Source organism: Dromaius novaehollandiae, chromosome 6 (assembly GCF_036370855.1).
Source record: "Dromaius novaehollandiae isolate bDroNov1 chromosome 6, bDroNov1.hap1, whole genome shotgun sequence".
Lineage (NCBI taxonomy): Eukaryota > Metazoa > Chordata > Aves > Casuariiformes > Dromaiidae > Dromaius > Dromaius novaehollandiae.
In genome coordinates, this window is record NC_088103.1 from 15,872,675 (window position 1) to 15,994,570 (window position 121,896).

The following is a 121,896-nucleotide window of genomic DNA, read 5'->3' on the forward strand; positions in this document are numbered from 1 at the left end:
TTACCCCAGTACCCAGAACATCTTATCTGTTCTAGTTGGATTTGTATTCAGATGCAAGCAATATTAGAAAGAAAATCATGGGAAGATAAATTTATACACAGAAGTAATGATAAAACTCTTGTCTTCACTGGAATAAGCTTATGAGACTACTATGAACCTCATTTAGGTAGGGAAGAAGATCCATTTCTTCATGACCAGAGCCAAAGACAAGAAATGGCAGAAGCAAAAGCAACAGAAAGGAAGACCTTGAACTGTAAGTGGAATCATTAAACTGATAGCAGGTGAACATAACATTCTCTGGAATAATCATCACTAGAGTTATGTGCTGATGCACAAAAAAAGGGTTAGTGTCCTTGTCATGTACATAGGGGGACTGTGAAATCATGGTCAGTAGTCTGACACTGACCATTTTATCAGCTGGTAAAGCTGGACATTGTGCTGATGTCCCAAGGGGCAAGTTATGACTAACAAAAGGAAATACTAGAAGAAAGTATTTGCAATTGGCATATGCGGTTTCTCTACAAGAACGCACAGAGAGCCAGCCAGAAGGATGGATTTATCAGGAGATTCATGGGAAACAGCATAAGAGCCAGAGAAGTGGCACAGACATGAGGTCAGTGATTAACAAGATTCAGAAGGAATCCACCTTTCCTGCAAGCTTAACTTTTCCCAGAGAACAAAGGAAATGAAGGAAGCTTCAGTGGATGTCCTCCCTATCTACTGAAGTACTTATTACCACTGTGCTCCTCACCTTGCAGGTGGAATTTTAGCCTCATTTTACAGAGGGAAAACTGAGACATGGAGAAGAATACAGGAATCCCTCAAGGGGACAGAGGGGATTGGTGATTGAGTTAGGAAGCAGGTAAGTGTACTTGTTCCCTTGCAAACAAAGGCTCACAGCTGCTCTGGTCAGGGCTATATAAGCAAACTTGGGTCAACTTATCTGGGAAAACAATGTCCATGCAAGGTGCACAGCCAGCTATTCAGTTTAAGCAGTAAGAATAGATCAATGCCAGCACTAAAATGGGGTCACATGGGAGAAAACCTGCAGCACTGAGCCCTCATTTAAAAAGCTGTCATAGAAGAGTCCAAGCAAACCTTTCTTGTTAGTGTTCCATATATTGTTCCCTGGTAACTGGAAATTAATACTGCTCAAGAGGCAGTCAATATGTTGTAACTAGTTGGAGGACTACGGTCACATTAATTCTTAAAATCAGTGATGCAGGATACTTGATAATTGGGCAGAGAAGATGCTGGGCTAAATGAGGTCTCAGAGTACTACTTCCATTGCTCTACAAGGAGAGGAGGAAGGAAAGGAGAGTGCCTCAACAGAGAAACATGTTCTGCTCAAGAATACTTCTGTTTATGTAAGGACAGTGCAAAACTTCCTCCTGATACAACTGATTCATCAGAGGCTCTGCAGAAAGCATTGCGATCATCTTAAATTCTCAAATGAAAGCCTTTATTCAATCTCCTTGGAATTAAAGCTTCTGTATCTGGTGGTATTCTACAATCATTTGGCCCTTCCCTCTTTTCTGCATGACACCAAGTTAGCCCACTAAAGGAAAGATTTGAATAATTATTACAGCTGTGCCTGCAGACATCTAAAGCACTGTTCTCAGGGTTACATATTTTGTTCTAAGTTATTGGACTAGAGTTGGCATCTGTTAACTATATTGCAAAAATCTACTTCCCTCTTATATATGACATATAATAAAAAGCTAAGTAAAACCCATAATACACAGTATTAAAACAATCTTATCTTGTCTTCCAATAGATAATTTGGTTGTCAAATTAACAGAATCCAAAAGAGCACCTGATATGATACGGAAAACCTGAGCTATGCTCAATTTAAAAATGATTTTGCCTATCTGCGGGGACCAGCAGTTGTGTTTTTTTGGTTTTATTACTACAGCAGCTAGGATGAAACCAGTATAATTACTTTCTTTTGCTCCTACTGCTTATTCTCCTCACCTGAAACCACAATCTTATGACATAACCACCTCCACAACAGCCACTTGTTATGTCACAAGTTGATGATGACTTCAAGCAGGGAAGAAGCAGTAGGAGCAGATGAACTCTCAAATACTGAATCTGTTTTCCATGCAGAAGTATAGGGTAATAAAAAAAAAAAAGTAGTACGGGGAGGGGGAAGTAACATAAACATGTGGCTGCAGAATGGCTTCAAAAAAATATGCTTTTCAAAGTTTACCAGTAGGTGTCAGTAACTCTGTAAGGAAGTTCATCGCTGCATGATAAAACAGGACTTCTCCCAGACACAAAATTCTTTTGTCAGGGCATCTACTGGCAATAGTAATTCACTTGGGAATGTAATGGTTTCTTTTACATTGGAAGATTATGTGCTCTTTTTTTAGGATTTTTTTCCCAATTTTACCTGTAGTCATCTGGAAATATTCACACCTAATTCCCACTCCTTTACTAAAAGGCACAGATGCTTCAGGGCTATAATATATTCCAACACATCTATGAAATTCTGAATCTGGAAAACCACTCCCCCCTGCCCCCCACACAGAAGAATGCTGTGTAGTTAGGAGATAAGCTCAAGAAAATTTCTTTCTGGTGTGTGACTGTGTGAGAAAAGAGAGACTAAAAGGAGATGAAGGAAAGCAGGGAGGTCAGGGAGGAACCGAAGAAGGTGATGATCTAAAAAATAAGTGCTGTCGCCATCTGGAGCAAAGGCTGGTTCCAAGTAACCAAGCTCACATGATCAAGTTACCAGACAGATAGGATTTGACAAGAAAAAAAATGGGGACAAGGCCAGGGAGGGTGACTGAGAGTATCCCACTGGGATGAGGAATGCTGCACTGCTGGCAAGTCACAAAGTCCCGTTATTTCAGTATCCCCTGTGCCACGTCACCAGCTCTATCTTGTTCTGCAAACACTACTGTAATCACAACCAGCCACCCACAGGCTGTCTGCCCAGTCGCCTCATGCTACGCAGCCACTCCTAACCACTTGCAGAGACAGGACACACAGACTTTGAGCTAACCTGGCACAGCTGTTTCTAATAAGTACAAGGAACATGTGTAAGGAAAGGCAAATGAAAACAGCATGATTAGCTTAGAAGAATTTTTCAGAGGAAACGATGGGCTATGCTGCAGAAGACGAAAAATGGGCGCTTCACGATAAATGGTTATTTGAATAAAATGCATGCATAAATAACAAAATGGAAATGATGTAGTCTGTGGTCGTATCAAAAGCAGAAAAGCACACACTGTACCACTAGTGTAGACTCATCAAGTTCAAAACAAAGGGTATTTTAAGTCACTGGTAGCACACTGCAACGGCTGAAGTCTCACCATCTTTTCTGGTTAGACATGCACATACTGAAGAGGAACAAGAAATGCCTTCTGTAACTTCCAAAATGGAGGGAACTAAGCAGTATGATCTCTCTGTTTTTCCCAAGATGTCAAGATGAGAAGGTTGCCTGCCAAAAGGCAAGTGCCAAGCACTATTCTTGCAGAGCAATTTCTGAATATCTCAACAGCAGTAACATAAGATATGACTGGTAAAACACAACTCCCACAGGTAGGGTAAACACAGCTAAGGAATCTGGGTTCAGCCAAGCTGTTGCTGTTTTCAGGGAGTGGATACCTACACTTGTGAGGCCTCATGGCCCAAGAGTGGCCTAAGAGAAAAGGCAACCTGATAGCACATGCAAGACTCAGTGATCACTCCATGCCTGTCCAGGAATTTGAAATGATTCGATAGCTGGAACAACCGGAAAAGACCAGTATCTACCAGAAGAGCAAAGTTGGCCCAGTCTGTTTCATCTCTATTTGCACAACACAGGGGCAGGGATACAAGGAGAGGGATAATCCTCTCTTAATTCATAGGACCACTATGAGCTTCATTGCTTTAATACATTGAGCAGCAATGCTATGTGACTGCAGATCATTTCTCCTACAGGGAATCCCTTGTACCTGTTGTGTTCTTTTAGGAAAGGGATCCTACACCACAGGTAACTGACCTCAGCATCTTGGAAGGACAGGCAGAACAGATCAGTGGAAGAGTGATTTTAAACATGCAGAGAGGTACGCCTAGTGCACTACTTCTGCGTGCCCTTTCTCCGCACCAGACATAACCTCCACATATACCTCCAGGGGTGGTGGTTGTCAGTGGTATCACTTTTTAAACTAGTAGATTTTGGGGCTGGGAGGAGCGGAGGCACAAGGCTGCTTGGGCTGCTTTTAGCTTCTCTGTACCTTGCAGTACCGTGGCATCAGCAGCCAGAGTAGCTGCAGGGATCTCAGCCTGCTTGCTGGCTGTCAGAAGCAGAAAATAGTTGTAACAAAACACACACCTTTTCTCTGACTTCCTCAGTACTAGCAGCAGGAGTGGCAGGCAGCTCTGACTCCACCTCTAGGTGGCCAGGCAGGCCCCAGGACATGGAAGTTTTTCAGACAGGTGCATGAAAAGGCTTGCAAGGACACCAACCATTCTTGTCAGACTGCCACATCTCCCTCCAGCTAGAAGTCTTACCAGCATTTCTGTTGTTACAAGTTGCCTATCCATTTGAATTCACAGAAAGTGATTTTACTGAGCCTACAAAACCCAGACCTGTGTGGCTGTACTCTGGTGAGCTGCCCACGGACCCTTGATCTCTTTGCTGCTTGCACAAGCACAGCCTGGTACCACTCCTCTAACAGTAGTTTGTTACTCTGTCCCTTGGACTCCTCCACCAGTCTACAGCTGAAATCAACACTGCTGTGCTACTTCTGGTTTCTCTGACTTCCTTGGGACTGAGGAAGAGGGTAAGGAGGAAGGAGAAAGCAGATAAGTTATCTGTGCTGTCAGGTGCACTGTAAAATCTCTGTTGCATACAAGCAATTGAATGAACATGAAGGCAGCACATCTTTTTTCCCCTCTCATTTTATGTGCTGCACTAAGAGCAATGCAGAGAGCATCAGTCACTGCTGCTGTGAAGAGCAGCAGTTTTAGGTGCAATACCTGGGGAACTGAATCCCTCCAGATGAACAAAATGCTCTCGTAAGACTTGATCTAGCTCACTGACTGCTAAAGAGAGAAGCCCAAAGCCCTGTAGCTCCTTTAAAAGCCTGAAACAAAAGTCTAGCTCAGTGCATTTACAACAAGTGAGGAGTTAGACATGGAGAGCTTCTGAAATAATGAACACTAATTTGTAGTGCTGTGAGGCTAAGACAGCACAGTCCTCAAGCTGGTAGAATATAAACAAACCAACAGAGCTAGGGCTGAAAGCATGCATTAGCTCTTTCCACCCTGGTAATTTAACTACTGGAAACTTCTGGGTCAGGAGAGCTACAAAACAATGGAGTGTATCAAAAGTAAATGGAATCTGTCATAATGGTGCTGTATTACTTAGCCCTTATCCAGCATTCCTCATGGCTAAACTATGTTACTAGCCAATACACAAAAGCAGCCTTGTCATTTAAGTATGACACTGCCCATTTTTAGAGATGGGTAATTTGAAATAGAGACGTTAAAGAACAGAAACTAGGACTAACTGAGCATCTATCACTTGCACTACTCAGGGCATGGGGGTAGTAAATGTACTCCCTGATGATCAGGATATAAAAACTTCAGAGAGAGGACTAGGAATCTAAGGTTTGTGTCCTGTGACACCAGGGCAGATCTGGAAAGAACCCTTACAGGTCCCAGAAAATCTGGTTATACATCAAAGCAGTCATCACAAAACAAGCTGTGTTTGTTCAGTTAATTTAATACCATACTTGAAGTTCCTGTTCTATTGTATTTGGCTCTCATTTTCACAGTATCTGAGCAGCTAATAAGCTTCTCCTCATATCTCTGAGGTAGGGAAGTGCTCATACCATCAAATTAAGTTAATGGAGGAATAACTGACAGTGGACATGTTCTTCGAGCATTCCCAGTCCATTTCAGTGCAGAGCAGAAACAGAGCAGCATATGCCAGCCTGTGCTTGCTGTTCTACTTTGTGCTCAAAGGGACTCACGGCCTCAGAAGAAGGGGTGGTAATTTTTGGCTGGAAGGCAGTAATTTCTTAAGCTGCTTGAAGCAGTTGGTAGCTGTTCATCTAATTACGGCCCATGTGACTTGGCCAAGGTCACATGGAAAGTCGGATGGGGGTCTTTAGATTTGCAGTAGTACTACACCCACTGTTTAATCTTTCTTCCTACATAATAGAAGAGGCAGAAAAACAGATAGCAACATCTTGATGTGGTTTGACATCAAAAAAAGAGACTTCTGAACCACAAGAGCATTGTGCATTGTAAGAGCCTCTCTCTAGTCCCAAAGCTCTCCTTCCAAGTGGCAGCCTCCCAGGGCACCCTTAAACTGCTGCGAAGCAGCAAGTGCTCTGGGAGTCTTTCAGCTTCTCCTCCACCAGGTATTTTGTCTCATAGCCTTGTCAATCAAATCAAAACAGTAAGAAATTGACTGTACTTGCATCACAGATAGTGTGGAAGAAGTTTTAGAGGAACATATGGCAAGTAAGCCATAATTAATGCTCAGATTGGGTAAATTAAGAAACACAGGTTTAATTAAGGGGCATATTAAGAGTTTTTTCAATTTAAACAATATTCTCCTCAAATGGAACAGGATAATCTCCTCCCTCCTCTGCTAAACAACACCAACAACCACCAGTAGGAAACGAGACTTGGTTTTTTATCGTTATAGCAGTTGCAATAAAAATCAGTGAGCTCTTCTGACAGCTGTAAAGTGCATCCATTTTGGTAACTGCCCTGTATTTTCACAAATACAAATAACATTCTTTTTATAATCAAAAGGGAAGTATAAACAGTATCATAATTTCTGTCAGAGTTGCCACTGCCCAAGTTTGAGAGTTAGACTGGAGAGAGGGGTTAACTGACAGGAGAGCCACAGATAAGCATTTCCTGAACTGCACACAGTACCACAAAACTACACAAGGAATACTGTGCACTGAGACAAGGAAGAAGAAACTCCACCAAAGCCCTTAAAGCCACTGCAGTAACTTACTGATATTTGGGGCATGCAGCTTAGTTATCCCTCTTTCAGAGAGCGAGACTGATTTCATTCTCACAAAACCCAAGTAATCAGACCTGTTATATTGACAGAGTTTGAGAAGGAAGTGGAAAAAAAAAAAAAAAAAGATCAGTAGTTCAGCACCAAGCTCCACTGTTCCACCTGATGAAGTGACAGTAAGGTTGCTTTTGGTTACCCAGAGTAACTGGGGTCTTAGGACTTGAACTTCCATTACTGCCTTTTATACTAGTTTACCTAGTTTTGGCCTATGAATTAGTGTCAGCAAAGACTCCCTCCTACGGTGCTTCCTCCTCCCTCATTAACTACAGCCCAGAGCTGAAGAATAAGTGACATGCAGGGACTTGTACTGACCTTTCAGAACTGGATGAAGTTCACTGGCTCCTCAGACAAGGACAAAAATCACTGACGTACAGTATCCTAAACAGCAGCAAATTGCTATGGCTCAAGTCATTGATGCTCTCCTGAGGCTGTGGAAGAGCAGGCCATTCCAGCTACGTCTTGGAAGAAAGCAGGCCCACAGCAAAGATCATCACCCTACATCTGCAATTTGAAAGCAACTTGTAGGAGGTATTATAAGCTAGCAAAGAGCAGTGGAAAAATAAACAGTTTACTTTGTTCAAGGGGGTGTAACTTCCAAGGATGGGTTTTCGGAAGCAAGGATACATTTTTCTCAAATGTGCTTATTCTACTGCACAAGTTTCATAAGCCTGCAGATACCAAGATTATAAAACTTCAGAGTGTAACACAAGCACAAAGACAACTGTATAGACTTTGCTCAAGACAAGGCATGATAAACGGCCCCAGCGAAGCACTTCTTTGTTGTCAAATACTACACACACACACACATCATCAACAACAACAACAACAAATACTACGGAGATCAAAATTCTGAAAGAAACACAGAGCTTGGAAAAAGAAAGCTTAATGAGCTACCTCACTTCAGGCAGCCTTTGTATCTATGATTAATTCAATGTTTCCTCTCAAATTTATTTTAGGAAGGGGAAAAATGACTGTAACTAACCTTCTACAAGGTGAACATCAAAGCTTCAAAAGTGAGACTGTTCCAGATCCCAAATGTTTAACCATGTGTATGCATGGGTGAGTAATTAGCAGCAGGCTTTAAACCAAAGACTGAGTTTTTATAAAATCATTAGTGATTAAGTATCTTGATTTTGGAGTGACCAACTTAACATCCCTACCAAGAGCTTGTTTTCTGAGGATTAGTGCTTCCTCCCCCAGGTTACAGACCCTGGCAACAAGTCAAACTTAAACCCAGAATGAGCTACAATTCCTGGAAACCTCAGCCAAAATCCTTGGAGAACAAACAGTCCATATTTCAGGGCTTCTCGTATGTACTGTCCTATGCTACATAGATCCTGTACAACAGGAGACACTAAACAAAAATACCATTCTCAACTGTGTTTCATGTGCTTTTGTGAAGACATAAACTCCTGCAATGGGAAAAAAAAAGTGAAGCAGCCCTGAGGATCTGAAAGGGAAGTAAAGGACGAATTAATTTTACTGTGATGAACTGAATCTCTTGCAATAAAAACAACACCTCAATTAAAAATGAGGCATATATTACAAGCTCAGTCTTGTGACACAAGTAAGATATTTACACAGCTGTGCTATCTTCAGTCCTAGGAGCTCAGGCCCTCATTGCAGTATACAAACACAGCAGCTTAAACCCATCACTTTATCTATCCTAGTGCTCCTACGATTGCGTCTACTAGAGTAGATGAGGCAGTCACAGCAGTTGCAAAAACTTTGAGGAGGAAAAGGAAGGTAATGCTGAGCCAGAGATAACCACAGACACATTTGTACGACGTCTGTATTTCCAACTCTACTGTTAACAGCTAAGCTATAGACCAAGAGCAGCACATCACACAGAGAAGGGGGACAGAGAACTCAACAGATGCCATTACTGAATTATGTACCACAATAAATACAATACAGCTGCCCTGGAGAGAGATGATTCTTTAAATCTCTTCCCCTCATTCAGTCAGGACTGTTAGAATTGTTGTTTTGGCCTCTCATTTAGCTATTTGAAGGAGATTCCAATAGCACCAGAATTTGTCATTCACACTTGTCCCTCTCAGACTTCCTGTGGGGGTCAACACAGCTTTCTCCTCTTGGCTGCAGTGTACTAGGGTGGGTGAAATTCAGGATCCGCTGGGAGACCTTAAGCATGTCTCAAGTCAACATGCCTCAGTTTTCCCATCAAATATTGACCTATTTGAAAAGCACTCGATGTCTACATAAAACCTGGACACTCATTGTCTCATTCAAATGGCCTTTCTTACTGCGGCTTGTTCACTTCCGTGGCCTACTCCTTTTACTAGTTTGTAGCATTGGTGCACAACCATCCACCATGCACCTCTTAGAGAAAGGAAAAATAATTCCTCCAGAGCTCAAGGGAGGTTGTTACTAGAGGTCTGATTCTTGTAGCAAATACACTGCAACCTTAATAAACCATGTATTTGCATCAGGAGATTATGTCCATGACTGCAGGGAAATGGACTCAATTAATAGTCTTTCTCTATCACCAACTGCTGTGATCCCTAGAGCAATTCTGCACTGCAAAAAATATAACTCCAGAATGACATATTGATGCTTTTTTGCCTTTCAAAACAAGTCACTTCTTATTTTACGGCTACACCAGATGCACTTTCCTCACTTGGATTTAAGGAGGACAAGCTGGTTATATTTCTCTGTTTTTTGCCAAAAGCTTTATATTTTGTGCTTGATGCCTCAGGACTGGGCTGTTATCTAATTCTACAAACTATGGTTGATCTGTTTTGCTTTTGCTGAGCAATAGCTCGCAAAAATAATCCCTGTGATCCCGACCAGCAATTGGTCAGGATTAGAAAGTCAAAGGTCTCATGTACACAGGCATGTACCTTTATCATTAATTCTGTATGCCTCCATTACCAGGCAGTAATTCAGAGAGTGTTCCCTTTGAATTTTTTGTAAACAGCTCCTTGCACTTTTTTTTTTCCCTTGGCATAACTCATGCAGTTTTAGCCTCTCTGCATGAATAAAAATATATTGAGAATTATTAATGTGAAAATAAAGCAGTTCCCCTTCTATTGGCTGTCGGGTGCCTGATATGAACAGCCCCTCATGACTCTTTATGTAACAGCCGGCACCAGTTGGCACCAGTGTGGCAGTGTTAGATAAGCTGCCAAGGGCGGAATAAACTGAAGACTCGTGGCTTTCCCACCTCCAGAGAGGATCCCACTTCCTATGGTAGTTTAAGGGTGTACTGGTGGACTCAGGCAGGGTGGTTTGTACTATTTATGTCTCTGCTGACTCTATTACATGGATAAACAGCCCATTTCAGGATCCAGTACTATCAAATTAATTGTCCAGAACACATTTTTAAGCCCTTCCCTCTCACAAATTCAAAGTCATCCCTGTCCTCACTGAACAGCTGTATTTTAGATTTTTACTAACTTCATTGGAGTTAGGCAGCCACATGCACAAGCAGAATTTTACCGCTCAGACAAATCTGTCTCCAGTGCAGGTGCACAGTCAACATCAGTCACTTCCCTTAGTCTCTTTGCTCTTGATTAGCGCCTTAGTGCAGGGAACTGAGAATTTACTGACTCGTACTCCTGCAGATCCTGAAAAGAAACATGTTCCTTGCATAGTGAAAATTCAAAGAATAAAGTAAAAAGTATAGAGCACATACAGATGCACTTCTGTGACAGTTAAGTGGCTCAGTCCTGTGGCTTTAATCGCTGACCAGTTTTCATTTTTCTGGAAAACTCCAAATTCCACCTCTTTTGAGGTACTGCAGAAATACTACTTCATCATTTTACACAGTCACAAGGGAAGCTCAGAACAGAAAATATCTTTGCCCAGCTGCCTAATTCTGTTCCTCTTGTCTCTTAATTTTCCATAACTCTATCATCACGCTCTTAAACCAGAATATCATGCCCTCCTTCTGGTCCCTCATTCACTCACTTCAGTATCTTTTCAGAACCCCCCTTAAGCCTCCCCAGTCCTTTGAGCTAAAGCGACAGAGATCCTTCCCCAGTCCTAGTCTTTCTCTCTCACTCAAAACATTAATATTTTCCCAGCTTCCCTCCCTCAAATAAGCAAACTAATAAATTTATATCCCTGCTTCTTTTCTCCATTTTTGTTGGTGCCTGCAATCTCTACATGCTGTCTACAAATTTCAGGCCTCAGAAGATCTCAGTTCCAGGCTGATGTAAATACAACTGGCCTTAAAGAACTTGACTGCCTTGTTACAACTTCCCCATTTCAATAGCAAAAAGTCCAGTCCCCCTCTCATTTTTATCAATTTTTCTAAAAAATTCCTTTCTTCCCATTATTACTTGCCCTTTTATTTAATGTTTTCCAGACAGGTATCCTCTCTTAAAATTCAAACAATGGAGTGGATATGACTTTCTGAACAGTAAATATCTGTGAAAGTAGCAAGGAAACCCAGCTCCATCCCTGTCACCATCTTTTATTCTTCAGTATAGGCTGCAAAGTGTCAGAGCTCCCCATTCAGAACACTACCAGGACTGCTGAGCATGGAATCAGCTCTGATTTTATTGATTTTGGGGGTAAGGAATAGGACATTTTTAATTTATATACACTATTCTTTTTTCTACATTAAAACTAGTGGCCTGTTCTGCTAGAACAGCTAGATTTGTTTGTTGTCATACTAATTGATACTCCGTGTGATATATCTTCTAATACCTTATTGACTAAAAGACTGAGAAAAAAATCATCTTCTATTTCACAGTATTTCTTCAACTGCTTCTGTAAACATTTAGGATTCAGGGACTGTTGAGGGCATTAGGAAAATGAATCCTTCTTGTTAGCAAAAGACAGCAGAAATAATTCTAACACCACTGAGGAAAAGGGACACCTGTGAATGAGAAGTTGAGAAGTGGGAAATACCCCTCAAGCTTTGTTAACAGCCAGCTGTTGTGATAACCAGTTTTTTGATCTCCTACACTGCCCCACAGTATCCCTCGCAAAAATAATCCCCAAGAGATCTAGATACTTGTTAAGTATACTTTTAGTATACTTTTGGCTGGACTTTCTTAGAGCAAATCTAAACCTCATCTGTTTATCTACCATAACAGTTACAAGGGCAGTGTTTGTGCAGATGGCAGACAGTCCAAGCATTTTCTTTCCCTAGACTCCTGTAGACAGATAAATCAGGTTTGTCCTGATTTATCCCTTTTTTTAAAAAACAAGAACTTTTTTCTCCCTCTTATATCCTCTTCCATTAGAAATCTTAACCTTTATTTAAAAATAAGCTAAATCCTGTGCATTTGAGAGAAAATTTGAACAGACAAAGCAATACATTGTATAGGTTCAGAAAGCATGGAAAAAGAAAAGAAGCTAAGATACATATTTAAATCTCATGTTTTCTTCAGACTTGCCTTGGAACATACACAATAATACAGCTGTTTTGCTCTAAAAATAAGCCAAGATCATGAACAATATAAACCCCTTGGTTTACCCATCTGAACCGTGGAAGATCTAACAACATTGCAGTAACAACACAGAAAGGACAGATGGCCATACCCACACTGCCATCAGCATTTGAACTCATGGCAGAAGATAATACTATTTCCTCAGCAATGAACCTTGTCACAAAAACAACATCTCGGTGGAAAGCACTTTTGAGAAACACACCTGGCATGTATTGCGAGCAGTCATTTGACTGGACTTCCACTGGGCTTTAGGGCTCCGTCCTGTACCCTTGGATTTAAGGGAGATTTATATCAGACTAAAAACGAGTTGAGTTAGGCTCTACTCGACTGACTCCAGGCAAACACCATCCTATGCAAACATCATCTTCCAAGTAACTAATTTATAGCACTGTGCTGGATATAACACAGTATTATAACAGTCCTTAACTAAAAGGTAGCAGTGGAGGAGATAACATCCATTGCAGAATAATGGAGATTTATATACTCAAGTCAACCCCAAATCTATTATTTCCATAAAATATCAGGAATATTTGAACCTTTGAAGTCAGGGCAGTTACACTTAGGATCAATCCAGCCTTTAACCATCAGTTACGCTTGGTCTTTTTTGTAACTTTTCAGGTTTCTCTCCCTGCTGTTTATAGCTATCCTGTGGCAACTTACATGCAAAGCCTATTTACTTCCTGAACCTGTTTTCTTCCTTTGGGATGGGGTACACTGACTTGTTGCTATAGGATTGCTTCAGGAGCTCGTTATCCAAAGTCCATTCAAAACTGTCTAGCTGTAGAGACACCCTTGTGCTACCAGAACCTTGTTCAAAAGCAGAACAGAGTGAATGCATTTTCATCTGTTTATTTAGGGGAAGTTTCTCCAAAACGGCTGGAGGATTTAACCATGCGAATCCCTTTCATTCTCAATGAGATTTGTTCTCCCAAATTCTCAAGATGCTTTTGAAACTCTAACACACCAGTCCCACAATGTCTGCTTTCTGTTCCTATTTTCTTTATACTTCACAATCGTTCTACTGAACCAGTTTACAGGCATGCATATTTGCTGATCAGTACATTTTAAGGAATCCTGGAGCATATGCATAAAATTGTCTTCTGAAAGGTAATCATAAGTACTCACAACAGAATATTTATGCATCTCACAATGCCCCAAATCACAACCTAAGTACGTTAGAATTCAGGAAACTCTGTCCTTGAAGAATCAGCACAAGTCAAGATTGCAGGAAGATTCCTACCCTCTTCGTAGGAGATATATTTCATTGGATAATTTCAGATCACTGTTCATAAATCACAAAAAAACTCAACTGTTTGGAACAGAATGTGAGCCACATTCAATTGGTTCCTTTACACACAGTGGGGCAGCATTTTGGATCAAATTTACCCTACGAAATGCACTGAATTCCTCAGTTTTACTGAGGAATTCATAATAGCAATACAGAGGGGGCAAGTGAGGTGAATCATGAAAGATCAGAAAAGGCCAAATCATTGTACTTACCTTTCAGCTTTTGCGCATCCCAGTGTTTACCAAGTAAGGCTGGGGCATGGGTGCACAAGGCTAAATAGTGACTCTGTGGCAGGGTGTTTGAAAACCTGAATGATCTCAAGTGGGAGGAATGTACCAGACAGCAAAGGCTGCCTACAGGAAGTCTAACAAGGTTGTGGCAATGTCGCTGGCAGGGTGAATGCTGCTGCGTGGCATGTCCCTCTTAGCAGCTCTTCTAGGATATGCTTTGCAAGCCAAAGGCCTTTGCATACCCCACCAGCCAGAATGCATGGTCTGGATGCAGACTGAAGACTTACTTATTCCATGTACGAAGGAACTCTGAGTCTTGGTGCAGCAGCTTTACATCTTTATGTAGTCTTCCATTAAAAAAAAAAAAAAAAAACTAGAAATAGGCTACATATTCAGAACCAATAGTATAAATTCTGCTTATCTAGCTTTCTCAAATAGTGTTCTTCATCTGAAGTTCTCAAGCCACTATACAACGGATGTGAAGATCATAGTCCTCAACCTTTCATTTCTTTGTGTCACCTGCTTAAAAATTAAACTGGTTGACTGACTTCAGCCCAGACTTACTGATGTCAGTTAGACTAGCGTATCATGCCTCATAAATAGGTCCATAATAATTAAATTTTATTCCCACCACAAGACAACTGTATTTTTCTCCAATACAAAGCAACATCATTGAACACAGTCCTGTACATTCCTGAATGCTTAAAAGTCAATTATTAAAAAAAAAAAAACACAGAATGAACTGTAAAATTATTCATGTAACTCAAAAGGGTTAACATAAAAACGTGCTAGAGAAAATAAACCAGCTGAAAACGCAGTCATTTAAGCCTAGGAGACCATGACTCAGCAAGCTATTCAGGCTTGCAAATAACTCCCATTGATCCCCACCCATAATATTTCAGTCAACAGAAAAATATACAAACTTAAAGCAAGCAAGTTTTTAAATATACCTCTGAATCAAGAAAATAATTTTAAAAGGCTTTTTATCCAAGAATTATTATGCTCTATGCCAGCTAAAATTGTGCAAAGGGTAGGTGAAGGATGCGAAGACGACGAAAGACAAAAGGCCATAGGTAAATAACATTCAAATACCTTAGTCTAGGGATCCTATAGTTATGAAGTGAATCACCATGAACGCACCGAATACCTACATCATTTCCTACCTTTTGTAGTGATTAACCAGGTGATTAAGATTAGTAACTTTCTCTTGAAGTCTAATCTTTCTGCAGGATATATAGAACTAATTCACTCAGGGAAAAAAATTCATCTGGCTGTGTCAAAAACAATACACAGCCCAAAATAGCTTCAGCAATTTGTGTTTGTAAGCTTTTACAAAATAAAATCACTTCTGACTTTAGAGTCACAGTTTGTATTTTGACTTTTTACAGCTCACATGAGTGTGTTTTCAGCTGGGGTTCTTTTTTGCCATCCTCCTCCTAATTACTGGTAAGGATTTGACATTCAACTCTGCCTCTGATCTCCTAACTTAAAATAAATCCATGGAAATTAGTAACAGTGAGTCTAAGGAAATTATTACCAAGTGAAACCAACAAGGACCTGACTGCAGTGGAACACTGGCCTCCTCCTGGTCAGCTAACCATGATGAAAGAGGAAACAGATCAATTGCAAAGTCATTAAAAGACAAGAGAAACACAAAGGATAGTGATGTAAGGGAAAACAAGCTTAGAGAAGTCTAATTGGCAACACAGTCATTTTAATGGAAGAGCTATTCAAGGGGGACAAGGCCCACTATATGCCCTAGGTTACGGAGGTCTCTTATTATTAGCGTACATGCCCGGTTAACTACTTATTCACCCGCTCATCTACAAATGACCAGAACTTTGTAATTGATCCCAGTAGGACCACCGAGGTTTCCCCAATTGCATGCAATTATTGAATGTTTCATTATGGCATTCAGCTGTCACCCACATGTCAAAGAAACCCATTTCATGACACAAAATGCTCTGTGGTCCTTCCTCTGAAACGCATTCATGTCAGTAGACATTTTGTGAAGTGGGAGTCTTAAAAATAACCACAACAGGTAAGCAATTGGAGTGAATTAATTTTACCTGATTCAATTGGTAGCCCTTATGCTTACAAAACCGGCTCGTCTTACTATAGAATTCTTCATTGATCCACTTTCGTCTTGTAGAAGGGTAAAGAAAGAAAAGCATTTAAAGTTACCTTATTATCTTCCTGATTGCAGAAAAGGGCAGGAGCAGAGTGCGGCTCTCACTATATGTAATTAGCGTGTCGATAAAAGGAACAAAATGTAACAGAACTCGGAGAGTCACTTATTCCACAGAAATAGTGGTTTAGCAGCTATAGTCTGTTCCACCATTGAAAGTCCAAAAAAGACAAAATTGAGGTATATTCAGGAATTCAACCCACTGGTTAATTTATCACAGCATACTCAAAGTAATGCTAGGAGCTAAAATCAAAGACTTGAGCTTGTTTTACAGACCATTTTGATTTAAATGATATCTCCAGTGTCATTCACTGTACAGTTATGACATGGAAATAAAGATTTTTGTCATAGATTTATTTATCAGAACACAAGAAAAAGGTACATAATGATTGTGTCTTCCAAAATACAACTACAAACTTAACTGCTCTTCTGAAATCATCCTGCATTACATTCTTACAGTTGTTAAAATTGTGCGTCCTAAAGATATTTAAGCAGTAAAATAAACCCATTAACATAGTTTCAGGAAGACTGCAATGGAAAAATAAATCCTATGATGAATAGCTGGCAAGGGGAGGTATAATGAACCAATATAGAGTGGTCTAAGGATTGAAAGTGACCTGGGAATAAATAGCAATAGACTGGTTCACATTTTCCCTGACCATGGTCTACGTGACAATAAATCTTTCTTGGAAGAGAAATCACACCTACCCATTTTCCCAAAACAATGGATCACTGAAAGTGATAGAAGGTCAACATCAGTTTATCTACATAACTGCCTGGTATAAGAATGACACATTTTATCAGCATGTTCTCTTAAAGATGCAACATGATAGAAACAGTTATTTTGACTAGTACTTTTACTTTTTCATCACATGCCGAAAGATAGCTTTTATAAAAACGCAAAAAATATACTAATGTTGCTCAGAGAGATTTAAGAACAAGTACATACAATTTCATTACCTACCTATGTGGGAGAGGATAACTCTGCCTAAAAACAAAGCAAAAAAATAACCCACGACCAACCAATTCTCATTTTGAAAATGGTCACATGCTATTCAAGTCCAAAACATATCAGATCTGATTTCAATGTTCATTTTCAATGGTCTTCTGATGTTATAGCAATATCTAGCAATAAAATGACCTGTACTAGCAGATGCATCACATCTCATCATACTGCTCAGCGCCTTTTATTTTTCTAAAAATACTGCAAAATATTGGTGCTAATAATTTGTTTACTTTTCTAATACACTTTTGTTTTCTGATCTCTCTTTTCATAAGCAGGATGAATTACAAGATTCAGGACTTGATTACACAGGCTATTAGTGCAAAATGAGCTGGGGTATGAATTTATTGCTCATTAGCTACTTCACAGGCTAACTCTCCATGTGGACAGAAGTTGCAGCTGCAAAATTCTAGCCAGCCTTTGCTGAACATGTATAAACTCCAGTGTTTTGACAGTCTGCAATTCATTCAAAGCTGAGTATAAAGTCAAAGAGTTTTCCCTGACAGAAAGCGTAATTCCCTACTGTATATGAAGTCTCTTTTCCAAAATAATGGAATTACTACAGAAAATCCCCAAAACATTTCTACATATGCTTTATTTGGGGGAGGGGGGACACCAATGTCCCCATATGAAAAATTTCTGCCCAAATGTTTTGTTTAGAGTCATACACCACTAAACAGATACTCTGGTAACAGAAATTGGTAAAAGTACTACAAGCCCTGCCTACGTTGGGAAAAAAATCCAGCCTACAATGCTGAGTATACAACTGCTGAACATAAGAATGTTCAAGCAGAGCTGAGTCATGCCCCATCTTTGTAATTGCCCAGCAGAGACATGCTGAACATTTCACAAATGTGCAAGATGCCTAAAGCCTTTTGTCCAAAGAGATGGTAAATAACAGACTCAAAATCTACTGAAATCAACAGATAAAGTCTCTCACTGATTTTAAGGGGCTCTCATTTGGCACTTCTAATGTTTGTTTTCATGTAACCTAAGCTATTTTGCAGATTTCCACGTTGACTAATCTTCTAAGCATGAATTATAAAGGAAATTGGACTGTATTCAAATGCTATCAGTTTTTCAGAAGTGGAGTTAAACTCACTCTGAAAAATACTGACAGATAGCAAAAGACTGATTTCTCAAAAATTCTGTAGGTTCAAATGGCAATACTATGAAAACAGGAACCTTGCCTGCTGGCCAGAGGAGTTCTGTTAACAATCTGAGCCTGCTCCAGCCTCACAGAACACAGAATATCACTGTGTTTGCAATTCATCTAATGATGCTACAACATATCAAGAAGGAGTTTTGTGGTTATATAAAAGCTGGTTTTTAGTAAATCAGTTGTTTACATATGCAGTTTTCCAGCTTAGCCATAGAGAGGCAGCAGTGTATTGTTGAGAGGTAAATAATGCTGTCTTGCTTATAGTGTGCAAATTGCTGTTATTTCATGTTTAATACAACGTATTTCCATATTTTTACTTCTGTGAGCCTGTAGATGGCACTAGGAAACACAGACACTGTCTCTTCCCATGGCCTACCTTTCTGTGTTTGTAATGGGAGCAGAGCTAGTGGGGATTGACTGAAATCCAGAGAAGAAACCCACTTCTTATCATTTCTACTGAGTACATAAAGTGAAAGTATCTCCATTTTTCTGCTGCTGTCAGAGCTGGATTAAAGTGCTACAGAATAAAATAATCCATCTCTTCTCTCTTTCCCCCCCTCAGAAATTTATCAAGTTTCAGTCACTGCAGTTCCCTTTTTTTTTTTTTCCAGCTCATGATACAGCAGGGTCTGTGATCCTTTTCCCCAACCCAAAACCACTTCTCATTTTGTTGCAAGTGTCGAGTTTGTCCATAAGGTTGCTACAGTTCTTCAAAAACAAAAAAACAAACAAACAAAAAACAACCCACCACATACATTTTCCAATCACACATGGGTTCTGCGAGTCTCACTGCTGATACTCTGTGCAATAACACAGAAGCAAAACACCGCCTCCTGATCTGATCATTTTCCTTTTACTCTTTTTAATATTTTCTCCTGCTACAGGAATTTCTCTTAGGAGTGTGCTTCAAGCATGCTTTCTCTTTTTTTTTTCCTGCTTGTGTTATTCCCGTAATTTTTTAATTAAAACTCTAAAGATTTATTTATACAACAGCTATGCAACAGACAAAACAAATTCATTGGAAAAAAACCCAAACCAGAACTTCCAAAGACTCTGAGAGTTGCAGAGTTAAACAGTGAAAACACGCAAGTTGTTGGCATGGCTGATTTGATGTTACTTTGAGTTCTCAAATCAAGTAGATTAGAATACGCTTTTGCCCCCTTAAAACCAACAAGCATAGCGTAATCAACAAAACGTTGCTCCCTGTGTTTTTGGGGCCACAGACATTACCCGCATTCTTATCACTAGCAGCAGCGCAGTCTTTTCTGTGATATCTCCACAGGCAAAGGACAGTGAATGCTAAGCCTGTGCTGCCTGCACAGCTGGCTGACGCCAAACAGAATACAGATAACCTGAAATTTGTCAGTATTCTCTCCATGGGAGAATTCACTTGTCTGTCTCTCTCCCCTCTATTCGAGCCATCAGTTTTTGTGGCATTTACAGAAACTGTCTTTGAGATAACTCAGCTGAACTTGATTAACAGTATTAGACAGGGACCCGGCAGAGAAACAGTGCAATAGCACACAGCTCACTTCCTCAGGGAAACAGGATAAAACCATTAATACCAGGAAGCTGTATAAGAAAAGCTCTATCCTTTCCCAGTCTGTTCAGTGGCATCAATGTTTTTTACCTCACCCTTTGCTTTTCTGTTTTCATGTGCAGGAAAGTAAAACAGTGCATGGCTGAGGTCCATCCTGAAAGGTTAATAATACATCTACACCTTAGAAGAGATTCCTATGAGCATCCACCTGTTTCAGGAAGGCTTTGAGGAACAGGAGGACAGGCTTGGACAAACAGCAGCTGAGATGTTTCAGTTATGGAAAAGGGTCTTTCCCTCATCCCAGAAGCAAGGAGCTTGTTCTTGCTAAATCTGAAACTCAGCAGGGGCACTGAGGCCAATGACAGCTCCTTTTTGATCTCCTATAACTCTTCCCTTCCTTGCATGGTCTATTAATTGAATAAGCAAAGCATGCCAAGTTGTCACAGCCTCTTCCTGTCTTCCTAGGTATCTGTAAGAGACCAAACTTCCCCCAAACTCGTGCTCATTTCCATTCAAGAGCATGTGGAAATATGAGGCTGCAAAGGGAGGGATGTCTTTACAATAGATTCACTTTGGATTAACCAAAGTCAGTGTTGGCTGCCTCTTATATTTTTGCAGGAGAGTGTCTAATAGGATTAATTTCAAGGCTGCAGATGCAAGTTATCATTCCTTCCTCCAAGCAAGGCAGAAAGGGCCCTGGGGCAGGGCAGTATAGGGCACCCTGCCATCCACTTCTGCTTCATGCTTCTTTGCCAATTATCCTTCCAACATCTGCTCCAAACAAGCAGGTTACCAATGAGCTTGTTCATTTAGCATCATCTCTGTATCTGTTTTCCCTACAAAAACAGTCACTTGTTTTTAATGCTCTGAAGCTGACAATTCAGAGACAAGAGATGAAGGGTAGGAGAAGGATAGACACAAACAAAAATGCATCTGCACTATCTCCATTCTTGTTCCAATCAATCTCATTACTGAACCTCTGCTTGACCTCCCCAGGTCTGTACATGGAAGGTGAAAAGCAAAGTGAGCTAGTGAGAAACTGTCCAACCCCTCGATGACACACCTCTCAGCTAGCTGCCACAGCTCTGCATGGCTGCATTACTTTGAACTGTGGGTCACACTGTATTTACGCTAAAGGAAACGTGCACCTACAGATGTTTCTCATTGACTGTGCACTGAAACAGGACATTGTTGTTCACTTTAATCACAAAAGCTGGATATTGCCTTTTTGAGGTTTCATTTGGATTTTAGGTGGTGGGAGGAGGACTGACACATTTGTTTTTTTTAAAAAAAGTGCATGTAAAGATGCAGTTAATAGTTATGTACCAAAGCAAGTAAAAGTCATTCATGTTCCTCAGCTAAGCCCTGCTAAGGATCTGGACCCAGAATTTGGAAAAACTGTGCACTGGAAACTTAGAGGGGCTTAGGGAAGGAAAAACAAGTCTGCTGTGGATCCTAATGCTAACTGATGCTAACAATTCTGAGTGTCACTTAACAAAGTAAAGCTTTTGCATATTTCTGAACTAAGGCAAAAGGAATCAAAGCCAGTGCTCCCTACTCCAGCAACCTCTGTTGCAGAACAAAAAAACAAAGTGAAAAATTCTTTGAGTTACATCTCTCCTAAACAACAACTACGCATGGTAACACTTCAGCTATGAACACACAGCACTGAAAGGCTTAAAGACTTGCTACAGCAGCTAGATATTCCTGTTTTATTGGCTGAATTTTCCTGCCTGCTGTTTTTCATTTCAGAACCTACGGTTATCACAGACAAACGTCTGGTTCCTCTTTCTACTGTGCACTACATGTCACAAAATGAATTGCAAAGCTTGTTCGGGCAAGTATTTACCTCTTCCATTCCCTACCACTCCCAAAGAATCTCCTTAATGACTGCCATAAGCCTGATGACGTACTTGCTTCGTGTAATGTACTCCATCGAATTTTCAAAAGGACTGAAGTACAGATCTCAGAATACAGTCTTTTATCTGCTCTAAAGGCTTCTTAGTCTTCTGGGGGATCTTTGTAGCTGGGTAAGAAAGTAGCCAAGAAATTGCACTACCTGTATTGTTGGGGTCCACATAGTGCCTATTATTCTGACACTCACAGCCTCACACACACACAAACACCCTCCTTCTAGCCATACACACATCTATCCAGACTGAGGGAGCACTATGCTACAAGAGTGCAGGTGAAGACTCTGCCACACTCCTCTACCATGAGGAGAGCCTCTGAAACAGCTCTAGAGCTGAGTGGAAGGTGAAGCCAGGTGCTTAAACTCCAAAGACAAGAAGCCAGTACTTCCTCACACTATTAATTCTCTTCATTTTAAAGGATTACAATACGTACACTGCAATTAGAAGGAAGTGTTAGACTAGCTGAGTTAGCTGTAATCTGCAAACACACCACAGCTTGGTTTACACATCAACGTTTTGGCAGCATGGTTACGTTGGTTAAATACATGGAGAAAATTGCCACCCCCAATATCCTAGCAATGACAGGCTGTGTTAGCAAAATCACCTTGTTGACCTTGCTGAGGTAACAGGGAATCTGAACGATTTTCTCAAAAGCAGACTTAGGGTTGTACTGGGACCAGCTCAGTTGGCTGCCAATGGGGAACAAGCTCTGGTGGCAAGAAATTTTAGCCAGGGAGCAATGATGAACAATTGGAAGTAGCACCAGTACACGCGGATTCAAAAGAGGATGACCTCCTACTTTTTTTTACCTTCAGGAGAGAAACCCTACTGAACATGCTTGTCTGCTGAGGTTCTACCAGTGGCCAGAGTCTATTTAAAGATAAGAGCAACTGGGATGGGTCCAGCTTTGCTTCCAGATTTCATACTGTGAAGTCGATGAAAGCATTGAGTTCTTCATGCAAAACGAAGAGATCAGATCCCTGTTTTGGAAGCAGGGGAACATTGAGAATTCAAGAACAGTACAACTTGTACTTCTATTGTAAGATGTCACTAGCATGAAATATGACTGTAATACTGTTAAATAGTTGTGGACCACCTACTACCCTCCTCTCTTGAGCAATGAGGGAGGGGAGAGAAAAGGACTGAATTACATGCATTTCTTCTCTAATTCAGTTTTCTTTAAAACAGAACACTGGAGTTAAAAATGGCTTGGACAGAGGTCAAGGAACTAAGTATAGCCCTAGCCAAGTCAGCAGGATCATAGTATAAAAAATATCCCACACGCTTGAGTTTCAAAATAGAAACTGCAAGCCTGGATTTTAACAGGGATTCACTTACTGCCTGTACCATTCTCTGCTTAATGCACCTGGTGATCAGGAATGAAATAGAAAACAAGGCATATATCCCATCTCAGCAGTTACCTAACCATAGAATTTAGAAAGTGCTCTTGACAGTGAAACTGCTTAAGAAGCCAAAAAAACTTCTAAGCTTCCATACTGAGGAAGGCTGCAAGAGTGATCCTTTTCTATTAATCTATATTCCACTGGAGTCTTAAATCTGCAACATAATGTTATTTTGACAAACTACAAGGAAAAGAGAACATAACTGAGGTATTATTTTTGTTCAGCCCTTTTGTGATTCCACAACTGTGTAGAAGAAAACAGTAAATACTTGTAGGCTTAAAGAAAACATCATAATACTGCAACTACAGAGGTCTGTTACATTTTGCCTTCAGAAAGGGAGTCTTCTGCCCAATTTTCCTACTTACTTCAACAAGCACAAATACAGATCACGGATATTGGATATGAAAACCCATGTGCTTATTCCTGAAGTGAGACACTTGCTAACAACACTTTGTAGTTTAAGGCAGAGAGCAAGAGCATATGCATTCTTTATTCCATTGTGACTGCAAAGGAAGCCTAAGTGGCCACAGGGAACATCCTGCCTGGCACTTAACTAGAACAAGCTAACATTTCTGTTCTTTCAAAAAACAAAGAAACAACCCCCCCCCCCCCCCGATTTTTAACTACCAGCAGTCAAGAGTGACCTTACAAGGAGTTAACAGAAAGTACACATCTCCCTGAAGCAAAGGATTTTGGGGGTCAGAAGCAGCAAATAGGGCTCTTCTGTGTAACTAGATTTCCCAAACAGATTTCTGCACAGAACAGGAAAGGTACTGACACCACAGCCAAGCCAGAGAGCTCCAACTTCCTTTCCACTCCCTTCACACTAAAGTCAGAGAGGACAGGCAGTAGTCCAATGCAGAGGGCAGCGATCTTGTAAGTTTAGTATATCAGGAAAAGGGAAAGGAGAGAGACGGGATGAATTCAGGGGCTAGCTGTTCTGGGCCTGTCTCTCCTCTCGCCCCTACAGACGCAACACACTGAAACCAGCCTGGAATCGGCTGCTAACCTTTGAGTGCTCTCTGCTCTCCCTTTTCCTGCTGCTGGCACTCTTAGCACCCTGACAATCACTCCACTCCCTGCCCTCAGCTTCCTCACTGGAGAAAACGAGCAGTTGCAAGCACCAGACATCAGTCAGTGACCTCAAGTCATCCCTCAGCACAGAAACAAAGCATCCAAATTGTATTTTCACTTCATATGCAGTTCAGCAGTCGCTTCTACGTTACATCATATCTTTTTTTTCTTGGGTAATATATTCTATCTTCTGCTTCTTAATAATTGATTGCTCAAGCTCCAGCCGTTATCTGCTTAGTTCCTACAGTGTTACATTAGGCCATTTTCTGTTTTATGCAAAGATCTTTGATGGTATAGACATCCTGATCGCTAGTCTACTATCTAGCCACTTAATAATTGCCCTTTTGAGTACCCCATCACTTCATTTGCACAAGTGCAATAATGAGTCTTTTTTGAAAGTCCAAATAGTAACATCTCAGCCTGTATTTTATTGCTTTCTGTTCATCTAGATGAAGAGTATGGCTGCCTCCACTTGGGTGCATCCCTAGGAAATTTAGGAAGGGTCTATTTCACATTTAGTTTGTAGTTTGATGCACATGTCCACTCACACAGAATTCACACCTAAAAGCGCAGCAGTTTTCAATATTAAAGAAACTACAACTGGATGGATCATATAATTAAGCATGGATCCACCCATCAGTAACCTTCCAAACAACATCTGACACCAAGTAACTTTAATAACTGCTACTGATAGCTAATTATTCCCAAAATGATCAAAGAAGGGCTTTTCTAATCTCTGCAGAGATGTGAGTGTTCAGTGTTAGTCACTGAAAATCAGATGCTTCTCACCAGCACCGTCTAGAAATTAAGGCAACTTCCCCCCCTTACAAAAAAAACATTAGTAGAGTTAACACTTAACTTTCCACTTCTAGCTTTTCAACAAACATAGTCCTTTCACTGGTCACTCCCCAATACACATAAGCCTCAACCACCACTTGAAGTAGGACTTCATTATTCTGAATTATTACTCTTCCTTCCCCCCAACAATACACTAAATGTATTTTGGCTTCCTCCACACTGAGCACAGAATATTGTGTAGAAGTATGGTTCTACCTTTCTTTGCCCTCTAAAAAATACAGCATACAGTTTAAACCTTTCACTTATGAATATACACACTGGCTCTGCATGGAACGAAAGAAAGGTCACGAGCCAGCAAACAGGACAGACGATGACAGGACCACGTGTGGGCAGCTGAGGCAGGGTCTCTCTCCCTCTGGGGCTGAGGAGAGATGACGCACCTTCATGGGGAGGGAGGTAACACTTTGTTTTACTAGTTTTTGTCGGGTTCCAAGTTTCATCTGGTTTCCTAAGGAAAAGATCATGACAGTGTGGAAGTGGTGAAATTTCCAAAATGCAAACTGAATTAAATAAAAATATTCCTGTAAACCTTAGTGAAACTGAATGTATTATAAATACCTTTTTCCCCTTACATCAGAAACTTCAGATAAAACAATTATTTTCCTACAGTTTCAACTTCAACAAAATAGTATTTTTCTACAGGGGAAAAAGAAAGTTTCAACTGGATATCCACAACTAGCTGCAGCCAAAATGCCCCAAACACAGACCTGGGCTGGGGGGGAGGGAAGAAAAAAAAAATCGTCCAGATCATCTCTAACTTGCAAAACCTGGAGAAAACATGTTCTTTACCTGCAGGATTTTATCAGAAGTTCTGCCTTTCAAACTAGAAACGCCATAACGCTGGAGGCAGTGCCTTCAGCCCAGTGAGCAGAAGAAAGCACCCGCAGCCACGGCAAGGCAGGCGACGGGGGCGCAGCAGTAACGGTCGCGGTAACGGTCGCGGTAACGGTCGCGGTAACGGTCGCGGTAACGGTCGCGCCGCCTCGCGGGTAACGGTCGCGCCGCCTCGCGCCGCTGAGGAACTTTCTGGAAGGGCTCCGCTCGCGGCGCCCCGCCCGCGGTAAGTGCCGTGCCGGCGTCGCCCTTGCGGTCCTCAGCGGCGAGGCACGGCTCCGAGCCGCTTGGATTTGTTTCACAGACTCACTTTCTTGTTTCCACAGCGAGTTACCCGCCGTTGCTGCGCAGCGCCCGCGGGGGTTGTGTCCTGCCCAGGGCCGCTGTTGTCGCCGTCCATCTCTGCCACGAACCGCCCGCGCCGCCGGCGACCAGGTAAATCCAGCGCCTGCTGCCAGCGGTGAAATGCAGGCAGCAGGAATAAAAGTTTACCAGTGGTCACCCTGCTCTTCGAGCGCCTCGCGGCCCTTTACTTGCATACGTGCCCTAGCTCTGTGAGGCGGGGAAATACACACATTCTTCTCTGACCATCTGGCACAGAAGCAGGTTGGCAGCGAAACTTAAGCTCACAAGCCCTGGGTGAACAGGAGGAGAAGCAGGGCTCCGGAGCCTTGGGGGGGGTTGGGTCTAGGAGATCAGGCAGGTGCTTTTCTCAGTCCCATTTGTGAATTAGACTCAGGTTCTGAGCGAGTCTCCCTTCAGCAGGTGTAATGAAGTCCTACCTGATGCAGTTTAAATTCCTGCCTTTCATTAACTTGGACTAACTTTCCCAAGCACCCCAGCACAGGAGACTTCCAGAGACATTTGGTCAGAGCCACTCGAGACACACCAGCCGAGCAGGACGGCTGTCGCCCAACTGTAGAGCTGCAGCCAAACCCTCCCTCCTGGAGGCACACCAGCATCTATGGTATCCCTTTCCTATTTTCAGGAAAAAAGTACATCTGTAACTACCGAAAGATACATGGCTTTATACTATTTCTAGTGAACATTAGACATTATTCCTGAAAATAGGCAAGGTATTATTTAAAAGCTTAGCATGAACCTTGGGCTATTTCAAGAACCTTTTTATAAAATCAAAGTATGCTTTCTATTCAGTATTAATTTTTTAAAGCTTGGCGCTTGGTACATGTAAAAGCCATATTTCCTCTGCCAAGCATTTTTACAAATCTGAACTCTCATAGGACAGAGTTAACCAAATGTAACAAAGCACATGGAGTAAAAAGTCTGGAAAGACTTACTCAGTTACTTGACAGGCAGAGAAATTGCCTTTCTTTGCCTTCTGTTTTAATAATGAGTTGCTCTTCTCACTTCCCTGAATTGAATAAGCTGATCTCACAAGTAAGCTATTTTTCCACTCAAGCGTCTGCTCAGCCAACTTGGAGCAAGATCTTAATGTCAGGCTGGATTTTTTCGTTGTCTGAGCAGTAACTAACAACTCAGATGTTGCTACTTTGCACCTGTACAGCCTTTTTTTTTTTGTCAGGGGGCAGGTACTGCTGTGACTGACACAGCAGCAGCATTACTTACTACATTACTTACATCCATTCTGCTGATGCAACAGTTACATGCTTGTAGCCCTGTAACAGGTATTTGCCACTGCTACTAATAGGCCACAGGCTTTGTACCAAGTTTGCAAGGACTGAGGTTCATCAGGTTTGCTTTTGCTGAATGTTCATTGACCTGTCTGCAGCTTTGTTTTGAATTGCTTTAGCTCTAGCAGCAGTTTTCCTTCTGAACAGGTGGTTATGGCTAATTTCTTTTTACTTGCGCTTATTGTTATATGGTACAACCATAGTTTTATACAGCTAGTAGTAACAGGTAGTTATTTTGTGCAGTACGAGATATTTACAATTAACATAATGATGTAGCATGGAGAAATACAGGCCTGGTAGGATAGCAGGAGCCTAGAGAAGTGGAGACACAGGATGGGGTATGGAGGAATACAGGCGTGGGATGATGTGGGATGGGGAAACAGGCTTGGCACCAGAGACCCCACGGCGATGGGGTCCATGGCCCACTTATCGATGGTTCATTACAAAAATACAGACCTGGAGCTAGACAAAACCCCTTTTCACAGGTACTGAATCTAGCATAAGTAAAGTTCACCTCATACAGTAATTTGGGATGTAATGTGGGGTTGCAGACCAATGAAGAAAGAGCAAGCTGTAAAAGCATGTTTGCAAACATAAAAATGACCCCAAGCGGATCCTGCTGTGAGGGAGAAGAAACCATCAACAACATATTCCTCACAGGAAAATACACCAATTGCTCATGACTGGCCATAACACCTGCAGTACCAGACTGAAGCCAGCAACCTTTGGACCCAGAGCAGCAGAGGAAGCGTGAGCATAACACCAGGAAAAGGGGCAGAAACTTGTAAGTCTGTTTATAACAGTTTTCACTGTATTATTATTATCAAGACTCTTGTTTTATAGAGAGGTTTTTTTCAGAAAACAAGCTTTTCTGTAATAATTAAATTTGTACTAATAATGATTCTTCAATTAGATTGTTAAGATTTCAGTTATACTAACAATACATTCTTGGCTTTATCTATACAATATGTTTCCTCATTGACCATAAACAAGATTTTGAGGGTAGGCTTATTCTGAGTTGTCTCAGTAGTACTCAAAGTGCACTCAGTGCGATCAGAGTTGCAGGATGAAGCTCCTTGCATGTGAAAGAGCTTCCAAACTACAGATTATTTTCCTTAAAGAAAGTACTGCAATAAAATTTGACTAGTAAGAAGAGAATTTAACAAGACTTAAAAGCTGACGCGATAGTATGCTCTTATACATAAATTAGTCATCGTATTTAGGCAAATTATACTAAGAGCCATCAAGGATTTGAGGATTTTTTTGTAGAACAGATTTCTTGCTTTTGCAAATGGTGCAATTAAAGTCTTTAAATTAAAATAATTCTTTTAAAAAGTATAATTTGGCAGAATGGCAGATTGTTTTATTTAACTTAAAACATTTACACAGTTCTTTGGAAGGAGTTCTGTATTCTTGCAGACCAACTTTTCTTCCCTCTTTCTGTGGACTCATATCCTGGGTAAACCTGGCACTCTGTAATATTAGAAAACATGGCTAAAATTCATAGAATGATTTAGCGTTCTGCGGGTGAAGGCAGAGAAATCAAGCAGATGTTTTGCAAACATTTCTATTCTTTGCAGTAGCACCTTTAAAATAAAGGTTGTAATCAATTAAATAAGAATTGACATTGTGATGAACTCTCATGGGAACAAGGATACAGTCACATGGAATCAATTGCAAATGCAGACTCTAAAAATACCACTCCTTAATAATTAACACAGAGCTGGACTTACGCCAGCACAGTGTACATTCCTGCTAGATGCTGTCTGAATTAGTGTCACTTCCATATGCAATTAAGTTTGAAAAGTCCTGTTTAAAGACTGACTTTCATAATTATGCTAAAATCTGCACGCTTCCTTGGACAGACCCAGAGTAAGTGTTGTGCAACAGAGCATGAGCTGGGTTTAGCAATGCCACTTTATGGGTGTACAAACTACAGTTCTCAGCATACAGACTACCCACAAACCAGCATTTCATAAGGTGAGGGGATGTGTGCCCACAGGCCCAGACACCCCCTTAATGGTCCCTGTAGCTAGACACCCATCTCATAGCTATGGCCTGACTCTAGTTTGCTCCGAGGAAGCTGTCAGTGTTAAAGAAAGGGCTGAGCTCCCCACAATGGCATGTGTGATGTGCCAAACAGCAAGCTGCAGAAGGGCTGAGTAAGGCGATTTCTCACGAGCCTGGTTTCATGTGACCTGAATGGCTGCAGGGTATACGTATGAGGACTGAACTTGAGCCATCTCCAGGCATCAGAAGCTGGAACCCTACCCAGTGTCGAAATCTGAGCAAGATCTGCTGGCATGTCTCTCTGGCCATGGTATTTGTTTAATATTTTTAAAAATACAATCTGAGTTCAGCAGCTTATTCAGAGGAGTTTTGAACAATTTTTGAAAGAATACAGATAATTTATATGGATGCTTGCTAGGCATATAGGGGCTGGAAGAAAGCAGGGAGCTGAAGGGAAATCAGAGGTAGAAGAGAGGCAAGGAGGGGATAAATGGGTAAATGCTGGAAAATAGATACCCAGGGAATTGAAGAAATGGGAATAGACCCATGCCATCACCCAAGCATGTGCAGGGAGCTCTTTCCATAGAAAGACCAGTGCTTTGGTGTGGGAGTCTAAGCCTCAGAGATTCTGTCCCTCTAGGATTGTCACACAGGGATACAACTCTCTAAGCCCAGCTAACCCTGAAGCATTGTTGTGTCTGGGGCACTCCTGGATGACCGAGGAGTTAGGCTCTGAGTAAAGCTGCTCCTGCTGCATGTACACACCGGAGAGCATGCTTGCTTCCACAAACTACTGATGCAGTTGGGAGAGGGGAAATGCTGCAAAATTTGAAAGAGGAGACCTGCTAGTACTTGCTCATACATTTCAGTGAATTTTAATGGCCTTGTATACAATTGCTAAGACTTGGTAGCAAAAAAGTTCACAATCAGCATCCACCAGTCTTTACTTGAGGTGTATTATTAACATAGTGGAGTACCTTTTGTACTCCATTTCACTAGTGTAAAGCACATGCGAGGGAAGTGGGCTACACAGGATCACAGGGCTTGTGCAGGAAGCACAGCATTTACCTACAGGAATGGCAGTAGCACTTAACAGCAACCTACACTTTAACTTCGGCTGCCAACAAGATCGCTACTTCCTACTAAAATTCACACCATTTCTCTCTTCTGTTGGAATCCAAGAAATCCACTCAACAAAAAAATGGGGGGTGGGGGGGGAAAGGGGCAGAAGAACCACTGTAGCTTAAATTCAAAGTGACACCATCCTTGGTATTTCTTGCGCCTTGTCTGGGACATCAGCTTTTGCATAGCTCAGATCTCTGAAAACCAAAAAGTGCATAAATAAGCAGTAGGTCAGTGTAACCTTCAGCTCTCCCTTTTGTGTGCTGTACTCCAGAGCACACGAGGAAGCTCACACGAGTTCAGGTGATCTATCTGCAAATGCTCCTCCAGCAGCTGCTCCCCAGGAACAAGTTGAATCAAGAGTTTATTTTCCATAGCCACTAACAGACCACTCCTTACGGATTTGTGTAATTCCTTAAATCCATGTATATTTGGGGCCCCCTGGTATTATGGGGCAATGAGTTCTACAATTTAATTCTGTGCTGTGTTAAAATGTACTTCCTTTGGCTTGTTCTGAACTCCACTGCTTGATAATTGCATTAAGCGCCCTCTTGTAAGAGCAAGAGGAAGCTCTTGGGAGAAATAGCCATTTTTTACCTACCTTTTCCACACCATATTTGAGTTTATTGTTCTCTGTCATCATATGCCTCATTATTCCCCAAGCTGAAGAATTCTGGCCTATTTAACTTCTAGCTGTTTTGTAAGCCTGATTATTCAGGATATAAAGCAGAAAAAAGGAAAATAAAGAAGTTGCTTTTCTCCACCTTCCTCTGCCCTGCTCTCTCTCCCATGCCATATTCAAAATATAGCAGCACCATGGATGTATACTCTGAGACGATGATGTTTCCAATTTTCTCCTTCTATTCCTTTCCTTATAGTTCCTAATGTTATAGCTGTCTTTGCCCAATACTGAAATGAAGTAGTCTGTGACATTTTTTTTTCTGATGGCAAGTTATAGTCTAGATTCACATAGGTATAGAGTTATCATTTACCTCACATAGAGGTATAGAGCCATCTGTAAACTTCAGCAGGTGTGGTGGCCTTTCTTATGTTTCAGAATCCATCCAAGCTTATGCACAGGATGCTATTTAAAACCTTATTTTACCTTGCGTTTCATAAAATGTCATATTCCCATCTTAAATCCCCACCTTATTACCAGCAATCCATATGTTTAGAAGACTTCCTTTGAACCCTTCTGCTGGCAGTCTCTCTAAAGAGCCATACCTGGGTTATACAATAGCACAAGAGGTCCCTGGCCAGAGCTAAAGGACAGCATAGCTGGTGTGACAGCTTACAAATAATAACACGCACTTCTGCTCTCTACATGGTGCCTTCCCCACATAAGACTACAGGTTGCTGAAAGGAGGCTTTCTGGAGCCAACCACACATGTGCTTACCTCCTTTGCTCACATAAGCACAGCAGGGAAGGAGAGATCTCCGATCTTCTCCCCATGAGACCAAGCCTCTGACCAGAGGCAGGGATTCCAGTATGCTTCAAACAACCCTTCAGCACTCAGGGCAGCCGCTACTGCCAGCTGCAGGAGAGAGCACAGAAGGCAGAGTTACAGCAGAACTGCACTGTACCTTCAGCGGTTACAGACCTTCTGTTACTGTATTTCTACAGTGATACTGGAGTCAGCATGAAACCCACTAGAGGTATACTTGTCGCTCTTCAACTCAAGATCTCGAGCTTGTTTTTGCAAACTGTGTTTAAAACAAGGTTACGAATGTTCCTGGGCCTCCTCATACTCTCCTTATGTAGGTAAAAAGTGCAGAAGGGCTACAATCTTCATTTTGTTTGCAGTTTGATGCTTATGACACTGGGTATTCCGAAATATGGAAAGTGAGAGGTTACAGGATCCAGACCTTTTATAGCATCTCTACTAGAGTTACTCTCTAGTAAATACCTATTTTTACAAGTGGACATCATTGCTGGTGAGTCCACCTCTGAATAAACAACCTCCCAATAAACAACCTCCCTTTTTCTTACAGATGTGGAACTACCACTGCCTGGTGCTCTGCAGACCGGTCAGTGCTGGGTAATGTGACATGCAAATTGAAGATTAATGATTTAATGAATGCCTAATATTTCTGTGGGACTGGCACTGGAAACCTGGGCCATAAATCAAGTGCCATGGAGCAGCCTGGACCTTAGACTGATGGAAGTTACTGTCGGCATCCCAAAACAGAAGCTTCATTTTTTTTATTTTCCTCCTCCCTAAAAGCTTTGCTTTTCCTGGAAGAGTCTTCAGGAATAGGTCAGGATGAAGATTTCTGTTTTCCAGAGCAATAAGACACTAAGAAGTTTTTTCCTGTTGCTGAAGAACAATTCTTACACACTTCTGTGGAGGAAGGAGGCCAGTTCTCTTGTAAAATCTTCTCTAAGTGGTAATGCTGAAAAGAGATGGGGGAAGAGGTAGAGAGGGTATAGTAAAGAGATTTATTGGCCCTTCCAAGGGAAGCACTTGGTAGACTAGTGTCAGTGCAGTTCTGGAGCCTGCCATCATGTTTGCTGATGTACACTGTGCATCACCAAACCCAGGGCAGAACACTGACCTTTGCTGTGTCTCGGCAAGTTCTCAATGTTGCAGCTGAACTGCTTGTGGCTGAGTAGTGTATGCAGTCTTCACAGCAACTATTTATAGGTGGTATGTTTTGCAATATGCTGGGAGATAACTTAATCCTGGACAGCCTGAGATGCTGCTGGAATCCCTTTCAGGAAGTAAAAGGCAGTTGCAGGCTCATTGCTGGCTCACTTGGGGCCCTTAGGAGCTCTCTGTGGCATGTTGTTCTTTGTAAGAAGTTCTTGACACTTCAAAATAGAAAGTGCTGTGCAGCCACCACAACAGGCCAAAATGTTGATCCAGCTTCTGATGCATGTTATAACTCATAGTATCAGTTTCTTCACCCTTTCAATTCTCTTCACCTCTGATTTCATCTCCAGGGAAAGCTTGTTAACTAAAAGTATTCTGTATACTCACTATTGGTCAGAGCTGGCCAACAAGTTTCAGCACTAGCACAATGCTAACAAATACAATTTTCTTTCAGAAGTCTGAAAATCTAGACTTCTCACCTAATCTCTCAGACATCAACAATCCCACAAGATCCTGAAATAATTTGGCATTTACTGGTACTGAGGAAACACCAATTAGGCAGATTACTATGACTGTACAGAACGATCCTGCTCTTCCTGATAATCTTGTCTTACATATGCTCAAGAACCTGTTTGAAGGAGGTGAACTCGACATCTTGGAGAGCACATGGTTCCTTCTATTTGGGGAAATCAAGCTGCATACTCACAAAGTCTAAGTGGTATCTCACATATGAAAGTAATTAGTGAAGCCTAGGCTCATAGAACAGAACTCCTTTGGGTCTTTTGGGTGCATCATTTCCAACATCTTACTGCAACATTTTTTTTTTCTAAGACCAGGGAGAGGAAAGAACATTCCAGTGGTGCTGAGTGCTTCTCTCCCAGGAACAATGTGGGCGATGGCTCAGTATCCAGGGACCTTTCAGTGAAATCTGGGCCCAGGAAATGCAGAGTGTGGGTTGGGTGTTAGCAGAATCTGATGTTCAGCAGCAAGAACCTGAACAGGTACCTTCATCTTACACTTCTCCTTTGTGAACAGCTTGAGCTCCCGTGCCACAGTTTGAGCGCCACTTCCAGTGCCCTCAGCAATACCCATACAAATGTGTGTAACTGGCACTTGACCCAGATGCTGACTTCTTCAGGTGTATTTGGCATCATTGCTCTGCTCAGTGGAGTTCAAGTGCACAGGCTTGGCTGTATGGGCCTCCCCACACCTGCCTCTGCTAGGTTTGATCTCATGCCAACATTGCTTTAGGAGGACCTTCGAGTCCTAGGCATGGACTGAGCATTTGCTGAGTTGAGCATCTCCCAGAAACAGATAGAGACTGAGTTTGGTTTTAAAGAACATGAGTGTAACACAGGACAGAGTAAGCTGAACAACATCCAGCTTTGAATTCAACATTTTGGAAACTGTGTCCAGTGAAAATCTTCAAAGAAAAGGGTAGGACTGTGTAGGTAACAATGATTCGAGAGCCATTTCATTTGGTCCCAGCTAACAAAGTTTGAAAACCAAAGCATATTCTGAGGGATTTCAGAAGATTAAGACATTCAAACTAAATTTTCCATGTTAAGCAAACAGCACAAACCAGTTCTTACTGTGAAATTCTGAACACTAATTACAGAAGTATTAAATAAAATTACAGTGTAGTTACAGCATAAACTTTGTACAGCATAACTTTGCATAAACCTCTTAACACAGACTGATGACAAGAGGATGGCTGTATGTTTATATCTTACTCTGAGGAACATAAGAAATGGATTTAGCACGCTCTACAGAATGAGTGTTTTTTATTTACAATCTTAGGCTGGGTATATAATAGACTAGCAAATCATTCTAGAGTACTATTTTTCCCAGCAATTTTAATTGATGTTCTTCGTGAATACATAAGTGACATATGAAGTCCTGTGTGACACTTGTTTTTGTCTCACATTTGAAATGATACTTTTAAGAACCATTATAACCTATACCAAATGAGGAGGGAGGAAATTATATGGCTGTCTGGGATAAGTAGCTATGAATTTATTCTTGCAAAATCTTTAATAATCTCATTATAACTTAAGTTATCACAAATAAAGTTATTCTGCAAGATCAAGTTCCAGTTTAAAAATCAGATGGGTGATATATGAAAGTATATTCAGCACACAAATCCCAATCTAATTTTCCCATTAGGAGGATTCAACTTTTATCAAACTAAATGTATTGCCAGGTTTTAAAAAAACGTTAGGGCAAAGGAGACTACAGACAGTAAGGTCATCACTTCTATTTTGTTAATAATGCTCTCTCTCTGCTGCTGGAGTATAATTCATTATAGCATTTTAATCTAGACAAACATGATGGCATTTTTAATTTGCATAAGCTAGCTTTGCCTTAGAATTCCTTGTTGAAATGCGAAGGCAAAAAATTAAAAAATACGACCCAGCAAAATGGTATCAGATGTTATATAACAGTTTATATAACACACTACTAAATTATTTTAAATTTGAGGCTTAGTAACCTGAAGATTAACCTTTTGAACATAAATTGGTGCCTCAGAGTAAAGCCGTGACACAAGCAATCTCTTACTGTTTCTCCTTCTGGTTCGTATTTAAATTCCATTCAGATACACACTATAAATTAAACAGCAAACTAGAAAACAACATAGGCTGGATATTTTAAAATTTTCTTTGCCCCAGAAACACCTCAAAGAGCCGAATGTGTGGGACAACAGACCAACAGCACATCCATAAAACAAAACCAGATAGGTACAACTTTGGGATCATTTCTAGAGGAAATGACGTGCATTTATAGGCCCTGAGCCACCTCCAAAGCCACTCATTTGAGGCAAAAGCAACTCCTTTCTTTCCTTTCTCACCTGATATTCTGGAGAAATATCCTTTACCTCAAGTTTCATTTATTAGTTCTGTTAGGTACTGCTAATAGCAGAGAAGCAAAATAACTATATATAGACATGTATGCACATGGCTACATGCATATATATAGACACATGCAGACACACATTTTGACTCAAGGTTTTCTTGAACTTCCTCTTTCAGACTACTTTGACTGCATTATAGGCTTTCTACCAATATAATACTGTAACGTAAAAGAACACCAAAGAGCAGTAACAGTCACTAGGACATAGATCACAAACATTGACAAGTCTTTCTCCCATCAAGCTCATTAAATACATTTTCCAGCCAGTAATTGACCAAAGAAAATAAGCTATTTCCAGTATCTTCCCCTCCCCTCCCCCCCAGTTTTAGTTTCTATCAGATTGATTAAACATTAGGGAAATTGGATGAGAAAACAATGCAAGTTAGGAACCTGTTGAAGTAGTCTGGTTTGGATTTTTAACAGAAATATTTATCCAGGAGGCAGATTATTACTTCTGTAATTTAACAGGAGCTCTTTGGTGCAATTTCTTCTGGTAGAACATCTGCTTTTCAGTGTATTTATTCCTTGTTTTCAATAATAAGAACACATTTAATCCTAACAGCGTAAAATGACAGAACTAGAAAGTTCTGGGAAAACAGCAAAGCCAAACATGAACAAATTTGGACTCACTCACCTGACCAAGACTGAACGGTCATCCTATGGAACAATGACAGGGTCAGCTTCATAGATGCAATGCAAATAATTTAATGTTTAACACTCCAGGATAACGTTAACACTCTTCCTTCCCTGCCTTTCTAAAAGTTAAAGGCAGAGGCACAACTACCTCTCCTGTTGTAATACAGGAAGTTGTTGAAGAATCCCTATGCTAAACACTAAATCTAAATGAAATTCCTACTTTTTTTCATGTACCCATTGTTTCCGTATTACTGAATTTTACACCGCAGAATTTTACTGAACTATTAATATTTATCCAATGATGGATCTTCCACTTAATTTTAGACCAACCAGGCAAGATGAGAAGTACAAGACAGTAGACTAAGGGGAAATAGGTGCTACTGTCTGGACATCTCTTTTTATTATTTAGTTATCAAGCTTTTGACACGTTTCAAGAAATTCTTTGGCCTTTACTACTACAAGCTGATGAAATGGGAGTTCAATATATAATAGCAGAAGTTGGGGGTTAGGAAACATAGATACAATTTGGAAGAGGGGAGGTGAAACAAATGGACATGTCTGTCTTTCAAATCTAAGGTATTCTCTCCAGCATAGCTCACCAGAGAGCACCTACTGTCACAAACAGGCATATCATACCAAGCATGAGAACCTGAGGCTTAACTTGTTGTTGCAAATAAAGTCAGTTTTCACAGATGGAATAAAGATCCTTGTGGCATTAGTAAATCAATCTACCTTTGGATAAGGACTTCAAGCAGTTGCATTATTTATAATGGTTTCACTTTTATTTACAGTAAGATGATCTGTATCTGTGGATGCTGCAAATGTCTAAATAAAATACAGTCCCTTAGATGGGGGACGACCTTTAGGGCAGGTTAAAAGAAACGTGTAAATGGCTTGTGTTCCACATAGCTAAAAGGCTCCTATAGTGTTCTTTACCCAAAGGTTAACTCAAGTATTACGCAGAGGAGGAGGAGGAATCAAGTTGACCTGGTGCTGAAAACATTTGGCTAGCAGAGGTCAGGGTAAATTCCAGTTTCATTATCTTCAAAAACCCAATTACTAAGCCACCTTACTAGGAAGCGCTTGATACAGAAGAATGGCACCAACTCAAGTCCTCTGTATCTTTTAAAAATCAAATATACACTTGATTTTTTAACCAACAAAAGCAGCACATTAAGGAAAAAAAAGAAACTTCTAAAAACACCAGATAGGCTTGCCTGGTAATAGACACAGCTAACTACATCCACTTTGACTTCTGCTTATTCAAAGAAGGGGTTACTGATGTCCAGGAAGAAAAAAAAAAATGAGGGAAGACTGAACACTTACTACTCCATCTGACACCAAAAAACCTCTCTATCAACTCAGTGAAGTACTTGAGCCTGAAAACATGGCTAAGAGGAAGAATTCCTGTCAGATATCCTGGTAGAGAAAAGTTTTAAAATGTGTTAAAATGCTAAAATTGGCATGAGAATTCCCACAATTCTCTTGTCCACATAGAAGCAGCCATAGGGTGAAGCCATCTCCCCAGCAGGACTCACTCCGATGGCAGCTGCGCACCTGGCACAGGTATTAAAAGCTCAGGGGCAAGAACAAAGCTTTCTTTAGCTTTCTTCTGAGACATTTAATCTGCTGACAGCACCTAAAACAACTCCATTAGGCCAGCTTGGGAAATTACATTCAGCACTACTTCCCATTTTTACATTAAGCTTTTGTTAAATCAGCACTGTTTGGATCATGCCAGACTATTTTGTCAGTATGCAAATCATGCATTTCAAAGCACTCTGAAAGTGAAATAATCCACGTGAAAGACTGATTCCCAATTCTATAGAAGCTTCTGTAGAAGCTTCAAAATTGTCCTATAATCTAAATACACTGATGTCCTCTCAAAGCATGTGCATATGATGCCTCCATTACATACCTACTGACAAAAGAACCAAGAGGAAGTATTACTTTTACTGGATCTGTTACGAATTTCTGGGAAAACATCTGGCTACATAAAGCTCCATCTCCCTCCTACAGTGCCACACTGCTCCAGATTTCAAATTTCAGTAACATCCCTTTACAGCACAGAAATAAAATTTCATTATGTTGATACTTGTTAATAAAGTAGCAGTGAGATGACCATCACTTTCCACCTGCTTTACAGCTTCTGGCTGCCTGTATTTTGTACCTGTATCTGGTTGCATCAGCTAAGGAAAAAGAAACACCTTGGAAAAATTCCATCATTAATAGATTACGGCATCATTCAGATTAATAGAGAAACAGCAATACTGGTTTTAATTTTCACATTTTTCACTGAAGAAAGACATCATTACCATTCTCCAAGATGTGGAAAAGATTGCCACAGCAAGAACTGTCCCATTTCTCCTATACTTTAGTATATTATTTTAACTCTTCAGAGTTGTTACGTGCTCCTTCATGAACTGAAGGATCAATAGCATCTTGTGTGACAAACTCCAAAATGCATCAAAAGATTAAGTGCATCTCTTCCAGAACATTTCAAGCCCCAGGTGGTTTGGTTAACCATTGCCTGGGGTCCAGGAACTGACTGCTAGTGTGCCAACGTGTCAATGCAAAATGGAGAAAGGCCATCAGGCTGCTCTTGCCTTTTTTTTTTTTTTTTTTTCCTCCCTTCCTCTCTTCCCTCCCTTTTGACAATTTACCTGACACTGCCTTCTTGCTGCAATCACTCAGGGGAGTGTTTTATTACATGTTAAAAGACAAGGTATGTATTGAAAGTAGCAATTTTATTTGAGTTAAAATTATTTACAAAAACCCAAAGACATACTTCATGAAACTGGTACAAACTATTTTTCCTGCCGTTGGCTTTTGCTCCAAAGATCACAGCTGAGAAATACTGTATAAAATAAAAATAGGATTGGATTCAGAAAAGTACTCTACTGTTCTAATTTCCAATTGAGAGTATTTACACAAATATTTACAATGAAAAAAGTTACTTTAAAACTTTAATTTGCAAGTTGGCCTCAAGTACCCTTTAATGCAGAGTTATTTGAGAGTTTAACACACAAAAACGCACTGCAGTTCACAGGGTGATTTCTCCCCCCACCCTCAAAAAAAAAAATCTGCATTTGTCAGTGCTTGACAATTAGTTACATTTAAAAAAAACTGTTAAACACTGAGGTAAATCAATTTCCAATTACCAGTGTAACAAAGAAAGGTAGTTGTCCCTGCTTTCCCCCCATCATTGCATCACTATTTATTTTCTCTGGCCATCTCTCCACAGAAAACTATGTAATCATTTTTAAATCCCACTATAAATGAAAACTTCCAAAATCAAAAGACTAGACGGGCAAAATAGTCAATAATTTCCTCCTGATATAGACCTTTTACATACAGCCTCTCTCAATACTTACTTTTTGTTTTTAAACAAAGGGGAACACGACCTGAAAAACTTTTCTAAGTTACACTGGTACACTAAGTTTTAGAAGGTGATGAGAGAAAATGCAAAAAAGTTATGACCAACATAGGATTTTTGCCACTAATCAGTTACTTCCTTACAGAATTCCCAACAATCTGCATTATCAAAAATAGGAAGACATAGAAGGCAGCCACTGTATGTAAAAAATTTACAGCTGGCACTGATACAAAAGCACGAGTTTGTAACTTTATACATGGAGATAACAAGATCTAAGAGCAGGTTAGATTTCCTGTTATTTCCCCCTCATTATACATAGAACTAATATTTTTATGGCTTCAAGTTTTACAAATTCAATGGAATAACATGATATAACTACCTGTACAGGTATTAAAAAAAAAAAATGTTGATGAAGCAGATCTCGGAACAGTCTGCAAATATTCAAGACCAGCTTAATAAAAATAATTACCAATTCTGTTGGTCTGAATAATGAGTGCAAGAAAAATAAAAGTGTTTAAAAATCAGATATTTTCTGGGATTCTTTGTTCCACTTAAGTCTTCAAACACAATGCTTTGCTGTGAACTAGACCTCAGACTGAACAAAATCTTAGCTATATCAGCAATTTAAGGCTTTGTGTTGTATGCATTTAAACTTTGTCATACTACAGAAGAATGAAATAGAAAGATTATGTCAGCTGGAAACATTAATCCCCATTGGTGTTTTAGCTTCTCTAAAATTCTTCCCCCTAAAACATCCAAATTCTTTGTATTAAGCATTATAAAATACATCTTGAGTGCTTCCTTGAAACAAAACAGCATTTCAAAGTTTTTGCGTATTAGAAGTGTAAACTACCCTGGGATTGAATATAATTTTTTTTTCTTTTTTTTTAAACAGGGCACAACTTTTTTACAGTAACTATTTCTTTTGTGAATAACATACCCTCAAATGGCTTTATGTGTTTATGGGTTTGCATGCCTCTTGGAACTACAAAGTGTTATGGTCTATCAGCTTACAGTATATGGGCCATGACAGTTTTAGAACTGAGAAATAGTTCAACCACCTAATTTCAATCAAAACAGTATAAAAAATAAACTATCCAATCCTCGCCTCTTTGGATTCCAACAAATTTTAAATATAGACAGTAGTTAAAATCACAAAAGTATTTAAAAATTTATATTTTATGATTTTGGAATAATCTAGTAATAAAAAAGCAAGAGCAAATTAAACTCAAATAGGAGCGGTGCTGCTGTCCAGAACTTCTTTATTAGAACATTTGTTTGATACCTCAGTAGCTAAGCTGCCTTTGCACCTGGCTGGCATGAAACAGTGGCTCAACAGTAAACAGCAGTTGCACTATCAGCAGCAAGTTTTTCCCCTTGAAACTTGTCATGAACAAAGCAAGAAAAAAAGATAGGGAGGGTAAACCCTGCCAAAAATATTTAAATACTGCACTGCATCATAAACAGCATCGTTTATTTATTTTCCTCAGAACCTTTTTCCCCTCATTTTTGATAGTTGCAGATTGATGTAGTAACTGTCTTTTAGAAAATGCTGAATGCATGGTTAAGAGACCAGGTAGCCTTAAAAATCCGAACACGAATGACACAGATGAATGCTCTTGATATATCCTTCAAGGACTTCTTTCATGACTTCTTCCTTTGTCTAAGGGTAGCTCCAGCATTAGAGTGCCTGCAGCGGAAGTTAAGTATCTAGCAGTGTTCCAAGTATTCAATCACCCTAGAGATAGATTTCTGGCCTGTTGTTCCAACAGCACACTGGAAAATGTAATAGAAAACAGAAGTAACAAAAAAGCATTTGTAATACCTCTTTAAAATGTTTAAGAGCTATGCTCATTTCAGATTTTTTGGTATTTAGAATTACATTTCAGTAAAAACAATGAGGTTCAGGCAGAGGATTTGAAGTATTTTCCTGACCAGTCATATTCAAATGAAATGAAAGTAGTTTCTGTCCATTTACTACCATAGCAGTGACAGAAAAATGGAACTTAGTATTTAAAAACAGATAATCATCCTGTGCTCTTCTAAAGACATAGCTGAAAAACAATAAAAGCTTCTTTAAAAAAAAAAAAAGACTATTAACAGAAAACACAACTACAAAAATAGCTACATTCTGCAATATTTAAAATACATATTACTTACAGTAAGATTCATAAAACTGAGAAATTTTTTGAGCATTTCAGTCATTATTGAGAAGTCCCCTTCAGGTAAGTACTCCCTCACAGTAGTCACATTGATCTGAGAAATAAAACAATTATTTTAATCTAGGAAATATTTTTCCAACACCAAGAACCATCTTACTCTGCATGTAGGATGCAATAAGACATAAATACATTCACAGCATTAAGACTACTTGTTGCTGCCATCTCTATGAATTAAGTCTCTCTCTCACAGAACTGATACCTTTATGGTGTTTATTTCTAGGGAACAGCAATTACTATAATTTTTTTTCCATTAAAGATCATTACCACCATCAGACCTCCCGGGCCTGCAAGGCAATCAAGAAACACCCACTAAACAACCTTTCTCCCCCCAGTTACCCTCCTGACATGGACAGAATCTCCCTTTATTAACTGTTAAGGGTTGAGAATTATTGAACTTACTCTTATTATTCCAAAGACTAAAATGACGCAGATGTAATCAGTTAAAAGCTACAGATCAGCATGCTGAAGACCGCTTCTGCCCTCATAGTATGTCTAAACAAGTCTGAAGGCAGGTCTGAATCTCATTTTCATTTGAGCATATTTGAAAGGAGGGTATATGAAGTTTTCAGTTGCTAGAGCTCTGCATTTTTAAATTTAAACTTCAACTTTCTATTACGTTTTCTACTCTGAGTCAGTGGTCCTCAACTAATGTGCACATTTGCAATTTCACGTAACTTCAATGGAAAAAATTAAAACAGACTACGATGAAAAAACAACCTGAATGTTAACTTGTTCACTGAAACTACTGAAAAATACATCAAGCTTCTATAACTATCAAACAGTCAAGCCAATTATCTTTTGCCTTTCCAGAGTCAATTCACTTGCAAACTAAGAATAACCACAAAGGGGGAGAAGGTGAAAGAGGTTAAAACTTCAATTCCAAGGTTTTTTTTGATTAGCATATTGATGTTCAGAAGGTTTGCTTTGTATGGAATACTTCTGAAAACTTTCCAGAGAACTATATACAGAGCAGCATCAATGTAGCAACTCACAACCCTAATTTAATAAATCCATTTCAAAACTGAAAATTATTACTACACTAAAAAGCTTTCTAGAGTTATGAGTGAGTTATTGACTTATTCCCTTACTGGACTTTCTTGGCAGAGACAGCCTAGAAGCAACGCTGTGTATGAGGCCACAATGCAGTCTTCCATGTGCTTCCCAGCATGCTGAAGAGCTGTAAAAAACAAAACAAACAACCCCCAACTGAGTGTATTGAATCCTCTAAGCAGTTTCAAACACAGCTGGTATCTTTTACTGCTTTAAATACAATCTTTCAATAACTCTTTTCAGAATTCTATCATCTGAAATGCCTTTTTGCTCTGAGACTTCAGAAACATGAATCAGAAACTCTGTACTGAACTCAGCAACATGCATCCTTTAACACAAAAACTGTGTTCATTCTCTTTCAATGTAATTTCATTGTATATTACTTTTATTATTGTATCATTTTAATGGGCACCTTGTATATTTAGCACACCAAAATACAAATACAAATGTATCATGTGAAACTCATCAATAAGACTTCTACTAAAGTGAAGTTTACTGTATAAAGGATAACAGATACAGCGCTAATGACTCTATTTTGGGGCAAACCACAAATAGACACCAATTGACAGAGCTACAAAAAGGAGGAAGGAAATTACAAAAGGGATCTGAAGAAACATACAAGCAAGGTTGGAGAAAGTAAGATACCACATCTACTATTAGAAGAGTAAAACATGAGACAGTTAAACGAGAGGGACTTACATTTCTGACCAGCTCTATTCTCCAGAGACAAACAACACACACAGCTTAGAGTTAAGCAAATTCCTGAAATAAACTACCACAGATGCAACACACTAAGGCATTAAAACAGGGACCTGATATAAAACCAGAGTGAGAAATACCAAGAGACAAAAAGAGACAGGGACTGAAGAAGCAGAATATGTGTAAATATGTCAGAGAGGGGAGAAAAGAACTAAATGGAGCATGAAATGAGAGCGAGTCACAGGACACTGGGAAAAAAATTAAGGCAGGTAACCTTCAAGGACTGATTCATAAGAACATGCAAAGGGCCTAACAGCCATCCATTTCAGAATATTTCTTACACAGAACATCCCTAAAAATAAGGGTTTTTAGAAGGAACTGAGACACAGTACTATTAAAAAAAAAAAAAGAAAGAAAGAAAACAGCATTTACACTTCCGCTCTGAACTGCTTCTATTTATGATCTGTTACAGTTTCACCTGGGAGATTACGCTGAGGAAATTTCAGCCCAAGAGATTGCACGTAGATGGGAAATAGAGGATAAGGTGGGAATTTATGCAATCAGAGTTCTTTACCTTTTCTCAGCTCACCAATCCAGACAACGTACCTTTATTAAGATCAAGTTCTTCGTCATCTTCTTCCTTCTTATCTTTCTCTTCAGTGCTATCTGGCTTTTCTGTGGAGACCCACTGTATCTCCCCACTTGTCTCTTGCCATTCCCCACTTTTATCATGCTGAGCAGCAGGAGCTTCTTTAATCAATTCATCTGTCTGGCTCTCTGCCAGCTGTGCTGCTCGCTCACGTTCAAGAAACAGCTAATGGAAAAATTTCAGAAAAATTTTTATTATAAGCCAAATCCAAAACACATTGAATTACATTTGAAAGTTTACTTCCCTATCACAATTGACCCCTTAATGTAGTTCTAGTCCTCAATACTTTTCTTCACAGTAATATTTTCTACTTTGAGGAAAGGTTAACATGATTTATCACAACACTGATGCTGTAATCCCTAGACAAGGCCTCCCTCCCTCCCCAGTGTTGAACCAACTGGCAGGCTCCTCTTGGGCACCATAAATGCAAAATCATTTTCTTAGAGACCCAGCTGAAAATGAAAAATTGTCAGATATTTTGTGAAATTTTGTTCTCTACCAATCTCCATTTTCTTTTCATGCTAGTTACCCCTCCATTTGCTCTCTTAGCTTTTCCCTGTGATATGTAAAAAGCAAAAATTGAGAAGTGTAATTTAATACTACTCATCAAGGATGTGACCTCTGCAGCAATCTCATATTGTGCACTCACATCTTGTGAATTAATTCCTGAACCATACAGGCACCATAGTTTAAATATTACTTTGCAGAGCTGCATACATTAAGATATTTACCTTTATTAATACTTTATTTTTTCTGTCTGTTGTTGAACAGTTATGCTACATAATTAAATGGAGGTACTGCTGAAAGTGTTCATAACTCTCCATTAAAATAGGAGGTTACATTAAAATCCTTCCGATTACTTTTATTTTAGTTTGAATGCTGGAGCTCATTCACCAAAACTACAGGTGTATTTATTTTCTAACAAGTTGGTCAATACAGTATTTAAGAATACTGTTTCACATCTATGTTCACAACATCCATATTTTATTGCTCTTATAAAGCATGCTTTTATCAGTTTTTAAAAATAAATTTCTTAAACTCCCATACTTAAAAAAAAGTATGGAGGCAAAGTAGGTAAGACAAGTGTAGCTTGCAATTTTTACAGCTGGTTTAAGCAAAACTAGAAATAAATCGTATAGGAACAAGAAAGCTTTATGGAGGATGAAAGCAGCCTTTGGATGTCTGTAATAATGATACCACTGTCTTTTACCAGGAGAGCTGCTTCTGTAATAGACAGCACTGTAAAAGCCAAAGTTGTGAGGCACCCCCCTTCCCCTACAATGCTGTATCACAGTCTCAAAATACTGAAAAGGAAAAAAAAAAAAGTCTTGACAAAAAGTTCTCACTGCTGAGTTCTCCCTTTCTCCTTGAAAGTCTGATAATGAAAAATGGTAACTATTACAGGAAAAGCACATTTCTGGTTTATTTCTTACCTGCACTAAAGCCTGAACAGCATCAATCTGTCCAGTTATCTTTAGGCTATCATCTCCTTCTCCCGTACAGAATGAGTCAAAAGAACATGACGTTTCCATATTGACAAGACAGTGCCTATTCCGAGCACTATATTCTACTAGATTGATCAGGAGACCCAACCCCTGCAAGAATTGGAGAGTCAAAGAGGATTACACACATTTAAAAAAGACTAATTTAGTGAAAACATCTCTACAGTAAGTATCTGCTTTACATCTTGTCTTTCTGATGATACATAATGCTAACTAACACACCTTTATGAAACAGTTTGATAAACAGAGTGCTCAGGATTTAAAGAAATATGTATGCAGAACAGATTTCTGCATACAATTTCAAGATTTTTCTGATTCTGAAAACAAAAATATTCTCAGTGTTTTTAAAGATGAGATCTTATTTATAGACTAGGCATTCAGGTACCCAACTTTCAGCTCATATTCTTAGAAGACCTTTCAAATATACACTTTTACTGTTGCCCTCTAGGCCACACAGGTCACTTTACATGTGCTGAGAGAGAAAGCAAATACATTTCACAAGGCCTATCCCAAAAAATAACATCCACTCTATTTCTAAAATGGAAGACTATTATAAACGAGACAGTTTGTAGACTTGCTTACCTAAGTCTCTTCATTCATCCAACAGTGGACTTTTCCCACCAAACAGATTTTATTAACCAGTATTTACTTTGTAGATCTCCCATATAATATTACATTTGCACGTTGCATTGTAATTTTTAATAGCTCTTAGGTGCACATATACATGCCTAGGAGATTATGACCCAGTATCTTTAAAAGCTTTATTGCATCATACATAACCCTTCGACAGCAGCAAGCTTATACTTTCGAACAATCTGATTTACTCTCAGAATTCTGTCATATATGACGTGGGAAAATGCTTAGAGTTCAAAATCACCAAATCCTTCAGCAGTTTTTCCTGGCACCTGAGAGAAACCTGCTCTAAGTACCTCGCTAAGAATAAGGTCAATAACTGTACAGCCTGATCCTGAATTAGGAACTGGAGTAGTTAAATGTGCAGAAGAAGGCACAAATCCTCTTATGTTAATGTAGTGAAGACAGCGTCTTACCAGCACTCGAATATCAAATCTCTGTTCTTGAGGTAGGAACTTTGGAACCTGAAGCACACAATTCATAGCTGTGCCAATCAGACCATCTTGTTCACCTGTTTTTGTACTACCCCATTCTATAAACAAAAAGAGTTAAAAAGAGCAATTTTAGAAACATTCATTTTCATAATTGTAAAAACACCGATAAAACTTTTTGCCCTTAAAAGACTATCTAGACCCTCTAGCTAAAGCACATATCTTGTTAACACTTAATACTTGCAATTACTCATCCAATTCCCAAAGACAAATTACTAATTACTGTAATGCAAGTATCTACACATACAACTGCTTTATCACATTGTACAGGGAAAAAACATAATCAGTAGGAAAAGGATTTATATTAATATATTATTTCATATTGCAGTACAGGATACATTAATATTTTTTGCTTTACCATTATCATTTGTTAAATTGAGCAAGACACCAATGATGGCCCTCATACAGTCTTCCACTGCTTTACCCACATGGTTAGTTACATTCTGGTGAGGCAGAGGCTTATTGTCGGGTAAACAGATAGTGTCTTCAGCACGATTATATCGCTGGATTAACTCCTCACAATGCTGCAGAGCTCTGAAGATAGAAAACACAGAATACAATTAACCTGGACAACATACAGGACATTCTACCCTTACACGTCTCATCAGAAAAACTATGTAAATAAAGAACTTACGCAGAAATTTTCTAATAGAAGTTTAAGATGCCCAGTTGGTAGGGACAGATGATAAACTTATCACCTATAAAATCTTTCATGAGGCTAACAGAAATTATGAAAACAAACAAACAAAAAAAAGCTTTGTGGCTTAAGAGTTTTATCACCTTGAGATTTCAAGAGCAAAAGTTCATTTTTCTTTCCAACTACACTACAAGGTCTAAAAAGAGATACCTCCTCTACAAACCCAGCCTCTTACATCCTCTGACCACCAAGGCACCACACTATTCTGGCAATATTATCTAAATGCTCTCTTGGCCTGTTCTCAGAGTTCTCTCCGTTTCATAATAAGTAAATGACGTGACTCTTCAGCAGGAAATAAAAAACTTCATCTCATAACAGTACTGGACCACAGGCATGATTCTAGTGAAGAACAAAGCTGAAGAACCAGCTGTCAAAAATACCTATTGGTCTAAACAGCATACTGAACACATTCTTAAAAAAAAAAAAATACACACACACATATATATATATACACACACATACATACACACACACTCAAAGTATCAAATCTACAACCATGAAATTTTGTTTCCAGTGAGGTGTGCAGAGTCAAATTTTTAGCTTGATTTGCTTTTTTATAAACCACCTGAGCAGTGCAAAAGGGATGCAATCTCTGCCAGTCAACTGAGAACTCACCCAGATTCATAAATGAGTTAGAGGTGTTCACACAAGCACCTCTACAAGGGAAAACAGTACAGAACAATATTTCAGTATTCTAATTCTTAGTTACACCGACTATCAATTCTCTATTGGCTTCGCTTCAGGAAACACCTCAGCATATTGAAAACATGATAAATACAAGTAGCTTCCCAACAGTCCTCTTCTGCGTTCATCTTACCTCGGTACTGAAGGAGCTGAATCCACATCTTGCAACTTTTATAGTACCAACAATGGCAACACTACATGTTGTTAGTGCTCAGGCAATTACTCATACCTCATCTAAAATAGCTTTATCGTTACTTCATGAAAAGTAACAGTCATAGTTAAATTTCTCCCCCTAGAATTTTCTGATATAAAAACATTTTGTGGTTTATTTTTGACATATCAGGTACAGTGTTATGCAAAGAAGTCCTTTTGTTACAACTTACTTAGCGGAGGAGACTATGAGTTGCGAGTCTTTGTATGCTATCAGATAGCTTTGATTTTCTGGATTATGCACAGTTACCTAGAAAGGGGAGGAAAAGTAGTATTAAAAATAGGACTTCTTCCCCTGGAAGAGAAGCAGTGTTTTTTCCCAACTCTCTATTCACTTCCACATTTCTTGGTTATTATCCAGTGCAAGCTTTCCCTTATCACTGTACCAACATTCCCTTGAAGTTTGCACTTTGTAACTAACCCCACAACATTGTGGCACTGAAGATAAAATCGTCTCCGTTAATAAAGTAAAAATGGAGATTCTGCAGCAGAATGTTCTGTTACAGCAGAACCCTGAATCTATATCCTGGCACTACGGAGTCCCAGGTGAGCATGTAAGTGTGTGCACGTAAATATATACAAAATATAACATAACAGTATTATATAGTTTTCATGTTACTTTTAAGACTTGATATCAGCTCCATTTCTAAGAGCTCATTATACATCCAACTGTAAAAGACAAGTTTTTCCTTCTGAGAGAATTCAGAATAAATTTTCAGAAATAAAACAATATTCTCTTAAATTTTTGCATGATTTGGTTTGTTGATTTATCTTCACTCCCAATTTTCTACAGATCTTAGTACATCACAATCCATTCTCAAGTTCAAATGTGGATATTCTTCCCCTAAATAACCCCCAGTTTAAGCTGCTGCATGGCAACTCCATTCCCTACAAGGAACAATCATCTTCAAATATAAAAGCAGAAACAGGATCTGAAAGTTTTTCCTCTAGCTTTGCAGAAGACAAGTAAAGCACTAGGTGCCATCATTTAAGTGGCCACCTTTGCATTACTACATAAGTGATTGTTCGCTCTTTGCCAACTTTTACAGTATCTTTACTTTGTCCTTCTATTTTACTGAAGAAAATGAGTTAGAGCTGTAGCTATTGCCTTTTGACTCAGGTTTAAGGTATCATCATCATTCATTAAGATTCACTGACCTGAACTCTGAACCTGAACATCACTTTCTGATGTGCAGAGTACTGTTGCTAAAACATGACAACACTTTTCTGCTTGCTCACAATATCACAATACAAAAAAAGAGTAATATTGATAACAAATATGAAACTCGGGCATTGTAGACAAACATATGTTCACAATTGCTTTCAGCTAAGCTCCATGAAATTGTCATATATTTTAATTCTCTTCCAAGCTGTCATCAGAAAACATGTACCATCTCGATATACATGCTCAGCTGACCACAGAACGTTTGACTTTCAGGGCAATTTGTTCTTTCAGTGCTTAGCAGAACTGAAGTTTGAAAGCAGTAATTCTTATAAGGTACACGAATTTATTGCTTCTAAGAAAACACATTATTATGCATTATTTCTTAACATACACTAGAAATTCAAACTCATGCTAAGAAAGCAGTATCCATAAACAGCCACTTTTAGCAGGAACTTATGAAAAAGTATCATTCAGGTATTCTTAACAGTAATTAACTTGCAATACTCTACATACATACAGAATGATAGAAGAAATTCTCAATCAAAACATTCTAGGAACACTGATAAACATCAAAAAGTTAGCATCTTCTTAAAAAAAGAATTACACTGTTACTTACATAATTATATATTTAAAAGAACATAACATTGAAAAGGCCTAATTGAAAAAACTTTTTCAGAAACACATCTGCTCATACTCACACTTTCTAAGACCCGTAAACATCTTTCTGCACCCCATAATGAAGCAACCAATTTCTCTTCATTTTCATCACTGCTTAGGTGATCCACACATTCTTTAACTAGACAGTAAAGAGAAGTTGTTTTCCACTATCAATAAGAGGTCTTCAAAAAGTAAATATACAAACTAGCTATCTACCTCATTTCACACTTTACAAAACTGCAGTGCCACAAAACATTCATGCAAGCATCATGCGCAGCATTCCAAACATTTTTTATTTCTCCAAGTAAATTAGAAGAACTGGCTTTACAGTTTTATGAACAGATTACCTGCGGGTAGGTTTTATTTTCCACTGACAAAGAAGAGAGATTCTACAGCCAAAGATTACATCACTTAATTGTAAACATGTCAGCATGTTTTAAAAGATACATTGTTTTGGAAAAGAAAAAACAAAGATGGCATCCACTTTCCCCACACCTTATAAGCATGAACCAACATGGAACTTAGTTTCATCTTTTCAGTCATTCCTTTACCCACCCCTTTGCTTACTCAACTTAAGATCCAGCTCGATTCAACTCAGGGATTCGTTTTAGAAAGGCACCTTTTCCTATCTTGAGCACACTGATCCAAAAAAACCCAAATAAACAAACAAAAAAAAACCCCACACCAAACAAGACATACCTAGTAATAATATCAATAATAATAATATCACATTTCCTTCTCAAAAAGCTGACTTTCTCAGTCAGTTCACAGATTTCAGAACACTTATTCTAAAGAGCATGCTGTATATAGATGATATATGCTATATGTAACAATATAACATGATAGTCTGTATTCTGTCTAAATTGAAGCAGTTTTTAATTTCACATCTCATAAAAAATATGCAACATGATTGTACACATTCTATTTAAGCTTAAAGCTACTTTCAATCCCACATGCTACACATTAAAGTCCCAAATATTTCCCAATAACCCAGTATAGATTTTTTTTAAATAGTTCATAAATATATACTTTTCCCTTTTTTTAACCAGAGAAAATGGACATTAAAAGCAAGTAACTTAGATTCACATGTATATTTCAGGTTGTCAAAGTGACATTTCTAACATACCTTTATCTACAATATGATCAAGACCACCTAGAAGTCGCAGTTCTTCTTTAAACCAATCCCCAGCTCGTTTTGAGGTGAGAGACAGTAACGTTTCCATTGCCAAATGCCCAGTCTGAAAGAATTCATCATATGAAATCATCATATGCAGCTGTAACCAATATATCAGATCATACAAATTCACCTCCCCAAAATCATAAAAACAGTTACAGGTTCTGAGTAGAAGGACCACCAGAGGGAGCAAGAACAGATAGAAAAATGCGCATAGCTTAAAAAAATGACTTGGTACTGATGAGAAAGGTATTTGCACTTTTGACTTTTCCCATGATTTTATTAAAGTTTCAGAAAAGCTAAACAGCCTCCTTTCATCTGTTTCTCCTGTTATTAAAAGAGACAAGTGGAGGAAGGAAGTGGACAAATCACTCAGGCAGCAAAAAAATAAGAAAAGCCACAGTGAACACTGTTTCTCTGTCTCCCAGATATATTAGCTTTGCAGCTTGCAGAATACATTTGATTCTAGTGTACATTTGTTTTGTTGTGTTTTTCTTTTAAACTCATAACAGACAAAAATTAAACTGAAAGACTGTAGAAAATTTATTTACTGTATCTACTTAAAGAAAGGAATATATATCAAAATTCCGCAACACTGAGGTTAAGTCTACTCCATGTAAATTCAAGTTGAACAGATTTTAGGCGATTATCTCACATAATCCCCTGCCGTGTTTTTAACCAAAAACAGGACCATCTCTAAAGCCAAGACTACTTAGCTAATTTTTCTCAAAGCCTAAAAGGGAATGTTAATGATGTAGCGGGAGAGGGGAGAGGGGAGAGGGGAGAGGGGAGAGGGGAGAGGGGAGAGGGGAGAGGGGAGAGGGGAGAGGGGAGAGGGGAGAGGGGAGAGGGGAGAGGGGAGAGGGGAGAGGGGAGAGGGGAGAGGGGAGAGGGGAGAGGGGAGAGGGGAGAGGGGAGAGGGGAGAGGGGAGAGGGGAGAGGGGAGAGGGGAGAGGGGAGAGGGGAGAGGGGAGAGGGGAGAGGGGAGAGGGGAGAGGGGAGAGGGGAGAGGGGAGAGGGGAGAGGGGAGAGGGGAGAGGGGAGAGGGGAGAGGGGAGAGGGGGAACCATACACACACAGTTGAAATAATTTACATCTTCACAAAACAGACTAATATAAGACTTCTGTAGCATCTGGAAACACATACGTAAATCTGGGCTACTGTAAGCCTCGTAATTTCATGTTTGCCACACAAATACAACGATGAAACGTCAGAGGAAGAAAAGAGGCGTAAGTTCTCATTAAAGCCAACTCAATTTAGCCACTTTTCGAATTATCTTCTCTCCCTGACACATTTGATCTGTAATGCTTCAAGGACGGCTGTGCTTATTCTGAGCTGTGCAGTATTTCCAGAACAGCAGTTCAAACCTCATAACCTCCTGGGAAAAACAGCACTCATCAGGCTTGAATAAACATCCCATTGTACTCAAAAAACAAGTTATAAACTGTGTGACCCCCAATAGCTTCAGCTCCTTTCTGTTGTTATAAAAATAAAAAAAAAAATCCAAAGATAAAAAGTAATTTGAAGGTTAGCACTGATAAAGAAGAGTTACCACCCAAAATTAGGGTTTCTTTCTCTCTCTCTCTCTCTTTTTTTTTTTTTTTAAAAAAAAAAAAAGAAACAACCTCTACAGCACACTGGCACTGATGAGCATTTCACCACTGTCAATGGAAGTCTCCCTGGGTCATGAAAGGGTTGTGGACAAAAAGCAGCAGTAAGAAAACTACAAATGGTCATTTCTCCCCAAGTCAGCAGCACCTCAGTTCCCCCTAACAGAGGAAGCGAAAACAAAAGCTGCAATTACTCCTGTAACTGTTTCACTGTCAGGGGAACTGCTAACTACCTTTAATTGCCAAAAGCCACTCAGTCCTCCCACTGGGGGGGGAAACGAAACACACTTGGTTACAGTGTTCTCAGCTCATCACCAAAAAGTTACACACCAAAAAAGGGCGTTAACAACGTAATAGCAAAGGGTATTTTAAGTGATGGATGAAGAGCTGAAGCCAAACAAGTGAGCAAAGTGCTTCGAGGGAGGAAAGGGGGGGACCTTCAGATGGCAGTTCTAGTTTCCCGGCTCTCTGCAGCCTTCCCATCCTCTTTTGAAGATTTCTTTCATTCTTATAGAATGAGCTTGAAAATGCTGTAAAATGGATATCTGAAACCATGCATAATCTAATCCAGGTTGACAGATGCTTAATAGAAACTCTCCTTTAGAGATCTCAAGGGCTACAAAAGATTTAGCTGACTTCCTGAATATCTTCATCCCGTCCCTTGAAAGCTCAAAGCCCACTCATTATTAAAAGTATAGTGCTTACTTTTCCTAAAAAGGGTAACGACTTCAAAAAAACCCCAGAATATTATATGGTATTTACACCATCAGCCATCTATAAAACAATTTTTAATAATGCATTTTTTAAAATGAATCAAAGCTTATAACTCACTTTTGAAGAAAGTAATCCATTCTATTCACAACTTTATAGTAACGAACATAAGAATTAACACCATCCCAAAAGTTCAAAACATGGCTCCCTGAGATTTTCAGCATTATGGTAGGAGTGAAAAAACAGAATAATCTTTTGAGCAACTGAAAATAAGGTTTTTTTAAAGATGCAATAGATGGGAGCTAGCTATGTTGACAGATAGATGCCATTTGCTAACAAGAAGGCTAAATTCTTGAAGTTTGACCTTATCCTAAACCAGCAAGAAAGCTTAAACAAATTCAATGTACAGAGAATAATTTCAATTTCTGAGTTTAAAACTTCAATGTTCATAGCAGTCTAGAAAACAGAACCTTTCAAGTACCTTTGCAAGTACTCAAAAATTAACCTGATCTAATTTCCAGCTAGAATCACATAAATAACATTGTGTAAAAAGAGCGTAAAACTGATCATCTTCATTTCATCTATGGTAGATTCAGAAACTAAGGTGTAACTGGTTAAGCACAAGCTGGAACCATCAAAACATCTGTTACATTCATTTTGTTTCTCAATGGAAATACACCAGTCCAAAAAACCCAAATTATTATTATATATATATCTTTTTAACCCCAGAAGATCTGCAATTTCTGCCTGTCATCTGGCACAATACAACCATTGCTTGTTGTAGCTTGTGATGGAGATCTATGTAACAGCAAAGTTATCTTCTACTCAGTAAGTCCATTATTAACTCAACTTACTATTGCTACTATCATGGTTTGGAAAAGAACCTAATCACCTCATTTTGGCTTGCATATATTCTGTAAGTGCTCTATAGTGTCTGCTTCTAGATGACGGGAGGAAACCAGGTGTCACCTGCAAGGTACTACAGTATTCAACACATTTACAACAATAGCTTGATTTATTCTAAGAATTAGAGATGGCTCAGAACAAAAAACTAAAAATAACGACCTGTGGATAGTATTACTCCTTACTTATGGACAGCTTCCCCCCTGGACAGAAAGCCCCTTTTAAGAGTTCCTCTCTCTTAAATCTCATGCCTAAGAACACACAAGAACAGAATTAAGGTTTATACAAACATCAGGCCAGCTGAGACTATGGGCACGAGAAAAGCTCCAGCAGGAGACAGGGCTCTGTGTGGCAGGATGCTTCAGCAATGAGGAACCTGTACCAGCTGTTCCAGGCTTCCTAAAGGGAGCTGTCTCACATTTCACAGTGCAAAGGATATCCTGGCACTGACAGACCGCGAGCTACGTGAGCTTTCTTCGGTGCCAAAACAGCACTGGAATACAGACGCTGATTATACCAATTCCTAGCTAATCACCACCTAGAGAACAAATTTCATTCTGTATTGATATCTTAAGATTGTATCGTATGAATTAACAGAGTAAGCGGAAAGCAGAGGAAATCAACTCCATACTCATTATCCTCCAGATTTCAACAACCAGGAAAGTTAATATGAAACTCCTAGCTGCATATTTCTTAGGTTTTTTAAGAAACAAGCCTAAAATTGAAATGCCAACACAATTTCCTTGTATCACCATAAACTGATTACCAACAGTTAACAGTTACAACATCAAGACTATCTTCCTTCCCCCAAAATTCAACTCTTTATACTGCTACGTAATACAGGCTTTTCATACTAATGCAGCAATCCATTCCACAGTGAGAATTTTAAAAAGATTCGGGGGGGGGGGGAGAGAAGGGAATCACTACAACTACAAAAGCAAATGTTGTTTCAACGAGGCATGTTATCTTTTAACCTAACCTAAGAGAGAATCCAGAGACTGCTGACAGGAGTTGAAGCATTACTTTTAGAAATTAAGCTTTAAAAAGTTCAATTCATGTACCTGACAGGAAAGGTTTTCAGTTTCCTACTTAAGCATCAGACCAAAAATGGCAGAACACTAATAAGACCCTTTAGAATATTAACAAATCTTATCACAAGATGTTAAAAAACTTCAATATCATACTAACATCTGTTATACTGAAATACAGTGAAAGCAAAAACACATTATCAGTTATGCCATCTATGACCAATCTGTCACCAATTCTTTAAATAAATTGTTTTCAAAAAACTTACAGCTTACCCTTCATTTTTCAAGTTAGCATGAGGCTAGCATCCAACCATGGCTTTTTTTTTTTTTTTTTTTTTTTTTTGAGAAAATCAGTTCACTCTGTTGCAGCTGAAGATACACTCATAAAAACAAGGATGCTTGAGAAGGTAAGTAAAAAAGAAAGTATCCACATTTAAGATAATGTATGTTCTGCACCACACTGAGCAGACAGAAATCAGTTTCTTTAAGACAGATTTCAGTAAGACTGTACCTGCACCACATTCTTAATTTAACAGGAAATACTCTTATTCCCATGTAACAACCCCTACGGTCTGTGAACATATGTAGACTATAATTCAGGCAAAGAAACAAAGTCAAATACTGCAAAAGGGGTCCCTACACACATGGTGATTCGAAGTGTTACTTTAAAAAAAAAAAGAAAAAAAAAAAAGAAAAAAAAAAAAAGAAAAAGTGCTACTTTTACCTAGCTACTCTTACCTGGAGCAGTGAAACAGTGAATCAGACAGCTGAAAAACACTGTAACTTTAACTTACTAACAGCCTGTTAGAAAAGAATTTTCAAATTACAAAGAAAATACTTGCAGCGCAACCATAGCTACATAGAAAGTAGACAATGTCATGACTTTTGAGCTGCAAGATAGGAATTTAAGGCTGATGCTTACAAATTCCATTTTATTAAGCACTCTACTCCTCACAAGGCTTCCAAACAGCATGATACCCACCGTGATGTTTTCGAGATCAAGATGTTTGTTGTGAACAGTTTCACACAGCCTCCGAATTTTTTCCTTTATTTTATTCATGTCTTTTTCATTCAGCAGCTTGGCAGAAGAAGCATCCTGTTCCAATTCCAAAAGCCGAATCATCAGATCTAGACTAGCTCTGTCTAAATCCATGTTCAAACGATCTCTGCTCAGGATGTACATTAGAGCTGCTGTACAAAGGGACAAATTCTTGGGTGGGGAGAGGAAAGAGGAAAAAAAAAAAACAAATTAAGTTTTAGTAAACATGTTAGGAAAAATTTCACAGCTTTTAGTGAACAGCCTGGAGATTTATGGAAGAAAAAGCCTGCCAAGCCCTGATCTACGCTGGCACTTGCATGATTAGTTATTATTGTACATAAATAGAGTCCATCTAGCAAGTTAGTAAGACAGTTTTCCTAACTAATACAAATGAGACATAAATCATTTAATACATTTACAAAACCTTGGTAGAAAAGCAGGATTTTCTACTTTTAAAGGTGACTTAGCATTGCAGACAGACTAAGAAATGGCAACGTCAACAGTTATGGAATTGTGGAAGAGTGACGGCAGGAGAACAAAGTGAAAATGGCCAGGGTATATGGCAAGGTCTGGTTGGGTGGGATAAGCTGGTGACAGAGAGCACCAGGGAAAATGTAGAGATCACAGGAGTAGCGTTTGCACGTGAAGGGAAAGGGAGCCTAGTGAGATGGATCCCAATTCTGCTAAGCAAATCTGTCAGTCAATAATTTACCAGAAATTCCCAGCATAAATACATTTAATTTGTAGAGGAGTTCTGCTTTTTGGAAGTAGCCAGAGTAAAACTAAACAACCCTCCTCCTAAATTAGTCCTTAACAAGCAAACGCTATTACCTTGAACATCCCTATTTTATGGGCAATTCATGGTGTACAGGGACCTCTTACTGGCTAAGGAACTTTCTTCAAGAAGGAATTAAAGTTCATCTTCATGAGGATCCAGAAAAGCAAAGACAGAAGGTGGTTGTCAGGAACAGACAAATGACAGTAAGAGCGAAGAGAGCAGACCGAGGCAATCTGTCCTGAGTGCTGGTAAGTACAGCATTTGCACCAAGAGTGCAACCATCCTGCAACCATCTATCCAGTTGAGTGCCAAGTGCTAATAAAGAGGAGAAACATTCATGGAGAACTGAGTTCTGCTAAACATAATACTTTCAGAAGCCTTCAAAGACATCTGGAAGGGGGAAAAAAAGCTGGGCTCCTGAAAACAGCATTGGCCTGGTCAAGTGGTGGTAGGGAGAAGACTGAATACATTTGTGGACACAGGTCATGAAGAAAGAGCTGGGGGTCAGTTTTCCTTGAAATGACGTTGCTATTGTGCCCAGCTCTAACAGAAGAGTCAACATGCTGCATGCATTTATTCCATTTTTTTGCATACAAAGTAAATTCAAACCGTAGCAGATCTTAATTCTGGGATGAGAGTATTGCCCAGACCAACAAGAAAGAGCAGAATTTCTGTCTCATAACAGATTATGAATCTGTTTAGGGCTCAGTCAACCACCAAAGCAATCATTAACTGTTTGTTTATTTTAGCAGCAGGTGATAATCATACCTGGCCATACTAGGCAGTATCAGCATTTTCAAAGCAGGAATGGGCAGCTGACAGCCTACCAAAAGGTACGTTAAAACTCCTTCCTTCATGAGTCAAGGAAATCCTTAAGGGCAGAGGTAAGTAAAGACCTGAATCTGACTAATGACCAAAAGATGTATTTGGAATACTGAGGGAAGTAAGAGTTTCCAAATCTACATCTCCTTTCATGAATACAACCTCAAGCTACAGGGTGATTCAAGAACTGGATCTTAGCTGTGAACATCACTACTCCGGCCTTGTCAGCTGGACCATGTAAGGTAGCAAGCAATTTATGCAGCTAGTCTAGATGAACAGGGTATATGTTTTTCCTTTAATCTCAGTTCACTTTTTCCAGTAATAAACCCTGCAGTTAGACCATTTAAATAACAGAAATCATTTACTCTGGATTTACCTGCATCTGGCTTAAACTATAGGAACTTTCTTGTTACTGGAAGGAGGCTGGACTCTGTTCCTGCAGAACAGCAATGGTTAAACAGGATTCCCACATGCATTCCAGCGAAACCAAACGTGACCAAGCGCTCCTCCACTTACCATTATTCACCCAACATGGGAGCTAATAAAGCAACAGCTGCGCAGAACTATGTTCTAGTGACTAGCATGATCCAGGTGAGCGGCCTGGTAGAAAATACTCGAGCCCCCAAAGGGATTTCGGACAAGTGGAAACGACGCAGCAGTGAAGAAAGAGAAACTGCAGAATTTATGATCCAGGCTGCCAGTATTTATTCAAAGAGCCATCACTACTCAGAACTGCTTTAGAGGTACTCTGAAGTCTGATAAGGACAATCGGACTATTTTCGTAAATCTCTGTACCAATCCCATCTGCCCCAGGACAGAGGGGAACTCTTTGCAACCCGACTCACTTCCCGGTTTAATAGTCATGCACAGTGCAACAGGCCTCCCTCCACGCAAGCATCTGTCACCATTTCCCTGCAGACATTCCACCCAGCTGCTAAGATACTTCGATCAGATGAGAAGGGACCCAGACTGGGGAGAAAGACAGTATATCGAATCCTTCAGGGTGCCCGAAGACTGCCAGGTAGCAAAAAGGAGCAAATTGGGTATGTATGTAAAACAAGGGCTAGATTCCCGCGACGGGGTTAACACAGAAAGCAATCAGGCCAATAAACCGCCAGATGCTGAAATACAACAGGAAAAGAGTGATGTTCCAAAAGAAGTAAAAAAAGAAAAAGAATCACTGGTACAGCTAATTTTTAAAAAACATCCAGACAAACAAAAAACCCAACGGAGCAGTAGTGAAACTTTTTTTTTCCCAGTTTTATTCCCGATGACACTTAAAACACATTCTGCTTCCAAACAAGTGCTGTAGAGCAGAGAAAAGAAAAAAAGTTAAAATAAATAGAATTTGCTCTAGATAGAAATTTTAAGGCACATTTAACTATGCAGTTGCAATTCATACTTCCATAGAATTCAGAAAAACATCCTAGTTGAACATACACTCCAGAAACTGCAGGCCAATCACACCCACTCTGATCCTTGTCTTCCTTTGCTAGTTCTATTTATACTCCAACTTGTGGGAACAGATGGTTATTTTCTAGGGTTCGGCACTACATTTAAATTATTCTATTTTTTAAAAAATTATTCACATGCTGAAGACATTACAAAACCACATTTCTGTGCCTACTTTCTGACAATTATAATGAAAATATATATTTTTTTCTAAATTAATAATCTAATACTCCAAAGCATTTAGAACATAGCTGGAGAGACAAAAATCACAAACTGAAATTGCAGTTTAAAGGCAAATCTGGAAGAAAATTAGGTGGAACAAGTACTTTTCATGTAAAAAAGAAAAAATATTGGGGGATGTAATTCAGTAAGATAACCAGTTATTTTATTTTCCATGCTAGTTAAAAGAATAGCTTCGCAACTGCAGTTTTATATCCTTATGGAAATACAAAAGCACCCTACTTTTTCAGCCTATTCCACTGTATCCATCCAGTGAACACAGTATATGCCCACATTTGTTTCCATTAGCCCTGTCATTGTGCCAGTTCTCTCTCATTTCCAAAATATGTTACAGAAAATTTTAACAAAATAATTGTATAATATTTCTTTTTTCCCCAGTCAAGCCAAGTTTCATTATTTATCTTAAATGGATTCAAAACCAAGTAAGTTGAATCGAGTGTGATTTATTACTCGAGTTACCTTGCACTGAGATTTATCGATTTTAAACAAGTTAATATTCTAGTGAAACAATCAGTAAATGAAAGGGTAGTATATAAAGACAGCAGGGTTATACAGAGAAGGTCATTGTTGTTGAAGTATATAATCTTGTGTAACTGGAGGATATAATTTAGTATTTATTAATAGTAGTTTGATAAATCAATGATTTTGTAATATTGTATAACCTATATCAAGAATGCACTGTAAATATATTAAACATTAACTTTCAGGGTTTTTTTCCCCTGATAAAAGGGAGCACTTCAAATATAGTGAAAGCAATGAATATAATCAATACTTTTTGTTACTGCAGACTAATAATAGCATGCAATTTCCTTTTGAGCTGCATGTGCTAGTTCTTTTGAAAATGAAGGAATAATGGTAAATGTTAAAAGACAGCCTAAAATATACTGAGCAAGCCTGTACATTTTCCAAGGAACTGAAGCTGTCTTCTGCAGATCTCTTGCAACTCAGTGGTGGTAACTGCCCTAAATAGCATGACTACACTTTATTTATTTCTAGTATCATTCAGTGCCATTTTGACAGCTCACAAAATAATGAATACATTGAACCTGGTTCCCATGTATTGGAGTTAGCCATTGCTCATTTTTGAGGAAGATGGAAAATAACCTATTAATCTAAAATTAGTTACTTAAAGCTCTACAGCTTTTTACCACCCACAGGTAAGATTTCAGTGGGTTCAAGATTTTCTTCTGCAGTATCTGTAATTCTGTTAGAACTATTACATAAAATAAAGAAGCCTAACTGGATATACATAGCTACTACCCACTCTTAAGTAACATTTTCTGTGTTCAGCTTTTGTAACAACACTTCTCAAGGGATATCCCACAGAGGCATCGTTTTCAGGCACTGGAAAAAAAAATAGTGCCATTCACATGTGAAAGAAGTCCTTAATATTAATTAAGCTTGATACCTGAATTGTGCTTGTAAAATTGGGGTAAAAAGAAAAGCCCACACTGCTTCAGTTTTTAACTCTCAGGTCAAGGTAGAGTAAGAACAGAAAAATTTACCTTTCCTAGATTTTTCGTTACACATACTCAAGCCATTTTACCACTGCAATTGCAGCACAGCTCAAGGAGACAAGCCCAGCACATGCAAAAAAACCCACAACTGCTAAAGGAAATCATTTACATGCAAGCAAGGAAGAGAAAAGCACTTAGAGCAATCTTCAGAGATAATGGTTTTTTTTTTTAATTTACTTTAACTTATTCGCACTGCAGCGAAAATACAATGATAAAACAATTAAAAAGTTTAAGACCAAATATGAAATAGCAATCCAAAGCACAGCCAGTTTTAAAAAAAGTTTAAGTAAGAATTTCTAAATTTAGAAGCACATAAACAGTGGAAGGGGAATTTGTCACGAGACCTACGCATGCTCATATTTCCCACTTCACTACAAATTTCTGAAACGAAGCCAATGATAGCAGACATACACTACAATAGAACACTTCCCTAACACTTGACTTTGAATTACCCATACATAAAATCACGCTAAGTAGACAGAACAGCCAAGCTGTAATAAAATACACAGTGTATCAATACCTGATGGTGCTGGGAGTCATCCAGTGTTTTGAAAACCATGGCTACCATCCCATGTGCTCTCAGATGCATTCGGAAGCTGGGCATGGCGCACTTGGTCGCCAAGCTGATTACACTAGAGAAAAATAATTTTGAATTAGAACAATTAAAATCACTACATTTACGAAAATGGCAGGCGAACAAGTCTAAGAAACAGGACTGACCACATACCTCAGACCCCTACAAGCTTTATCAAGATGTTTCTTGTAAAATTTATATAAACCAACTTTGTAAGTGGTGAACAGAGCAGCGGTTTATTCAAAACCAACTGCCTACTTCCTCATTTTAGGGTTGGCTAGAAACAGGGTTTGAAAGGGTATGCTGAACTTGTATCTTTCAAATACAAATAGAAATAATTTGGAATAGCTAAAGTAAAAGTTTCATGGGTTAAGTATGAAACACAATTAGAGGCACAGGAAAATTTATTATGGATCAAGGCATGACTAGAAATTATGAACAGGAGCTTCCATCAGTATCTAACAGTTATTTATTTGACTGATCAGACCTGCTCATGCCTGACAATACTTTTACAAGAAAAGAATCTTTTAGTGTTTATTGCTGCACTTACGGTTGTTGGAAACATTACAGATTTCAGGAAAAATCTGAAGTTAATATATCAGGGTAATCGATGACCAACATGAGTTCCATTTTAAAAAGGAAAGTTCTTTTCTCTACATTTATTAGCAAGTTGCTTATCATTCCTAGTACAGCCCAACATATAGTCTATTAAAAAAATACTGATTCTAAACATGCAATAACGTGAGAGTGACAATCGATAAAGTCTTCCATGACAACAAAGGGATCTTTTTATAAAAAGTTCTTATGAGATGGTGTTTTAAGAACAAGTGGTCTTTCTGTCTCCAATCACAACAGCTCCAGTTAAAGCTTACCTACCAGTTTCTGATTCTTTTATGTCTACTGCTATCCTTGCACATTGATTTCCCTTGGAAAAATACTTTTCTTTTAATTTGTTAACCGAAAGAAAAAATTTCATGGTGTTTATTTAAGTTACACTCCATGATACAAATTCGGAAAGTAAAAAGTCATTTTAAGATCCTAGGAAACTTGCCATACAAGCAAGTTAAGTGCGCTGACTGTGAAAAACAATCCTAAACTGTCACCGTTGTATTATTTTCCGTAATAATGTATGTACAAACGGGGTTATAGGCTTCTTGAATTTATACTAAAGCAACAATATCCATTGCTATTTCTTGAAGAACATGGAGAATAAATTATTTTTAAATTAGCTCTCTTAAAAATGTATAGCTTTTTTCATCCACAGTAATCTCCCAAATCAAGCGTCCTCTTCGCCTATCTCTGTGGATTCAAGTTTTTCTTCTCTAGTATTTGTAGTTTGCTAAACAGACAGAAAATTTAAAAGAAGAGAAATTATGTGGTTACGGAACATGATCCTGATTATTCAAGTCCAGAGGAAGGAAATCAATATTAATCATGAATAAACTTTTTCAAAGCAGAACTACAACATTTTTTGATACTAACTTAGCAATAATGTGTAACTTCAATATAAAGACTGCAGTAAGTCCTCGAAGACATCTTAGGAAAGCCTCCAATTAATACTGAGGCCACATTACTTGCACTGGATGTTAGCTATATTATTTCTCAATAGAAAATAAAGAAAAGGCAGTTAGAATTGAGCAAAATCCCAGTATTATACTAGTTTTAAATCATAACTAGCAGGCTTTCCAGTCTAGTCTAGATTTTATTTTAGAATTGAATTTTGCAGTAAAAAAGAGAACAGACATCTCCTCACATAAGATCACGCTAAGCAAAGTTACCAGAAAATATTTTTAAAATTTGTAATAAGAAAAACAAGCTCTGAAAAGGTACTCTCACTGTACAATTTCCTATTTTGTCTTCCTAATCATACCACTTCTAATTATTCACAATTTATCATCTTCACAATTCTTTCTAAATTCTATTCTTTGTAGCAGAAGTGCCAGGCAACTATTGAACATTATTTTAAAGCTGGGTCACTTCTTCAACTGATATGCATTTAATTCACTAGCTCTTCTGAATGCAAGTTCAGTGTTTCATGTTAAGGTATCTTACCTAAGGCAACGTGTGTTTAGGGGCTGATTGCTCTTCAATCCACTTAGCAAGTACTCAATATCATCTGTGAACTCTTGATTTTCACCAAATTCCACTACATCATTGAAGTGCTTTACATGCTGAACAACAGTGTATAGCTGGAAGAGACAAATATTCAGACCTAGGTAAGTTGCTCTTGGGATCAGTTACAACATTAACGAGTACATTTACCAAAAAAAAAAAAAAAAAAAAAAAAAAAAATCTATTCAGTTTTGAGCGTAAGGAAACATTATGAAGTCAATGAAGGCCATTCAACTACTTAGAAAAAAATACTAGTTTTAATAGGAAAGCCGAATTTCATTTTGACACTGTTCCTTCAGTACTTAGAATTACCAACAATTCTTTATCTTAAAAATTTGTTTAAGAATACTTACTTCTTTGTCTTCTTTCCTACATTTCAATGCAGTTACTATCTCTTGATAGGGCTGAGTAGGTATTGTCACAGTTTTTATCACTTTGGGAGGTGGTGCAGGAGCCTTAAAAACTCCATCATCTTTATGAATTGCCTCCTTTGAAGATAGCCTTACCTATTAATAAGAAAGTGCTAAAATGGGCAGATGTTTTGAGCATGTAAACAAACACTAAATACATCAGGAAACAGAACAGGTGTGCATTTGTCAAATTCACATTTTGGGACTAGTTAGTCCTTCCCTTACACTACCAGTATGTACCTAAGCTGTGTGATAATGTACCTACTCTTAAAAAAATGTAGTATGTCAGTAAGTATATGCATTTTTAATATAAAACAATTCTGAATAGTCAGACAAGCTCCAGTGGAATTCTGAAGTTGGGGGAGGAAAAGGAAAAAAAAAAAGTATTTTACACTGATTCTTTAAGCTTTACAGTAAGTAGAACAACCAGCTCCAGGGTTTAAAAACAATTACTTGTTGATACTTACAAATATCTTACCCCCTTACCCTGGAGCTTCCAGAACTGGCTGAGTTGGTTGCTATATTGAACCATCATAAGCACACTGGTCCTGATATGAGCATCACATTGAGCAATCACTGTCTCAGCATAGCCTGAACTGTAAAACACGGTGTCTACTGTTCTCACTTCTAACTATTGGAGGCTACTGCACTGTCCTGTCAGGGTGCAGCTATCAGAAGCTGACCTCTCTGACTTCATACTCCAAAACATATTTTGTCTGTAGGTAGAAGACTACCAACAGAATTTTTTTTAGCATTACAAGAATCACCGCACAGAAGAGAACCACTGTGAAAGCTTCAAACAGGTAGAATAGGCTCTTGAAAACTCATGGTATTCTCCATATACTGGCTTTACATATATTTCTTTATTAATATTTGAGGAACAACATATTACAGCATGAACTATAACAAAATCTATCCTGAACGTATGACAGTAAGGAACTTGCCGCTGGGTCTAGAGTAACTGATGACAAATTTCCAGCCACCTCAGGCAAGTATTACACATTTCTCCTCAACATACTTCTCTGTATTAATTCAAGGCTAGTTTAAGCTGAAGTATTAGCTTATCTTCAGACTATCCTTTTCTTGGCCAAAATTCAGCCACAAAGACAAACTAGAGAAAATGAGGCTTACAGGAACAAGACATCCAAATGCCAAAAACTAAACATGCAAAGGCCAACATCAGTAGTCATTTACTCATTCTCAGTCTCTAAATAACATGATGCGCTTGGTTTCCTCATACAGAAAATGAACATCTTCAGAAGTGTCCACTGAAAACCTAGAATTAACACTAAGATATAGAGAACATAAAATGCAACCCACTCCAGAGGGTGCTGTGAGGGAAAGCCATCTTGCTGTGCACTGTACAGGAGCAATCAAAATTAGAAGAAAAGCCAAAATAACCTCCTGTATTAATGGCGCATTCACCACATACTGCCTCTATCAGTGTGCAGCACTTCCATATCTGTTCACGTAGGCTCCAGTGGGGGAACAACAATCAACCACCTGGAAAAGCTGGCTTAGAGCACGCACTGGAGGGCTCTGATGTGATCAGTCCGTGAAGGCAGGAGGCTCGCTGAAGCAGAACCACCTCACTCGAGTCTTGGTTAATGGCCCCCCTCCAAAGCAAATTGCAGGGAAGCTTGGAGTGGCCGTAAGAAATAATACTTGGTGTAAGTAGTTTGCACACTATGGTTTCTCACAAAAAACCTAGACAAAGGTATCCAGATCTGCATATAAAAACTATCTACAGAAATTAAAGAGGCAGGATCATCTGTGCAGGGATTATAGCTGAACATTTGGATCAAGGCTCATTTCCTTTGTTACTCTTAAATTGTGGTCGTATACACATATGTTGAGGTTAAAAACGGTGGCTGAAAGAAATTCTGGATTACGTCGTAAGATCGGGAGCAGCTACAGACAAATTCCGCTGACTGGTTTGTTCCGGCAAACCTCTGCCATATTCCTGAATTAGTGTTTTGATGGTTCCAGTTACAAAGCAGAAGTTTGATGAAAGATAAAATGGCTTGCCCGAATATGAAAGATCCAGACATTTTCTTAACATGAAAAGGATGTATTCAAAGACTCAGCTGTGTATAATAAAAGATATGGAGGCCTTCGAAAGGTCTGAACATATCAAGAGCTACAAATATCAGAAGGGGTGTTACCACACAATTAGTACAATGTAAACTAACAAAAATCTGCCTTCGCATTAGATATCAGATACTTCATAAAACCATACCAATATAAAGATTCAGTGAGAAATAAAAGCTTCAGTTCAAATGCATACAAGCTAACCAAACAAGGGTTTTAGGGTCTTTTTGATTTGCTTTTTAAAGGAAGAATGAGGGCTAAAACTTCTGATCTCTCCTCAAATGCTAGCACTAATGGTTATTTTATTTTAAAATGAGTCATCTGTGCTTCCCAGACTGTATAGTCAACATTGAAGGAAGGCTATTCTGAATACTGCAAGAATGCATCCAAAAAGAGCATAAAGCCAAGAGAAGCTAGTCTGGGAACCAAAAGACAGGTGGAATTACAAAAAAAAAAAAAGTCAGCATTAAGATAGCTGCATTCTGATTTTCTGTTCTCAGGCAAGTCAAGCAAGAAAGATACCAAACGAAATGAAATTTACTGACAATGTACAATGCATAATCAGTGACAGCTTTTACACATATATAGCCCAAGAACCTGGATTCTGGTTTTAGTATACTGCAAAAATAAATAAATGAATAAAATCACCTTAAACCTCTGAACAAACACTGGCTTCTGAACAAGCAGAATTAGTTTCCTTTAAGAACCCCTCTTGCTAAGCTGTGTTTTGTTAATGCTTGTATCTGGTATGTTCACATTAGCCATTCCAGCTATATACAGAAAATTCTCTTCCACATTTTCTAAAGGCCCAAGTAGGCAATTCACAATACTTTGCTCCATTATAAAAGAGAAATAAACCAGATCTTTATTTTAGAAGTTTTTCCTTTCTGACTTGCATTTCAGATTCCCAGGCTTATTAGTGAGATAACTCTAGGGGCCGCCGCAGAAGATTACATGGAGCCCGCTGTTAGAAAGCTTAACTTCACCATACCAGGGAACTCATCTCCACTGTAGTATTTTTAGGTATCTGCATGTTGAAATGAGATGGAAGATCCCACTCTAGAGTATTTCCACTGATACAGTTTCTTTACTGTCAAATACCCAGTGGCTCACATGACAAAGTGGACTTCATTCTGAATTACTGTGACACTCCCAAATACCAAGAACTTCCGTTGGTTTCAAAATTACCAGTGAATCTTAAAGGAGATATACTAAACTTAAGAAAAACAGTTTACTTACTGGGACACTAGGTGTTTTCAAAACCGGTGGTGCTGGCAGAGCCTCTGATTCTGGCTGGTTCCAGTGTCTAGCATTATATACAGCTTTTGTTGGAGACTAAAAAAATTAAAAAAAAAAAAAAAATATTTGTAAGTAAATCTACCAGTAGTCATTGTGCAATTCGAGAAGGGATGTAGCAAGTAGCCCACTAAGTAAAAAGTAAATGAGTTTTCACTCTTTTCCTTTTGTCTCCCCAACAACACAAATTTTCACTCACATTCTCAATATAGCACTTATCAGAAAACCTGACAGACTTTGAAGCATCTAATGGATGTAAAGACATACAGACCCATACAAACAGCAAAAGACATGATGTGTATGTATTCCAAGATTTTTTCAGTATTTCTTCTTTTAAAATGTATTCTTTCAAAGAAAAAAAAAAAAAGCTTAAAATCTTTCTATAAAAAGGACAGCTGTGGGAAAAAAATTTATTAGCAAACACCATGCCCAGTAGAAAATATGAATAAAGGTTTGATTCAAAATGCAAGGTTAATTTAGATTTTGATGCTTGGAGGGACAGGAAATACTCAAATGAAATGCCTTATCCGTATTAATAAATTAAGCAGCATCTTTTGCTGCCCAAAGATGTGTCAAGATAAATCAAAGATGCAAAAAAAAAATTTATTTTCCTTGAATTTTTTAAATGGATACAATAAAATCCTTAGAGGAAGCGAAGACAGATCTCCAGTATCTGAGTCTAGCAACATAATTCCACCAAAATAAATTCAGACTAATATACTACAATTTTCACAATTTTAAAACGTCATGTATTGTATAAATTGTATAGTATAATTACGCAACTCCTCACACACACCTGTATAGTTTTTTCATGGGGAAAAAATATAAGAAGAGATGGGCTTTAAAAATATTTTTCTGTCAAAACGTAAGGTACCGACTACATAAAACCGATACTGGCTTGAAAATAGCCCACAAATGGATATTCAGCAAATCTTGCAATACCAACATTTCTGGATTTCACACCAGCCTACAAAGTGTAAAAAGGTTTTGGCATGTCAAAAACTGGAAAGCAGAGATTCTCTAAGTCCCGAGTTCCTAATCAGCTATAGCATCGTAAAAACTCTGAACCTCGCTACCTTCTTCCATATTTTACAAGAAGAGAAGCTCTAGCAAAACTTTGAGGAATATCAGCAAAATCAAACTCTAAGCTATGAGTTTTCAGAGACTGAAAGATCTGTCAAGCCCTAAATCATTTTATTTTCCAGGTAAGAGAAAAGCCTCTCCTTCCCTCCTCCAGTGTGTTTTTCTGTTATCATAAGAAACTTACCTTGGTTGGTTCTTCTTTTTTTTATTTATTTAAAAAAAGGCTGTTCATGTACCCATCAGCAATAAATACAAAAATGGCCATGGTTTTAACAGGTGCAGCTATTTTGCAAAGCAGCTTTTCTAAGCAGTAAGTTTTCAGGTGATGGCCACATGAAGTCCTTCAGCAGCCACACAGCCACAGTGGCCTTACATAGGAATGCTGAGATAAGGTTTTTCCTGTGAATGATTTCAATGTCTTTGTTATTTTTAACTTTCTTAAGTAGCAGAAACACTAATTTGTACAACTTCCTACAGTCTCACCAAGCAAAACCCATTTTAAGTTCATGTGCTACAGTTCTGACTGGAAACGCCTGTTCAAAAATAGACAGCATTACACAGACCCTTCTTTGAAAAAGGTTAAGGGCTGACAAAATGGTAAAAAGATTAACTCTCTTTTCCTCTGCAAATTTCTGATTAGCAAATTCTTATGCTGAATTTAAATCAGGTTTTGTGATAAACAAATGAAAGAACTTAGTAACAAAGATGAGTTTCATCAAAGACAGTGTTTCACAAATGTCTGCAATGGGGGAAAAAACATGAGTATTTTCCAGATATTCTTTTTTTTCCCCCTCCTTGAATTATTCAACTGTTCCACAGTTAATCTCATTGCATAGCACAGGTTGGGAAGAGAGCCTAAGTTTCTGGGTGTCATTTTATATGCTGGTATACGGAATAATTAAAGGAAAAATCCACTGTATTAAGCAACAAACACGAAAGTACAGAATGCATTTAGTATCAATTTCAGCTTAGTACGAGGGCTGGTAAAAAGATGATGCATAATTCTTCTTAACTTTGCAGGGAAGCTTAACTACAGCTGTGACAAGAATGTAGTACATTACAGCTGCCACAAGTCCTATTAACATGGGATATTCTTTATTAACAGTCTCAAATAGTATTCTATCCCTGCTTAAAAGATACAAACATATTCATAACCCTGAATTTCCTGCCCAGCAGGTAGAGCATGCTGCCAGGGAAGCTTTCCAGGGCTCTGCAATAGCAGCACGAGGCTCAGAGCATCCAGCGGGGTGTGAACCCCATGCCTGTTCTGAAAAGTGAGGAAGTCTTTATTTAAAAGATCTCTTGTGACAGAACCCGAACTGTAAATGAAAAGTCATAATTATTTAAAAATTCAAATGCATACGAAATATTACTTCTAGCCACTATCCCTTGTAACATCTTCCGCTTTTAGAGCAAAGTAATTTCACCTGCGACTCCACGCCTTCCCAGTAGTATTTCATTAATGATACACAGCCATCACCAGCTTCCCCAGTATCGGATCCAGTATCCTGCCTCACACTAATTGCCCAAAGCTCAACAACCAAAGCCACCGCACAATTCCAGCATTACCTCCCAAAGAAGCATTTTCCAGTCAATTCTGATCAGTCATCCAGAGACTTCAGAGCCTCTCTTACAACTCACACAGGTGGATGTGGCAAATGTCTCTCTCCTTTACAACTGCTTAAAGCAGCCTTCAAATTTTTCCTTGCAACACAAAGATGAATTTTCAAAACAATTGCAAAGAAACAGCACCAATCCTGATCAATCGGTAACCACCAAGCAGATCTGCTTTAGATTACTGCATGGCACAACTGAAGCCAGGAAAATTATCAAAGATCAAATGGAGGCTGGTGAACAAACACTTTATAGAAGGGCTTGTTCACAAAAGCAAAGGGTTTTTTTGTTCACTTGTTTTTTTTAAAACCTCAAATACTTGTGATGAGAAGCTTCTCCAAACAAACAATACTGATTTTTAAGCAGCAGTCATGTAACAAAGTGACTTAGTTTCTCTTAAAGGTAAAACAACCTTGCACCTATTCAAACAACACAGACTTTTCAAGAATTCTTCCTCTCAAGATTAACTTACAATAGATGCAAGTGGAAGCACACCACTCCCTTGAATTCTGGGGTCTTAAGTAAGTTCTGGAATATTAACTATCTGTAAGAGCTTTTACTGAGTAACAGGGCAGAGAATTTCCTTTTCATATATGAGGTTGTATAGAACTGACAGCTCCTTACACACAAACAGAAGTCTGAAAGTGTGCAAATAATTCAGCGAAGGTATAAAGAGTATTGTGTTGTACAACACTGCATGTAGTTTTGGGGGTGAGTTGGGATAAAAAAACAGAACTAATGGCAGGGATTTTTTTTATTATTTTTAAATAAAATGCACAGGGCTGTCAATTTTATAAGATCATCTTCAAGTGGCAGAAACTACAGGTCATGCTTAACCTCTCATCCCTGAAAGCTTCAAAGCAGAAGTTTCAAGAGTTGGCACTCCACACATACCGATGCAGCACTGCTTGCCATTCGTAGATGTAAGAACAGCAGAAAAAAAGGAGCCAGGGACATGAGTCATGCTGAAAATACTGGCAAAACAAGAAAGACAGCAGCTATTTGGAGGCAGGAACACTTTCCAAGATAAAGGACAATGACAAAAAACATTTTTAACAGATGTCTTGATAAATGTATTATTTATATCAGGAGGGTAGTCAGGAAGACTGTATGCCAGATGTTTGTCAAAACTACAAAAAGGTTCGCAAAGATTCAAAATAAATCAAAATACTTGATTATTTACCATTAAGGATTCATAACCATTAAAAGCACTACTCTCTCCTGAATGTTTTACTTTAAGGAGAAAAGAAAATATGACAAGTATGAGTAGCTGTGTGTTGCTTAACATAATGTATTTTTTCTTTTGAAAGGGGAAAGGAATGAAAGTCTACTCAGAGCAAAGAAAAAGAAATTTCATTTCAAAACAGGGAGATGGAATATCAATTCAGCAAAGGCTGTGTAACACAAAAAAGTTAATTGGGACTCCAGATAAGAGAGCAGTTGCCAACAGTAGTTAAAAAATAAAACAAACCAGAACCAAGTCATTTATTCAGTGTTCAAAATGTGAAATGCATCTCCGTTATTTGGATCACAGTAGAAGGTTCGTGCCAGTAAGTCACTTCCGAGCGCCACTTATCGTGAGCTGCTATACCACTTAAGACAATAAACAAAGTAAGACTTGGTTTAACACTATCTACGCAGCTAAAAATCAGTATCTTTGGCTAATATCGTGTCCTTTCAGGAAAGTATGCTCTTTTGCTCACAAGCATAGACCAGTTGTTGTATTTGAACACAGATGAATGTGAAACTCTGAATTACCTGTAACAGCTCTGTGAACACACTTCGGCAAAGTCCAGCACCATGACAAAGTCCCACAGTTTTCAGTTACTCTCGCACAGCCTACCTTTTCTTCAGATTTCCTCGTGTAAAGTCAGTTCTGAGTCAGGCAGTTAAATATTTTCAGCCACAGAGCAGAGCGTTTCTTTACAGTGTTCCAGCAGCACCCATACCACGGGCCACCACCCGGCAGTATCATATTGTTTCACTCCCGCTAAACAAGAAAGGGGCTAGAGCTTCAACAATACTTACACAAAAGAAATTATGTTCAAAGGGGACAGACCTGCTTTAGTATCCTCCCAACAAATCTCTCTATTAAGAGCAAATAGAAATCCATTAGCTATTTTAGTGTTATGTGCTAATAATATTTGGAAAGGTGATCCAATGATCCAGCAGTGAACATTACCGCAGTCAATGAAGCAAGGAAAAAACAGTTAAAACGAATCCCACTAATTTGAATGTCTCTAGAGACTCGCCTGTCACGCAGGCAGACTTTACAACCACTGAAAGCAGTTAACCACAGAAACGGGCGATACGATGGGTCCTGTACACATACATCTTCGAACTAAATTGTCAAAAACAGCGACTACCTGGACTGCGCATGCAGTCTGTGGCTCTGAGGAGGCTGAAAGAAATGGAGATGAAAAGGGGAAAAATATCTCAGGAAGTGAGTCCAGAAGCCAGGCAAGTCTACTTCAGGTAGTCTGACAAGGCTTAAGAGCATCAGCAGCAGAGAACACAATAGGTGGAAGAAAAAAAGTCACTGAACTTTTCCTTGCATCAGACTTCTGAAGAACTGCAAAATGTTTTCTGAAAGCTCAGAAGAGGCCTACAGGGCACAATAACAACGGTCCAGACATTTCAGCAAAAGGCGAAAATTTAACTTGAAGAAACATGGTATTTCGATAAACAGGAGATTCATTCTTTAATAGAAATAGCTAAGGGTGTTCTTTATACTGCTTACATTGACTATGCCCCAAACTGCTCAGCTCTGAAGTAGAAGACATACAGCTGCAGTTACTAACTTAGCCTAAGACCTACAGTAAGTCCAATTAAAAGTGGCAGGGTACAATAGCTTAGACACATCACCACAATATTGTGAACCCAGACCTTGAATCGAGAGAAGAGAAAAGCTGCTTCTGCCTGCAAGTAACTAGACCAGCATACTCACTGATGAGCACATCCTTTGAAGAAAGTCTTTAAGAGCGAGTGAGCGTGTCTGCGTGCAAACATGTATGAAGCAGCATTTCAATTTGGATAAGGGAAGCATTTTTCAAGTAAATCTCCCAATTGCCCTCAATTACCACGTCCTGGCTTGCATCACAGGGACTCCAAGCACGCTTACCTGATTCCTTCTGGATGCAACCAGACTGGAAGATGCTCTTCCAGAGTGCACCTCACTCACTCCACCTGTTAAAGGGCATTCCCTAAAGAGGATCATAATAAAGCTAATTCAAAGTAAAAATTCGTAGATGTGTATAACGTGGACACTGGGACCTCAGCACCAACTGTTTCGCTCTTAATGTTTGCTCATGTTGCACCACACTACTATCAAATGTAAATATAGCCACAGGTTACAAGTTGGGTGAACCAACCAGACTCAAACAGTATGGAAGCTCTGAAAACAACTTTGCATATTTACTTGCTTATAAGTTAAGCTCCTGCTGGCAAATGAAACTACTACATATTGCTTTTGTTTTTGTTGCCATTTTAGAGCTGTCAGCATGATTGAGGCCTTGTGCAATGGAGCATTTACCCTATGTACTTACCCTGTGTTCCCTAATTATTAAAACACTGAAATTGATGGGGGAGATGTAAGGATGCAAGAAAAAATCTCCAAGGAATAAGTACTTGTTTTAAGGTTCTTATTTGCATCTAGAGGTTTTTGTGAAGGGTGCTCTCTCACTTTCAAAATATTTTAATGTAACTTTGCTTCTTGACTACAAGGAATTAACACCAGTAAGAGCTGGAAGGATAAAACAAAAAGCTTCCCACTGTGACATTAAACATATTCAGCTTGATTTCTCTGCTTCATAAAAAGCGTAAGTGTGTACACAAGAAGAGTTTTTCCCATGTTTACTTTTAGCTTGCTCCTCTTCCTTCTATGAGAGGGTAGCCTCTGTCACCGTCACGTCACGCTTCACATCCCTGCCTTTCTCAGGACCAGCAGCACCGCAATTGATAATATCTTTCTTGACACTGCGCAGGAGAAGGAACGCGCTTCTCCTAACGCCGCTATGGTAGTTCTGGGTAACAGCTGCACACGGAGGACAGAGGAAGGAAGCAGCTTCACCAGCGGGAAAGATCTCGCTCTGCACCTACTGCAGCATGGAAAACACCCTTCTTCACCGCAGGAGCACAAACGAGTGGGAAAACAACATTTCTGAGCAGCATCAAACGATTAACAGACCAACTCCTGGCATTTGCTTTCACCTCGGAGGTAGCATCAAGGTTTTATGCTCCAACTCAATATGCTAAAATTACAGAGGCTACTTCACTTTTCAAATGAGGTGACTAATCTAAAAACCAGCCAGTCCAGATCAGAATCCTGTTTAACTCTAGCTTAATAAAAATGAAGTGGTTTTGGTCTATTTACATTAATAATAAAAGAAAAAAAAATCCCCAAATGGCAACCAATAGGAAGAAAGTATTAAATAAATTTGCTTACAGAAGAATCTGGTTTTGCAAAGGTTAAGTGAAATAAACAATATGAAACTTCACCTTTAACAAATCAATTATTTAATAAACAGATTTCACTTTTATTCCAGCAATATAAAGGTTGCTTAAATTACACAAGCTGTTTATCATTGGCTAGCACTTAAAAAAAAAAGCCTCAGTCATGCGCCATTCTAGCAAATGGTTTTCGGAAAAAAATCCAAACACACTTCGGTTCAGGACTGCGCTTCTGACAGATGGTCTGCCCAAACTAGTAAATGAAAGGACTGTACTGCAGAAGCAGCAATATGCTGTCACAGGTTGTCAGATCGGACCACCACTGTTTGTCAAACTGCTGATGAAACAGGCTGCTGGCTTAATGACAGTCTCTCACACTAAGCTGATAGAAGTCAGACACTTTAAAGAGTATTTTGACTGTCAAAATTCAGCTCGACTCCTCAACAGTCAAGATAACAATAGTCAACAATCTTTCCTATCAATAAAAAGTAATGTTTCTAAATGAGGATGCAAACAGCAGTTTAATGTATGTAATATCAGCTGTTTTACACTACAGGAAAAAAAAATGCTTTGTTGTAACCGTTCCTCCTTTCTGCTGGGCACGCTTTTCCTAACGGTTATGCGAGTTAAACGTTTAGTATATGGAAACATTCCCAAGTAATAGCAGCTAAAGTAAACAAGCAGTTCTCTGTAAAGTTAGTTCTGACTAGTATATTCTGGTCCTACTAAAAGCTCTGCGGAAAGGGCTGCGACTGACATTGCACTATTTTAGAATTAGGCTTCCCCTGCTGCTTCTCAAAGCAGCATAAGCTCTGGATAATAATTACCCAGAAACAACTGAGGCTGTGCGTTTAGGAGAGATTAATCCTCACTTAAGTTAAATCTTAAATCTAAAATATTTTTAAAAAAATTAATTTGGGGAAATGCAAATTCATTTGAAAGCAAGGAAAACAAATGTTATTTGCAGAATGGCTTTGATAAAAAAAAAATCTACTGTAAAGTATAATATAAGCTAAGTGAGAAAACTACAGATGACAGCAGAGCCTGGTTTCTTCCCCCCTCCCATACACGTCATTGTCATATCAGCCTTAAGATTACTAAATCAAACCAAGAGCTATGTTTTCTTACTTCAACTTTGAAACACTTCCAAAGACTGGGTACACGTATTTCGCCTTGGAATCAAGTAAACCTAGACACAGCATTTGTCTCAAGCTGATACATATACATCCTTCCAGCCAGCAAGAAGCACCCGTGGAAAAAGCTTACATCTGTGAGAGACCTCATTGGTTAAATCCTTAAACTTGCATCACAACAAATCCTATTAATAGCAATAGGAACTGCATGTAAGCTTTATTTTCAAGGATCGACAACGCCTCACAGCACCTAAAATTTGTAATAGGAATATGATGACTCAAGATGACCAACTCACGGGGAAAAAAAACTGCCTACAGGACAGGGAAGGTGCAATTAAGTAATGAACTATGTTGCAGATCAAACTAAAGTTATGCAAAAGAAGAAGAAAATCTTTCCACAGGTTCAGCATGTAGTCAGATAGCCAGTCGAACTGGAAATTAGTACACTTCATACACTAGTGATTCGATATATCCTTCAAACTGGCCTGCCAACAAACACAACATACACTTTGAAAACTTGCATGCATTTCCGTACCTTGCTGGACACACAGCACAGCAATTATTTGTAAAACTTGAATAAAACATGAAAAGCAGTGATTAAAGGGTTAGGACTGAACCAAATTTCATCTTAGCCACAGAGTTCATAAGCAATCTTTTGGCTAAGTCACGTCTGAATTCAGCAGTGGTTTCGCTCACGTATTCAACACTAGCGTCATGACTAACTCTATTAATGTCACTTGATCAAAGTAATGCGTGTAATCCTTCTAACGCCGGCTGTGTTTAGTGAGCATTTCTCAGTTGCAATGTTGACTTAACCAGGTTAAGACGACTTAATCCCTCTTCTTCTGTTCCCTCAACTGAGAAGATGCAATTGTTTTTACAGTCTCCTGGTGAACCAGACTAGGATTCATATTAGATGTTTCCTTTCTGCGGGCTATTTTTTAAACACAGATCAGTTCCTTATTTTAGTTCAACACACAGCCTTGTGCAGGAACAAGGGGAAAGGGGTGAGCAGGCGGGGCAAAAGGAGAGCAAAGGCAGCTTAAACAAATACTTCTGCCAGTATATTTTTTCTTTTTCAGGCAAAACCATTCCTTACGGTCTTTTCTGAGCCTAGTGCAATGAAATCCCAACTTTTTCCGGCTAGTGCATTCTACACTAGTGAAGTAACTTTAAAACACCATCACTATTAGAAACAGTGAAATAAAGTGCTGTGCACAGGAAAATCCTTCGTTCAGTACTTGAGTCAGTGGCCCAAGGGGAACAGTATGATACTCAAGCCAGCAGTAATGACATTTTTCCATACCTCTTCTTATACAATCCAACATGCACACAATAAGAGAGAAAAAGCACACTGCTGTAATGTTCCTCCTCTCACTGTGTGCATGTAGAAGACATGTATGCAAAGTCACAGAATAGACACAGATTTACTAGAGGTAGGACACTTGAGTTTATCTTCAATAAGGGGAAATTGTTCTAATTGTATCAAAACAAGAAAATCAAATATATTTAAGCTAGCTTAATTTTTTTAATACACATTTAGCTACCCACTTTTACAACAGGAATTAAGGGAAATATAAAAATTTTAACCGAAGTCAGAATTCGTTAAGCAAAGAACTAATATTAAGATTAGTTTTAATTTGAGCATTAGTCCATGAGTCAGCAACATAGACAGCCCATGTGATGTATACTCTCTTCCTCACTTTAGTGCACTTTTTATCCTTTCCAGAAATTTTCAAGATTTCGTAGACACTAAGTTGCATTCTGTCAATGCTCGCACAAAGACGTTATGAGATATACTCAGCACAAAGAACAGCAGGAGCTAAGAAAGTAATTCCATAAGACTCATTTCTAAAGTTCACCAATTCTGAGGCATAGAATAAACAAAATCCTGACACAGTACTGATCCAATACCTTGAAATTTTATGCTACTTGTCCCCCATCTGAGAAAATGCAGAAGATGCCTTTGGGTACGTTTGCTTGAAAGATTCAACGCTTTTTTCTATCATGCCTTCTTTGCCCCACCTCATGCAATGGCAGTCAGTCAGTCTTCCACCTGTCTTAGCAGCACTAATGCAAGGATTACAGTCTCTCCCCCACGTTGCTTCAAGCTGAAAAGCTCCCGACCTTGTAGCCGAGTAACAGAGCAACTCTATTTACATTCGGGCCCTGGAACATTCCCAGGTAGCCAGTATTCACCCTGCCTACAGTGGCTTTCTATGCCAGAGGCAGAACTGGGATCAGTACGTTGATTCCTCTTACTGGACACTGCAAGTTTAGGACGAGAGGGCCATCCCCAAAACGCTCGGCAGTTCCGAAGTTGTGATGCTCCTGAACGAAATGCTGGTCAACAGAAACACTGATTGAATGGGTAGTTCTGGCACTAAATATCAAAGATGGTATGGTATTTAGATGGCATCAATTTCTAGAACTATAAACAAAAGATTAAGTTTTGGGATTGACTATTTCTCTTTAACTTCCATTTTTAAGCCTTTTTTTCCTCCCCCCCCAGGTTCTTATTTAGAGGTACTGCCACTTGGCGTAAGACCACTGAGAGCTGTTCCAAGTTATTCCTACAAAAACTGATTTTCCTCATTTGCTCACTCTATCAGAAGCTTGTGGTGAAAAGGCAGGAGGAAGAGATCTCAGGAAAGAATTTTATGGTCACTTCTTAGGAGTTTTCAAGCCTTCAGTCTGACTACGTTCATACCATAGCAACAAAAAAGAGTTCTTGTATACCTTGCTTATTTTGCCTGATAACTGAGAATTTTTTTCCTCTGTAGAAGGGGGATTAAGCTGTAAGGGTCCAGCACGAGAGGTACACCACGGCCATACAGGGCTCCCAAACTTATCTGCTTGGGGGCAAGAGGCTGAGCCAGTTTAATTAAAAAATTTTAACAGCTGCAAACAAACTTTTGCAGATGCTATTCGTGCATGCTTCACACCCATAATTTGGGAGTCAAGTAATGCCAATATTTACGTACTTTAAGTACATAATTATGTTGCTACAGAACATAATATCTTCCCTGTAACTCCGACTCAGGATAAAGAGATTTAAATCACCTTTAAAAGCAGAATTAATTCAGGTTGAGACTTTACATCCCTAATGTACATGCTACTGCAACTTTTATGCTCATTATTATCCGTATGAATAGCCAAAGATTTCAGTGAGACTCCTTATATTACCAGCAGTTTTTAGAAACACTGTTACTCACTGTTAATGGGAGAAGTTAGCCATTCACGTCTGCAATTTTTACTACACAAGTGCTAAAAATTTCAAGGGCTGGACTCTACCATTAGAGCGTACTGGTCAGATTTCACAAGCATTAACATGAGTTAGGAGTGAGAGTGCTGCTAACTACAAGCCATGGTGGGGAGAGAGAATCACCTTCCTGATTTACTGAAGTTTAACCATATCACCTGTTGCTTCCTGAGAATTACAGAGCTATTTCTTTTTCTGCTCAATGTGACGCCAAGAGCCACACCTCTAACACCACCACCTAACAGAAAATAGTGTCTGCTAGTTGCTGCAAGAAAATAAAAAGAGGCAATGAAATAGTGCAAGACGTTTTACAGATCCTCTTTTAGAACAGGTAGTTAGTTTCAGTTAAGGTTTTTAGATAATCTTTTTTTATTCCCAGAATAAGAATTCCATTAAAACAGAAATCAGGTTAAGAGTTTATACCTATGATTTAGGAAAACAATTACAATGTCTCTAATCTATCACCAAAACAAGCCTTACAAGTTTTTTTTTGTTTGTTTGTATTTGGTTTTTTTTTTAGTAGCTCCATGTAATAACCGTATGATTACAGAACATGCAAGTTTAAAATCTGAAGTACAATTACAGCCATTTCTACTCATATATCAATTCCATCACTACAGGGTCAAAAAGGTTGTTTAATCATTACACCTTCCAGTTCAATTAAGTTTATTCCCAACTGTGAATTTTTTAGATTTGTTTCAGTCTTTTTTTAATATATATTTACAGTAGGATACTGCTGTAAGGTTTTTAGCCTAATTTTGTGATAAATGTATTCAAAATTAATTAAAATAATTTTCATATAAACCCTCAAGTACTTCAAGTATAAAAAGTTGAAGCACATGAATATTAAAAAGTTTTTTAAAATCCATATTCAGAATACCTACAGCTGTTTTGTGCTGCCGAAAAATAAAGCAAGACAGCTACAGTTGAATTCACATTCCCTGTACTTCTGCCTCCCAGTCTACTGTGCCCTGTTCACCAATAGAAAGCTCTAATTTGATTTTATATATATATATAAAATTATATATATATAAACTATATGTATATATAAATAAATATATATAAAACTTAATCAGCTGAAGCTGACAAATTATCATCTTCAAAAACTACTATTTAAATTCTTCTGAGAAGACCCTCCTTGCCCATTGGTAGCCTGCCTTCAAGATGTGAAAGCAAGAGGTAGTGACTAAGAGCTCCCCATTCTGTTCAAAGTCATGAAGCAATGAGAAACAACACTTCTTCTTGGAGGGGCAACACAACTCATTGGTCACGTTTCCCTTGACATGAAAATATTCCCTTGCGTACTCCGAGAAACGTAACAAATTTGCCATCCTTCATTTACCCACAAACCCACATTTTTAAACGGAAAATGATTATACAGCAACACAGCTGAGGGGATAAAAAACAAACAAAAAAACCACCCCAAACTTTCAGTTCTGGAAAAGAAGAAAGAAAGAAAAAAAAAAACACCTTAAAACATAACTTCAAGTGAAGCCACTGTACAGGAGTAGTAACTAGCTACCTTTATGAAAAAGGCAACCATTAGGATTGTTTAGGGAAAAAAAAATGACAAAGGAAAACACTGTTTTAAAAATACTTAGAACTTTTAAACTATTAACACATTCTTCTGCATATAAAAACATTTCTATTTCAACATGCAACTGCTAGGTCTTCCAAACCTTAAGGAACTCAAAGGTAAAGGAGAAACGCAACTCTATTTCCCTCTTCAGTTTTTCCTTTTCCTTATCACACCAGTTCTAGATTGCCACAATGGTAAGAAAGCAAAATCTCTTCATCAGATAAGGGGAACTCATTTTGCAAAAAGCGTATGAAAAGGCTTAAAGCATTAGAAATGGGTATCCTGGACAATCAAGTAAGAAAAAAATTTGTTGAATAGAAATTACATGGATCATACTATTGCAAAGCTTCATCTAGTAGCTAAATACAACTTTCTTTTACGTGTATTTTTTAAAAGCCTCAAAATACTGAGTAATGTGTAATACCAGATACAAAAAAAGACACTTAGCATTAGCAAAAGGAATAAGCTTGATTCATAATATGAAATAGCAAACTTATACCTAATACAACACAGAGGGTGTGGGCTGGGTGTTACAGGTCTGGGTTTTCTTTTCTTTCCTAATTAAAAACATCTAACTTTTCCATATGCCAATCAAATGCACTAGTCCTTACAAAAACTATATCCATACCAAATTCCGAGCTTCCAACTTCAGTCCTGTAACATGATATATTTCTTAGAGAATGGAGAAAGGAAAACAACATATAGATTCTAATGATGCTTTAACAACAATCTAGAAGGGAAAGAATTACTTTTGCACAACCTTATCTCAGACTTGCATCTGAAAAGTTAAATTCTCAGTAATCAATACAAAGACTTTTGCACTTGAAGGTTTTACTTTTCCAGATGTAAAGTGTAATCTTAACAGTAAAAGTCAAGAGATTATCTCAAATGCAGATATACACTGGGACAAAAGCCCTGTTACATATGTAAGCAGAAAAATCTAACACTGAAGAGTTAACTAAAATAAGAGCTTTGTCTTGGCCTAGAAGTATTATTACTCACCCGCTTTGGTCCACTAAAAATCTTCCTGGTGTTTTCCTTAGATTTATCACCTTGTTTATTTGTGGACTTTTTATTGCCTTCAGGCGCACCAGATGCATCCTCTGAAAACTCCAGAAGATCTACAAAAGATAAATATAAGCACAAAACACAACCATAAGGGAAGCTGTTGAACTGCTAGAGTACTTCTTGCATCTGAAGTTTCCACGTCTGTAGTTTCTGAAGTTATATAATAATCAAATATAATCTTCAGACATAAAATCATTTTTAAATCCAATTAAAAATAGTCCTGGATGGAGCTGAGGTTTACTGACTGGACTGTCATAATATGTAGATAATATCATTACACCACACACTGTCACAATTTCTACAGCATTTCTTGCCTATCATATCAAATTGAAGTTATTTCCCCACTCCACATACGTACTCCTCTGAATCCCCAGGTTCATGTGCTTGTTTATAGCTTATAGCCACAACTCTGAGCAAACAAATTAAACAGTAGATGGGATTCTTCAAAAATGCAAGAATAAAAGCATTAGAAGAAGAAACTTTCCTACTGCAACTACAGGACTAAAGAATTGATCTTACTCATTTCTCATGAAGGCAGCATGTTTATATCTGCTTATTCTTCCGTAAACAATACAAAAACAATTGCAGCCATCAGCTCAGACAAGCGCCAGCTAGAAGCGACTGCCGGAATTGCCTGCCAACATATCCGATATCAGTGAGGCAATTATTTCTGCTACTCAGTTTGGGACTGTAAACCTGCAATTCACTGATCTAACTAAATCTTGCCTATTTTTTTTTCTTTAAACTTGTGTTACATTTGAAGCATCATCCCTTGGAGAAAAACTTACGTTCTTTTATTTGGCACAGACCAGAAGTAACCATAAATTTCTAAAAGGAAATCGAGACAGGCAGAGCAAAGCACTATTTCATCTTTAAAACAGTTCAGAAAACTCACCTACTCCAAAGAAGCTACTGCTATTCTAAACCGCATTGCAAAAATGCCAGCAGGGCAGATCAGTTACTCTCATAAACTGCTGTTTTCCAAGTGCACACACAGCCAGTAAACAGGTCTGGTCAAATTCCTAGGCGAGGAGGCAATCAAAAGCAAACCAAATGCTGCCTAAACAGAGGCAAGTGGATTTCAGACAGCACTTGCAAAATACACAAAACTCACCTTGTTAGAAAGTGACTGCATATCTTGTTATATTCCTGCAACTTCTTAGACTATAAGTATTCTTAAAATAAGGCTGAAATGTGTTTTAAATGGCAGTCCCTCACAGCAGCCCGGCCAAGGCAAGGGCAGGCAGGACAGACCGCAGGGCACCTACAGGAACCAGCCTCTCCCATCCCAGCACACTGGCTTTCTGCTCAGTCATACAATGTCAGCACAAGGGCTTAAGAACATGACATGAATGAGGCTTTTAAAAATAACCATGACTTTTAAAAAGACATTTTGATAAAATTAGACTAAACAGGGGGGAAAAAAAAGATGGGAAACCAATTACTACCATTAAACTAAAAGCAAAACTGCTTCCAAATCTACACAGAAGTCAACCTAGGCCTTCACTGGAACTAACCAGTTAAAGGAGTCAAATCAAATCACTTAGATACACATCTGCACAGATTCTGGAAATACTTTTAAAGAAGCCAGACCCTGAATGCAATTCCCAAAGTCAAACAAACCAACAGACCTGAACACACACAAACACACACACGCTATTGCAGATTAACAGCTAAAAAACAACTCACTCAGCCACAGTAATTACAAACATGCAAATTGCTCTAGAAACACAAGACATTTTTTCACACACCAAATTACCATAACGATTGGTGCCTTGCACCATGACTTGGAGCCGGTATAGTGCTTAATAATGATTAGTAATGCTCTATATCACCTAAACCATAATTTTAAAGTCATCTAAGCTCCTTCCTTTGCATTCTATCCCTCTGTGATACTGAAATATCCCACACAAATTAGGTAACTTTCAGCTCAAAGAAACTTGTTTGATAAAAAGTTTTAACTCCTCCTACTTATCACGTGATAATTTTGCATCTTTTGATGCTGTCAGCGTATCAAATACTTCTGTTGTTAGTTTCATAAGATTGTCTGGAATGCTTTTATTTGGGCAATGCTCTCTGGGGCCTTCTAGGTATCCTAAAAGCACTTTGCATATGTACCCCACCAGATTTTCAAACCTAAACTAAATGGAAAAAAACATCTTTTGTTAATATTAACTGAGCCATGAGTAGTTTGGTAAGCAGTGACACTAATGAAGACATTTCCACTGGCTCTCTCTTGTATGGATTCTGCAATGCCTAAAAAAGCGATAATCGTATTGGCTTCTTTTCAGTATGGAAAAATATAATGCCTTTTCTCCTCTATCCAACCATCTTCAAGGCACTTAATATCTTTGAGCCCATTTGTCAGACTTGGTTTAAATCAGAAAGAAGTTCAAAGACTAACTAGAAGCAACAGCACAGTAAAAGCAGAAGCCTAATTTCTTCAGGAAAACAACCCAGTTTTATTTTAGACCTGACAGTAATTCTGCAGAAGATTTTTCAAGTCCACACGGGACTCTGCCTTTGGGGACTCTGATCTAGTCTTAGCTGGCTAAAAAAGTTGACCCTATTAAGGTGATTGCGGAGACGCAAGGAAAGAAAAAAAGGGGGGGGGGGAATGATACGCTGATATACAAAAGCTGTTTTATTATCCATGAAGACTGCAGGAATCTCATTTTGCTCACTGGAAGGAAAATGAGTGCATGATGTATGTGTTTAGTTATATATCAGAACTGACTTACAAAGCAAATTCAGCTTTAACACTTACACTACAACAATAACACAGTGACTGCTACTATGATTTAAATCAAGAATACAGTAGTTCCCAATTAGTGCTTAAGAGATATATAGTAAAGAAGGACATACAGCAGATAAAAACAAGCATGTTAAAGGTGATAGATATTTATAGCTTCCTTGAGGGAAGTGTTTTAGAGCAATTGTGCCATCCTATTTCTGCCAAGCTATATTAAGATAAGCAAATGTATAATTTTAGTCAGAGCTTTTTTCAAATTTTTTTGCGCTTGCCACTTTCCGTAACAATTTTATTGCCATTGGCCAAAGAGAAACATAGTATAGCAAATATTAACATACCCCTAGCTGTCCCAGTTGAACAGCTGGGAAACAAAACATTCTCAGCCTACAAGTTCACAATATAGTAGAAATGCTACTGACCACCTAAACCACTAAACACCATGACAGGGTCTTCAGGGGAAAAAAGCAGCAAATTGATAGCAGTTATTTCCAGAAGAATGATATTGTCCCCAAAATGTAGGGTTTTCATCGCAACTGAAGCTTAAGAGTTCTTTTTGGTTAAGGTTTATGCTTCCTTTTGATTAACTCCAATTTCCCTTGGACACGGCTGCCCATCGATTAACACAGTCAAGTAATTAAGTCACTCTCCTTTAGTATCAAAAGCTTCTCTTTACTAGAGTCATCCTGTATTCTGGCTACTGAAGTGACATGAGTACTGTTTCAGACCAATAGGTTTTATATCTAGTAAAGTCTAATTCGTATTTTTAGCCCCTGGCATTCTGGCAGACTGTAGCTGGGAGGCTCAGGAGCAAGAGAGGCCTTTGCTTCATTGGGCTGCTATACGAACATGCAAGGGAATTTTAGATTGCAACTGAAAAAGTAGAAGTTTTAACTAGAACTCAAGGCTTCACTAAAAATCTCAAGGCTCATAAAAAGTTATGAAGTGTCTCCATTAAAAAAAAAAGTCTATGAAAACGGTCTAGGAATGTAATGGCTGGAGCATCTTCACAAAGACTTCAGCAGGCAAGCCTATCAAACACCGCAGAAGACAGTCCAGGGAAAGACAGCCCAAAACTAAAGAAAACTAGAATAAATACATAAAGAAAACCCCCACTACTCAGAAACTTACTTTTTCTTATTCTACCTCTTCTACTAAAAAATTCCTTCCAGAATTCATGCCTGCTGATATTTGGAGTTAACAGGACGCTTTGCACTTCAGTAAACCACATGGGACATTTCAAAGGGCCTGAGATTCTTACGTTTGCAGTACATAGGAAAGATTTTTCTCCCATATTGATAAAATAACATAGGAGATTGTATCACTAAAGCTTCAAAGATGAAAAAGCCTCAACAGCTTTGAGCTCTGGAAAGCATACGCCATGCCTTCAAGTCCTTTGAATGATCTTTACTAACCATATCTCAATACATTACTCTGTCCATCAGTTTTTACAGGGGGACATAAAATTCATTGAGTTATGTTCTTTGGGTGATCCTACCTTCTCATCATTAACTAAACAAAAATGCATGGTTGCTTGTCCACATCTTCTCATGGAGATATTTTAAACACAAAGACTTTGAAACCATCCAGTCGTCTTATCCTTTGAGCTACTGGCATTAGTCAGCCACACCAACACTGACTTGTTTTACAATCTCTTCATTAATTGGTAATTCCTCAGGGGAGAAAAAACAACTTAAATTCTGTGAAAATCTGAAGTGAGATACAGATTACCACCAAGGGAATAAATCCACACGGCCAATAGTGTTCCTATAAACTAAAATAGGAAAGCAACAACAAATTTGCCTAATAACTTCCAGGGCTGGAAACCAGAGAGGTAATCTGGTACCTAACTTGTCAACTTGGAATTGATACACTGGATTTTTATCTGTAGGTCTACTCATTAGTACTAAAAAGAATAATGCAAGATTAACTGGGCTAGAATTATCATCTTTCAACACTGTTTGTAATTTTGGGAAAAAAAGTTATTTGGCAAGATGTTCTCAAAGCTTTTTCTGAAGTCTGTATCCAACATCTGCATTTTCCATGGATGCAGAAGTGGCTTTTCTTCAGTATGTAAAGGAGATGCCTCACAGCAGTGTCATACACTTTCACCCCAACTTCAGGTTTAGATCCAAAAGTCTCTGTTAAATTCTCAGAGACTAAGAATAATTCATCACTATACTTAAGGACTTTAACAGGGATGGTCTGAGCTGTCATGATACTCAAGACTGTGAAAGGTCTGAGAGAAGACAACAAAAAAATGCACCGAACAGGCTTACAAATTTTAGGGCAACATCATGATGACTCCCCATCTTTATGATGTGTACTACACAGATTGAACTAGAGACTGTGAGATGAGTCAGGAGTAAACTTCAAGTCGCCACTGGATTTTCAGAAAAAGAATGCAAGTCGAATCTCACCCAGGTACAATGTCACAAAACAGGAACCAAGTGAGCAAAGGAGATACAAAAATAAAAGGAAAACTGTATTTCCAAGGGGATACTGAGAGCCAGCTCTCAATGAGAACTGGGTAACTACATTTAAGAAACTAACAAAAACACAAATTTACATCTACCTGTGCCATGGGAATCTCTTAGGAAAACATTTCACAGAATTCTGTGATACCTAAGAGTATAATTAGCTCTTTGGTGAACGTAGTGTTGAATACAAACTGTAGATATTTTCAGACTCCAGAGAACAGCAGCTGAAAGGATTACTTGATGGATTAGCATCTCAGCTGCATTAATTGTCTAAGGGATTTTTTCCCTTGGAATGAAGGTCTGAACAAAGGCAGACTAGTCAGAGAGCAGCATGGATGGGACACTGCAGAGGCAGCCCTGTAAGAGAAACCCTTTTTCCAGAGAAACTGGTATTCAAGCATCTCGCCAGAACTAAAAAGTTCTGAGAACAAATGCAAGTTTGTTGTTTAAAACAGAATCTTCCCACATAAAATTGGTATCAACTTGGTCTTTTTAAAACTCACCAAAAACACAGCAAATAGACCTTTGACTAAAAGGTCTAACAGACAATTCTGTTTTTTAGGGAAAGCTCCTACTAGAACAGCAGACATGAACATTCTTCCTAGGAAGCGTTATTTCTTGATTATAGTAGCAGAAGCTATTTGAAGGAAAAACAGCTTTCCAGTGTTTACAAGGCTACAGTTGAAACCTCCCCTCTCCTCACTGCAATGAAACACTTCTTGCCAAAGTCTTAAGATTACAGTAACTTCAGCAATTGGATAAAAACTCCTCTGCAGCTTCATGATTCAGAGTAGAAGGTCAAAAGGCTCCCTAGAAGTGATCTGAAATACTTATTCCTACATATATGGGTCTTTAGTATTAAAATTCTTCAAGAAGGAAAAGCTGAAAGAAACCCTTCAAAGTCATTCCTTCTTTGCTAACGAAACACCTTGACCTCAATCAAATTCATTATATGGGACCCACAGACCATCAAGAGACAGCCTAATTTTTCAAAAGCACTCATACACCAGAACTTGCTCATCAAATACTGTCTAAATAATTATATGTTTAACCCACATAGAAGATGGAAATACCAGCTTTGCTGCTGAAAACTGGAGGCAAAAGTGATTCAATGTGCAGAAAGCCAGTCATCACTGGAAGGAAGTATGAGTGGCTCATTGGTGTTTCCAGGATCCCAGCAGCCTCTCCCCCTTGCACCCAGCATTGTCAGCTAAGATGGAACTGGAGAAAGTTCCAATCTATTTACAAACATGTTCAACAGCGCAGAATGAAAGATATAAATATTTCAACCCTATAAGTGACTTTTAAATAGAAATTTCTCTAATACAAATTGTAGAATTTCAACCAAAAATGTTTGCACGCAGCTCAATAATTGTGGGTTGATGTGCAGCTTCTGGAGAAAGACCTCTGCCTTCTAGGGAGAGCTACTGTATACCCAACATGACAAAAGGGAAGAATCTTATTTTCAAAAAGAAAACTCTCTACCTGTGGCATGAGATCAAGGGGTATAAAGTATTTTTCAAGACAACTACAGAACACCAGACAAGACCACAGCAGAAACAAGCAGAGTTAGCTTTTAGATTTCCAAATCAGTGATATTGATCAACAAACTCTTAGGCAAAAAGAACAAAATATAAATATCAACTAAATAAAAATTTTAAATATGTATCCCAGAAGAGTTCTGCTTACCTGCATTAGTACTGAGCTGGCTATCCTGCGAACAGTTTTCATTGCCCTCAGAGGTTGACTGTAGCGAGGAAGATGGCGCAGTTCTGCTTCGTTTTTTATTAGCTTTCCTTTCTGCTAACTGCCACTCTTCATCTTCATCCTCACTTTCACTCAAGTCATCAAACCCGAAGTACTTAATTTTGTAATTGGAACTTCCAGAACTTCTAGAGGCGCCTTCATCTCCCCCTCCCTCATCTTGATCATCAAACCCGAAAAACTCTAATTTGACATCCTTTTTGGATTTGGTATTGCTTGGTCGAAATCTGGTTGCAGTTTTTGTAGTAGCAATGTCTGCTTTCCTTCTTAAACGTCCAGCTTCTCCCAAGTCAGTAGGGGCCGCCGTGGTAAACTCATCAATTCGTTCCATGGTATCCTGTATGGTGACATTACAAACTGATAAGCACGATGGATGTAGAACAGTGTAGTCTCTAGTCCGTCCAACCGTCCCTCTAAAACTGGTCCCACTACTTAAAGAAACTTTTCTTGCTGGGTTCAGACCATCATTATTTGACTCATTGTTTGCTTTGGATAAAGACTGACTAGTGCCATCCATTAGCTTGTCAAAATTTGTTGCCCCCTGCGGTTTTGCTTTGTTGGATCTACAATATGTCCTACAGTTGCTTGGCCTAGGAATAGTTTGCACAAGTTCTTCACTAATGGCTTCCTTTGGATTTTCAGTATCTTCTTTGTCATACTCCTCATCCTTGCTCTTCATCTCTGAGAGATGTTCATTGTCAAAATCTAATATATACTCTCCAGTTCTGGTGTCTTCAGTTTCATCCTCCCATTCGTACAAGTGAGTTCTTAATGGCCCCTTAGTCTGAGATGTTTCTGATGGAGAGTCTGCTGCTTTCCCGATATGGGAGTCCCAAGAATCAGGCAAGTCCTTGGCTTCAATGTTGTATCCAGAAACGTCTGTAGTTTCAGCATTGGTTTTGCTGCTGTCTTCAGCATTCTCACAGATGAAATGACTGTTCTTCTCATTATCTTCATTATAGTTCTGCATTTTATCTACAACAAAAGACAAACATTACTGAAAAAGCATTGGGGGGGGGGGGAAATCACGATCACCCTTACAGACAACTTTAGGAAGTCATAACATAACGCAGGAAATACTCACTGCTCAATGACAGAGCACACTAAAGGGGTCCTTATTCTCCCAAAGGGGTCCTTATTCTCCCAATTTATACCGATACACTTTCTCAGCCTTCCAGTTTAAAATTTTTCCTGTAATAAAATCTTCCTACCATCAATAGCAGAAATATGTCATCTTGAAATAAGTGTCACTTTGAAAACATATTAATCATGAAAAGAAAACTAAATGGTAAATCCTAAACACAACCAGTTATTTATCTATACAACCTACATAAAAGGAGAAAAGTCTGCAACAAAATATTCAAAAAAGTCAAAACAGCACTCAGTGTTTCACACACAAGTGACATGAACAACAATTAGGGGTAAAGAGTGATTCTACAGCATTTTCTAGTTAGAAAAAAATTATTTTCCTTCCTGTATGCAGGATATGAGTGTCATTTTATTCTTAGTTAAACATTCACTGCAAAAAAAGAATTCATCTCCCCTATGCATTTTTTTTTCTTTTTTTGGGGGGGGGGGGGGGCACACCGACCTCAAGAAACAGCAACTGCCCTTGCTCCAGAATGAACAAGCTAACAACAACAACAAAATCCTTGTTTAAATCAAACTACTGAAATTACAAGAGAGTTGCAAATTAAAGCTTTGCAATGTAAGTTCTATAGCATCTGATTTAGTATTATCCCCAAGAAAGGGCTGAAAGAATTGATTAATAATTCAACTCCTCCAGGGTTACCTATGGAGCCATACTTAATATTTGTTAGTTGTGTACTTCAGGGTATTCTCGTACTTGCAGACGGTCAGCAAAAAACGTCCTCTCTTCCATCCTTCCTGACTAAACGCAGCTGATGAAGGAGGAGGACCAGAAAAACAAGTGCCTTCTTCTGAAGCATCACAGGCCATGGCTAGGGCTAGGATTCTCTCTATTATCAAAATACCCATTGATCACATTTTTGAGTTAAACATGAGCAAGCTTAAGCCCAGAAAGGAATCTTCCCTAAGTGAGATCACTTCTTCTCTGCTGGGTTGTACACAGGCCACTTCCTAGGATCATAGAAATTTTCTGGAAATTCCCATAGAAATTTTCCAACCAGCCCTTGGTTGGTCTTGCTTCCTGTGGCAGTTTACAGAAAGGCTTCTTTGTTTCTTGTGTGTTTTAATATGGATTCTAAAACTGCTTCATTGTGCCTGAACAGTTGATGTTTTGTGAACCCTGCTGGATTAGACATCTCTTATGACGCTTTCTACAACTGCAGAGAACTATGTCTGATAATCCCAGTCTGCTCTAGTGCTGTTTTTAATCTAAAAATTATTATTAGGACACCACGAGCATAAGCAGGATCTCTGTCTGCCCTGAAGGGACCGAATTCCTCTGTTCATGCCACTTGTTAGAATGCCATCAAGAGGTTCCAGCCAAAGCATGGTTTTATCTATAGCCTATTTCCCTGCAGTTATCCTTCCCACCGTGTTTAAGTGCCTCCTGTTATTTCATTTGTAACATGTTTATTTCAAGCAAAAATTTCAGCAAGCTCTTCTGATTCCGAGTCTGTGCTGCAAGTGAAATAGTGAGGTCCTGGGTGCAGGATAAGGACTCCCGAGAACAACTAGCAGGGCAAAAAGGAAGTGTCCAAGGAACCTCCAAGCATAAATAACAGACAGCTCCTGAAAGGCTCCTCTGCCCCACCTCTACCTTGCACCAGAGGCACGTTTTGTTTTGCAGCATATGTTCACTCACAGAGAGAGTTTAGTTCTGATGCAAGTAACATTAAAATGCCCTGAGGTTGCAACGGCCTTTCGTAACTCTCAGGACCACGCCAAGAACGGCATTTTCCATTCTGCAGCTAACAGCGCTCAGAACAAGTGTAAAGTAGCGCTGCAGCACACGTGAACAGACTGCGCTACCCAATGCTACCCCACCAACAACCATCTTCTATGAACAGCACAAAACCTAGACTTGGCTACATAGCGAACATTTAAACAGCTCCTCACTTCTAAGCCAGAAATTCACCTGTCTTGATTTAATTAAGGATTTTGATCAAAATCTGAAAAGAGCAAGTAGACCAGAGTAACTGGAGTACAGAGAACAGTAGAGGAAGAGAACAAAGCATCCACAAGCAGAACTCAGTTCCCCCAAAAATGGCACTGCTTTAAACTTTGGTGATATCACCTATTTGAAAACTGTTCTCAACACTTCCAAATTCCGTGATAACATAGGTCTGTCAAAAATCTAAAATAACCCACATCATAAAGCCAGCCCAGTTTCCAGCTAACCATTTGCTATGCCTCTAGTAAAATTCAACACACTTAAAATACTCAACTCACACATCCCTAATGGACTGTATGGAACAAGATTTTACGGGAGAAAAATTCATGAGAGAGGGAGGGAAAGAGAGAGAGAGACTCAGGACATGAATTTGCTGACCTTGAGGTCTGTTGTAGAAGTTTAAATAGTCAGAAATAAAAAAGCTCTACACAAAATAAATAAATTGCAGTATTAATTTCCCTGAAGAACATCAGTCCTAGCCATCTCCATGATGGCATCTTGATTAATCTTTGTTTTGGCATCAACATGTAATAAGAGAAACTTTGTTATTCCCATTTTAATTTGATAATGTTAGTGATAATCCAAGGGGCCCAAACAAAATTAATTTTTCCATAATCAAAGACAGTTTGATAGTGTACAATACGTTCTTTTACCCAAATGTTTAATATTATTTTGCTACCAAAGATTATCATAGTACTTAGGCAGGAAAAGCAGCAAATTAAATTCACAAAATTTAATTTTTATAACTTTTGCACTAAAACATGCCTTATTTTGTAGCCACTGTTCCATAACTGAGTGCATATTTACTTGAATTAGTGAAGTCTACACAACATTTCAAATACATACATTTAAAATATGGATGTCTGTCTAAACGTTTCTTTTTCTTTACTGAACTGTTAGGAAGAAGTTTCAGTGTGCATATCTGGAAACGGAACAGATTTCCAATCCCAGGGAAGTTTGGGATTTTAAAAAGTCACATTTCGTAACAGGATGAAATCAAATATCATCATCTTCCTTGGGAAGGAATGGGCTACATGTGTACATGCACACAACGCCGCAACAGCCAAATAATTCAGGAACTTGAGATGAAGAAAGCTGAAATTTAATGTTGCATTGTCTTAGCTTGAATCATCATTGTCTCTGCTTTGATCTGTACTCTCAAGCACAAAAGATGAAGAACATACTAACTCTGGAAAACAGACTGAAGAGGCCAAATGAATACAACTATTTTTATTTATTATATATATATTATATAAATTCTCTCATATACCCAAGTATCATTGACAAAAAAAAGTTAATGGAAAAAATTATCAAGAAACATGTCTCCAAAAAAATCTAATCGACTACTCTGAAAAGGTTTCTTTTCTTTTTTTTTTTCTTTACACAGTGCTACTACCACACAACAAAAAGCATTACTACGCTATAACACATATGTTCATGCACAATCTTTTCAAATTCAAATAAAATATTCAATATTTTAAATACTTAAAAGCAATATTATTCAGGAGTGTGTATATCTTTATTTCTTTCACTTAAGATTACCTCATCTAAACTATACTCCCTGCAATCTTCTGTTTGCAAACTTAAATGCATTGCAGAGTCATCAGTTCTAGAGCACTATTTAGCAGTTGAAACCATTTTACTTTTTCAGCTCTTTGCCAGGAAGTTAATCATTAATTAAAAGCTAAAGCTGATATCTACCAGGTCTTTGCAAGAAAAGTACAAGAACACGCCAGCATTTCTTTTTTTTTTTTTAAAGAAGAATTTTAACATGCATTAAATATTTTAATTAAATAATTAAGTAATAATTAGTCCAAACAACAAATAACTAAAATTCACTTTTACTGAAAACATTCATGTTTATATTGTAGTTACATACACTGAAAAGTTATTCTACAAATTGTACTAGAATATTTTAGAATGGGCTAAAATTAGCCCAATATTTCTAAGACTGAGCGAGCAATGAAGTCTCAGCCAGTATTCTTTAACCTATTATGGGAACAAAACATTCTACTTGCTTATTGCAGCGGCCTCATTTGGAAGAACTAAAGCATCAGTTGAGAGATGTGTTATGACAAGTACATACTTCTTCACATCTATTTTCTCCATTTCAATTTTTCTGTACTTGCTGCACTGACGTTAGTAAATTTTTTCTTCACAATGTGGCTCCACTCTCACCTCCACATTTCACACTTAGCCAGTCTGCCTGCTGTTCTCCTCCTGCCACTGCTCCCGGCAGTCCCAAGCACAGAATTTCTGAGCTGAGCTAGCTGTTAACTCCTCAGTGCCAGTCCCCACAGCCTCCTTCTAAGAGAACTACAAAAAAGTCCACAGGTAATTCAAAGCATGAGTACGTCTGTGTAATTGTACACCCCTATCAGACTGAGTTGCAGCAAACATCTAGCCCCTCCAGACTTGAATTTCTCATGTTTCTCTTCATTTATAAGATAGCAAAATCAGTTTGTCTGCTCAACTGAGCTGACTAATACATAACAAATCCATTCTATCCCCATCAAATGGTTTTCCTGATTTTGGGCTCGGAACAAAGACTATATTTAAAATATTTCCAAAAAGTGATCTTAATAACTACATACACATCATAACTGCTCTTCCTGTATACCACAGTAAGACTTTTGTTGTCTGACTAAGTATATGCACTTTTTTTTTTTTTAATATGTGCATTTGTATGTTAGAATTTTGATTTCTGACTCTGAAAAGATCAAACAAGTGTCAGCAAAACATGCCACTTACTTCTCTCTCTCACACTGAGACAGTAATTAAACATAGCATGTAAAGTCACTCTTAAAAAACTGCACACAACTGGCGGCTAAAATAACCCACACATTCATTTTGGGCCTATGAGACACTGGAACTGTAAAAACACCCACCCCAGGTACTTCAAAAGTCTTAATAACAGCATTAGGGAGAAGTTGTTCATCTCTAATAGGCAAGCAAGGCTGCTGGAAAATTTTACTGGTAAACTATTTCCTGTACACAAGATAGAAAGTTTGACTTTAAAACTGGATCATCATAATGCACGAGTGGAAAACTACGCACGAGTGGAAAACTACGCGGTGACATTTAAAAAAAATACTTTCTCAAACTATTGCTTTCATTTCATCAATGGGTCAACAGTAGTCAACAAATTGAAGCTTCTATAGCAGATATTACTGCAAGTCACTCAACTGCCCAAAGATGTACATATGTACAGCATCAGTGATTCCAGTAACCTTGATTAAAAAAACCACTATATACATACGTAATAACAATTACAGCTGAAGCTAGCAAGAATCCAGGAAAGATGTAAAATGTAGTTTTACTTACTGATACAGAAAGCACAAAGAAAACACAAGATCAACTATTTATGAATGATTAGACTTCTGTAGCACAAAAGAGTCATGTAATTTCTCCTCCCCATTTCAACTGCAATGAGGCTCTTCTGGGGCTCCAAAACCAGGTGAAATCTCCCAAGTAATTTCAAATCAGCAATATCATATAACTATATAATCCACTAGAGCCTTTCCCCCCCCCCCCCGTTATTAGCACAATATACCTAAGAACCATAAGAGTCTTCTGTAGTAAGCATGATTTGTTTGCTCTGTTTAAACCTCTAGAACCTAATTACCAGATTATGAGAGAATCAATCTAAATGACTGGCAGGCAAATTAAACATGACGGCTAAGAGAAAAACATCCACAGATATACACACACCTCTTGCTTTATTTTATGCTCTAGTTTATGTCAATAACAAGCTAGAGATGTCTTAAGAATTGCTGATGAATTAAAAAAGTGAAACTTTTCCTCCTCCTTCCCAATAAATACATTATGGGGTGTTTTCTTGCAAACCGATGTGCTCAACCAAACTTCACAAAAGCTATATTAAAGTAATTACGATGATTATTCTCCTGGTCAGCTTTGTAAGATGACCATTAGAGACAAAAATTAAAGTTCATACACTGCAAGATACTCAAGTTACATAAAGCAATGGTTTATATTCTTCTAGATTCATGAGAAAGTTCAGCAGAAATGTAACTGAATTCTCGAAATCCCACTGCTTTTCTAGTAATAAACTCTTCAAACATTAAAAAGAAATGCATGTGGACTCCTGGTGTTATTTAGATGAACTGGATACAAAATGAATATTCTGTTCATACTTCCCCCCCCCCCCCAATGCTTACTTAATATAAGTAGTCACTTTTTAGATAGATGCAACAAATACTGTTTCATATATTTAACATGCCCCGGGGCTACCATAATATAACTGTAGGGGAACTATTTATTGCCCTTTCTTTTTTAGCATCATATACAAAGGGAGAAGACAATTATAGACTTTTTTTTCTTTTCAAAGACTTAAAAAAAATTTTTTTTAGATGTATTTCCTTTAGACGATATAATATCCACCTCCTTCAGTGGGACATTCCTGATAGTCTTGACTTGAAGATGTCTCAGATTTCAACCTTATTTTTTCATTAAGCACCCACAATACATCTCATTCTTGGTTTAAAAATTTTTCTTCTGAAGAAACTGTCTGCCTGAAAGTGCTTTCCCAAATAGCCCTCAGAAGCATTACCCCTCCATGGTGTTACATAGAAAAAAGGAAGGAGCACTTCCCCATCCCCAAACGTTTAGCTCGATCATGGTAATAAAAGGCCCCATATAATGACAATCTTGTTGAGATAGTGAAACATCTCATAAAATTGCAGGCTTTCAGAAACTGCTATCAGAGGAGAAAGAACAGGGGTTTTTTTTGTTTTTTGGGGTCTTTTTAATTGTAGGTCATCCACAGAGTAAGTTTGTTTTATCCTGAACGTTGCAAGGAAACAAAATTATTAACTGAGGGTTGAAAGACAACTTCCAGTGTGCTTCTTACTATGAATTTTTAGTTATATATTGTCTTAAAGAACAAAATGTGAAATCCAATAGTCTTTCTACAGCAAAAACCATGCTGGAATGCTTAAGCAGGACTACTGATCCTAATGCAAGCCTTTTTCCAGTGCAGGCAGGCGACGGGGGGGGGGGGGGGAAGAGAGAGAGGAACCGAAGCAGTCTCTCCTTTCACGTAGCTCAGGAAATTCACTTCTGAAGCTCATGATGGAAAAAGAAAAAGAAATTGCTAAGAGAACCAACATGAAGACCAGCTGACCAGTTATCTTTATAATTGGCTAAGTGACTCTAGTCATTTTATGTTATGTATCGTATATAAAAACAGCAACAAAACAGAGACAAATGCGTAGAGGTTTTAAAATCGCAAAAATCTGAGTACTTCTAAAGCTGAACTTGGAATAGCCCCCACTGTTCAGAGTAGTGGGCAACACACATTATTTCTTTCTCACCTCTGAAAATGAAAGGTAAACATAAGTAGTTATTGGTGTAACTGATAGCAAGTTGTGACATCCACTGACCAACATCCGGAAGAATAAAGCTGTTCTTTGGCAAGACAAGTGAGTGTGGTCCCAGGAGCTAGCAGTAAACAACAAGAGACCACAAGGAACAGACCAGGCAAAAGCCAGCTTCAGTACCGACAGCTGTGACAGCCCAGCAGAGTCTGGAGCAGCCTGGCTAAGGTGCCTAGAACGAGGAACAGTCCAACAAGCAAGGAGCACAAAGCTTTCCTTCTGGCAATTTAGAAAGGGGAAACAGAATAGTAGAAGTTATCTAAAAGTATTTGGGGAGGAGGGAGGAGAAGGTATGTGTGCATGAGGGAAATCATTAGACTTTCTCTCCGCTTGCCACAGGGTCCCAGAAGCTTGAAGCATTTCCAGGCTTTGTTACAAAACTTGCCACAGTTGTTCCATTTTGTCAAACTAAAGCTACCGATCTTTTTGCACAGACACTTTCACAGATGCTTATGAGAATGTTTCAGACAGTTCAAAACTTTGGTTTTTTCCTTCTCATCAGTATCATCTCTGGTGACATATTCAAATATTTACAGTAATGAAACTATACTGATAGGATTGGCTGATCACCTAGCATGAGACTCCACTAATTCAAACTTACTCAAAACCTACTCTAGGCAGGACCTACAAGCAGTTAGTAGTATGTGGGTTAATGGAGAACAGGGAAGCTTAAAAAAAAAAAAAAAAAGAAAAGTTCTTCCCAGTTCTCAGAGCAGTTTGGAAGTCTGACAGGGCCTTCTTACTTAAAGATGAAATATTGAATTTTGGAGAAAAGATAACATTCTTTCCATCAATTAAAGAAGCCTCAAGAGTTAGCAGCTTTACAATCTGTTCCTTAGGGTATGACATATCTCAGCATGGAATACTAAAAGTCAGTGGAAAATATCTTCGGAAAATCTAGCACTCTTGGCAAAAACGTCATAGTCCAAACCAACCATCAACAAAAAGGTGCCCCATGCCAGTCCCAATTCCACACTTCCATTTACATTACAGGACTAAGTTGCTTGATTCTAAGAGTCTGAAAACATCAATCTCAGCTCTATAAAAACCAAAGCATCTCTGGTGAAACACCAGCTGTCTAAAGATGAACACTGCATTCTTCTGTCAATAAGTCAGAGGTAGAGATTTAATACCTTATTTGCTATTTAAAAGTTACTTTGAGCATAGACCAGTCTCTTGGTCTGTGAGAATGTTTTTCCTTAATGTCAATTTCTGCTCCTAACAGGTTCAAGGCTCACAGAACAAACTGAGCTCGTTGCCCCACAGCTCAAACACCGCCCCCCACAACCTCCTCAACACCAACCTGTTTGACTGGGCAGGAGATGGTGCATGCAGCAGATCATGTGCAGCAACATGTGCTGGCTAGCCAGCTTGCTGCTGCCTTTTAAAATGGATTAGGAACCAAGTCATAACTGCATTTTCCTTAGGGGCATGGGGGGGGGGGGGGGGAGAAGAAGGTACAGGAACAGATGAACCAATTCAAATCTGTTTTTCCTCTACCATTTTTCATAAAATTTGAAATAAGTTATCATCTTTGAAATCTCTCCTTGCCGTTCATGATTTGACTGAAACCGGCTAATAAATACAAAAATTACTAGAAAGGTGGAGAGAATAGAAGGACAGACTATGTAAGCCTGGTTATGCTAAGAAGTCAGACACATATGTAAAGTAAATGCTTGTTTCTTCTATTTACACATGGAAGACTTTTCAGTATCAAGTTAGTGGGACTACCACTTAAACTCCAGCTTAGTTTTCTCTTACTTCTAGCAGTTCTTGACAAACGCTAACCAAAGTATGCTCTAAGTTACACCTGAAAGACCTGTTGCCCTCTCTGGGTCATGCTGAACAAGAGCTTAGGCACCTTAATTTCTGTGTAACTAGCTGTAGAAGCCTCCATTTTAGTACTAAAAGGAACATAATTAGATTATTATACATAAGAAACACACCTACTAAGATGTGGTTTCTTTTAGCATTAACCACAGAAATCCACAGAACTCATTAAGAACACCTATATAAAGTTATTCATAGGCAATGAAATCTTTAAAAGAACAGGCAGGTAGGTAGCACGATGCTAGCTCCACATTCCTCTTTTCCTCTTCATTCCTCATTCTTCTTGAAATAGAGATTCAACCTAACCTAGTGACAACGGAGTACCAAGACAGATGTTAAAGTAAGAAAAAGAAGGTAACAAAAAGATACAAAATCAGTATCCAGAACTTTCACACACCTGCAGCTCTTGAGGGTGCATACATTAACAGGGTACAGCGGAGGAACAGGCCACCGACACTGGATTACTGGATGCCTGTGTGGGGAACAGTCTGTAAGCTCATTATGAGCGATGGCTGTGGCTGCTGTTCCAGAACAGCCAGAACCATTTGGTACAGCCCTGTCATACTACCACCAACCTTCCAGAGCACAAACCTGTACTGCTTTACCCTACACCTTGAAGCTGACCAAGCTAAAGGGGAAGAGGAATCTTTACCGGGTGCCTGTTACCACATTCTTTACTTCCGGGAAGAGAACGGAACAAGACACCCACAGTGTCTTCTCTGGTTTGGACAGAAAACCAGCAAACTGACCAACTGTAGAGAAGCCATTCTCTTCTCCTAATGAGGAAATTAATTTCATTATAGTCTTTCCTCTTCTGCTCTATACTGGAAACCAAATGCTCCAGTTGGTAAGGAGAAAAGGTTACAGACTAAACTCCTTCACTCCATTTTCTGCTTACAATTAAACAGCTGGGAAATATAGAAAAGGCTTATGGATATAAAATATACAGTTCTAAGGAGTGGTCAGAATTCATCCCTAGATCTGTCACTATCCACTGCCATATATAATATCTGGAAAAGTGTTGCCTGTTAGCAGGCATAAACAGGAGATAAAAAGCATGAGAGTTGCAGAAGATTACTCTCAAGATCAGTTTCATGGTTGACAATCAGTAAAATAGCTAAAGCTATAAATCCACCACATCCATAGTTATGGTTACACATTTTTAAGCAATTCTGGTTCTTTATTCTCTTTGAAAGAAAATGAGTTCCCACCCCATGCAGGTTGGAGAGACACTGTTTGCTTCTTGGTAGATGTTAAGCTGTATCTTCTTTTGCAAAAGAATTCCATAGAAAACTCTAAAGTGATGAGATTTAATACACTGCCATCATGAAACCATTTTCCTGAATAAAAGTTTGCTTTTCTTGTTCCCTTTCTGGCACCCTGAATATCAAAATTCTGAGGTAATCTATATGGAAAGCCTGAATTTATTATTTAGCAAGATTATGTATGAAATGAGTTCTCTATTCCATTACATCTTTCCATTTCAGCTAGCACAGCTATTCTTCTAAATATGTAACTTCTGAGATAGAAAGCACCTTTTCTTTTTCCAGTCACCTAGATTACTAGGTAACAATGCAGCCTTTCATTCTGGTAATGCGGTTTTCAACATCTGTAATAAGCCATTATTTTAATTCCATGAACCTAACAGATTAATCTCTATGGAGCTGCACATAACCTGTGCTGGTATCTGTGAATCCATTAGTCACTGCATAGCCAACAGTTTTTCTCTCATTTATCAAAGTATAACTACACTTCAGCATTATGTCACACTTTTGGCCAAAAATTTATTTTAAAAAAAATCATCACATAATAGAAATTCAGAAGCAAAATACAGATACTTTATTACATGCTGTCATGAATCAGCAGGTTAACGTGGGTAGATTTGGGTTAACCTCTCTACCGCTTTTGAGAATGTGAACTGTTGTTAATATGACACCCCACCAAGCCATGGCTCCACTCTGCAAGAGTGTTTCTCACCTTGGACTTCTGTTTAAGCCATAAAGAGTAGTCACTCGTAGACTTTTTTCCACCAGGAAAATGTGCAATCAGCAGGCATTCTGAAAGGCTGTCTTATGCTGACACAAACATGATAGCCTCTGTCAGCCAGAACATAACTTTTGGTTTTTTTAAATCCTTATACATGAACTGAAATAGAAGTCTTATATACAGGTGCAGGCTGATAGGATCACTTCCCCTCTTTGTGCACAAAACATTCACAGATCTAATCACTTGCTTTTATCCCAAGCAGTTTTCACTGGTGTGAGAAACTTCTGCAGGTAATGGTCTAGCTGCTTTCCTCCCTTATCTGCTTTAGCTAACAACTGTTAGATATTCTGCCTAGTCACTGATCTTTCATCATATCTTATGTCACTGCAGATCTCAACAGCACCTTCACACCAACCCACACATACTTGCCTGGCCAAACTCCATGGAGTGCTGCATTTAGCACAACTGCCTTCCCAGCAAATTTTGGGGGGAAAAAAAGCCAACCCCCAAATTATTAATTTACTCCTTCATTACTAAAGCCACTTCCTCCTCCATTTAAAACACAGCTAAAAATTATCCTAGGTTGCTTGTCATCACCCATATCCAGTCTCTTAATTTCTATCAAATTAAAGGTCTGTGTCTTGCCCTAAATGACCTCTTGTACTTTGATCCTTTTTCTTCCCCAGATATGTATTTTTGTCCAGCTTGCACCTATGGTCTTACTAGCCCATCTTCCACAGCTTAAAAAAAACCTGTCATTCCTCTTCCACTCCTCTTTCTGATCTTGCTTTAGAAATTCTTCTACACCATCTCAAAAGTTTAAGTTAAAGTTTGGTTTTCTTCTAGCAAGCATATACTTCCAAGACCACCATATGATTTTTTTTAAACTGATTGCCTCCCATCTGTATCTATCTACATGCATAACAATCCAACTTTTAATATGACTCTACAGTATTTTATCTAAAAATCCAAAAAAGTACATAGCATGTTATCAATGCCCACGCCCAATTTACATGGAAAGTCCACAACTTTCTCAAATAAAGGAGAAATTGTAGTTTTTATTGCTATTACTTAAAAAAACCCTTCCTACACAAAAAAAACTATTTTTGGTCTTACAGCAATTAAGCTGTGAAAAAACTCTAACCAACACCGTAAGTAAGACTACTTATTGGTCAGAAATAAGAACTAAAACGGTCCTGAAGAGGCGAGAACTTGTGCAACATCAAATCCAGCTGTCAGAAGAGTTGGTACACTGCATGAAGCAAGATGTTTCAGAGACTCAACTAACTTTATCACGTGTTCACCCCTGACCAAAAGCCCAGCAGAACAGACACATTATCCCTCACTAGTAGCTCAGAATGGCATCGCTTGCTTAGAGCAGCGGGAGAAAGCTGATCCAGGAAGCCAGCTGACCTCCTCCTTGAAGGGAAAACAAGACAAAGCGTGACAGGCAATGCAAGGGGCTAGTACAAGGCAAAAAGGCTTGTCTTCACCTATTTCAGCAACGTGAGCCCTTCTGACAAAAGTAATAAAGCCTCATTATAATATATTAGCATTAATAACAGTTGAAACAAACTTTTCCTTTGACTTCTAAGTCAGTGTGAATTCAGGCACTGTTCCTAAATATGTATGTTGAAATCCTGTACTGAATAAGTCTGTTTTTTTTTCCCCGATTGTTTGTTTTTAAAACATAAAGGTTCCTAAACAAAAATATCAACTAATAGTTTGAACTTTAGAAAAAATTTCTTTTCCATGCATTTGATAAGATCTCTGCAGCTTGAACGTGAAATTGTTTCCTTACCAACTGTTTTCTACTTCTCTGCATATTTTGGCCAACTTGAAAGGTTAACACCAGGGTGTTTTTTCTTCTAAAAGCATAGAACAATTGTTTTGAATGCAAAGTTATTTCAACTTTTTAAACATGAGAAACTAGAAAGCAGTCAAAAGTCTGACTTTTTAAAAATTAACTGTCCATTGTACAAGTCCATGTAGAAAGAATGATTCTTAAAGTGTAAATTCTGAAAAAGGATTGAGAATTTCACTAATGTTTGAGAAAGGTAAGTTACAGATTGCAAATGAAGAGTTTCATAAGCTCTATATGCAGACATAAAAACACTTCACTAATAAAACTTCTTCACAAGACTTAGAATAATTCAGAAAGTTTTATGCTAGATTTAGTGATGAAAAGTTTGCGTTTTTTTTTATGGTATGGTGTGCACTTCCCTCATGCTAGAAAACTGTTGCAGAAATGAGAAGATTCCCCCCCCCCTCAAAAAAATATTATTCTCTCCTGTACTGCTATTTTAGCAAACCAGCATAAATATTTATATTTAAACTGTATTTTAGACCTTTCAGACTTTTGAATGGTCTCCAAGGAATAAAAAATAAAATAAAATAAAAAGAATCTTCAAAGAACTATCTGAGTAATGCCACAGCAGAATTGAGAAGCATCATAGTAGTCTGAACTTGGGCTAACCACATAGCAAGAAAATTCTGTGTGCATGGCAAGACAGGACATCTTAAGAAGAGGGAGACTTAACAAAAGCAGGAAAAGAAAATACGACTCGTGGATAACCCCCAACTACCAAGATAGCCAACACAACTGCCATCTAAATAAACCTCATAATACTGAAATCCTACAGGCATAGAGTTTCTGGCAGACCTTTCCCCTTCCCTGCTATCAGTTTCTTAATGCTCTGAGACAGCTAGAGCACAGCTGCAGTTCTTTTTAATCATGGTTGCTGCCAGCTGTCTCCTGGACAGCCAAGTCCACAGACCTCATTCAGTTCCTCCCAACTTTTTGCCCCATTTCTGGACAGAACATGAACTAAACTGAAATTCTTCTTCAAGAGGTAAATGAGTTGTACTAAACAACTCTGCAAAGGAAGACAGACAAAATTACCAAAATTACTCTAACTACGATCTTAAACGTCCATGTCACTGCTAAACACAAACTAGAAGCTCTAAAACAATTTGAAATGAAGACTCTAGCAAATCTTGTTGCCAAATTAAATTATGAAGTGGTAGCAAACTTTCATTTGAGAAGTTGAAACTTAACTCTAAAGATAGGGCTCCCCCACCCACGTAATCAGGACACAGAGACTTTGCAAACATTCACTAGGGTACTATCAGGAGAGTTTATAGGGAACAGACCTGATGACTCGAACTATCTCCTTTTCAGAGCAACCATTTTCTGTGAATTACTCAGTTCACTCAGTACTCTTTCTGAGCAACTATATTCTGGATGCTGGGTCATGAAGCAGTTAAGCACAGTTGTATACCTCATTCCTGCATTGCATAAGACAATTTATTAAGCAGGACTGCATCTGCCATTTTGACCTGCTACTGATACATGCACAAGCCCCAGAACTACCTAAAAACACAGCATTTCTTAACCACTTATCTTTGCCAAATCTCTCAGAACAGTTCATAACTGAACAGCAGACAACAGCCAAATGTTTCCTTACACAGTCAAGAGCCAAAGCACTTGCAGAACAAAGACTTGTTTGAATACTTGTACATAATAACAAGTGACAGTATGCAGAACAGCTATTTTCACAAATAATTTTAAATGTTAGGCAAAAAGTATTTGTGAAACTTGCATTTTATGTGCAATCTGTCCTCTTAGTCTTAAAAGCGCTCAAAAGACACTGCCTAGACAACAGCACCAAAATCTGTAATAATTACCACCACAACACAGAAGTGGATACCATTCCTACACTTCTCTTTGCTTTGAAATGATGCTTTAGGCCATCCTATTTTCTATTTCTCCACAGTAAACAAAATATTATTGTGTTCAAGAAATAAAGCTCATAGGCTTCAAATCAGATAGATTTAAAGCAATACATACTCAATTAAAACCCTTCTCAGCTAAAAGTATTATTTACTTTAATATCACGTATTCATTAAGTCATATTATTACGTACTCCACGAACAGGAACGCAAGCTGTGCACTCCAAAGACATCTTCCTAGCACTTTTAAGACTGTCCCTTGACCCGAGTGCCATCTGCGATGAACTGCGGTTGACATCTTGAGAGTAAAACCTCCAGTGATGACAGTTACACAACTTAGCGTTAGGGTACATAAGAAAAAGATGGCAGGGGATATGTATCCAAGCATCTCTGTATCTGTAGTTGAAACGCAAGCTATTTAAGAATGCCAGAAATACTAAGGTAGTAGTACTACCTTAAATTGAAGTTGCAAGAGTAAGGAAATTACAGGTATCCAAATGGAAATATACCTATAAACTAATACTTACAAAATTCCATACTTTTTTTTAAAGTGCATGAAGCTTTCATTTTAATTTTCAACTGAAAAAAAAGTACTATGTTAATTTCAACACACAAGCTAAAGTTAATATTTTAACAAAAAGTTATTAGAAAACTTTTTAAAACTAGCACCTTACAATTACCACTGCAAGGCTGTGTTTTTTTCTATTAAAGCTTGTGTGCATATGGATTTAGTGTCAAATCTTACTTGGGTATGTGCCTTACAGAATGAGACGAACACTTTTTTTAAAACAAGGTGTTTCAGAAAAAACAATAATTATTGCTCTGCGGTTTCCCATCTAATCCCAATACAAGCCTCTCTCTCAAAAATGTTACCTTCCAGCTACTAAACTTCTGCATTTTTGCTTGGTATGAATTACTAGTTTAACGATTTTCAGATGAGGCAACTTACTCTTTAGCTATCAAATTTTTCTACTTTGACAAAATCTGTAATCTAATAGTAACCATTAATACCTAAAACTCTGTTACTATTTCTGAGTTACCTGAACTCCTATCTCTAAATTACCTCAGAATTACTCAAGGACATATTTCAGACAGTATTAAGTCTCGAACAAGCAATATTAGGGTAAGATGATGAGAGGTTTTCCATGTTAAGAGCTTCTCAAAGCCTTTAAAATTTGATCATTATGAGTACTAGCTGAAGGCTATATATATAAAAGACCAGTAAACCATACCATTTTAAATAAAAGACAAATCCTCAATTGCATGACAAGGCAGCACAACTTAACCAAAAAAGGGTTATCTTTTTAATACCAAACATAAGTTAAAATTAACTGAAGTTGCATCACCTTGATTTTAAGGTTTAAAGAAATTAACACCGAGGCAGGATAATAATTTGGAGCAAAATTAGTGGACTAGATAGTATGGCTATGGGCAAAGTCAGAGCTGCAAAGTCATACTTTTCACCTTATCTTAGGTTAAGGATTAGGGCACAACAATTATACATGCTATCAGGAAGTCCTGAAACCTAAATTATGCAAGAACTACTCAGCAGCAGCACGAGGACTAGCAAATTGCACTTAAAATAAGTTAGCAGTCACCTCTGTGAACATCAGTAGTAATATTGCCTGGTTTCCTGTATTTAGAGATAAAGCCTTGTATTTGGGTTTACTCACATAAAGGTTGACCTCACATCAAAGTATCTCTCACACGAGGAATATTAATATTCTTCTATCTATCTGCTTACTTTTTTTAGAAATAGTAGAACTTGCTAGCTCAAGGATCTATATGCCCTTTATACAAACCTGGTTGAATATGGCCGAGGTAAAGCGCGACCAGGAAAGCGAGAATAGTTACCAGCAAAGCAAGGGTACACTTTACCTTAGGAAACCACACAATAAGAAACAAACTGGGGAAGAAGAATCTGAATGATAGTAAACAATCTCTGTCTCCCCCATCCCCCCCAAATCAATAAGATTACCTCCCTCCAGTTCTGAAAGATAGCCTTATACCCTCAAATTTTACTTAATGGTCAGTGTAACAAGGAAGCCTTTGAAGTACTTAACTTTATGCTGGGTAGCTGTACTACTATCTCTAATTGCTCAATCTTCTGACTGACATTTCCAGAGAACATTTTTATTTACTTGGGATAAGTCTACCTACAAGCACAATAGCTGCTTAACCTATCTAAGTTTCAGTTATACTAAATGTCCAAAATAAACACTATCACTAAAACTATACTCTTGGTTCTCTTACCCTTAATGCCCCCCTCTCCTAGGGATGTTACACAGATTCAGTCTATTTAATTTGACTTCTGAAGAACAAAATGATGAAGTGGGTTTTTAATCTTCACTGGACTAGGTGCAAGCTGTTCATTACAATAAATTCAGAAAGCATGGCATCATCAGGTCAAGATCCACCTTGTCCATCATTCTATTTCTGACTTATATGCAATCAGTAGGAAGCACTTGGAGAAAGCATGAAAGAACAATATTCCTTCAGTAAACTGTTGTTTAAGCAACTTCCTGATCTACATCCAGACCACCATTATATTCAACAGCCACTGGTGGACTCATCCACCAAGATTTATCAGTTTCCTTTTTTGAGACCATATATATTTATGGTATACATAGTATTTTCTTGAAAGGAGTTCTAGAATTTAAATAGGCATCAAATGAAGAAGTATTTCCTCTTCTAAATATTCTATTTTATTATATTCCACAATACCAGAACCAGGAAGCAGCAACGAAACTGCTGCAGTCAGTTCCTCCCGGCCTTTCATGCATTATGAATTTTTAGAGCTCTAATCACATTATCTCCCGAAGTTATTTTTTCCCAAAAGACTCAAATATTTTGTCTTCCAAAAGGAAAAAAACTTCTCTAACTAGGCTCTCCTACACGGAAAACATTTCATTCTAACACCCCCTCTGCTGCACTCGCTCATCAATAGTCAACAAAACTCATTACTGTTTCATCTCCTCATAAATATCAGAGAAGAAATCTCTTCAACATCTCATTAAAATTGAATTCAAACTTATCAAAACATACTTACAAATAAACTGCAGAAACCCTATAAAAAATAAAAATTATTTCAACAGCAAAAATAGGGGTAAAATTGAGAGCAAACTATATAACCTACCATTTTTTTCTTACAGACTACAGTTTCATCAGCATTTTTTTGGTTTATCTTTGGTTTATCATCATTAGTCTTACACTATTCAGTATCTTGTCTACTGTATAACAAGTCCACTCAAATTTCTGATCCCAGGGATAAATTAACTTTACCTCAGACTCCAAAGTTACGTAAGTTCTTCTCATTAAAGTTCATTATGACAATCCAGAGCAAGTCAGTAGGTGTCATCTCCTTCATCATCTGTCCAATTTTAGGAATTGCAGTTTAATCGGCCCATTATATGAAAACTTCTAATGAAATATAATGGCACCGGATCTTGCCCCAGAATGACTTGAACAAAATTATAGTGATGTTCAGCACCATGGGGTTTGTGCATTCTCACTCAAAATCAAAAAGATATCATATAAAAAGACACTTTGAGGCCTGAAAATAGCCCCACTAAGAGTTTGACAGAGCTCCATTTCGTATGTCTGAAGCTTTTTACATACATATTTTGGTAAAAAACATGTTAATTCACAGCACCCACTTTTTCCATACAAATCATTAAGCAGACAGGTAGTAAGCTTCATCCCCATTTACCTGCACTAAACTAGAGCCAGTATCTTAAGACTATAACATTCTATTTACTACCAAACCTTCACTCTTTATGATACCACATACTAAAAAGACATGAAAACACTGAGCTCAGAACAAATCGAAGAAAAGGAAGGTAATTATTCCATTCTGTGCAAGGTGGGCTAACATACTATGCTGAACTTAAAGCATGATATTTGAATTTGCAGACATAAGGAATAGAGTACCAAGGGTCTCAGATCAATGCATAACATACATAATGTTTCTTTGTGCTTATAGTTTAAATGAGATGAAAAATGAGCCAACCCAAGGTTTGATTAGAACATTTAACTAACCCCAGAAAGCACTAATCCTAAATGTAGATCAACAAAATTAGAGGGTAACAACACTATTTAGACAGTTGGGTAAACGTACCTGCAGTTATGAGTTTAGCACTGCTGCCTTTGCATTCTCCATCATCCACATTTTTGCTTGTGCTCTTTTCTTTTAAGCCAGGAACAGTATCATCAAAAGATATGCACTTGCTGGACACAATGTCTTCTCCGCTGTCTGGCTGATTAATTCTGCTGTTAGCTTCAAGTAGAGAAGTGAAGTCCTCAGACTGAGCAGCCTCACTGGGTTCCAGCTGAGAGGAGCTTTTAGCCTGTGACACATTCTTTGAAGACACGGGAAGAGATTCTTCATCACTGTCAAATCCAAATGGATCCTCTGTTACCTCATCTTCAACTTTGGGTTTTTTAGGAACTTCGGAAATATCTGGTTTGACATGGGGCCTCTTCTGTCCTAATTTGGCCATGAAGGTGGTTTCTCCCCATTTTGTACTGAGGGTGGTCCGTTTGTTGGAAAATACTTCATCAAACTTTGAACTGCCGTTTCCCCCTTTCCTGCTGTAGGTCTTTCCAAATCGGGATGTCATTTTGGCTCCTGTTTCATATTCTCTGTTGGAGAAGAAAGAAGAAACATAGCTTTACTAACTCTTTAGTACAAATGATCGCATTTCCATCCTTTAGTGGACCTACAAGCACCAGACATTCACATTTCACATTAGCAATGGGCACATCCTCAGCTTCTTTCTACAGACTAACTGAATTTATTCACAAGTGAACATCATTATCTGTTAACATTTTCTACAACAAGCTTCATACCTATCAACTTAACCTGAAATTCAGTTACTTGCATTTACAAAATAAAGATATTGCACAATGAATCCAATAAAGATACTGCACAATGAATCCATAAGAAGAATCTGCTGTGAATGCATTATTTTTGCTATGTTCTTTCTTCTAGTTTATATCTCCAAGTATAGATGGCACTGCTTTCATGAAACGTCAGCAGAAAACAAAACAATATTTTCACTACATCTGAACATGCAGCACTCTGCTAGAATCCAGTAATGCAGTATCATTTTAAAAAGGCTCTGTAGTTAAAAATAAAGGGACTGTGAAAATATTCCAACTTTCTATAGATGTTTTAAATAGAAATTCATCATAAATAACAATGACAATTTCACCTCATGTTCTTCTTAAAAGCTCAGGCTTACTTGGTAAGCATATTATTTGGTAATATGCTGTGGTTTATCACATCTGCGTGGTCACGGCCAAGACCAGTACATAACAGTCCCCCACAAGTGGGTTCGATTTGGTGAAGAGACAGGAACAGACATTTCTAAATGAGTTTCAAAGAACATGGAGGATACCTACTGCAGACAAGCACAAACGATCACTGTTTACTGGCTGTTATAACTGTAGCCCAGTTCAGAGCTTGCTCTGTCAGAAGAATAAAGTTTATATTTAAACAGATTAAACACGAACACATTTAACCAGTTCCCTTGGTGTGTTCTATTGCTGCTTTTGTTTGATCCAAGAAAGAAGACAAACCAGTCTGTCTTTTTGCCAAAAGAAATACTTTGGCTACTGGACGAACAACAATATAAAACATAAAGCTAGTGTATCTACTTTGTAAACCTGAATCTCTATCATTTACTTTTCTATTATTAAGTTTTTCAGCCCCAACATGAATAGGAAATTGGATTGTCTTTTTTTTTTTTTTTTTTTTTTTTTAATATAGTCAGTATGACTCTAATCAAGTCCATCTCTTTTGTCTGAAAGCAGTCTCCATGGTGGAGAAAAGTCTGTTAAGAAGGAAAAAAAAAAAGGCATTTCTTTAACCTACAGAATCAAAGAAATAAAACTTTTAAAGTGCCAACTGTTTTCATATAAAGTATATTTAAAAAGGTTCAAAAAACTTCATTAAAAAAATTCCTCATTACACCATACATTTCTTAGAGAAAACTATTTTTATTCCCATGAATAGGTGCTGTACTGTCTTTCTTTCATATTTGAGTTTTCATCTTGATACACGCTGCTTCTCAACCTGAAGTACTGGACTTGCTTCTGCCAAAACAGCCAGACTGTTTTGCAGAAATGTCATTCTATCGCTTCAGCCTAGCAAGATCGTCTCATTAATAATAGTCTCCCTTTATCAGACCAGGCCAAGCTTCACTTATGACACAAACCAAGCAATTCATAGGGTCATCTGTGGGCACAGGTGAATTAAAAACTAAGTTTTAGAAGTTTACCAGCCAGATGGTGTTGCAGCACAGAAGATCCAGAAACAACCACACTGGGGAACATTCATCTCCCCAGCAGTTTAGCAGATGGATGGTAAAGGCACATGCTGCTCATGTACTGGCCAGAACTCTGCCCTGAAACACCATTCTGCAGACTTCTACTTGCTACTTAGACTTCAACTAAACAGCAAGCGCCACTAGCAGACCCCCCGTTCTCCTGCCCTGTCTAACCCCTACTCCCACAGCATCACCTGTATACTGTGTGGCGCTCCAAACACTCGGTCATCAAACTACTGTCTTCACTCCCCTGTAATTAGCGCCAATTTCCTATGTTCCACCCAAGAGTGAAACTAGGATCTCCCCACATATTTTAGAAAATGAACAGCAAAACAAATCACATTTATTAGTTTTATTTTGCTGCTGTTTGAAACAATTTGTAACAGAAATCAAAATATTTCCTACTAGGCCAGTTTTTACAGCTATAAAAATCAAAATGAACTATTTAATAACATTTGAATTTCTGTGTAACTATCAGGAAAAATTCATTTTGCTCACCACAAGCACATTTTCCTCTCCTAAACCCTGACTTAAATAAACATTTCCAACACTTTGCATTTTCAGTGCCTGCAAAAGTAATAGCAGGTTTAAATTATGACTTGTGTTGTTCAGTTTTAGAGAAAAGACTTCTGTAGTCAAAAGCACTTCATTTTCAGTAAGTAGAGCTCTACAATCTAGACTGCCCTATTCACAAGATTAAAAATTAAAATCATTTCTAAAGAAGGTTTGAATAAAAATGCCAATGCTCAAATATACATAGGCTGCATGATGTAAAACTGGTTAAACAACGAGTATCTGGGGAAAAAAAAATATCCTCCGCTATAAACTCATAGCTTGAGCTATGACTGAAGATAAGGAGAGACATATGTACTTCTTTAAGTCAGAATATCAACAGAAAGGTATTTTTATGCATTACTTATAATTCTGCCTTACTTTTCACTCAGTGCGAAATAATAAACTTGGCCAATTTCACTGCATTTCCCTTCCCTGCCTCCCTCCTTGCCACACACTGTACCGCAGTATTTGGAGTGGGGCAAGCAAGGCAAATACAAGCACAAATTGGAAAATAAGCCTCCCGCATTTTCCAGAGTTACCCCAGCTGGACACAAACAGCCGACAACAGCAAAGCCAGCACATCAGCGGGCTTTGCTCGCCGCTCCTTCCTACACCGTCCCTCTTACATAACCGAAAGAAGGGAAAATAGGTTAAATGCACGGAGGCAGGAGCAGCTGATGAAATCCCACGGTGACAGTTTCTTTTTCTTTTTTTTTTCCCCTCCCCTCCCCTCTCTCTCCCCTCCCCCTGCAGTGGGGGGGAGGGGGGGGAGCGGAACCGGGCCCTCCCCGCCGCGCGGCCCGGCCGCGCCTGATGTCACTTCCCCTGCCGCGGGCCCCCTCCCCCGCCACGGAGAAAACCCGGCCGGGTCGCAGCACCCCCCGGCCCGGCCCGCGCCCCGCCGAGGCCCAGCGCGGAGGCCGCCCAGGGCAGGGCAGGGCAGGGCAGAGCCGGCCCGGCCCGGCCGCCCTTCGCCCCCGAGCAAAGTCCCGCCGCGGCCGCCCCAACCGCCCCGCCGGGCGGGGGTGCGACGGGACGGGACGGAGCGGAGCGGGGGGCGCCGCCGCCCCGGAAGCGGCAGAGGGCCAGGGGCCTCCCGGCCGGGCCTGCTCCGCCGCCGCGGCCCGCGCAGGCCTCAGGCGGCCGCCCCCGGCCGCGGCGGCACCTACCTCGGCGTCAGCGGGGTCGGCGCGGCCCGGCGCGGGGCTGCGGGCGGGCGGCGCCGCGGAAGTGGCTCTCGCCGCGGCTCCTGCCGCCGATCCGCCGCCTGCGACAGGCGCTCGCCGACGGGGCTCCGGCTGCTCCGGCTCCCCGGCCCTCCCCCCGCGGCGGCGGCCTCCCGGGCGGGCGCAGGCGCTAGGGCCCCCGGCGCCGCCTCCTCCGGCGCCGCTTCCTCCGCGCCGGGATTATCGCCGCGCTCGGGACAGGGCCCGGGACCATCTCTCCGCCATTTGCCCCCCGCTCCTTCCGTCACTGCGCGTCCCGCACCCGGCCGCCGCCCGCAGCCAATCGTACCCCGCCTTACTCAACCGACGGCCGCGCCGCCGCGCATGCGCGCGCCCCGCTGACGCCGGGCCCGCCCCGCGCGGCGCCTGCCGGGAGTTGTAGTTGGCGGCCGGTGGGGGGAGGGGGCGACCCCGGCGGCCGGGGCTGCGCCGCTCCGGCCCGGCCGCGGCGCGGCGCGGCGGGCGGCAGCAGGGCGAAGCCGGGCGCGGCCTACCCGCGGGGCGCTGCGGGCGGCGGCGGCAGCGGTGCGGCCCGGCGTGGCGCGGGGCCCGAGCAGGCCGCGGCGGCCACCGCAACACAGGCACACGCGCAGCGGCGGTGCTGCCCGCGGAGAGCAGGGCCGCGTCCGAGCCGCCCGCCCCCTGGGAGAGCGACCACCGCCACCCTTGGAGCCTAAAAACAGCCTCACAGGCTGGCCCTCCTACCGGCCATCTGTCATCTGAGGAAAGGTTTTAAAATACAGGCCCTCGACACTGGAAACTAAGCAGAGGGAAAAAAAAAACCCAAAACACAGGCCTGCACAGAAGAGCTTAGGGTCCTCTCAGAAACGGTAGTTAAGAATCAAGACTTTTTTCCTTAGTTTTTACCTTTTCTTCAACCAATGCAAAATTAATAGTTTTTAATAGACATGCAAGAGTCTTGTTTAATGATCCTGTCATAAACCAGTTTTCTGCCTTTACACAACACCTATTGAGGTGCTGACAATTTTTAGGCAGTATTTTTAAAGAACAAACACTCCAAATGTGCTTTTTAACAGGCACTAAACAATTGCTGCTAGAAAGAGAAAGTGAAGACAAAGTAGGCCAGGGCCTTGTGGTGAGAAGTACAGGCTGATCTGCAATATGACAGAGGTGCTCATTGTGCTTTAAGCAAGATTTAAAAGATTATTTATATCTTAACCACCCTACTCTGTTATTGAAGAGCTGTTAAAAACAGGTTACAGATTTAAAAACACACAAGTTGAATACAAACGGGTGAGTGGCTTTTTCCCGCCCCTTCTGATGACTATTTTTGTATCAGAGCTACTGATGAGCTTGTTTAAACTTCAAGAGTAAAATGAACAGGTAAACCAGTCTGAGTTTTGCATTCTACTGCAGGAGTTTAAAAATCTTATTTTGTGACTAACTGACATATTAGAGGAAAAAACAGTATGGTGACAACTCAGGTACAGGAGTCAGGCTCTGTGGACTTCATTACAGCAAAAACAACTGTATCCTGAGAACCAGAAAGCCTAAGGAATTCAGCCAGAGTAAGGAAATAAAACCAACAAACTGTTTGGGAATAGTTTCTAAAAGCATTTGGAAAAAAAATATAAATCTTAAAGCATGAACTACTGCTACTTAAGTCACTGAGAAGTGGCAGTTTAGAAGATTTTGCAGTATAGTAATAGTCACTGGCTAGCAGTAGTTTGTTTGAAAGCACTCACATACGAAGCTTGTCCACAGGGGTTGGGGTATCTCCAACAGTATTTCTAGGCTCTGTGGATCCCCACATACAGCAATCTAGAGCACTGCAGTTTCATGGTCATGATGACATTTCACATGACTAATAGAGGGTAAGTTTAACCTAACTTACATGCTGACTATCCTAGTTTAGGTACCAGCAAAAGGCTATAAGGCTAATAAAACCTTTTACTTATTTGAAAGCTGTTCAAGAACAGGAGAGATGGGCTGATTCTTCTAACACCTACCTTACTCTAAATACTTTTGAAAATTTTACACCAAATAACTTAGTAAGTTGGCAAATAACATGTTAAGCTTCACTATTTCTATTTTATCTGGCTTACCTCAAATATGCAAATACCAAGACAGAGCAAATATAAGCTAAATCCCATCTACTCTTGGCAGTAGGTAAGTTTAATTCTCCCAAAGGAAGGAATTTAACAGGCATCTTGCTCCTTTTGTGGAATTCTATTATTGATAGTTGCCATCTCCCTCTACAAAAAACAAACACACAAAACACTCCTTTTTGGCATTTGCCTCCACAAGGAAAGCAGTGAGAGGTAAGCAGCCATCTTAAGTCTTCAAGTTTCCCATCTTCTACAGCTTTCCTAGCACATGCCGTACCTAGCATCATTACTAGTAATAACAAAGTCAGAAAGCACTGAAAACACACAGCTCAAGAGCTTCAAGGCTGGAGATAAAAGAGAGAAAAGTATAACAGAAGAAGAAACTTGTAAGGACAGCACAGTTATTCAGACATACCTCATCCTGGTATTTGATGAGCCCTCCCACTTCTCCTTTTCACGTTCTATGCCGAGATCTCTATGGTGGTACAACGCAGACTTTTCAAAACAAGTTATAGCCAAAGATGCAGCCTTTAGAGGGTTCAATCTTTCAGCAGCCATTACAACATTTTAAAGTGTTCCAACTTAGATTTTCCTCCAAAAGAAAATGGAGGCAAGACAGTAGGAAAACGGAAGACTCCCCACTTAACAGATACTTTTGGGGAAAGATGAGGACAGCGATGTCCTTCTAGAATCTTCCAGGAAGATTTCTCAGCGTTTGACTTACCTCATGGCCAAAATTAGCATTCAACAGTTATATCTGTTTAAAGTGAGGCTGCCAAACAGATTTTTATAAGAACCAGGACAGTGAGTATGCTTTACACCAAGTATCTGAATTAACAGCCTAATGCATCCTCCCTGCACTCCTTTTCCCACAAAAGGAGAATAAGCTCAATAACCCCTTGCCCCCGTTCCCTGCTAACCACAGCCCCAAAGGCAAACACTAACTCACACAAAGGGTCTCCCCATTATTCCTAACATCCAGACCTCTCCTCTCAGGACCACAAAACCCACTAACTCCTCAATCCCCTTCCCTTCTCTGTCTTCTCCTCTTCCCTCTTCTTCTGTCTCAGCCTAGCCACTCTTTACCTCCCATGTTTCCCACAGCTTTCAACAATCCTTCCTTCCTTCCTTCCTCACCTCTCCTCCAGGTGGGAAGGGATGGGGGAGATGATGATGTCCTGCTGCTCTTGCTGCATTCACAGCTGCTGCAGAGCTTTCATGTCCCAATTAGTGCCATTTAAAATGTTAAACATTTCAGTCTGTTTTGCTTTTTCTTTGCAAAATGTCAGTCTCCTCCTGTTCCTGTCCTTCAGGAGCATGCCTGGGTGAGAGCACTCAGGGCTTTGCTGTTCGCTTCACTGGGGATGCAGTTTTCCCCTTGTTATTTGCATAGCAAGGATGAAAGGAGGGTAAATAGATGTATTAAGTACCTAATTACCATGTTTTAGTCAACCTCTCTGAAACAGCTCTGAAAATAGTTATTTATACATTAGTATCACTACTAATATGTGGTGGAAGAAGTTCAGCAACAACACCAGTAGTAGTCTGGGAGCAGGTAGAAAATGTGCTTGCACTGTGCTGAGAACACCAGCAGTTGGATCAGAGTGGACCATAAAGCAGAACTTACAGGGGTGGGGAGGGAGAGATTTGCAACTCAGTTTGTAAGGAACTGTGATTTCTGTTAAGAAAATGGCTTTTCTTAGTAAGATGTTTCACCTGAGTAGAATATTGCTTATTTCTTGATGCTGAACCCTGAGAAGAAAGACCATGAGGAAATCAAAAAGGGAAGCTTGATACAGTGTTAGATCATTTTTTTTCAGTATTTGTATCATACCATAGCTTTCTCATCAGTGGAGGTGGCCAAAATCCAGCATTAAGTTTAATAACCGAAAGATTAAAACAAGCACCACTGAGTGGAACAAAAAAATGCTTACATGAGCACAGCTAGGAGCTGTTTCTCTGTGATAAAAGAGCTCTCTGGATCATGGCACTAATGAACAAGACCCAGGCAGCCAGCAGAAAAAAGTTGTGCTGCTCCACCTTCTCTCCAGCCTGCACACCCATCTGTTGCAATCGTGTGAGAGGCTGCATCGTCTCTACATGTGAAAGCCTCCGGAAATACTAGTTCTACTCGACGAACCAACAGTAGTCATTCACCTACGGCTAAATTCTCGGTGTTTGTTCTGTGCAACTTTTTTCCCTAGGTGATCAGCCTGCAAATCTACTGGAAAAACCTGTGGTGAGATACTAGTGGGAAAAGCACAAAGCAGCTTTGACCTTGGAGCAGCTTTGATCTTTGTCAAGATCAGAACTTCATTCTGCTGTGGAGTTTATCTCAGCAAGCTACACAGAGAATAAACTGCCTGTGCCTTTTCCCACAAAGATTTTACAACATGCCAAGGTGTTTCAGGAAAAAAACTCATTTGCAGTGAGAGGATGCAGCCTACTTTGGACGTGATCCTTCAAGGCAAAGAAAACTTAGGTTCTTTGGTAAGGTAAAGTTTACATTGTTTTGTTATGGAATAAAAGGGGGCTGAGTCTCTCAAACACCTGAGATCTGCTGCAGCCTTACCAGAGGACCAAATTCAACACCATCCTTCCCCTCTCCCTGAACTTTTCTTGGAGAGCTTGTTGATATACATTATTGTTGAACGCTGAATCTATGTCTGTCTTCACAATGGCAGCCCTTAATGCAAGCTACCAAAATTCACTGTCTGACAAAATGTCTGCGGGGGAGCGAAAAAACACGGAAATGCAACAAGCAAATGGTGTTTTAAATTGTCTTTCTGATAAAGAGTTCTTTTGATGGGACTCTCATTGTCTCCATCTATTCCTGCTCCAGCAACAGGGTACCAGCCATTTCTGTTGTTTATTTTCCTAATATCCTTTCTTTACCAGTTAAAAAGTGCCTATATGTGACTTAAGCTAATGCATTATATTTTTCTGTCCTCTTAGCGTTCATTTTATTAAGTTTGTGTGGCTCTTTATACACAGATCTTATAATCACTCAGTTCCCCTTTTGAGTTATTTACAAGATTTTTGTTTTTCACCTTCGTACACCCAAGTACTTGCTTCTACTTTTTAGAAAGAGTAGAACTCAGCCAGTAACTAAGCACTTCTACAGCAGTTACAAAACATTAAACCATTAGGTCAAACAACTAAGCTGCTGCACAGAGAGCAGCATGCATGTCCTTTGAGGGTTATATGTGATGATACCAAGAACAGCAACATAAACTACAACTAAAAAAGCAAATCCACACACAGCTGAAAGCTTGCAGCACTAAGAAGGACTGGATAGATGTTTCCCTGAGCCTCATGGCTGAATTAATGTACTATCTAGCAAACTAAGCTGATAAAATGAAAATTAAAAAAATAATTGCATCCAGATTTTCTCATGAAGAGGTAGAAGATAGCAAAATACCAGTTAGAGGCTTCATTAGTTCCCTGCTAGAATACAGCCCTAAACAAATTGCTTTCCCCTTTATTCAAATTACAATGCAGTACCATAAAGGAAGCTGCAACGTCTCCTGCCCGTTGCATAAGAACCTGATACATCCAGCACCAATACGTTCTGCCAGTTCTGCAGTCCTGTCTGCATTTAACAAGGCTATGTACAGCATTACCATGCTCTGCCTAACGGTCAAAGATCATCTTCCGCATGCAATGGAAGTGCATGTTAATGAGTGCTGACAAGAGTATTTCAGAATTGTATTTGAAGAAGATAGCAAAAGGCTAAAAAGCAACTTACATATTGATTAGTTCTTTAGACATACCAAGCAATGACTCATTACTGGCTCAAAAGACATTCAAAAACTACAGAACAGGCAGTGCACTTACTGTCCAAAAGTAGGTTATTATCCTAATAATGTATTGGCCTGCAATGGCCTCCTTATGCTCTAAGTTTTCTAGTGGATGTGCGATCTTGAATTTCTGAGATAAATGTTTACTGTTCTGTGCACAGTCATTTCTTGGTAAACATTTGAAAGAAATTGGAAGAATGTACTGATACAAGAGCTTAGGCTTAAAGTAAGACTGCTTTAACTAACTCAAAATGCCTCCTTGGAGGTCTTCATGAAGAATTTTACCATGTCTGTTTAATAACTAGAGAAAACAAAATCTAACTCCATTTTTCCTATCTGTCTTTTGATGTATGATATCAAATGGTTGGAACATATTTAGTAGCCATAGCGGTCTGTCTGGTGCTTTTTTGATGCCTTCCAGACAGCAAATACCTGAGAGCCTATTACAAACAAAATACCTTTGCTGATCACCTGTCTAGCAACCACAGGGCAGCAAAAGACTACAGTTCTTTAAAATAAGAGAAAATCACTTCATGCTCTTCTTCAGCTCAATCTTGTTCAGCACTGTGCGCCATTTCTTGAAATACAAGGTCTAGCATGTGAGACCCAGATCTTCAGAGAAACATCTATTTAATAAAGTATTCCTGCATAAAACTAATGACACAGGTGATTACACAGATTGCTTCTGAGGTTTCCTACTATTTGCATTCATCAGAATTTACTTTTAAGACTGGAGAAAAACAAACATTGACATCAGAATAAGAGCATATTGCTTATTTCCAGAGGTAGGTATGCACAGACCTCAACAGTGGAGCTTCTGCCAGCTTTTCCACCTAAAGGGTTTATCTCAGACTTGCAGAGAGCTGTTTTGTGGCTGACAGTAGGGGTTCTTTCAGCACCATTCAGCTCCCAGGCTCACTGTTGTAATTTTCAGTGCAGGTGCCAATGAAATTGAAGATTTGGGTCTTTTGCCTCGACTTCCCCCTGTCCTCCCCCACCAATGGGACAAGGGCTGAGTAACCATACAGGGCTTGCCTAACTAGCTTCACCTTTGCATCAGGTAATCCCTTTGGTTAATAGCAGTTTGAACCAGATCCAGGCATCCTGCAGTGGAAAAAACAATTGCAAAGTTCTTTCCCACTCCACTGGATTATCTACCAACAGTTATCAGTAGCTGAGATAGGAATAAAAACTAATTTGAAAGAGCATTGGTTTCAGCTTTTTGTTTTTATTGGATGCATGTCAACACATGTAAATACCAAATGCCTCTCTGTGAATTAAAGGTTTGATTAAGTAGAAATGGTACATTTTAAAGTAGTAATAGTTCTCTGCTGGACTCCAGTGACACCTACTGGTAAGTAATGAGGTTACCAAACATTTCTTGAAAACGTAGCAGCATTAATTCATGCACCTGCCCTAACTAATAGTTATTCTGGCAGCTCAAGCCAAAAAACACATGCAATTTGGTGTTATAGTTGATGATTTACTTTATTCAAAATGGTATTTTGGTGCCATCTGATTGTTAACTACTTGGACCTCCACTGTTACCACTCTGAGGATATTGCCGTCACAGATCACACTGTTGGTAGCTATAACTTTGAATAGCCCCAGGGATTTTTGGCTTACTAGAGTACACTGGGACATGTCTCTATTTCCTTAACCATTTCATTAACATAGTAAAAAGTAAATTTAATGCATTTTCACTTCCTCTCAATTGCATATGTTTTGGCATAGATTTCAAAAGTTTAAATCTCATCCCCAGTAACTCAGTGGGCTGAGATTATATTTTTGCTTCTGACAGATGCCTGCTCTGTGTATTGCTAAACTGTTTTGTCACAGAAGTACTAGTCTTACAGTTCACAGAAGCACTTCAACACTGAACTTCTGCCAGCACTTATGAAAGAATAAATGCCAATGTTTCCACTAAAAGACAGTTGGGAGTCATTTTTCCCAGCTTCTGTTTTGTCTTACTCTTCTGTTAGGTAATACAAAACTCAACTTTCTCATCTTGTTACTGTGA

General features: G+C 39.0%; 1 protein-coding gene across 4 annotated transcripts; it reads right to left on the minus strand.

Moving 5' to 3' along the window:
* Positions 1–39,607: 39,607 nt before the first annotated feature.
* Positions 39,608–114,348, minus strand: WAPL (WAPL cohesin release factor). Of its 4 annotated transcripts, none has more exons than XM_064513742.1 (19): positions 114,297–114,348; positions 110,015–110,538; positions 89,779–90,828; positions 82,795–82,913; positions 68,616–68,711; positions 65,229–65,381; positions 64,816–64,952; positions 62,710–62,821; positions 57,324–57,551; positions 52,041–52,152; positions 50,956–51,053; positions 49,266–49,342; positions 47,860–48,035; positions 47,427–47,542; positions 46,309–46,470; positions 44,833–45,040; positions 43,566–43,654; positions 42,416–42,511; positions 39,608–42,031 (listed from the first exon to the last, which is right to left on the minus strand). In XM_064513742.1, the coding sequence occupies exons 2-19, from the start codon at positions 110,514–110,516 to the stop codon at positions 41,966–41,968; spliced, it is 3,597 nt and encodes a 1,198-aa protein (XP_064369812.1). In that variant the 5' UTR covers positions 110,517–110,538; positions 114,297–114,348; the 3' UTR covers positions 39,608–41,965. The 4 variants fall into 4 exon arrangements, with proteins under 4 accessions (XP_064369812.1, XP_064369814.1, XP_064369811.1 ...); XM_064513744.1 differs by having other exon boundaries at positions 113,951–114,303; XM_064513741.1 differs by lacking the exon at positions 114,297–114,348 and adding an exon at positions 111,141–111,166.
* Between the last annotated feature and the right edge of the window lie 7,548 nt (positions 114,349–121,896).

Excerpts from the sequence above, each read along its gene's own strand:
- WAPL (XM_064513741.1), bottom strand. Across the intron at positions 49,343-50,955 it reads GTTTACGGGTCTTAGAAAGT|GTAACTGTGCATAATCCAGA; the intron begins GTGAGTATGAGC and ends TCCCCTTTCTAG. Across the intron at positions 42,032-42,415 it reads TCAGTTTTATGAATCTTACT|TGTGCTGTTGGAACAACAGG; the intron begins GTAAGTAATATG and ends TACATTTTCCAG.